The sequence below is a fragment of the Phallusia mammillata genome, chromosome 2 (assembly GCF_965637545.1).
Source record: "Phallusia mammillata chromosome 2, kaPhaMamm4.hap1.1, whole genome shotgun sequence".
In the NCBI taxonomy this organism is placed as follows: Eukaryota; Metazoa; Chordata; class Ascidiacea; order Phlebobranchia; family Ascidiidae; genus Phallusia; species Phallusia mammillata.
In genome coordinates, this window is record NC_137253.1 from 11177992 (window position 1) to 11304868 (window position 126877).

Sequence of the window (126877 nt, forward strand, 5' to 3'; positions counted from 1 at the left end):
AACTGTACTTGCCGCCACCGACGTCTTGTGTAGCAGTCCTTCTCATCGGTAATTGTCGTTGGCATATTCGGGGAACTTCTCATCAGCAACAGATGATTCGGGGTCAGCGGCTCTTCATCCCTGTGATCAAACCTCACAGGTATCAGGGGTCTAGAATTGATTATAGCCTCAGCTTCCACAAGCAATGTCTCCAAAGCTTCGTCAGTCATCACTTGGGAGGACGTAATTGAAGACAGGATTCGGCGAACAGACCGTATCATCCGTTCCCATGCCCCACCCATGTGGCTCGCAGCAGGGGGATTGAAAATCCACGACGTTCCTTTCTGGTGGAGAAATTCAGTAATTTGACACTGGTTCCAGGCTCGTAGTGACTCTCGCAGGATGCGCTCTGCGCCAACAAAGTTTGTACCGTTATCGCTGTAGACGTGAACGGGTGCTCCACGGCGCCCGATGAAACGACGAAAGGCAGCAATAAACGAATCGGTAGACAAACTGTGGGTGACTTTCAAGTGTACAGCACGGATTGTAAGACAAGTGAATATGCAGCCGTACCGTTTAATTTCACTGCGCCCTTGTTTCACCAAAAATGGTCCAAAATAATCAATTCCGACATTTGAGAACGGAGGTTCAGCAACACCAAGACGGGCCGGTGGTAGATCAGCCATCATTTGCTGTCCTGGTCTAGCACTGCGACGACGACAGGGCAAACATCTTCCAAGAACGCGACGAACAGCAACGCCGCCCTTTGCAATCCAGTATTTTTTTCTAATAGATGTCCAAGTGTGCGCTAAACCAGAGTGTCCAACGCTTTCATGGTGCGCCTGAATCAATAGGTCAGTAAGATGTGAAGAATCAGGCAGAATTGCCGGGTGGCGGGAATTGTAGTCAACAGGAGCCTTTGCTAAGCGCCCTCCAACACGCATGAGTTGATCTTTGAGGATAGGGTTTAGCTTGTACACTGCGGAACTGCAATCGGACCTTTTCGGACAGCCTCGTTGAGTCAAAGACGATAGCAGTGAGCCGAAGTGTTTCCGTGGCACATACTTGACAAGTTCCAATTCAGCATTTTCAAGTTCACACACATCAAGAGCAGTGCGTTTGATTGACTGTCTGATCCCAGGACTCAGATAAGCCTTAAATCTGATCAACCAAGCCACTTTCTTTAGCCGATGCAGATTTGAGTAATGATCGACAATGCGATCAACAGGAAAAGTCGATCTTGAAACATCGACTGCAAAGGACCCAGCAGTCCTTTCGATAAGAGGCTTAAATTCTGCGGGAAGTTCAGGGGTTGGAACTGATTGCACAGGCCAATTTTCTTCAGACTCAAAAAGGAACGACGGCCCTTTTAACCAACGACATGACCCGACGAAAGATGTGGCAGGGGATCCTCTGGAAGCATCGTCTGCAGGGTTTTCTTTAGTTGGAACGTACCTCCAGCGAGAAACGTCAGTCAACCTCTCTATCTCGGCCAAACGGTTGGCTATAAACACAGGAAAACGTTTCGTAGCGTTACGAATGCTATGTAAAACAGCAGTGGAATCACTCCAGAAGGTTGAACGGGTAATTGGCAAGTCCAGTTCCTTTCTCATCAAGCGATCAAGTTTTGCAGCAAGCACAGCGGCGGTCAATTCAAGTCGCGGGATTGTCGTGGTACTCAGCGGAGCCAGTCTGGATTTTCCAATAAGAAATGAGCATTTGACTGCTCTGTTCCGGTCTTCGATTCGCATGTATGACACAGCGCCGTATGCTAACCTCGAAGCGTCGGCAAAATGATGCAGCTCGTATGTGAGTGGTGCCCTTAAGACCAATGTCTTAAAACAGCGTGGGATGGCAACGTCACGCAAATTCGGAAGGTCGTCGAGCCATTTTTTCCATTGACATGAAACCATTTCAGGAATATCATCATCCCAATCCAACTGCAGTTTACACAATTCCTGCAGTAGCAATTTTGCAGTTAAAACCACAGGAGCAACAAATCCCAGTGGATCGTATAGTGAACTGACAGTCGAGAGAATTCCTCTGCGCGTATGTGGCCTCCTCGGTAGTTCAATTTTGAACCCAAATTCATCATCGAACGCGGACCAATGCACCCCGAGAACTCGTTGCTGCGTCGTGTCGTCAAGGCAGTGTAATTTTACAATCTTCGCACGATCATCCTCGGGAATCGAGTCTAAAACCAGAGTTTCGTTAGAAAGCCACTTCGTAAGGCGAAATCCTCCTCTGGATAAAAGATCCTTTAGCTGTTGACGAACAACAATCGCTACATCTGCACTGTCAACAGATGTTAGACAATCATCAACGTAAAAATTACGTAGAACAGTCGAACGAACACGACTGTCGAAGTCACTGCCAAATTCTTCCGCAGTTTGCCTTAAACAGAAAGAAGCGCAGCTAGGGGACGATGTCGCGCCAAACAAGTGCACTTTCATTCGATGAGGTGTCGGGGAGCAGCTCAAATTCCCATCAGGCCACCACAGGAAACGGAGAGCATCGCGATCAGTGGGTTCCACGCGCACCTGATGGAACATTGCCTCAATGTCGGCAATTAGGGCAACGGGATGTGTTCGAAAACGGGTCAGAACTCCTACCAAGTTATTCACTAAGTCAGGACCCTGCATAAGACTGTCATTAAGGGAGACTCCGTTACTCTGAGCAGCACAGTCGAAAACAACACGCAGCTTGTCCGGCTTATGGGGATTAAACACGGGATGGTGTGGTAAATACCAGATGTGCTTGCCAATAGATATTTCCTTTTCAGGGACCTCTTCCGCATAGCCCCTTGATATGTAGGTCTGCACTGTATCTACATACCTTTTACAGAGGTCTTCGTTGCGCAACAACCGTCCTTTTAAACTGGCCAGACGTTTGTCAGCCATTGTGCGGCTGGCTGGTAGCGTTTCTACCCCAGCCTTCCACGGCAACGGAAGTTGAAAATGATCATCGCGGTGTTTGACACAGAGTTGCAAGCGGGCCCGAAATCTGAGCCCGAACCCGGCCCGAACCCGAAAGTATAAGCCCGAAGCCCGACCCGAACCCGAAACGTTTTTGAGAAGCCCGTTTAGGCCCGAAATTTTGATTGACAGGTCTATCCACGAAAGCCTTGCAACAAAGTATGAGAAAGAAAAAAAGAGAAAAGACAACAAACACAATGAACAATAGTAGACAATGGGGTAAACAATACGTTTTAGACCAGGGTGGGCATTCGATCAAAGCGAGAGAATTGTTACTAAAAAATGACGGAAACGGAACGTAAAGTCAGGCCCGTTTTGAGCCCGTTTTCTGACAAATACCTAAGCCCGAACCCGGCCCGAACCCGAACCCGGCCCGAAAAGCCCGGCCCGACTTGCAACTCTGGTTTGACAGACCTTTTCATTAAGTCGTATGCCATCCGATCTTCTCTGGATGTAGGCGCATCGAATACCGAGGTCCCGTCACTAAATTCGTTTTCCCACAGACACTTGACCTCCTGTTGGTGCATGACCGAGCCACTTTCATGTATCGAACGTGAGCCTCATCTGTAGCGGACGAATCAAATGTAGGACCAAAGAGTGACCAGCCAAAAGGGGTTTTTACAGCACACGGACCCCCCTGTGGGTCTGAACGCGTACACAGCACGTTAAAGGCTGCAGGAACATCAGCGCCTATGAGAATCGTGACTGTTCCTCCTTCCAAATGAGGCAGGTTTAGATTTTGGAGATGTGGATATTTGTGAAGAACATTTGGCGTAGGGAAGCAATTTGGCGATACAGGAATTTTATCAATAGACAGAACTTCGTTAAGGACCAGAGGCTTTCCTCCACCAAGCGGAGTAACAGTGAAAGAGATCGTGGAACCTTGATACACTCTAGATTGATCGGTAAGCGTGCTTAAGCATATTTTTCGACCCTTACACTGTAGGCCGAGTTTGTCAATTAGTCGTTGTTCGCAAGATGCTGAAGTAGACCTTTGATCCAGGAAGGCATACGTATTTACCTCGATACCGTTATGTCTGACCGTCACCGGCACGACGTTGAGGTAGACTCCGCAGTTATTGGTGGACGCCTTCATACTAGAAACCGTTTGGGTAGTCGTTTCCATGACAGGGTTCTCAGCATTTCCGACGACCTGTTTCCTTTGAAATGCACCATGCAGCTTCGTATGATGAAAGGTGCTAATGCAACCTTCAACGGAGCACGATTCTCGACAGGGACAATTGCCGCAACGATGCCCTGAACAGAGACATTTGAAACAAAGGCCATTAGAGGTTACAACCTCGCGACGTTTTTGTAAGGTCATTTTGTCGAAGTCCGGGCACGTTGACAAATCATGTGACAGTTTACAACAGACACAACACGGAGCGGGAACAGGTGGTGTGTCAGAACGTGCCCTATTAAACTTTGATGATGAGACGTTGTACGTAGCGGCTCTTGAACTCCGTTTTGGCTCGATTGGCGTTTTTTCGCGCACGACTTCGTAGACCGCTTCGGACCCAAACAGTGAATTGGCAACACGGGCGCACCGCACAACGAAACTTGTAAACACAAGGTATCCAGCTTGTCTCCCGGTTTCCTCAAGCACCTGGAAAGAGTGTTCCACCCATCTCTCTCGATACTGAAATGGAAGTTTCCGGATGAGTTGCTTCAACGTATCTAGTGAGTTTAAACTTGCGAACTCTTGGATGTCTTCCAGAGAACTACGGCATTTTTCAAGCAAGTCAGAAAAATCCATAAGTTCCTTTGGTCGACCTTGTCTAACGGGCGGAAAAAGCTTTAACCGGCGTTCGCAAGCATTGGCAACAATATGTGGTTGACCGTAATCATAATGCAGTCGGGAACGCGCCTTTGAGTAACCAGAGACTGTATCCTTGCTGTAGATTTCGAGCTTGTCTGCAACAGAATCTTCACAGTATTGGAGCAAGCAAACCAGTCGCGATTCTTCAGATTTTGTTCTGCGGTGAACATGCGACTCAATGGCTCGAACAAACGACCAGTAGTTCAACGGGTCGCCGTCGAACTTCTTGATGGCCGGCTGAGGTAGGACTATTTGTTGTTGAACGAAATCGGTGTCGGGAGCACATCGAGGCGGGGAAGAAGCACGCGGTTTGTTCATGTATGGAGGATAGGGGTCGGAATCGGTACGCGACCTTTCGACAGGTGGAACAACAGCAGGAGCGAGTATAGGCTTTATATCCATTTTCGAAATTTGCGGGCGTGACATTTTTACGGGATTTGTCGGAGTCTGGGCCACAGCGGATGACCGTGGTGGAGAATACACGGGCTCCCTGGAACAATTGCCAAGTGATGCAACCGGTGGCGACAAGTCATTAATCTGTGGTTTGTGGACGACCGGTCTACCTTCGTTCTCCAACTCCTCGTCCCAAGCAAGGACCTCAGCTTCGGCCAACGCGACTTCATTGTCCCTATTTTTTATTCTTCGTTTGGCATCGATTGCGGCCTGCTGCTTAGCGAAAGCGGCTTGCATGTCAGCTTGTTGGGTCTCTAAGGCGACATCTTCGTCGAGTTGCTGTCGCGACAAGCGAGCTACGCGCATCCGTACCCTGGCCGCTTTTCGGCAACTTTCCGTCGAACCGGACGTTCGAGTACTTGCCGAACCGAGATGGGAGCTGGACGTGTAACTCGATCGAGTTTCGTGGCGACCCATGGATTTCTCGACGTTTACGAACCATTCCTGTACACGGGAATCCAGTTCACGTTTATCCTGTTGACATGCCCGTCGTGCTTGAGACATGGCTTCGTTACCTTCCTCAAAAGGGGCATACGCGGCGACGAGATCGCTGAAGGTTCTTTCAATCACTAGAACAAACTCCTTTACGAGGGTGACATTTTCGGTTTTTAGCATTAATTCTTCAATTCGCAAACAAGCTTGTTGCCAAGCGTATGAACAACTGGAAATTTTGTCCTTGTCAGTGATTTCGACAGTGGAAAGTGAGTCATGTGACTCAGGCGCAGGAATGGCGCCTTTATGAGTTTCCATTGTGAAGTTTTCCAAGCTTGACGTCGATCAACAAGCCGTGGGTGTTCAAGTGTCCAGAAGTTTGAAACGATGTTGCGCTGTCTTTTGTTATCGGAAGGCGTGACTCCATGCGCCTCCAGACAGCACAGCAGGGGCGATCGCTTGTGTCCTAAAACTGTCTTTAACGCGCCTTTCCTTGCGCTCAAACTCCAAGACGCCAAGAGCTATATAACGAACTCTTTTATTCTACAATATGGCCGATAGATGGCGCTCGAGATTACGGCAGCACGGCAAGTACAAGGGTCAAAAGGCGGTTTCTACAAAAAATGTTCAAATTAAGACAAGGCAACAGAAGTCGAATTTCAATGACATTTACGCTTACCAAACTATTAGAGGACTGGAGTCGTTTAAATGCAAGCGATCAGTAGAAGGTGTGTAAACACAGCATCTAATAACATCACACATAAACATCACTTAATCACACTAGTGACGGACGGCAAACTTTAAGCAACAATAATCTTACCGGAATAACACAGTTCGGTTCAGAATAACACGGGTTGGACGACGGCGGAATTCACGTCTGAATACAGGTTTCACATAAATTCAAATCCAAAAGGTTAACAACAAGGTTTAACATATGCTTACCGATCACTAAATATTCAAGTCAAACATTGGACGATTCAGTTTCTAAACAGCATAATTTTCCTGTTCGTTACACAAAAAACAAACATAATTGACCAGTTAAAAAACGCATGCAGACGCTGTAAGTTCCAGTCACTAATAAACACGAGGCGGTCTCGCTTACAAGACGTGATACCAATAAACAATGCCAAAGTTGTGACATCACAATCACCGATAGTGTGACAAACAATGTTGCAGGTGGCACAACACTGCGTCATACACAGGAATCAAGACCACTGGCGGGAAACACAGAAAACATAAACATATGTACAAGGCGATGTAACAACTACATTAAGTAAACTCGTTTGTGTATACTTAATGCAGTAATAGTTTGTTTGGGCAGAATTGAATCACCATAGCGCGACCCATTTTTTGACCCTACGCGACCCATGTTTGGGTCGCGACCCATACTTTGAGAACCACTGGTTTAGGGCAGTTTGAAAATCAAAAGTTTTGGCAAAGGAGTTTTAATTACATCACGCCTGCCAGTACATATATTTTAATGTGGCCGTACGGCCGCGGGTTGTACACCCTTGACTAAAACTTTAAGGAACTGTTTAATTACTATCGTTTCTATTTATAACATATGAATTTGTATGTATAAATTAAATTTCGGTAAACGTCTGTTTAAATAATAGCTTTTAACTTGAAAAGTAAGAAAAATTGAGTATAATTAGATAAAAATCTGACAAAATACTACAATTGTTGTTGACCGTTCGTGGGCCGCATTCGAGGGCTTATTCCACAATTTTCTTCACTGAAAGAAATTATTTTTTATCACAGACAGGATACCATGCGAATGAAAATTGACCAATGGCGTCCATTGTCAATTTCGCCACGAGTTTTAAACCTTTAAAAACTTCTTTAGTTTTCTATTTGACCACGAACGAAGGTGTTGGTTTTGTATTTAGTTGTTTTTAGACACAATTTTGTTGTTAACTCTGTTACTTTTTTGCCAGAAACAGTTCTATTTATTTCTGTTGCGTTAAATCAATTTTGTTTTGTTATTTTCTCATAAACAACCCATATATCAACATGTCTCTTACCGAAAGTCAAAATCGCCAAAATTTATACAAGAACAAGGCAGGCACTTCAGAAGTAAGTATTACAGAACTGATATTACTTTTTATTGAAGTGCTTTTAATAACAATCAAACTATTTACAATCATAGCCATATTTTTTCAAAATAATATATGACACAGTATGTCAATAATTTGTTTTTGACAGAACCTGCGGAAAAAGAGACAAGAATGCAATGTCCAGCTTCGCAAGGGCAAGCGGGATGAGCAAATGCTCAAAAGACGAAACATTAACATGGAAGATTTGAACACTAGTCCTTTGAAAGAAATGAATTTTCAGGTACAGCAAAATATTTCATGAATACAGAAGTTGTAAATACAAATTGAATGATTTTAGCAGATTAAACTGTGCAGGGCTGATTTTTTAAACTATTACTTTCATCACACAAAAATGCAAAACTTGTGGAGGTTTTTTTTCATTAGGTTCTGAAGGCATGTGGCTGAAAAACTTGCATATGTAAAAATTAGCATTTTAAAAATTTGAATATAATTTGTTGCTTGATAAAGGATTCTGCTGATGATGTCATGGAATTTGATGAAATTGTGACTGGAATCAATGATGACTCCAATCAACAACAGCAGTACATTTGTACCAGAAATGCTCGAAAGATTCTTTCCAGAGAAAGGCACCCTCCTATCAACAAAATGGTTGAAGCTAATATTGTCAAAAAGCTTGTTGAATTCCTTAAATGGGAAAATAAGTAAGAAAACATTTCAACTTTACTGCTTGGGTTGGAAATTTGCAAATTATGCCTAAAAACTTGTATAGGTGTTGTGTTGGTTTCATTTTTTCAAACAATCTTATTTTATAGCCCCAGCATGCAGTTTGAATCAGCCTGGGCTCTGACTAACATCGCGTCAGGAAACAGTGAACAAACTAAGGCTGTAGTATATGCTGGAGCTGTTCCCAACTTGATTGAGCTTTTATCCAATCCAAACAAAAATGTTGTGGAGCAGGTAATATGCACACTTCTAAAACTTCCTAAACCTTGACGAAGAGGTAAATCAGCATCCTAGCACTCTAAGAAGTCTGGCCTTGTATCTGCATAAACTATGATTGCAGAGCTGGTTTGTGTACCATTAAGCGTTAACAAAAACCTAAATTTTCTTGTTTTAGGCAATGTGGGCTTTAGGCAACATAGCTGGTGATGGTGCTTCCATGCGGGACTATGTTCTTGGAAAGGGCATTATCAAGCCGTTGGTTAACTTAGTTACTACTGAAGCAAGTGTAAGTGAAAAAAATAAAGTCCATTACCAAACAACTAAAAAAATACAATATCAATTTTATAGGGTTCCTTCCTACAAAACTTGACATGGACAGTTTCCAATTTGTGCCGAAACAAAAATCCCCACACAAGTTTGCCTGCTGTTGTTCAACTCCTCCCCACTATTGTTCGTCTTGTACAGGTTGATGATGTCCAGGTGTGTTTGAGTTTACACTTTTGCAATTATTTTTATGACATCTTATAATATATCCCACTACAACACATAACCACTGTTTTTTCTGCATTTTTTTGAAATCCTTTTTTGTTTGTGAAAACTGCTGTGTTTTGGCATCAGTCAAAACAACTTAGTTTTTCGATAAAAGTGTACATTATTTTAGGTAAAAACTGATGTTTGCTGGGCCCTTAGCTACATTACTGATGGACCCAATGACAGAATTGAGTTGGTGTTGAAAACAGGTGTTATCACAAAACTAGTTGAACTCCTCTCTACTGCCACTGATGGCATGTTGTTGACACCTGTCCTTCGTGTCATTGGAAATATTGTCACTGGCACAGACCAGCAAACACAGGTGATATGATAACTAATTATATTTGTATTTGTTAATTGCTTTCACCTTTTACTCTGTGTCACCCTTTTTTACCTTTGTGCGGCACCTAGTTGCATGCCTTCTGTCGCTTTTAATTCTTAGGACCTAATGCTGACAATACCATGTGTCGAAATGTAGTCATGTTTTCCACAAATGTACTGACCCTGATTTTTTGTTCAGGGTACTGTATGAAATATGGACAGATGCTGGTCAATAGCCTACAGTTATCAGACAAATTCTATAATATGTTTTTTTGTTTCCATGTAATTATGCAACATGACAAAAGTATAAAATGCATGTCTTGGACAAAAAAGACTAAAGTATTCTTTCTTTGTAGAGAGTGATAGATCTTGGTGCCTTGTCAGCATTTCAAAAACTGCTGACTCACCCCAAGCCCACCATTCAAAAGGAAGCAGCTTGGACACTGAGTAACATCACTGCTGGCACACAGACACAAATCCAGTCTGTCATTGATGCCCAACTTATCCCAATACTTATTGACCTGCTGAAGAAGGTGTGCATACTTTGATCTTTTATCACAGAAACTTGTAAATTGATATATAATCACAAAGTTTATGATTTTTATATTGTTTTAGTTGTAAGTCTAAGGTTTGACATCATTTCGTCATACTTCTTTTTGGTCATATGTCATGACTGGAGTACTGAACGATTACGATTTTACTAAGCTATGTTGGTTTTTCTGTATTATCATGAAACACTTTTGATTTTTCAATTTGGTTAAACCTTCTGATCCATGGTCATAGCAAATTGCCCAGACAGGTCAAAACCCTCTTTTCTTATGTCCGGGCTAATTAACTTGTATTGCCTGTGTCATGTAGCCTTTTAACAAAGCATTTGATATTTTCTGTGTATTTTAGGCTGATTTCAAAACCCAGAAGGAAGCTTGCTGGGCAGTTACCAACTACACATCAGGTGCTTCCATTGAGCAACTTGTGTATCTTGCCAACAATGATGCAATTAATGGATTGTGTGGAATGCTAGAAGTTAAAGAGGCCAAAATATTGCAGGTATACAAAAACATAGTTACTGTCTAGAAAATAGCGAAATCACCACAACATATTAGATTTACCTGTCAACCCAGCTACTTAACCATGCTAGTATTGTTTAACAGTGTCTTATATCTGGTTTATGTGTTTCAAATGAGGCTTTGTTATCTATCAATCATGATGCAATAAAAAAATGACAATTTCGCGGTAGAAAATGGTTTTCTTTCAAACATTATGTGGATTCCCCCTACAATTACTTATAGCAGAAAATGGCCATCATTTTTACTAAACTTTGCACTGCACACCCTTTGTCGTTTCAGGTATGTTTGGATGGCATATCGAACATGCTTGTAACTGCCGAGAAGGTTGGACAGCTTGAACCAATGTGCAATGCTATCGAGGCATGCGAAGGTCTGGATCATATTGAAAACTTACAAACTCATGAGAATGAGACAGTGTATAGAATGGCTCTCCACATAATTGACCATTTCTTTGGTGTTGAGGTTAGTGTTTGTATATTTTTCTTGATCAACATTATTGTTATTGTTTTTTGATATATTTGTTCTGTTTTGTATTCGACATTTATTCTTGCAATAATAATTTTTACAAATCGTTACTAGGAGGACAACGTAGAAAATGTTGCCCCCCAACAATCCCAAAACGGAAACTACTTTGAATTTGGAGATGCCAAGGCTGGGGAAGCACCTGCGGGTGGTTTCCAACTGTGAAGACTTTCTCTTTGTTCATTTGCATTTTGATGCATAATATATACCCGTAGACTCTCCTCCTATATTATCTTGATTTGGCTCGTTCTTCTTTACTTTTCCCGCTCGAACCTCTGAATTGTGTGCTGCCTTTGGTGTTGACCGATACTCTGGTTTCGTCTTGTTTTCTGCCATTTTCCTTTTCCGCCATGGTTTCCAAATTAAACTTTGCTGCCAGCTGCCAGAATATTCCAGTGACTGCTAGCTGTCAAAAGTTTTGAATGACTGCTGGCTGCAAAAAGTTTTGAGTGAAATAACAGTCGGTTGACAACATCAACCAGGTTGTCGAAAATAACACTGTAATCGGTTCAGAATTTATAAAGTTTTTAACCTTATCTGTGCTTCAAACCCAAAAGTTGCATTCGGTCGAACGCTTTTTGTTTATAACTACTCCGAATGATTGTACACTATAATAAGGCAATGCTGGTTCACCACCACTGTATCGGAAAACATTGAAGCAGTGTTTCTGGACTGGGTTCTATATCCCCACGACGTGTTTTCCAGGGGTCCACAAGTTACTTCTATCAATAAAAAGCAGCAAAAGTAATTCATTGTCATTAAAGACAAATGCGACCCCTGGAGAGAGAAAGAGTGTGCTGGCGCAAAACACTTTTGGACTAGTTATTTCGAACATTAGTTTTGCCTAGATGCTGTAGTGATCGATTTTTAAGTTAATGTTCGCTGATGAGTATCAAGGTTATAATCGCGTCACTACAAATTAGAAAGGTATACCACCGTCCTTAACCTCCCAAGCTCCTGGGCTTGTCAGGACAGAGTCCTGGAAACTCCACACACGTGTCTTGTATCACTTCGGTTCGTTTATTTATTACTTACTCAAATAAAATCTTATTCAAATATAATGTTTGGGAAACAAAACAAGTCGTTAGAAATTAATAGTAATAACGTTTACATATAAATTCAAGTTTAACTAGCAACCAACACATTACTTCAATGCAAGTAATTGAACAGTAGGCTAAGCCAAAGAGTTAATTGCGGTAAGACTAAAACTGTTATGAGCCATTACATCAGCGGTGCATTTTTACAAATTTATAACACGTGACATTAAACTGCACAACTATGCTCTTGTCTGCACAAATTATGACGCAATCGCTACAATGCAATTAATGGTGGGACTCAAATTTTTGGTCAGCCGATTCTATCACAAAAGTCATATTTTCAGCCGGTTCTGTTACAAAAAGTCATATTTCCAGTGACAGTAACCAGTGATGCTAACCGTTTCGCTGATCTCATAAATTTTGTGAGACGGCTTTGTCGAACCGGCTGAATCCCACCACTGTTTAGATGTCCTCTCATCTATCAAATATAGAGAAAACGCGATTCACTCACATGCAATAAATTTTAACTTCAAACCAGCAACAATTAAAATTCACCCCGTGTTATTTTAATTTCAATTTTAAGCCTTTAGTCCCATAGCATCCATATATGGCTCTGGTTCGGTGCACTGGCTCAAACCTCCTCAGTCCAGCAACATGTGGTGGCAAATTTATTTGTTTTTAGCCATTTAGTTTCTTAGTTTTTTGCAAGCATTTAAAATGATGGTACCACTTGCGTACTGTTCTGTAGGTTCAGGCCTTTGCTGAACCGAAACAAGTGAATACCGTTACCGTTTTTCGCACTCCACACAACAAATCTGTAATTCATTGGCAGGCTGGCAATCATGCCTGAGGCAATGTTAAACTTATGACGAAACACAAGTATTCTGAACTGTTTGCCTGTTAGAAAACTTATGTTTTCATATCCAACGACCTATTATTATTATGCACACAAAGAACTTCCCAAGTTTAAGAACACTTTAAGAAATTGCCTTGTCAAATGCGTTCGGTAAAAATATGTTTCTAGTCATCTTTTGTTTTCGTTTGATATTCAACCAACCTTTTACATACGATCACACCAATAAAAGATTTCATGTTAACATACGAAAAACACAACATTATTGCATGGCTCTTAACAGAACGTATGCTGACACTGATACGCAACTTCACATGGAAGTCAAGTAACATAATTCAATAATTTTACCACGAAAGCATTAGTGCACTTGGCTGCAGCTAACACAAGACAATGCTTTTAAACTAATATCGTCAATTGTGGTTTGCATTTGCTCTCCATATTTCGACATCATCACGTCATCCCTTGCTAGACGGCGTCTACGGCAGCCTAAACGTTTTGTCGCAATTTTGAGGTTGTCAGGCATGATTTGCTGGTCGTGCATCCTAGGAAGTGGCAATTCATAGTGTCCATCGACAAATTTAACAGAATCCTTCATCATCCGATATGTTCTTCTGTCGAAAATGCAGTACCCAACACGTCCCAATCTTCTCGGTCAGTGGGCAAAAAATCTCCTTCATCGCTCAAGATCATGGCGTGAGTTTTTCGATTTAAGTTATTTTTTTTCTGTAGACAGAATACGAATGGGATAAATGTTCGGTCTAACTTACTATATATATATATATATGTATAGAAAGAAAGATCTAAAAGTACTGTCAGTAATTCAAATATTGTTTACCTCAACGACCATTACCTTAGTATTACTGCCAAACAAGTACGTTTTGCGGACCCAGCGCGGTCTGAGTAAACACGTAAGCATGAGAGCTTACCAACACAATGAGTGGTTACCAAGGAAACGAAAGGCCGTTACAGCAACCAGTAAATTGGGATTTTTTCTGGACAAACATTATTTAGGGCTTTATACGCAATGCGAGAAGGGCCAGCAAACTTTACGGATCTGTTGCCTGAAAGCACAAGACCAAACAGTCAGTGGAAGCGGTTACAATACAGAGGTTTTTGAGCAATTGACAAAGATAAATATATGGCAAACAGTTCTCTCAAGCAGAAAAATATAAACGATATAATGTAACGGACTTGCAGCCTTCTCAATGCTTGGCGAATGGAATTACTTTGCTGGTTATATACACACATTAAAACAACCAAGTTAAAATTTACAGAAAAGTCGTTGCCAAAGGAATAGCAAAATATATTGTCTAGGTGAACGGTTCACCATTTGTTTCTCGTAGGACAACAAAACCTTTCTTGTGCCTTTTTCTTTACAAACGCCCGTGTCCTACTTGTGTCGTCACCTTTTGTCTGACAGGATTTAGGTTAGATGTTTTGATGACATGTAGCCTACTTATCCAGTGCGTATTCTACAGTTTGACTGAAATCAAGTCTTTCTCAAACTGTTTTGTGAAGGAGTGCAGAAGTTTACTTATGTCATGTGAAGTCTTTAAGATTGCAGGGTACAAAACGTGAAAAGCTTACAGAGGCCTTTGCTATAAACATGCACAAATGGGAAATTTCTTGTGAATATGATAAAAACCTGAAAAATCACGTTCAAGTCCATGGCAAGGTGAACAGGCACAAATGTGACGTTTGTGAAAAAACGTTTTGTTCTGCATTCAGTCTTAAGAACCACAAAAACACTCACTACCGTGAAAAGAAGTATCGATGCAACGTTTGTGAAAAACTGTTTTACGCCAAAAGTACACTACACTATCACGCGAAAAGAGTTCACAAACCCGGAAAGGTTTGCAGGTGCGATATTTGTGAAAAAGAATTTCGCCACACAGACCAGTTAAAACAGCATCTCCAATCCCACAACGAACCCTACGAATGTGAAAACTGCCATAAAAACTTAAGGTATGTCACCAACTTAAGAAGACACCAAAGAGAAAAACACGACAAAACAGAGAAGCAACTCTATCGTTATGAAATTTGTGAGAAACAATTCCGAAATCCTCGTTTATTGAAAGCACATTTGTTTTTCCACGTGGAAGGAAAACCGTGTAAATGCGATATTTGTGAGAAAGAGTTTAAAAACCACAAAGCTCGTACTATGCATTGTCGTACAGTACACTTCGGATTCGTATACCCAAAGAAAAGCAAACTAGCCTATATAAGTGTGATGTGTGTGAACAAGAGTTTGCATCCGAAAGTAGTGGAAGAAGACACCATCGTGATAAACATACTGACGTGAAACCATTTCAGTGTACTTATTGTGAAAAAACTTTTAGTGTAAACAATGTGTTGCAAATCCACTTGCGGACACACACTGGAGAAAAACCATTCCAGTGCTCCGTTTGTGTGAAGCGATTTGCCAGAAAGTTTACTCTGACGTGTCATATGAAGACTCACGACGGAACCACATCATTGCAAGATATGTGAAAAGCGTTTTAGCCAAAACGCCAGCTTGCGCTACCACATGCAAACTCATTACGAAACACGTCAGTGTAAAGCACGCGGTAAGCAATTTCGCAGTCAGCATTCATGCAAGGTAAAGAAATCCTTTCTGCGTGTTTCTTCTCCATTTAATTTAACTGAGTAACACTGATTATTCGGTTAGGTTTGTTTAATAAACCATTCGGTTCCTAAAGTGCATTTGAATGATGATATATTCAGAGCGTGTAGTTAGAATATGTGTTTTTATCGTCTGCAACCATTTCGCAAATAGCTGGATTTTTTAGCAGCAATAGTACGAGCGGATAAGTAATAGTACGAGCGTCCGAGGCCGTTACGAACGTATTAATGAGACATGTTTCTTCCTATAACCTAAACTTTTGCAAACTGCATACGCCCAGAAAAACTAGGCTACACCCAGCCAAGTTCAACTGGGATGGTGAATGAACAAAACTAACCCAACTGGTACAAGTTCCAAAAGTAATTGTGTTTCAATATACATGGGTACAACACAAATATAGCCTATACAACACATTAACAATACAAATCTTTCTTAAACCGTGTCTTGTAAAGAATTGGAATGAGTTTAACGATAGTTTTATGTGTTGAGTAAATGAACTTTCCTATCGAACAGATAACCGATGTTTGGGACTCCAAACGTTGTTTGTTCCACTTATTCCTGTTTTGTAAAACAAACATACGCCCAATGGCCCTCTCGTTCTTACGTGGACATTATTCTTTCTGTATTCTATTACCAACTCGTTATGCGTTAGCCAGCGATACTTGAAAGCGAAATGTATGGTGGTGCTACATATATAGTTAGCAAGTTCTTGTGGTCAAACGTTATACGTTATATTCTATGGTATTGTTGTTGTGGGTCTAAAATTAGAATAAACAAACTGAAACAACCAAGTTCTGCAGAGTCCAATAGTTCAAGTCGTGACTCATGAACACTCAAAGGCAAAGACGTAAATCATACAGTTTCCAAATGGTCATTAATCGTTTTCGCATGAAATGGTCATTAATCGTTTTCATTTTGTGACTTGATACAATAAAACAAAACTTTCCACTCCATGACCAATTGTGCGCACACTATCTGCAAAAGAACATGAACACATCCCATTTTAAACAAAAATTCCGACATAAGTTGAACTCCCCGCTGGGTCGTAACAACGCTTAACCGATAACTTCTAAACCCAGACAAAAGTACAGGTTTTCAATTACTTGCATATCCAACAAACTTTTGAACAACATACATTGTCATGCATGTGAGATATTATCAGTAGTTCGTTGACCCCTTTTAAAGGCAGCTTTCGAAGATAAAATTTATTCCCGTATTATGTTAGAAAACTAGAATCTTACAAAATCGCTAAAATGTTAAAGTCATAGCAAACTTGTTAAAGACCATGTAGTATCTTTGTAAAGAAAAGAAATGTAAATTCACTGCGATTAAAACTGAAGCAACGTTATCGAACAAATGTTCTTGTATACACACACAGTGCACAAACGAAACTCTAAAAAGCTAACAAAAAGTAACTTAAAAAGTCAACCGGCCGCTGCATTTTTTGAAAGCCCATTGGCTATAAACACAAGACAAAGGCAGTAAACTGCAATTTCGGCGTCCGTAAGTGATTTTGGAAGATCATAATCTACTTTAACCCAGTAGTTCTCAACCTTAAACTGGTCGCGTATACCACCTGACATTTTGTATTGTTGCGTACCATCTAATCCCAGTACGATTGGGTGAACCGAGAAATGGGACTGTTTTGGCAAATTGGTGAACTTCTTGCGTTATTATCATCCACTCAATGAACTCCCAAAGTTAAAGAACATTTTACGAAAAGGCCGTTACAGCAACCAGTAAATTGGGATTTTTTCTGGACAAACATTATTTAGGGCTTTATACGCAATGCGAGAAGGGCCAGCAAACTTTACGGATCTGTTGCCTGAAAGCACAAGACCAAACAGTCAGTGGAAGCGGTTACAATACAGAGGTTTTTGAGCAATTGACAAAGATAAATATATGGCAAACAGTTCTCTCAAGCAGAAAAATATAAACGATATAATGTAACGGACTTGCAGCCTTCTCAATGCTTGGCGAATGGAATTACTTTGCTGGTTATATACACACATTAAAACAACCAAGTTAAAATTTACAGAAAAGTCGTTGCCAAAGGAATAGCAAAATATATTGTCTAGGTGAACGGTTCACCATTTGTTTCTCGTAGGACAACAAAACCTTTCTTGTGCCTTTTTCTTTACAAACGCCCGTGTCCTACTTGTGTCGTCACCTTTTGTCTGACAGGATTTAGGTTAGATGTTTTGATGACATGTAGCCTACTTATCCAGTGCGTATTCTACAGTTTGACTGAAATCAAGTCTTTCTCAAACTGTTTTGTGAAGGAGTGCAGAAGTTTACTTATGTCATGTGAAGTCTTTAAGATTGCAGGGTACAAAACGTGAAAAGCTTACAGAGGCCTTTGCTATAAACATGCACAAATGGGAAATTTCTTGTGAATATGATAAAAACCTGAAAAATCACGTTCAAGTCCATGGCAAGGTGAACAGGCACAAATGTGACGTTTGTGAAAAAACGTTTTGTTCTGCATTCAGTCTTAAGAACCACAAAAACACTCACTACCGTGAAAAGAAGTATCGATGCAACGTTTGTGAAAAACTGTTTTACGCCAAAAGTACACTACACTATCACGCGAAAAGAGTTCACAAACCCGGAAAGGTTTGCAGGTGCGATATTTGTGAAAAAGAATTTCGCCACACAGACCAGTTAAAACAGCATCTCCAATCCCACAACGAACCCTACGAATGTGAAAACTGCCATAAAAACTTAAGGTATGTCACCAACTTAAGAAGACACCAAAGAGAAAAACACGACAAAACAGAGAAGCAACTCTATCGTTATGAAATTTGTGAGAAACAATTCCGAAATCCTCGTTTATTGAAAGCACATTTGTTTTTCCACGTGGAAGGAAAACCGTGTAAATGCGATATTTGTGAGAAAGAGTTTAAAAACCACAAAGCTCGTACTATGCATTGTCGTACAGTACACTTCGGATTCGTATACCCAAAGAAAAGCAAACTAGCCTATATAAGTGTGATGTGTGTGAACAAGAGTTTGCATCCGAAAGTAGTGGAAGAAGACACCATCGTGATAAACATACTGACGTGAAACCATTTCAGTGTACTTATTGTGAAAAAACTTTTAGTGTAAACAATGTGTTGCAAATCCACTTGCGGACACACACTGGAGAAAAACCATTCCAGTGCTCCGTTTGTGTGAAGCGATTTGCCAGAAAGTTTACTCTGACGTGTCATATGAAGACTCACGACGGAACCACATCATTGCAAGATATGTGAAAAGCGTTTTAGCCAAAACGCCAGCTTGCGCTACCACATGCAAACTCATTACGAAACACGTCAGTGTAAAGCACGCGGTAAGCAATTTCGCAGTCAGCATTCATGCAAGGTAAAGAAATCCTTTCTGCGTGTTTCTTCTCCATTTAATTTAACTGAGTAACACTGATTATTCGGTTAGGTTTGTTTAATAAACCATTCGGTTCCTAAAGTGCATTTGAATGATGATATATTCAGAGCGTGTAGTTAGAATATGTGTTTTTATCGTCTGCAACCATTTCGCAAATAGCTGGATTTTTTAGCAGCAATAGTACGAGCGGATAAGTAATAGTACGAGCGTCCGAGGCCGTTACGAACGTATTAATGAGACATGTTTCTTCCTATAACCTAAACTTTTGCAAACTGCATACGCCCAGAAAAACTAGGCTACACCCAGCCAAGTTCAACTGGGATGGTGAATGAACAAAACTAACCCAACTGGTACAAGTTCCAAAAGTAATTGTGTTTCAATATACATGGGTACAACACAAATATAGCCTATACAACACATTAACAATACAAATCTTTCTTAAACCGTGTCTTGTAAAGAATTGGAATGAGTTTAACGATAGTTTTATGTGTTGAGTAAATGAACTTTCCTATCGAACAGATAACCGATGTTTGGGACTCCAAACGTTGTTTGTTCCACTTATTCCTGTTTTGTAAAACAAACATACGCCCAATGGCCCTCTCGTTCTTACGTGGACATTATTCTTTCTGTATTCTATTACCAACTCGTTATGCGTTAGCCAGCGATACTTGAAAGCGAAATGTATGGTGGTGCTACATATATAGTTAGCAAGTTCTTGTGGTCAAACGTTATACGTTATATTCTATGGTATTGTTGTTGTGGGTCTAAAATTAGAATAAACAAACTGAAACAACCAAGTTCTGCAGAGTCCAATAGTTCAAGTCGTGACTCATGAACACTCAAAGGCAAAGACGTAAATCATACAGTTTCCAAATGGTCATTAATCGTTTTCGCATGAAATGGTCATTAATCGTTTTCATTTTGTGACTTGATACAATAAAACAAAACTTTCCACTCCATGACCAATTGTGCGCACACTATCTGCAAAAGAACATGAACACATCCCATTTTAAACAAAAATTCCGACATAAGTTGAACTCCCCGCTGGGTCGTAACAACGCTTAACCGATAACTTCTAAACCCAGACAAAAGTACAGGTTTTCAATTACTTGCATATCCAACAAACTTTTGAACAACATACATTGTCATGCATGTGAGATATTATCAGTAGTTCGTTGACCCCTTTTAAAGGCAGCTTTCGAAGATAAAATTTATTCCCGTATTATGTTAGAAAACTAGAATCTTACAAAATCGCTAAAATGTTAAAGTCATAGCAAACTTGTTAAAGACCATGTAGTATCTTTGTAAAGAAAAGAAATGTAAATTCACTGCGATTAAAACTGAAGCAACGTTATCGAACAAATGTTCTTGTATACACACACAGTGCACAAACGAAACTCTAAAAAGCTAACAAAAAGTAACTTAAAAAGTCAACCGGCCGCTGCATTTTTTGAAAGCCCATTGGCTATAAACACAAGACAAAGGCAGTAAACTGCAATTTCGGCGTCCGTAAGTGATTTTGGAAGATCATAATCTACTTTAACCCAGTAGTTCTCAACCTTAAACTGGTCGCGTATACCACCTGACATTTTGTATTGTTGCGTACCATCTAATCCCAGTACGATTGGGTGAACCGAGAAATGGGACTGTTTTGGCAAATTGGTGAACTTCTTGCGTTATTATCATCCACTCAATGAACTCCCAAAGTTAAAGAACATTTTATGAAATAGGCTTGTCAAAAGCGTTCGGCAAAAGTATGTTTCCAGTCATATTTTATTTTCGTTTGATATTCAACCGACCATTCACATACGATTTTAGTGTTCACAAATGATAAACACAATATTATTATACGCGGGCTCTTCAGAGAACTCATGTTAACACCGATATTTTGATGAAAACCTTGAGCCCCCATCAGTAGATGAGCTGATTAATCAGGAAGTCCGGGAAGAAAAATTTTTTTTTTTTCTTGTTTACGATTGAAGAAGCATCTCTTTGTCACACGTTTTGTCGCAATTTTGAGGTTGTCAGGCATGATTTGCTGGTCGTGCATCCTAGGAAGTGGCAATTCATAGTGTCCATCGACAAATTTAACAGAATCCTTCATCATCCGATATGTTCTTCTGTCGAAAATGCAGTACCCAACACGTCCCAATCTTCTCGGTCAGTGGGCAAAAAATCTCCTTCATCGCTCATCAAGATCATGGCGTGAGTTTTTCGATTTAAGTTATTCCTTTTCTGTAGACAGAATACGAATGGGATAAATGTTCGGTCTAACTTACTATATATATATATATATATATATATATATATATATATATATGTATAGAAAGAAAGATCTAAAAGTACTGTCAGTAATTCAAATATTGTTTACCTCAACGACCATTACCTTAGTATTACTGCCAAACAAGTACGTTTTGCGGACCCAGCGCGGTCTGAGTAAACACGTAAGCATGAGAGCTTACCAACACAATGAGTGGTTACCAAGGAAACGAAAGGCCGTTACAGCAACCAGTAAATTGGGATTTTTTCTGGACAAACATTATTTAGGGCGTTATACGCAATGCGAGAAGGGCCAGCAAACTTTACGGATCTGTTGCCAGAAAGCACAAGACCAAACAGTCAGTGGAAGCGGTTACAATACAGAGGTTTTTGAGCAATTGACAAAGATAAATAAATGGCAAACAGTTCTCTCAAGCAGAAAAATATAAACGATATAATGTAACGGACTTGCAGCCTTCTCAATGCTTGGCGAATGGAATTACTTTGCTGGTTATATACACACATTAAAACAACCAAGTTAAAATTTACAGAAAAGTCGTTGCCAAAGGAATAGCAAAATATATTGTCTAGGTGAACGGTTCACCATTTGTTTCTCGTAGGACAACAAAACCTTTCTTGTGCCTTTTTCTTTACGAACGCCCGTGTCCTACTTGTGTCGTCACCTTTTGTCTGACAGGATTTAGGTTAGATGTTTTGATGACATGTAGCCTACTTATCCAGTGCGTATTCTACAGTTTGACTGAAATCAAGTCTTTCTCAAACTGTTTTGTGAAGGAGTGCAGAAGTTTACTTATGTCATGTGAAGTCTTTAAGATTGCAGGGTACAAAACGTGAAAAGCTTACAGAGGCCTTTGCTATAAACATGCACAAATGGGAAATTTCTTGTGAAGATGATAAAAACCTGAAAAATCACGTTCAAGTCCATGGCAAGGTGAACAGGCACAAATGTGACGTTTGTGAAAAAACGTTTTGTTCTGCATTCAGTCTTAAGAACCACAAAAACACTCACTACCGTGAAAAGAAGTATCGATGCAACGTTTGTGAAAAACTGTTTTACGCCAAAAGTACACTACACTATCACGCGAAAAGAGTTCACAAACCCGGAAAGGTTTGCAGGTGCGATATTTGTGAAAAAGAATTTCGCCACACAGACCAGTTAAAACAGCATCTCCAATCCCACAACGAACCCTACGAATGTGAAAACTGCCATAAAACCTTCAGGTATGTCACCAACTTAAGAAGACACCAAAGAGAAAAACACGACAAAACAGAGAAGCAACTCTATCGTTGTGAAATTTGTGAGAAACAATTCCGAAATCCTCGTTTATTGAAAGCACATTTGTTTTTCCACGTGGAAGGAAAACCGTGTAAATGCGATATTTGTGAGAAAGAGTTTAAAAACCTCAAAGTTCGTACTGTGCATTGTCGTACAGTACACTTCGGATTCGTATACCCAAAGAAAAGCAAACTATATAAGTGTGATGTGTGTGAACAAGAGTTTGCATCCGAAAGTAGTGGAAGAAGACACCATCGTGATAAACATACTGACGTGAAACCATTTCAGTGTACTTATTGTGAAAAAACTTTTAGTGTAAACAATGTGTTGCAAATCCACTTGCGGACACACACTGGAGAAAAACCATTCCAGTGCTCCGTTTGTGAGAAGCGATTTGCCAGAAAGTTTACTCTGACGTGTCATATGAAGACTCACGGCGGAACCACATCATTGCAAGATATGTGAAAAGCGTTTTAGCCAAAACGCCAGCTTGCGCTACCACATGCAAACTCATTACGAAACACGTCAGTGTAAAGCACGCGGTAAGCAATTTCGCAGTCAGCATTCATGCAAGGTAAAGAAATCCTTTCTGCGTGTTTCTTCTCCATTTAATTTAACTGAGTAACACTGATTATTCGGTTAGGTTTGTTTAATAAACCATTCGGTTCCTAAAGTGCATTTGAATGATGATATATTCAGAGCGTGTAGTTAGAATATGTGTTTTTATCGTCTGCAACCATTTCGCAAATAGCTGGATTTTTTAGCAGCAATAGTACGAGCGGATAAGTAATAGTGCGAGCGTCCGAGGCCGTTACGAACGTATTAATGAGACATGTTTCTTCCTATAACCTATAAACTTTTGCAAACTGCATACGCCCAGAAAAACTAGGCTACACCCAGCCAAGTTCAACTGGGATGGTGAATGAACAAAACTAACCCAACTGGTACAAGTTCCAAAAGTAATTGTGTTTCAATATACATGGGTACAACACAAATATAGCCTATACAACACATTAACAATACAAATCTTTCTTAAACCGAGCCTTGTAAAGAATTGGAATGAGTTTAACGATAGTTTTATGTGTTGAGTAAATGAACTTTCCTATCGAACAGATAATCGATGTTTGGGACTCCAAACGTTGTTTGTTCCACTCATTTCTGTTTTGTAAAACAAACATACGCCCAATGGCCCTCTCGTTCTTACGTGGACATTATTCTTTCTGTATTCTATTACCAACTCGTTATGCGTTAGCCAGCGATACTTGAAAGCGAAATGTATAGTGGTGCTACATATATAGTTAGCAAGTTCTTGTGGTCAAACGTTATACGTTATATTCTATGGTATTGTTGTTGTGGGTCTAAAATTAGAATAAACAAACTGAAACAACCAAGTTCTGCAGAGTCCAATAGTTCAAGTCGTGACTCATGAACACTCAAAGGCAAAGACGTAAATCATACAGTTTCCAAATGGTCATTAATCGTTTTCGCATGAAATGGTCATAAATCGTTTTCATTTTGTGACTTGATACAATAAAACAAAACTTTCCACTCCATGACCAATTGTGCGCACACTATCTGCAAAAGAACATGAACACATCCCATTTTAAACAAAAATTCCGACATAAGTTGAACTCCCCGCTGGGTCGTAACAACGCTTAACCGATAACTTCTAAACCCAGACAAAAGTACAGGTTTTCAATTACTTGCATATCCAACAAACTTTTGAATAACATACATTGTCATGCATTTTTGTGAGATATTATCAGTAGTTCGTTGACCCCTTTTAAAGGCAGCTTTCGAAGATAAAATTTATTCCCGTATTATGTTAGAAAACTATAATCTTACAAAATCGCTAAAATGTTAAAGTCATAGCAAACTTGTTAAAGACCATGTAGTATCTTTGTAAAGAAAAGAAATGTAAATTCACTGCGATTAAAACTGAAGCAACGTTATCGAACAAATGTTCTTGTATACCCACACAGTGCACAAACGAAACTCTAAAAAGCTAACAAAAAGTAACTTAAAAAGTCAACCGGCCGCTGCATTTTTTGAAAGCCCATTGGCTATAAACACAAGACAAAGGCAGTAAACTGCAATTTCGGCGTCCGTAAGTGATTTTGGAAGATCATAATCTACTTTAACCCAGTAGTTCTCAACCTTAAACTGGTCGCGTATACCACCTGACATTTTGTATTGTTGCGTACCATCTAATCCCAGTACGATTGGGTGAACCGAGAAATGGGACTGTTTTGGCAAATTGGTGAACTTCTTGCGTTATTATCATCCACTCAATGAACTCCCAAAGTTAAAGAACATTTTATGAAATAGGCTTGTCAAAAGCGTTCGGCAAAAGTATGTTTCCAGTCATATTTTATTTTCGTTTGATATTCAACCGACCATTCACATACGATCACACGATTTTAGTGTTCACAAATGATAAACACAATATTATTATACGCGGGCTCTTCAGAGAACTCATGTTAACACCGATACGCAATTTCACATCCTGAGACACTGCTTTTCGCCTTGCATGAATGCTGACAGCGATATCGCGTTCCACATTTTTTGCATTGACGTGGTGCATAATGGGTGTGCGTATGTGCGCGCAAGTTGCTAGCTTGGCAAAACCACTTGTTCTTTTGATGCGTTGTGAGTCTTCATATGACACGTCAAAGTAAACCTTCTGGCGAATCGCTTCTTACAAACGGAGCACTGGAATGGTTTTTCTCCAGTGTGTGTCCGCAAGTGGAGACGCAATACATTGCTTAAAGCAAAAGTTTTGTCACAATAGGTACACTGAAATGGTTTCACGTCAGTGTGTTTGACAAGATGGTGTTTTCTTCTGGTTCTGCTGTTGCTGAACACGCGTTCACACACATCACACTTAAATTCATTTTTTTCGTAGCATTCCTGCTTGTTTCTTGACGAGTATTCAAATCCGAAGTGTACTGTACGACAGTGCGTTGTACGATCTCGTTGGTATTTGAACTGTTTCTCGCATATATCGCATTTGAACCGTTTTCCATCCTCGTGAGAAATCAAATGCTGTTTCAAATAACGAAGTTTTCGCAATTGTTTTTCACAAATTTTGCAGCTATAAAGTTTTTCCTCCACTTTCTCATGTTTCTCTCTTTGGTGTCTTCTTAAGTTGCTGACATACCTGAACGTTTTATTGCAGTTTTTACATTCGTGGGGATCATTGTGAGATTGTAGATGCTGTTTTAACTGATTGCTGTCGCGAAATTCTTTTTCACAAATATCGCATCTAACCTTTCCAGGTATGTGAACTCTTTTCACGTGATTTTGTAGAGTAATTTCTGTGCAAAACAGTTTTTCACAAATTTCGCATCGATACTTCACTTTACGAAAGTGAATTATTTTGTGATTGTTCAGAGAGACTGCAGATGCCAGCTTTTTATCACAAATGTCACACTGAAACCGCATTCCATTGGCGTTTTCACGCTTGTGTTTCTTCAACATATTATCAGAACCAAACATTTTATCACACAAATAACATCTATTTATAATCACACTGTTATTGGTTTAAACGTGAATTTTCACACATTTAACATCTTTCAAACTTTTATGACAAATTTTGCCGTTGTGTATGCTTACAAACGGCGGTGTCTAAACATGTAGCCTACTTTCTCTAAACTGCAAGTTCGAAGACCTTCTACTTACACACTGTGGTATAGAAACTGCAGGCAAACTGTACGGCCAATTGTCACAGAGAAAGCTCTCTATCCTGTTTTTTAAAACAGATACCAGCGCATAATCCCAGAAGGACCTTCTAATTTTCACTGGTTTATATAACCCCTCGAGCGCATGTCCTAGTGTTTTATAACAGGGGTGTGAGACATGCGGACCGCGGACCGTATCTGTGCGGCCTACGAAGTAACCTTTAGAAGTTAAAAAGTGTTTTACTCAGGCGAAACACCCTGTCAGACCAGTGAGTTTACATTATACAATCATTCTCTATAAGTGGGATATGCAACGTTTTAATAGGATAACTAAAAGAACCCGTCTTTAGAATCAGACATTGCGATTGTTGCGTCATTGCATGCCATTGTTTTCACACACAGCAATAAAGCACGGTTGTTCCTTTCACTCTGCTACACTGTATAGGTATCTGTTTGTTATTTGTTACAATATTGTATATTTTTGAAATAGTTAATGTCATAATTTTTTGCTTTTTATGGCATTAACTTTTTTACTTTTTAATCATGTCATTTTGTTGATGTCATGTTACACTGTAACAAATGTTTCGATATTGCGGCCCTGGACTAATTTAAAAGTTCGTTCTTGGCCCTCAAAGTTGTTTGAGTTTGACACCCCTGTTTTATAAGGTTTGCACGATTGGATTAGATGCCATTACAACAGCTGCGACCGATTTACCTCGAGCTTGGAGAGTAATAGCAGGACTCTCGGGGGTCTCGATGCAAGCTGACAATCGGTGGATTCGATCACTTTGTTCGCTACTCAGTAAGAATATGTTGTCTCCGATGTGGCATGTCTGGACTAAATTGTGGTTGGCTTGTTTTGGCACGACTTTTCAAAACAATAAAATGTCGTTTCGTGGTATTCACAGTCTTGTACGCATTCGGCCTTGTCGTCGAATATTGGGACAAATTGAGTATACCGTCACAAACCAAAACAACGTTTATCACGCTGAAGCTTTGAATGAACGTTTTTATTGCTGAACATATTTTTTAAGGCCGGTCTGCGATAAAAAAAGTTTTCAACGGTCAGCTTTATAAATGAGGTAAAACCGATTCCCCACATAAAACCAAAATACGACACCGTTACAAACCTGCATAGTACAGTAAAGTATAACATACTTCAAACTTCACAACGAAAGCGTTACAGAGCATTTAGTTGCAACTAGCATTAGACAGTTATTTTCATCTTGCATAAGTGCTGACAGCGATATTGCGTTCCACATCTTTTTACATTGACAGTGCATAATGCTGAGTTCGCGTGTGGGTGCGCAAGTTACTAGATTGGCTAAACCACTTGTCACATATCTTGCAATGATGTTCTTTTAATCCGTTGTGAGTCTTCATATGACACGTTAAAGTAAACTTTCTGGCGAATCGCTTCTCACAGACGGAGCACTGGTATGGTTTTTCTCCAGTGTGTGTTCGCAAGTGTTGACGCAATACATTGCTTAAAGCAAAAGTTTTGTCACAATAAGTACACTGAAATGGTTTCACGTCGGTGTGTTTGGCAAGATGGTGTTTTCTTCTGCTTCTACTGTTGCTGAACACATGTTCACACACATCACACTTAAATTCTTTTTTTCCGCAGCATTCTTGCTTGTTTTTTGTCGAGTATTCAAATCCGAAGTGTACTGTACGACAGTGCGTTGTACGATCCCGTTGGTATTTGAACTGTTTCTCACATATATCGCACTTAAACCGTTTTCCATCCTCGTGAGAAATCATGTGCTGTTTTAAATAACGAGGTTTTCGGAATTGTTTCTCACAAATTTTGCAGCAATAAAGTTTTTCCTCCATTTTCTCATGTTTCTCTTTCTGGTGTCTTCTTAAGTTGCTGGCATACCTGAACGTTTTATTGCAGTTTTTACATTGAAAGGGGTCATTGTGGGATTGTAGATGCTGTTTTAACTGATTGCTGTCGCGAAATTCTTTTTCACAAATATCGCACCTACAAACCTTTCCAGGTATGTGAGCTTTTTTCACGTGATTTTGTAGAGTAATTTCTGTGCAAAACAGTTTTTCACAAACTTTGCATCGGTAGTTTTTTTGAAAGTGAATTCTTTTGTGATTCTTCAGATAGATTGCGGATGCCAGCTTTTTATCACAAGTGTCACACTGAACCCACTTTTCTTCAGCATGAACTAGCTTGTGTTTCTTCAACAGACCATCAGAACGAAACGTTTCATTGCACACATTACATCTGTGTCTATTCATCTTGTCATGGATTTTGACGTGAATTTTCAGGCTTTCAACATCTTTAAAACTTCCACGACAAGTTTCGCACTCCTGCATGCTTATAAAACAGCGGTATCTAAACTTCTGACTTTCTCTAAACTAAGGTTTAAAAACCTTCTACCTAAATACTGCAGGACAAAATCTGCAGACAGACTATACGGCCGCTGGTATGAATTGAAAATTGTTGGTGCCGTCTTAAGATTTCGTCTTGGCGAATAAAATCCTTAAACAAAGCTTTTCCTTACTTCTTTTTATGAAAGCGGCGAATCTCAGGATGACCTTTTATAATGTTGCTGGTTTATATCTCCCCGTGAGCGCATTTTCCCAGTGTTTTTTTTAATTAGCACAATCGCTTTGAAAACCATTACAACAGCTGCGACCGATTTGTCTCCAGAATAAAGAAGTAGTCTTTGCACGATTCTAAATGCGAGTTGTCTATTAGTGTTAGTTGCCTTAAGTTCTGATGACAGTGTTGACAATTTGACGTGATGAAGGTTCTTGTGAGAACCGGACCTAACCAATCAAGAGAATGTAAGGGAATCTAGTAGGAAACACAGTGGGAAACAAAATGACATTAAAGAAGCCTTCACAGTTTGACACCCCCGCGGGTGCTTTTGCATCATTGGCATTTCAAACCTAAAAATAGGTAAGGTATATAATAGGGTTTTTATGTGAACAGACAAAGTACATTTTCTAAACTTGAAAACGCCAGTTTGGTATCAGTTTCAAGCATTGGCAACCCAACAAACCTTGTAGATTATGAAACTGCATGATTTCTCATGACAGCTAATATATCACAGAGGAAATGCTTCAAAGAAAACCAACAGAAATACCGCAGGCAACACAAATACTGTGATCTAATGTCCTATGTTCTGATTTTAACTTCAAAATATTTGACTTATATAGCGTCCAGGTCACGATATTATAAATTGGGAACGTAGTTTTGAACTGTAATTATCTTTTAGTTGATAAAATATCTCTATGTACCTGGAATAACAGTTTTCAGTTGAGGGAAACTCCCGCAAGGTTGTTTTTCACATCGAAGTGCGAAGTGAAATTGAAATCGCCGTTGGGTGTGAAAAGTTTTTAGGCCGTTTTTGTCGAAGAAGTATCAACTTGTACGTGTTTTGATATTGAGTATTTGACCAGCCTTTAGTCAGTGCTGCTGCTTAGGATGTGAGTATTTGATTCAATAGTTCAGTAATATCCGTGCTATTGTTATCTTTTTGTTTTTCTATGTTTATGTTTTGTGTTGGAACTTGGAAAGTTTATGCCATATTTTTTTAACAAAGTAGACTTTTATTGTTGTTTTTAAAATGCTGTCAAGGCTATTTCTAGAACAGTCAACGTTGTTTATCGCATGTCCTTTTACAGTGGTGAATACAAAGCTGCTAGACATTTATATCAATGAATTACAACATGTTCTTGATATAACACCTATTACGTCAATACCTTCTGTGTTCATGGTTTCTAAATCTGTGTGTCATAACTTAGCAAAGAGTGTCTTACAGCACTTGTCCAAGAAAAATGTACTTCAACAAAATTGTGAGGTAACATTTGAAGTGAATCCAAATAATGTGACCAATAGCAACTGTAATTTATTACTTGATGCTGGAATTAATAGAATTTCAACGATTCCTATTCTGTTTGGTTCTAACAAGCAAGACAATCTAAGACTGTTGCACAAAGTTGAAAACATTTGCCGTAATTTTGAGAGAACAGCAGTTGATGTTGCATATAGAAATAACAGTAAATTAACTTTACGTTTGCAAGAAAACATAAAAACCTTATCTGATATTGGTGTGCAACATATCACACTTGATGAAGACTGTTGTGATTTCACTGTGAAATCTGGTAATTTTAACACTTATAATGCAATCAGAAATAAATTGGAAGAAAACAAGTATGTACAATATGAACTGTGCAACTTTGCAAAATATGAAGCTGCTTGCTGTCATCACAATCTAAGTTTGTGGCAAGGCAAGCAGTTTATAGGGATCGGTCCAGGTTCGAAAGGAAGATTGTGTCTTGATGAATCAAATGCATTTGCAAGATGGAAAACAAGTTCCATATCAAACCCAAGAAAATGGACGGAATCAAATCACAAACCAACCATGAAATTCAACAAGTTATCATTTCTTGAAATTTTGGAAGAGCTTCTGTTTTTGGGACTACGCACTACCAGTGGTGTTAGTAACGATTCTTGGCTGCTTGCCACCAATGGTGAATCTTTACAACAAACATTTGCAGATTATGATGAAGTTCAGCTTCTTATAAACGAGGGCGTTTTAAAGTTTCAATACAATCGGATGTTTCTTCCAAAGAAATATATAACTTTGCAAACAATCACATTAACATGTTTGTTTAATGCACTTAAAGAGCGATATAGCTAATCTTTTATGACTCTTTTTCAGAACTTTTTACATAATAATATTAGTTTAATCATGGCACTTACAGCTATTGCAAGGATTTTGTTTTGTGCTGTGGGTATTGGTTTATCAATTTATGCATTTTTTGTTGAAACAACAAAGGAACATGACATTCACTACAAGGCATTGTGTGATCTCAGTGAAAGTGTAAGCTGTTCTGCTGTTTTTACATCAGAGTAAGTACACTATCATATTTCCTAACAATTTTACTGCTGCTTATTATGGGGATTTGTTGATTGCATGGCAAACATGTCATTTTGCACAGGTAGATGAAACTTGATAGAAAAACTAGGATACAAAGTGACGTTTAAAATCAAATTATCAATACAAATTTAACAAATTTCTAAAAATGGAAAATAAAAACAGCATTTTGCAGAAAAACAATGATTTATCTTTTTAAGCCAACCAATGCAATAGTTACACCAAGATTTGTGCAAGTTTTTAGATTTTTTAGGCTTGCTTTGCATCTTATTTATTAAGAGTGTTACTTGATAAACTTTGCATTTATAACTTTGCTTTGAACAAATCATGCAGTTTTTTAACTTTTCAGGTATGGAAGAGGTTTTGGCATTGTCCAGCATATTTTTGGCAAAGATCATTTTCTAAACATGCCAAACAGCATATTTGGAATAACCTTTTTCATTGTACAGCTAGCAGGTAATTGTCACCCCTTTATAGTAAACTATACTCACCAAAAATAATAAACAAAATCTGAATTTTTCTTCAGGTCTTAACCACAGCAACAAATTTCTGTTGGATGTATTGTTTTGGATGACAGCAATGGGAATTGTAATGTGCTTTTATCTGGCATACATTCTTGCATTTATTCTCCATGACTTTTGTGTTATCTGTGTATCCACATATGGAATGTCGTTTGGATTGCACTATTTAAATTATGCTGCAAGAAAGGCCTACGACCTTCAAAGCAAGAAACGGAAGTGATGAGATAAATTTGTTGACCTTAACATCAGACAAAATTTCTGTAATCTAATCCAGGGTAAAACGATTTCTATTGATTGACTTTATATTGCATTGAATGTGATCACATATTTGTTATTTTGTGCACTATTACATGTTTCTGTCTAAAAAAAATATTGGTTGCAATATTTTGTTTGGTAATTTACCGGCAGCATAAGTATGAGTGCAAACAAGTAACAGACAAGCTAATGTGCACTTGTTTCCAATTACTAATGTTTCATGCTCACTACGGATTTGCCTGTCACATTGAAGGTGTGTTAATTATTTGGTTGGGAAGACAACCTATGTTTTTTTGATTTTGAAACACAACTGGTAGAGGCTGGGTTTGAACACACAACCTTGTGAACACATGGCTGTGATGTCAACCACTCGTTAAATATTTATCAATCATGCTTGACACAAACATATGGGTCTGTCTGTTCGTAGTTAAAGTTTTCGAAACTGTGTGTGCCAAAATCTGCCATACATTTTACTGTTTGCTGAGAAAAAATTTAAACTACAGTACTTTAAAATCTTATCACAACTGTTTACACTGATTTAACTGTTTTTAGATTTATCTTTCTTTATAATGAACTAGCGAAGGTACTTAAACAATATGTTGTCAATAAAATTGCAATATTTCGTGTTTGTGTGTGCCAGTAACTGTCGCAAATCTTGTACTTATTTTCTTGTAAACATTTTTAAATTGAACTGAATTTAAACTGTGAACATAATAAAGTATCAATCCTGAAAGTATTGTGATTTGTAACTATTTGTCAAACGACCAAGCGTGTACTTCCATTTTCAATCTTGCTTGTCATCAATTCCACCCCGTGTACAGAGAAGACTCTGCAAGACATTTTATGGAGTACCCCTGACGTTATGATGTTCATATTGATGAATATTAATTTCAACATACGCGTAATAATAACTGAAAAATATTTTGTGTGTGAAAGTTTGTGCGCTGAAACGCTGTGAAAGCGTAGAATATTGTGTCAAAATTTCAGTACCGTATCTTTTTTAGTTTTAGCGCAATAGCGATTGCTCTCTCTGGTGTGGACAGAGTCAATAATTTGCTGTCGTTGCACTGGACAAATCGAGCTGCCTGAGTTTTTGCAATACTGCTGAATTGTTAATTGGCTGTGTGAGTCGACTTTCAAATTTTGTTTAAACCAGCAGTAAAATTTGTATGCGTTTTTTATGAAGTTATTTGGTCTCGCGATCCACCCGCGATAACATTGCTTAGTTGATTTCAATACCTTAAAAAATGTCAGTGATATTTCATACTGGGCGTCTAATGGGATGTAGCGACCACAGTTCTTGACAAACCAATTTGCTGTATATTTTAAAACTCATTTGAACATAATATTGAAGCCCAGCGATTTCAAAAGGCAATTGGCGCCATACATGTTATGATACTCCAAGCTTGGGAGTTTTTGCTTTCGAAATTACTTGCATCGGCCTGAAAAATTCCGACATGGGTATGGCGATACATCAGGTTAAACTAGATCAGCGGTTCCCAAGTTGCGGTGACCCCACGCATAGGCGCCGAGTTTTACAAAAATACAACTTAGCGGACGTAAATCATGACGTCACTAATGCGTGTAACCAAACGGGCTCCAACTCAAAGCCCAATATACCTTTAATAAAAAGCAAAGTTTGTCAAATTTAAAACAAAATTGAAAGTAACATTGATTTGGAACACTTCGCTTTAACGTTTCTGTTGGTTTAGCAACGTTTAGAAAATGTTTCGTCAAGTCGTTGCTTTTGTATCACCCAAAGTGACTATTTATTACAGAACAATCGCATAGTACACCATAATGGCCAATCATTCACTGCCACAATTGTGTGTTTGACATCATAAACACGTAAGACACCAACCAAACTGGTTGCTGTTTCGGTACGTTTTGTTGCCTTATCGTCAGCACGCTTGTTTAAAGCAAAACTGTTCTCAAATTAGTTCAGATTTTACGATGTTTCGTAAGGTACCGATACAAACAAACTCAAATATCCTCGGTGGCCGGCACCGTGCTTTATGAACCCAAGGTGGCGGCGCCACCCCACCACACCGCCCATTCGGCGCCTATGACCCCACGGATAAAATTAGTAGGCTATATATTAAAATAATTCTAAATATCGCAAACTTTATTTCTTACTATGCTTTTTTTAATACTTGTCTTTCGATGCATCATTGACAGCCTGAAATTTTACAAATTCAATTTCGTTCACTGTTAAGTTATAATTGGAGGATAGTGATATTATCGCGAGAATACAAAACAAGTTGGCAGGTTCTGACTTAATGGTCATGATTATGTAAATGCAGTAATATTACGTAATACAAGGCAATAATCAGCATTTTGTGAAAACAATTAAGTCTTCGAAAATCAAAGATCCACCCCAGCTGCATGTAGTTACTAATTTACATACTTTAACAAACAATCGCGGGAAAAAAATTTGTGCTCAGTTCTTTTGTTAAATTAGTCTATGGCCTAAAATGAGTTGGGAGCCATTCCCTTAGGCGACCCCAGGCAAATTGTCAGGCGACCCCAGTTGGGGTCGCGACCCACAGGTTGGGAACCGCTGAACTAGATGGAGCGATGCCGATAAAGTTTGTTCATGAAAATACACTAGCATCATTGCCGGATTATAGAGTCTGCTGGCCTGTAGGCACATTTTATAAGTGACCCGAAAATCAGGGTTGCCAACAAAAAAAAATTAATTATCAGTGTTGCCAAATTGTCACAAAGATCGTTGTTGCCACTATAACACAGGGTACCGTGCAAAAACTTGGTCATATGCCCAACTTGATCACAACTTTGCGCGTTTTTTCGATTGAAAACGCGTTAACTAGTTTTTGGAGGTCAATCTTACGGAGTAGATCGCTTTCAATACAAAAGTGCCATTGTACCAAGACGTTGTTGACACATTGTTGATCGTTTAACGTCTTAATTCGTTTTAGTTGTGAAAACGAGCGTTCTCCCGAGCAAGGAAGTGGCAACAAGTTTCAATTCGTTGTTTTTTAACGATTTTTGCAACCTTTAATTCATCTGGAAAAACAGAGCTATTAAAATAAATACTTATTAGTTTAGAAAATAATTATTTTAAAAACATGACTAAATTTCTACTGATGTTACTTTTTGACTGGCCTGTAGGCACGTGCTTACTTTGCCTAATTAATCCAGCACTGACTAGCATGAAACAGGATAAGAAACCATCTTTGAGAGATCAATGCAGGATCTCTAAACAAACTGACATCTTAGCTACTTGCATCTATTATGTTACAACTGTTATAAAAGTTAAAGCATATCAGCTCTACAGCACAGGATAAGCATTACAAAGTAAGTATTATGCCGGTAAGCCAAAAGATCACAAGAAAGACCACATGTGAGACTTTTTTGCAGCAACATGCAGCAGCGCCTGTAGTTGAAGAGTTTGTTGTAGTTGACGAGTTCGATGTAATCAAAATGCTCGATGTAATTGAAGGTTTCGTTGTAATTGATTCAGGCGGTGCAGTCGAATGAGTCGAAGTATTTTCTGCAGTCGAGTGAATCGACGTAGTGGTTAGAGCTGCATGTGTCTCTGTTTTACCGCTAGTAGAAGTTCGACTTCCTTGTCCGTAACACAATGCGACGGCCCCCAACACTACCAAAAATAAGTGACTTGATTATGTTAGGAAATTTTGACCTGTATCTACAACGAAGTCGTCAAATGTCGCTGGCATTTTGTTTATAGTCTAAAAATAGACTTTAGATAAAAAAGGGCCTACTCTGCAAATCTTTCTGGTACTTTCATGGCCAAAAAGAACATTATAAAACGACGGTTTCGTCCAACATTTACCACTGTCCTTGGGCCACTTAATTAAAAAAAATATCCGAGTGTCTAACATTACAAAATTATACTAGACCATAACACAAAACGTTTATCAGAGCCAGATTGCATAAAAAATAAACAATCTTACCTATTGTGAAACAAAACAACTTCATATTTTTTGATAAACGGTGCCGGCTTCTTTGCTACACACTACAACAGAAATGGCAAGAGACGAGCAACAGATCACGTTTAAAACCTGTGGGGGCCTTGTCAAAATAACCAGGCTACTGAAGGGCGTCTCCCAAAACCAAAATCTTTAGAGATGTCAACTTGAAACTTTCCAGGCTTGAATAATATGTTGGGAATAACATGTCCATATTCAAATCACCTTTCTGCAAAACAAAATTTCCGGCATTTTTCTCTGGTTTGTGATATCCTAACGATGCTCGTGTTATCTTAAATCCATAGAGGAACATATGCTATTTGTCAGCAAGCGAAAACCGCGACATAAGTAAGGATTTTACCTTGACAGTGGGCCATGTGTATGTGTGTGTTGTAGTGTAAGTGAAACTAACAGTTCTGTTTTAAAACAGGAACATTTATCCATGACATGGGCGCCGGCGGAACATTTTACAAGTGAGGGCAAATTTTCAAACGTACTTACATGGGTGGATTCCGATATCAAGTAATTATGTACATATAGGCATAAATTTATTACAGTACAATAAAACACTTTACGACATGTTCTTAGCTGGTGATGACATTTTGATGTTCCACAAGCAGTTATTGATATTTTGTGTTAAACTGGAAATTGGCCATTGCATATAATTTGTTGAATATTCAGTACAAAAAAAGCTTATCAAAGGTATTGGCGATTTGTCGTTATCTCTCCTTAAAATTTAATAATTTTAATAATTATGCATTAAAAGAATATATTTCAAGCCAACATGCTTGTTGTGGATGCTTTCCTTATTTAACTATGAACTGGTCCACGATATTTAATGGGACTTGTGGTCTAAGGCCTGAAACGAGTTGAAAAGTGAAAACCACTACTCTGCGATGAGAAAAATCCCCACGTGGCCACACGTCCATCACGCATTTATAACAACACGGATATAAAAACAACACTAGATACGTACATAAGGCAGATATCGTTAAACTAGCTTGTAAATTTTGCGTGGGTCTATCATAAAAAATGTAACAAAGCACTGCTCTAGGAGGCAAGAACCTAGGTAAACAAATTGGTTCCAGATTATCGTTTTGGCCTTTCGTACTGACTTAAACTAAAACTTAAAACCATATCTGACACAGAGGACTCTTTGCAAGCATATGTTAAAAAACCAGAAACGGTGTTGTTACTAATTTTAAATGACGACACATGATACACGAAGAAAATACATTGCACGACACGACAAACATACAAAACAAAGGACACTTTTAACCGCAATTTTTGATCACTTTTGACACAGGTTTAATATTAATGTGTAATGGGTATGGTTTTTAAGTATGGTTTTTAATATCTTTTACAAGTATGGTTTTTAATAGCGGCTGGGCCAAATGGTTTCCAGTTAGCACGAGTAAAACGTGACATGATGGACTTATAAACACAACAAGCAATTGCCAACAGTAATTGAAAGTTGTATAGCGCTTTATGGTCAGCAGTGGTAATGTAAAACAGCAAATAGCTATGTTATCTGGCATTAGAAAAGAAAAAAAAAGTTTATTTAAGCTACCCACAAGCGTTAAGGCCCTGTACAAATCAAACAGGTTTATAAAATGGAACCAAACAAAGAGAGGCGCGATGTACACTGTATTCTCACAGTGCTAATTGGAACTGCACGAAGGAAAATCTGGAAGCTTGCATCGCATTCGTTGCCAGGAAAAGAAATTTCATTCTGTAAATGAATTACAATGTGATATTTCTTTACACACATGCACTGGAGCTGTCCCAGTTTGTTTATCAAACAAAATAAAAGTTGTTTTAGAAACTTACAAAGATATATGGTTTCTTAGGAACACTATGCACGGACTTGAAAAGTAGTTTAATCATAAACATTACTGCCAAGGTAGTGGTGTATATAGAATACATCGTGTAGACGTTTCGACAATCTGATGATGACAACAGAGATTGTCGAAACGTCTACACGATGTATTCTATATACACCACTACCTTGGCAGTAATGTTTATGATTAAACTATATGGTTTCTATTTGGTAACCAAGGTCCACTATCACGTGAAAAACTTAATAGAGCATGAAATTAAAGAAAAACCACACGAATTTAATTTACCAAACCAGGTATTCTTTTAATTAAACCATATACACGCATCTGTTCATAAGTGCAATGACTAATGTAATGAGAAATATTACGGTTTAAATAGACGTAAAATGCGACATGCTATTATTCAAGCGCTTCGGGTGGTTCTCAGGTTTTTTTATTGTTGGATAACAGCAAACAACAAGAATCTGAACAGCTGCGGTTGAGAATAACTGCTCCATAGTATGAGGCTAAACTCAGTTACATCTGTTCATAAATACCTGGGGCAAATTAAAAGGTTGACAAAAAGTTTTTTTTTTTGCTGGCCGTTGTGAACCAGTTTACTCTGTGGTTCATGCCCAATTGTGGCATGGAACAGAATTGCTGGACATGGATTTTCAGCGTGTTGTTTCCAACAAACTGGAATGCTGTGTGATGGCTGCAGCCACTATTACCTATGTCTTGTCTACAGCTGTATTGATTGAAACTAACGGTCGAAACGGTGTGCACCATCTTCAACTTATTGTTTATTTATTCGCTTGGTGCTTTCATATTTATAAGTTTTGTTTTCATGTCACGAAAATACACTTACCATCCTGTATTGAACTAACAACCAGAGTTCTCTTTCATCACTTCGGTTTTCTTCCTTTTCCTCTCCTCCTGGACGCAGCATCAGATGACGATTGTCCAACCACAATCTGACCGTCTCTCATTTCCTCTTGAACCGATTCCTCCTCGTTCCGGATCGTTTCACCCGCCTCAATGAAAAACATCACGTCGCGAATTTGCTCCTTTAATTCCCGGATTTCTTCCTGTTGCTGAAGGCCGCGCTCCTCCAGTCCTCGTACTTTCGCTTTCCACTCATCCTATGTGAATATTTTTCAATGTTTATTCTTAATTGTGTGTTTAGTTGAGTAAGGTGAACGAAATGAATTGATTCAAGAACGAAAGTCGAAAATAGCTGCCTAATGTTGAAACCTTATGGAGCACACTAAAAGTTATGGACACAATTAATGGGTTAAAGTTGAAACGTGGTAGCTACCAGTAACTGAAGAACTCACAGCAGACAAAGTTTGGTAAATACCATTAGGTGGCGCAATGGATACTTGCGAATATATAAAGGCAAAATGCTGGCTGACTTTTTGGGCTGGGGTGGTGAGTTACAATAAAAATAGCAATATAAACATAGCATCTCACCCTACATTTTAGTCCTAACCCTATCCCAGTCTCACTGTTAATTACAAACTATGCTCCTTACACCATCTAACAGTATTTAGTAGACAGACATACTTGATTCTTGACGAGACTTTTATTGATTTCTCGTTCGCTTTGCAAATCTTTCAGCGCGTCATAAAGTCTACTCGTCATGAGTTGGTTGCGATGTGACAAACTTTGCTTCTCTTTTTCTAAAGAAGTTACCTAATGAAAGAAAAACTTAATACTCGGCCAAAAAACTCAGTTTTTCAAGTTAAAAGTTTTCAGGTTGTCTGCAAGACACTAAAAAAATTCAGATTGGTCATTGCAACATTATATTGTTAAAAATCACAAATCGAACTTTAACCAAAAACAACTCTTTGGTACTCAAATTGAACTCACAGTTTCTTGTAGTGCAGTGCTTTTCTCCACAGCTGAGTTGAGTTGCTCACTCATCTCATTGCGATCCTTCTCAGCTCTCTTCTCGACACGTGACACTTGCTCCTCCCAGTATTTCCGCTGAGACTCTAGTTGACTTGTCAGGAGATGCATGCACTGCCAGAAAACAGAAAGTTCAGATAACTTTTCATCAAAGCTTTTCATCTTTCTTTTGCTATCATCGATTGTAATGTTTTTTTTCTTTGGGGGTTCTATGCAAAGCTTGATTCATGCCAGACCTATTGAAGGTGTCATACCGAATCAGCTAGTCACCAAGCATTCTCACATGGCAAGGCACAGGCTGAAAAAATCTAGCCTTGGCGGGATTCGAACACACAACAGGAGCCCTTTTTCCGGTACTTGCGCTCTACCAACTGAGCGACACAGGCTCAGCGGTGAGTGGGTTGCAAGCTGAATCACAAGCACCGTTTCCTGTCTGGTATGCAGGTTTTACTCATTATTACAAGTGTTTAATTTGCCTGTTCACCAAGTATAACGTTAGGTGCTCGGGTACTTATGACCCACACACATATAAACAGGAATATTTAGGTATGCCCGGATTCGATGAAACTTGTTAAAGTAGAAGGTGTATATATGATAGTTATCTTTAAGGACTTATTTCAAATATCGGTACGACTGATTCCTGTTCATAAATATATATATTAATGTACATGATACAGTTTGAAGCCATCTGTTTTAGTTTAATTTGCAACATCTTTACCTCAAGTTGTATTGCTTCCAGTTTAGCCTCCTGATTCTCATTTGAAGACAAATCTCCTTTCTTTTCTATCAACTTTCCATCCTCCTTGTTTTGGAACAAGCGATGGACAAAATAATCTAACAGACCACAAATTAATGTAGATGCCCAAAAAACGAAGTTCTACTTTCCACATAGCCAGAAACAAATGAGTCCTAAACTTTCACAGTTAATGCTAGTTTAATGCTTGAAGTCGTAACACTGAAAAGCATTATGTCAAGTTCAACAGTGCTATGGCAACTTGAATCTTATCCAGCAAAATACCATTCTGGACTTGAGATACAATAGAATTGAATATCAGGTGCTAAAGACATATTTTGAATACTCCAAAATGCTATAATTGTCAGTTTTATGTAAATCATTAATACAGAAAGGAAAATTATTACCAAATGGCAGTTTTTTTTGATTAAATTTGTCAGATAACTTAAGGTACCCAAGTTCAAAAATGTAAACGTAATTTCAATGGTCTCTGTAGTTTGCTTAACCCAATGTGTGTTTAAGATCTTTTTTAAAAACATATACTATACAGCAGCTAGCAAGTTGATTTGTTTGCAAAACCACAAAGCCTAGTCATTTCCTACATTACCATAATGTGTTACTATGTTTGTTGCATTAAGATACATGTGAACAAGATACAATACAATACAATTCTACCCTCTACTGTTTTGTATGTCTTGATGCAAACAAAATTATTTACCACCAGCATAATCCCACACTCGATTGTCACTTAGCGCCATTGCATAGTTGTGATGTGTTTCCAAGTAGTGGAACTGAGCATGTTCGGAGGTGTACCTCCCACAACCAACATGACCACACACCAAGCAAATCCACAGATCCTCCATACCACCACACACCATACATTTGTTGCTGCTCTGCGCCTCTGGTGTTTGAACGTATCGACATACTGGACAACTGCAAAATTGTAAAAAAAAGTAGTTTTGTTGAAGAACTAAACACTTAAAATATACATTGTAAAACATCTACTTACAATTACAAATATGCAGTAAATATGTAGTATACAGCATACAAAAATGGTAGATTTTGAGTGTAGCCTCCACTGCACAGCATGTATAGTAATTGCAGCAATTAATTCGGTTAGACTTACCAAATAGGACTAAAATATTTCATACAATTTTAGCATGCACTTTTGTGATATAAATGTACAATGTCTACAAGTGTTTAAGGATTGGTGCATAACAATCACAGACAGGTTTTGGGTGGGGCCAAACAGTTTCCAGTACCAACAATATGTTTTGGCAATATATTTCGGCCTATTAATGTGGACACACAGACTGATCTAAATGTACATTAAGGTTTATTAGCAACTAAAATCAACCATATCGAGCCCATGCAGTCCAGGACAATTTCTGTGTCAGCACATTTTCAGTACAACTTGGTAGTTTGTTTGCGCAATTTTGACTACTAAAGCACACCAATTCTGAAAATGTAATTTCCTGAACATGTAGTTTTATATTTGTATCAAAACATCCTGTTTTACCATAAATCCTCCCACTTTGACAAACATGCACCATGAAAAGAGTGGTTGCAGAGGATCGTCAAAATCCCACGAACAGACTCATCCATTCGTTCGAGACACACCATGCAATCAGGGAGTTCTGTTGAATTGGGAATGGGAAGAAAACTTGCAGGGCCTGGGGTGTCCTTGTTGTACGGTTGCAGGGCATCTACTGATGCCACAAATGCGATATGACAAATCTCATCAGGCAGAAGAGAACTAAAATTGCAAATTGCGTAAGATTAGCACAGTATGGACTACTCTTTGCATGCACTATAAATGGCCTCAAAAAAGACTGCTTAAAGTTTTACATTTTTCATCCCTAATTAAAGTAGCAAAGTAAAAAGAATCCTAGGACCATCTAACACCAAATGAAAGTTACAAACTTAATGCACAATAGATATTGTTTCCTAAATTTAGTAAATTCATAATGTGAGCACAAGAATTGAAAACTGACTCCTTTTAAGAAGCAACACCAACCACATTTTCAGGAAAGCAGATTGTATTTCTAAACTGTAGTGTTTTTAACCTTTTTTATTACCACAGCCAGTTTTAAACAGTATACATTAAATCTAAAGCTGGGCAATGTACACAAAAAACAACATTATATCCTTTATCCTTATTTAGAACGCTTAATTTGATTCTCTCACCTATAGGGTTGGTTGTTTAAATTGAAAAAGAAATCACATGCATGCTTCTCTGACACAAATGTCAACAGAACCATATACTGATTGGGAGTGTGATCACGGATGATTTTCATGCGCAGTATTGCTTCTATGAAAGGAGCAGTGAACTCCATGAGCCCCCTAGTGTCGATCGAGGCAGGAACAGACAGCATACAGAGAGTATTGGTTTCTGGTGGTGGTGTATGTTCTGTAACGCCCAGGGTAAAGCTGAAACACAAATAATGCGAATTAAAGTTTAACTGTAAATAACACAGAACATTTTACATTTACAAACAGTGGATACAACTATACAAGTACAATTTTACAAAAGAAGTTACTTTACATAATTGTACATCAGTTTTATTTACCAAGATGTGGAGAGTTATGTTTGGTTTTTCCCAATTATTTTTAGCTTACAGCACATGCTAGACACCCAGGTGGCTAATTTACAAGCATTCCTAATAAACACTGTAATTTAACATGAATGAATGTAATTATTGTAGCTTAATTTTACAAATTTGATGGCAAGATGGCCGAGTGGTTCGCGCAACAGCCTTTATAAAACAGACTCCATGGCAGACTCATTGTGAGCATAACGAATTTAGGCATTGCCCGCCCACTAGCATACAAACTGCCATGGCACTCGGAATCTAAGTATTTGAGTAAGTTTCTTACTTGGACTTGTAAATTTGAATAATTCCATTGGTAATCTCTACTGTTGGGTTTCCACAAAAGAAAGGTATGGTTGTGATATTGGGTGGTGATGATAATAGTCTTAGATCTGTGACTGAATTTGGTCGAGATGACCCTGCTTGTTCACCATTGGCAGAAGATTTCAGTATATCAGTCAGCTGTTGAAAAGAAGATTTGTAATTTGTTACTTAACATCAAAAAGGGGGATTGAACTACAGGGGTTGGGCAAGCAATACACAGCATTTGAACTTGCCGTGGGGTACCCTAAAACAAGTTTTATAACTGCGTAGTGATTTACTCAAATGTGCATACTTTTAAACTTTTAAATCACAGGCCAAGGACATATAAAACCAGGAGCTTCTTGTGTTCGTATGCAAGTGAAATTAGAACGTATTACTTGGCCAGCAATACAAATCACTTTAAACATTAAATTTAACTGATGAATCTTGTTGTTGAATTGTTTCTATACACATAACTAAACACAAGTCACATAGGATTTATTGTTCAAGAAAATTTCGGTCATTTACAATTTGTGCAAAAAATGTACCTCTGACTCATCAGCCAAACATTCAGCAGATTTCACATCCGCTTTTGCACTCTTAGCAGTCTGTAAGTCATTCTGATTTGTGGAAGAGACTTTGATCTTTTGATTAGACATATCTTTTTCACCAAGCTTGTCACCTAAAACCACCACACTGCTTAAATATGAACACATTTTATGACTTTTCTTTATCGACAGTTTTGAGGTTTACACAGGATTTAAGACTTCTTAAATCTTTAAATTCAGACAATCTTACAATTTTCGTTGTGGTATGTTTCAATAGTCAAGTCTCTAGCATATCTCAGGCCTTTTAACTTTGCAAGTGTTTCCTGTCTTTCGTGGTCACCCAATTCATCTAGCAAAATTTCTGGAGGTGCTCGAGATTTGTGTCTATGTGGTTCTACAAAAAAAACCATGCAAGAAGTTGTGGTTTTCAGGTTGTAGTTAAATTGTTTAGTTATGCAGTAGAACAAAAAAACTAAAATAGTTTCCACTTATTGTGTAAATTTGGTTGTGAACTGCAAAACACATTAACCAAGCAATGCAACTGCACGAGTTCCCATAATTTGTTATGCGAGTTCAAACTAGCTTTTATTTGTGTAAATCTGTAGGCAACAACTTACTCAAAGGTGACAGGTTCTGCAAAGCTTCATAGTCGAACTCTTCAGTCTGTAGTAAATCACTTTTGATGGTGCCACCATCCGATGTAAGACAGCGTGCTACAGAAATGATATACTACTTGTTAAAAATCTATTGCATACTGAATGAAAATACGTAGTAGCATATTATTAGTATGTAGTGAAAAATAATCACCGGAAAAGGATTAATAAATGTGTGGTGCTTTTACACAGCAAGAGTTAAGTTATACACAGCAATAGACTCTTAGTATTAAGCTTAGAAACATATGTCACTAGGTTTGCATTTAAGTAACGTTCTTATACTTACAATTTAACTTGGAAATAAGAACTTACATACCTTTGTAAGCAACAGATGGAATGGGGTTTCCAGATGAAACACTAAAACGAATGTGAATAAAGCTGATGCTCATTGACGTCCTTTGCAAGTAGTTTTAACCACAATTTCCAAATTGGCTCAAACTTAGACATAAATTAAAATATACCCTGAAACCTGTAACAAGTTAAAAAAAATTAAATGCCTAACTACATTTACAATTCAAAAAGCATAGACAAAGTTTACACAGAGTAAAACAAATCAAAGGCACAAAGTATTTGGTGTTGGAACGTAACTAAAAAAAAATAAAAAAACAAACAGTAACACAATGTCACAGTACAGTTACAGTCATATATTTTGTTTAATGTTTTAATATCCAATGGATACACATTACACCTAAACAAAACACACATACCTGCTCTTGACCAACAAAAAAATTAACTCGTATTGGTATTATCCGTTTTGTCGTATTTTTTTGCACAGGATGTCGAAATAATTGAGTTGGCACAATGCCAAACGGAACAACAACAACAATACATGCTGAACTCGCGCGCGTCACTTCGCGGATTTCAACAATTAACTATTGTAACCGCATTATCGAAGTAGAGAGTCGGGTGTTTACAAAACGTGATTGATGAAGAACGTTTCCTTCGAATTTTCACGTTGTTGGAGAAATGATAGTGCAACAGACGTTGTCGTGCCGGCAGCAGCTGTGACTGTGGGAGAAAAGTGACTAAAGCGTGCCGCTGTGTTGCTGTTGTTATGACAAGTTGAAGGAGTCACTGTACTGCTGCTGGTGTCTGCTGTTTTGAAGTAGTGTATTGCAGTTCACATTTTTTAGGGTTATTTTTGTGTAGTTATGTAAAAGCAGTTTGAAGATGTGTGCAACCATTGTCAGGTTGCTACACTGCTTATTTTTTTCTGTGTACTTTTGCAGTTAATAAACAGTTGGTTATAGTTTAGGGACTACTAAAAATGTTCCGAAAGTTGCTGCAAATGATACTGAATAAAAACTTCTTGGAATAAGGTCTGGTTTGGTCCAAGTTACTTTTACTTCAAGGAAAACTTTAGATTTTCAGTCTACTTCAAGAATACAAAATGACTGTAAATGAAGTTGATCCAATTTCAGGTATGCTGCACCATTTTGTGTGTGTTTTTTTTTGGGGGGGGGGGGGGAATGAATTTAAACTTTGTAACTTAAAAACAGCTGTCATCATTACCACTTTGCATTCAAGCTGAATATTTTTGCTGTAATTTTGTCGGGATTGTTTTTGTTTACATCATTGTGATTGTTTTTCATGTTTTTTACAGTTGAGGAACGAAATGAAAACTTCCTGTTTCAACTTAAAAGCCAGGTAAAATCTCAAACAGTTATTATTGCTATTTAGAATAGTTACAACTGAATATTTTTCCAAACCTGCTTTGTATCATATTGTTTAACTTAATAAAATGTTATGCTCCAATATATATTATATGTTGGTTACATTTTATATGTTGGTTACATTTTATATGTTTGGTTACATTTTAAGTCCCAAAATATAGCTTATTGCCTAATGTTTGGTACAATACATATTTAAGAATGGGTTTCAGCCTTATTTTGATCTAATAGGTCAAGGCTGTTATGGAAGAAGCTGTGACTAAAAAATTTGTACATGAAGAAAGTACCCAAGTGCTGCGACTTTGTGGTAAGTAACGCACAGAGAGGTTTCTAAACCTGTGAAGTATGCATGGCCCTGATCGTTCTATGTCATATGTTGAATTCATGTTGTATTTTATGTAAAGGTTTTATTTTTTTACCATTATATATGTCGGTTAAGGCAGCAATGCTTGGCATTTGGCTTGCAAAGTGCAATGTTTCATTTTTGTGTCTTGATTATTTACTTGGATGATAAATGAACTCAAAATTACTTATTACCAATTTGTCACAGCACACATTTACACAGAAATTATGGTTTCAACCGTGTTTTCGTCATGAAATACCAATACCAAATATAAGTATTTTACTTCACGTTTCTCGTTCCCAACCAACGTTTACTGGTTAGTAAATTAGCTCTCGTGCTGCGCCTCCCGCTAAGGCTACAAATAATAGGCACTAGCAACCAGCAATGTGCATAAGGGACGCCCCACGGCTCACAGGACGTCAATAAACGTCGAAACAATGGACATCATGCTATGCGCCGGATTGCACTTGTCAATACGAACAACAGCACATTGCATCAACTTGTCCGATCTATTACGAACCAGTTAATGTGCGGCGCTGGGAAAGTAAAACGACGTACTTTGTGCCTCATTGGTTCTTATCTATTCGAGTTCTTTAAACGACAATTTTTAGAACATTTGTAAAACACATTGTTTTCCTCTGTCTCAAGCATTTCGACAAATTATGGCCAAACCGTATTTTGTTGTCGTCCTTTATCAAACTGTTATCTAGAAATATCGGTTTTTAGTTCAAAATGGAAAAGAAATGTGCACTATCGAAGCAGAGCCTTTTTGCTCAGTGTGGTAAAATTCGTAACAATGCTGAAAGCGCGAGCGTAACAACATGTGAAGCGTAACATGGCAAAAGAGCCATCAACAAAGTTATATCCAGTGGTGGGATTCAGTCGGTTCGCAAAGATTCTAAAGAACCGTCTCACGAAATTTTATGAGATCAGCGAACCGGTTAGCATTACTGGCTTCTGTGATTGGACTTTTTGTTACAGAAAAGGCTAAAAAATATGACTTATGTGATAGAACCGACTGACAAAAAAAATTGAATCCCACCACTGTTCATATCTGCTGTGTCACGTGTTTCGTTTGATACTTTTCGAACCTTCCAGGTCTTTTTTACACTGATAACCTCATCAAACAACATAACCAAAGCCAGTACGCCAAGATGTAGGGAAAAGTCAATTGTCATTTATTAATTAGGGATTTCACGACCAAGAAACAAAGTTATGAGACAACTGGGGAATTAATGTCATTACCTATTTGCTGTTACACCTGCCTATAATTGCCTGCGGTGATATATAACGACGTATTTTATAGTTTTAACTTTGGAAAGTGGCTCTCAGTCTATGCACACGTCCCTTACAAATCGAGGGCCGTGTGCAATGTCTTTTAGTAACGTGTGTAGGTGAAGTAAGTGTTATAAAAGAAAATTATGGCTTATCGCTCCGAAAAGTGAAAAATCCAATCTCGCTGTTTGTCCGATACGTTTATGTTATTTCCGTAGTGCAAAAGTTAAAACTATTATTACTTATAGCCCATGCAACTAAAAAGAATTACTGTACACCAAATGTTTGAAATTCTTAGAAGCGTCGTATTTACCAACAATTAACGATGTGTTTGCTCTATAATCGCCAAAGTCCGTTGTCAAGGTTGTTTATTTGTCTAGCACGCGCCTACATATAAAAAGTTGCTAACGTCTGTTTTACTAAGATTTGGTTCAAATGCATGATACACCTCCTGAACTTACATACATGTATTTTAAAGATTGTTTGTTAATTACACTTCTTAAAACATTTCTCACTTTATTTTTACTGCACGAAATGCGTTCAAAAGTTGTATATTTGGTGTAGTGATGTAATCATTGAAGTCCTAATTTCTGTTACTGCTTAGTGTCGAATAAAGGTATACCTATAACTAAGCTTTGTAAAGAAAATAGAACTCATACCAACAGGCTGGAAGTTTGCGAGACGATCCAAATAGGATTCATTTTCTCTCGTGTACAACAATTCCTTCCGCAATTTATGCTTAAAGATCAGGCACAATTTGATTTTGTATTAGACTTCTTCTATGTTGCACGCAGGATACAAGACCAGTATAAAAGAATGCATTTATAATGGCATTATGACGCTACTGACAGGTTTCTGACGTCATGTCAAATGATTTTAGTCCAAGAGAGGGTATTTTCGTAAACGTGATATACGGTGTCGCCGTGTTATCAGTCATTTCGAGGTGGGTGGGAAGTGTCATTGCCTAAAATTTGGCCTTTGTTGCTGGGGTAACATAACCTTTTTTCACGTGAAAGGCCATTCTCTGAAGCTTAATATTTTTTGTTTGAATTTCGCTATTGCCGTAAACCTCGCTTAATCCGGACCCGTTTGGACAATAAAAAATTTCCGAATTATGCGAAGATCCGAAATAACCGATGTCGACCAGTTACCGCGCTAAAAATCATTTGTACCTCAAGTTATAGCCAAGTTACGCGAAGATCCAAATTTACCTGACTTGTTTTTTACCGAGGTTTACGGTATTTCGTAAAACGTCGAACTTTACTATTATTGATAAAAATCCATGTAGATTTGTTACACTAAATACAAGATTATGAATTACAATTTTCTTTCGTAGAATTTGAATTTCTTTAAATGTGCACATCCGATCGTAAGAACAATACATCAAATCAAACCACATCATATTTCCTCAGAAAATCGTTATTCCTATTATAAAACCAGCTGCGTTCGTAACAGCGTTTTAAGGTGTAGAGAAAAAACAAAGGCCTGTACGTTGCATTGCGTCGACAAACGTCATGAACCTGTCAAAAGGCAAATGTACGTCACACTGTTATTCCGCTATAATTAAGCCGCTTCTTTTTTATCGATTTATCGATTTTTCGGCGTCGTCCATAAGCCCGTCAAAGGCCAGTAATCATTGCAAGGGAAAAGGTTGCGCCTTTCAATGATGCTTTTTTTCAATGATTTTTGCGTTTGAAAATGTTGGTCGTGTTTTGTTAGGTGTGTAGGTGACCCTTTGGGTACTAAATAATAAATGTTTTGTAGGTGTTACTATAGTGCGTTTACATTTTTTACCATTTTCTTGGCCAACTTGTTGTAAAACATATTTTTTTTAAATCTTTACCAAATTGTGAAATGTTTTGTTTTCCTTTGTTTATCGTGCACTGTACTACGCACGCATATTCAGTGTTATTTACTCTGATGAAGGCGACCTGTATAGGACGTCGAAACGTTGGTATAAAAATACAATTGCCAGAAGAGCTCAATGAAGTTGAAATTGTGTTTACACAATATATAGGCGGTGCTAGCCGTATTATAAAAATACAGTTTAACTTAAAATATCCGAAAATCCGAGTAAAGCCAACTTACTTGCTGAATTGAAGGAATAGAACTCGCAAATACAAAAATTGTAAAGTTGGAATATTTTCTGATAGCTCAAAAAAACCTTCAAATACACAAACATATGCTCACCGGCAGACACAAACATGAATCATTTATACCGATGATAAACTGAAATACGAGAGCTACCGGCATTACACATCACTGATATGATATCTTCGAGTACATTACCATTCGAGCTAGTGCAATAATAAGGATTTTGACGCATTTTTGCAAAGTCAGTGAAGATAAATATCAGAAAAAGGCTGATACTGCTGTAAGGATATTGTTTAAAAAATTGTCAATTAACAAATCGCTAAATTTCTTGTGACCAATTAAAGGCGAAAAAACACCTTATTATGATTTAGTACTGAAAAAACTATATTTTGTGTAGCTGCAGCGCGCCTGGCTCTCATTGTGCCCTTCTGCGCTGCATAACGTTTGACATTTTTCAGCGATTTTCGGCATGGTGGTTTTTAAGTGCATTTGTGTCGCTTTATTTTCTTCCACCAAGCGAAATAAACTTAACTTAACTCAAGGCGATGTTTCAATCTTCTGAAATTTAAAGAAAACCTTTCCGTTTAACTTAGGTACGGTCGAAACCTGCCTGTTGGACGGCTTGCGACGACGCATCGCAGGTTTTCTGCGCATCAACAAAATTGCCAGTCTGTTCACGAAAGTGGGGAAGTCCCTTCCTGAGGTCGGGCAGCTAGTGGCGAAAATCGAGGACGTGGAATCGTCGTTTGATAAGTGAGTTGCAAACTAATTGAAGTAACGTAGTGGTTGGCCAATTACAAATCGTATTAATTTGAATTTTCAAACTTTGAATTTATAATAATTGCACCATGTGCCTTAACCAATTAGCATTAATACTTGTAATTGGGGATCCATTCGTTTTTGCTTGCCAAAACAATCGTGATAGTAGGGGTCCAATGGTGTGTATAGTAAACCGGTAAAGGATGTAGAATATTTAAAATATAAATATACAGGAATGTTTTATCACTGTGTTAGTGTGAGTTTGCAGTCGCACGATCTTGTAATCGCTGTTTTTTGTGTGTTTTGTTGCAATTGTAGCTTTATAAGAAATTTGTCTTGCAATACAGGCCATTTTATTGATGAAGGCCTCTTGTATGGGTCGTCGAAACGTCGAGAGAAATACTCGTTTTTATGTAGAAAAGCCACGTTTCTAGTTATTTTTCAAATTTAAAAACTCTGTTTTTTCCAGAACATCAAACGGTTCATCCAACCACGAAGACCATCGGTCTAACAGCACACACCACAGTAACGGGAAACGTAAATTCTTGTGGGTAAGAATGGCTCTCACATCTAAACAGCTCGATCACATTGTAGCTCATCTGGTCGCCAATAACAGGTACGGAATGGAAATTTAAAAAATATGTTTCAGATTTTATATTTTGTAAACAATAAAGGAATTAATGGAGCATAGTTCTGCAAAAGTTTAAACTGACCAAATTTTGTAGAAAAATATAATGCGGTTGAGGTATTGAGTATCATAACACAGACCAGTTTGAAACATTTTAGTCCTGAAAATGCATTTAAAGTCACTCATAAATATATTTTAACGACTAACATTTCAGCACAGTTTTGTTCTTAATTCTTATTGTCAAAGGTTTGATCTTTTAAAGAAATCTTAAAATGTATTCATACACTTTATGTGACATCTTATAATCCAAATCCGAAAAAGAGGAAAACTTAACAATGTATAAAATTGTACAAGACCAATCAAAACAAACCAACGTCAGTTAAGTGTGTATTGACTAACGTTTCCTACTTTATACGCCCTTCATCGCACTCTTTCCATCTGCAGCGTACGACTGAACCAATCAGGTTCAGCATCGTTAAATGTGTTGCTGTGCCCGGTCTCTACCAATATCACACGACCTATAGGCTGAATTATGCATGTCTGTGCTGTACATGTTACCTGTACAAACTTGTGTTGCTTTCGAATAAAAAAGGAGAAACTCTCTGTTGGGACCTAAACAATACCAAAGAGAAGTGCACATTTGTGCATTTTGATATGCGGACGTCCTACATGTAAAATATTAGATTTTAGCAAACAAGTTTTTTTAGGACTTGGCAAATTCCTTAGGGGCCTTAGATCAAAGAACTGTTTTTACATCCCTGAATAGCGAGCGCTGTAAGGGGAATTCAACTCGTGTGTTTCCAAAATATACTCGATCGCTTAATTGGACCGCGTGGTGAGGTTTTGGACAAATGATTTGGACATATTATCAAAATTAACTTTTTTGTTCCCAATTGCAGTTGCTTGGTATAAAAAGCAGCGATATCTTGCTGTAGGTCTTAAAATTCCAAGCAATCTTGTGTATTAAGGATACCAAACGTGGTGAGATTTTCAAGGATTTCAGCAAACAGTTGCAAGAAGGTCATAGCGTGCTTGTACCCCTATTAATAATGCACATGACCCCATTGTAACCAATACTGGACGTGTCATAATTCTTACTGCTCAAAAAGCATTATGGATCAGGTTACCACAGAGTCAGGTATATTTCGCGGATTGTTTTTTTCCGGCGTTTGTCTTATTTAAACGCATGAAATATTTATATTCGTCAATGAACGTTTTTAAAATTGTTTTGGTGAATAATAGGAATTTGGCCCTCTAAAAATACCGCACACAAGGCGTTCCGTCTATGGCAGTGGTCGGCAACCGCCGGGCCGCGGCCCGGTACCGGTCCGCGACGAGTTTGTTACCGGGCCGTATAATTTTTTAAGTTAATCTTTTAAAACATTTTGCCCATGTATGCCGGGGATGATAAACTAATTTAGGCGTTTTCGTTGCTAAATATATATTTTTTTTAATATCCGGTCCGCGATCAAATTTTAGTTTCAAAAACGGTCCGCAGTAGAAAAAAGGTTGCGGACCCATGGTCTATACCAGGGGGGCGGAAATACTTTTTGGCGCGACCCTAAAAAAATTGCTCTAAATTATCGCGACCAAAGCATTTTGTTAGCATGTAAGTTTGTGGAAAATACTAAGCAACTAAATATCAATATTAAGACTGCTATAATGCTATTGTCAGTTGCTGTTTTCACAGTAGGTAAACGAACGTATTTATTCTTTCAAATGAGAACTGTGGGCTCTGTGTTGAGAACACAGCTAATCACAAAACGCATGCTTGCTTAGGTGCGCTTAACTTTTTGCATTGTTACATAGACTGTATGGCACAGTTACGTAGTCATACGTAACAATGCAATAATGATTAAAAGGTTGAAAAAAGCCGAAATTCATTAATACTGTAGAATATTCATGGGAAATTTAAAATATTTCGCGACCCAGACTGGAAGGTCTCGCGACCCAAATTTGGGTCGCGACCCACTATTTGCGGACCCCTGGTCTATACTATACTCTATAGCAGAGATGGCGAACCACTGATTTATACTGATTACTATAGGTTGGGTTACCAGATTTCCAAGAATAAAAAGCAACACAACAGTTAAATTTAAGCCCTTTGCCAGATTGCCTATTGTCTTAAAATACAGATTGTTGAGTCAATTGTGAGGCAACAGATATCCTTATTTAAACGTACAGCTTGAAACGATTTGTTGTAACTTTGTTGACGCTGTTCGGTTTTACATATTCATGCGAATCCTTGTTTTCACACATGAATTTCGTAAAATCAAGTGCCAGCAGGGATCGTCTCAGCCAAGATATGAGTGCTGTGTGTATTAAACTGAAAACTACCTAGGATTGCGAGACTTGCAGAGAAGATGCAGCAACAAGCTGTTCAGCATTGGCATGCTATAAAATATGTGACCCACTTCGTCTTCTTTCCGATTTTTGATCTCATGTTTGACCCATTCACCTAAAAAGGTTCGCCATCCCTGCTCTATAGCTTGAGACCCAATCTCAAATTGAACCGAATCTTCATTGTAATTCTGCTTGTAGGGTTGCTGTGGCTATTTCGTTGGCTAGAATTCCAGCGCATTGCCACCCACATCCGTTTGCCTTTCCCCGCTATGAATAGAGGCCATTGTTTACCTACGACCCAGTGCATATTGATTTTGCAAAAGCGGCGGTTTAACAAATGAACCTGAGCATTTATGGGTTTATAATGTGATCTTTTTACTCTTTACCTGGCAATAGACGTTTACTCAACATTTGTCCTTAAGTCCCTTTCGATGGTACAATTTACACCCACGGTTTTCTCTGCAGACTGATCTGGGGCGGCATTATGAACACTTCCTCACTCGCTAACTTACCGAGCTCGGTAAAAAAATCTTTAGCGAGGAGTTAACGAGCGAGCAACTCGGTAACGTATTTGGTATTACGAAGTGTCCTCGCAAACGCCTCGCTAAGGCCTGACGCAAATACGAGAGAATGCGTCAAAATCGTAAGAAAAAAGACGCTGACTCAGCAAAATCGTCACGCCGCGCTATGCGACACCTTGCGACAAACGATTTTGGCCTGTTATTTATGCTGTTTTTAAAGCATTTTGCAATATAACCTCAAAATGTTTGGATTTCCTAATTTACGGACAGTTTGGAATTTGGTTATTTGATAAAGTAGCATGAGAACATCAAGAAACATGCAAGAATTTATTGAAACGTGGACAACAGTTGAAATGGAAGTTTCATATCTTGAACATCTTTTGGTATAACGTTGGAGCTTTATAACAATACGGTAAGATCTGTGATTAACGTTGGTTTGCATTTATAAAATGGTTTACAGTCTCTAAGGCTAAGTGGTGGCATTAGGGTGATATTTATGTTTGAAACAATGACAACTTTTTTACACCTAAACACATGTTTTGTACAACTCATTTCATAAGGTTTTATGGTTTGCATCTTCAATTAACAACCCCAATATTACATATTCATTTTTCAATTACAGATTTAAAACAAAATAAGAACCAGTATTCTCCTTACAAAGAGACCGACCAAAACCATGATGCAAAAAGAGACTTGCTGGACACACACAAAATAAGTTCAAATTGGAACAAATGATCATGCATTGTGACCAAAATTACAGGTCAAATTTGACTGCTGTAAAGCTGAAAAAAGTACAATCAGCCTTAGGCACTTAACAATTACATTTTTAATCAGTGTCAATACTGTACATGGTGTTTGTATTATGTGCATTAGTGTTTCTGTCTATTACCCACCTCACATGGTAATTTAGAACAACTCAATTGTCAATTTGTTCAAAGTTTTTATGTTTTATTTGTTTTCACAATTCTTTCAATTCAATTTTATTCATGTAATGCTACACTGTCACTTTTTGTTTCTAATAAACACAAGTACATGCTGTTTGAATAATCATGTTATTAAAATGGAATCACTTCAGTATCTGGCAATATTGTCATGCAGATCATTACATTTATTGTGGAGGTTCCTCAATGGCAGTGTTTGCAGGCAGAGATTTGAGACACATTACAAAACGGACAAGTATTTAAAAAAAATAAAAAATACATGACAATGTTATAAATTTAACACAAAATAACTACTGTGATCAATAAAAACAACCTTTCTTGACACGTTCATCTTATAGCTAGAGTGTTGTAAGAAAATATGGAGGGTGTAAACAACTTTGAGTCACTACCACACGGACGGTTGGTACAATGGCTTAAACGTTGTGTTTGCCCAAATTAGATTTCTTAAACTGTATTGCGCACACGGAAGTATATAATAAGGACTTGTTCTTACCGGAATTTTTGCAACTTATTTTAACTGGAAAATGTGTAAATCCTCGTGAATTGATGGCATCAATCCAATACAGTTATTCTTCGCAAACGCCATTTTAATATTAAATTAAAACCGACATTTACGATTTTTCTTCGTTTGTACAAACTTTTACCAGCATAATACGTAGCCACAGGCACAATTGAATTCCGACGTTACGTTAGTTAGCGAGGACTTTAGCGAGGTCCGGTTAGCGAGACGGGGGTTCGTAATACCAAATCTCAACTTAACGAGGTCGTGCGTCAATACCGAGCTCGCTAAACTTAGCGAGATGTGTTCGTAATGCCGCCCCTGCACTACTAAGAGTTTGGTTAAGATACTTTTTTGTTAACAGAATGTTGTTAGCGTTCGTGCAAGCCGCTAAGACCATTTTTATGTACGAGTATTCCGGTATTTTTCTGAATAGTGCAAAAAAATTATAGATTTCATTTTTGAACCTTCGAATGGCGCCTCTGACCACTTACATTACAAGCATAGGTATCTACAGTCAGTTCTATGTTATATGAGAACAATTCGATTTCTTTTATTGCCAAGATAACGGACATAATCTTGCCGTTTAACAACATTAGGTCTGAAATGAAACATCAAGTCATGCGTCAGATTTTAAAAAGTCAGATTTTTTTAAGTAGCATAAAAGTTTCATGTTGGTGTCTAAATTAAAGTTAGCAGAAACGATTGCAAAGCACATGAGGCTTATGTTATACAGGATTGCCATCGACATGGACTCCAAAATAAGGACAACCGAAATTTTTGTTTTTATTCGACACAAAACAAACGGTTTTGAACAAATCTCTAAAAAGGCCATGTTATATCACATGCTATATTATTGTACCACAAACGATCAAACGATCTTATGCGTAGAAAATACTTCGTGCACCTCAATAGAACACAGGTCTAGGTTTACATTTACTTGTAGCAGAGATTTGACTGTCATTTCACTAAGTCGACTTGAAATTGTTGAAAATAAGACACAATTAGGACCTAAGTCAAAAACAAGGACAAATCTTAGAAATATGGACGGTATGGCAACCCTGGCTATATAGCAGACGGTTTGGGTTCCACTGTCGGTTGCAGCGTTGGAAGACTTTTTTTACGCTTGACAAGTATTTAGGTGGCAACGCCCATTTCGTGATTTCGATCGCTTTTGTTACTTTGTGTTTTGCCTTAGGTAAATATACGTGGCTAATGCTATTGGCTGGTTTTTCTCTGGGCTTTAACATTTTAGTCAGTTGATTCCTGGGTTCAACTGTTGGTCTTCTGGTCACATGACACTTGTCTTTTATAAAAGTTTTTGTTCGGTGCACCACATGTGGTTGTATACCGTTTGAGTTTAAGTGGGCCTGTCATGCTGTCTGGATAGAACGCCTGACTGTATGTGTTTTCTATTGAACGAAGATCTTGTGGTTCTTTGATTTTTTGCAAAAGACTTTGCAACCCGTTTTGCTTATGTTGCAAAAAATGTAAATTAAATGAGCCAATGTCTTCAGTCAGAGATTCTGGAAATGATTAAATGACCTATTTATTCGCCGTGTTTAACTTCAAAATATACCCATACCATCATGTATGCATACTGTACAGCGTTATATACGTCCAACTTACAGCGATATACAGGAAATATTTAACTAGCTATTATAACTGTAATGTATCAGTTTTTTAGGTATAGGCTCATCGACTGTTTCACGTAAACTTTCACACCACAGCCTACAGCGTTTGTCATTGAAGGGAAATTTCGTAACGTGCATTAACAGTATCTTGTTCTGTTCACAGCAAATATTACGAAAAGAGATCAATCATGGCCGACCCCGTTCGTGGTGAAATTTTCGCTTCTCTGCTTGGTGAGTGTCGTTTCCTATCTATCTCAGCTTCCCCAGTCGCATTATAATAAGCACTGGCGGCCGAGCCAGCCCCTGACAAGCTATTTTGCAACAGAACGGCGGTTTCCTTTGGTTTATCATGCTGTTATAGCGGGTTTTGCATCAGTGTTGCCCGTTTTCGCATATACCTCTATTGTGTTCGGTTAAACGAACGCAGGGACATTTAAATATAAGCGAACACTAAGGATGTAGTGGTTCTGTACTGAAAACACAAAACTGTTATAAATATAAATTTGTATATTTCATCATTGTGGGGCTTTCAGGTTGCTTAATTTAATAGACCCATTGAAGGCGTCATATACCGAATCAGCAGTTCACTAATCATTCCCATAGAATGTTAGGTGATTTGTTGTTCTCGCAATATCATTTTCAGGTACACTCTTTCTTTCTTTGTCTTTAAAAATTTGTTTTAGGTACAAAAACGAAAAGTTAATAATTGTTACAAAAATAGCGAGCTTTTTAGGATATTTGCTTTGCAGAAACTAACTCTGTTTTTGTTGCGACAAAATGGTATGACGTTTTTCAGTGACGGATAAATTAACCTTAAACTTGAGGAAATAACGTGCTGTAACATCGTCATGTGGGCTGTTTAACATAAATGGTTATGCGCAAACAAGCACAAAGTTACCCTTGTCAGTTGGCCTGTCACCACCAATGTGCATCCATTTGTTCATACCGGTCATGAAATGCCTTTTGTTCCAATGCTATGACCTTGCACGTATAAAACGGGTTTCCAAACATACCTTATTTGCATGCAATTTTCTGTGTGCGACAAGACACTGTGTTTTAATGACAGGTTTTAAATCCAAAATGGTGTTTCAATTTTCCATCGTATAGTACAGTGGCTTAGGCTTGCATTCAGATATTATATTTTGCTGTGGTACTGCCGTTTTGTTTGCAAGTCTATTGAAACCACATATCCGGGTTTGAGTATTTCTCTGTTTGCCTGGCTAGGAGAAACGTTTTCGCTTTATGATGCATCCTTACGTTTTAAGATAAGCGTGTTTTTATACTAATAGTGGTTGTAAATCTTTGTCTCCCAAAACTGATGCCTACAAAACGGTATAAAGCTATAGTTGATAATTGTTGGCACCAGCTAACCATAGATAACCGTTTTTTACCTTTTCGCTGAATTTTGTACACAAGTTATTCATAATTTGTCAGTTTTGTCAGGTTTTTGTGACACAGTCTTTTTGCTTTTTAGTCGGTCCATGTGCACTTGACTTTACAAAGATGAAAACTCACGACAATTATTGGTCTGATCCACCAGCGGGAGAATTACTGCAGCGACATCGGTTGCATAGTCGGTGAGTTGAATGTTGTTTATTACTTGGACACGAAACTTTTAAGTATCGATATTTTAAATGCTTGGTTCATGACCCAAATCTGCTGAATATTATGTAATGACAAGTAAAAGGTTACTTAAAACTGAAACATGAATCACCAAACACTTTTTTTACTTGAAATTGCCGAAAGCCAAATTTATTGCTATACTTGAAGTTTCGGCTTACATACACGAATCGGCTGAAATTGGAAAAAAGATGAAACCATTACAGTTTTATACCTTTTAGATGAAAACCTTTTTAGATTACCAAAGACTGTCCATATAAAACCAACGAAAAAAAAACACTTATGCCAAAAGCCATAACCGCAACCAGTGACCGTTTTTTCAACTCCAATTTCAGGCATGCAACTCCAAACTCTCCTGTGCGCCGTCTAGCGATCAACACTTCGTCGATGCACAATCACAATTCGACCGATTCACCTGACCGAAGTTCGTCGTTCAGGGAATATGTGGAATCTCTTCACCAAAATTCAAAGATGACATTACTGTACGGAAAAAATAACGTCGTCGTTCAACCGGTGAGGCAACATAAGTCTTTTTTGTGAAATTCGTTTGTTATTATTTCAACGGCACTTGTAGTATTCGGAAAATTTAGGTTCAAATTTCGTAGCGATGTTATGTTGGTTGAAAATATACTCGCGTGAGTATGAGATTCAAATGCAACGCAAAGCATGCTCTGCGTAACAATCACATTTGTTTTGTCCCTCTTTGGCCTAAATAGGAAAGTCTAGTTGTTTAGCTGATCTGTCAAAAAGCAATCGCTGTCGAACAGTTTGCTGAAAACACCGAACAAACCTACTATAAATGTTCTTAGTTGTTGCTGTGACTAAATCGACAATTAAAATTTAGTAAAATGGTGATTTAAATGCTGAAAAATCTGTTGGACCCAAATAGAGAACAAAACGATGTTCAAGTATTTAATCTGAAATGAGCATGTATGCATTACTGGGACGAGGCCGGAAGCTTTTATGCAGACCAGCGATCACGGCATACTGACATATAAATCAAAGTACGCCTGTCGTGGGTTCGAATCCCACTACAGCAAAATGTTTCTAGCCTACGCCTTGTCATATAGAAACGCTTGGGAGACCGTTTTGATTCAGTAGAACGCTTTCAATAGGCACGGTTGAGTACGATTCATGTAGTGTATTAGTTAGTAATCTGGACGTATACCAAATTGCCTTATTTAAAATTTGGACAATTAGGCACTAACTTCAAACTTAGATCCACATATAGTGATGCTAATTCAGATTCAAGTACTCAAGTTACTTTAGGTCGCAAATTATTAAAAAAGACGCATATAAATTGGCATTATATTGAAAAGCCATTTATAATTGGAAAAAGTGTTAAAAAAAGAATTGTTTTTTTCAAATGCAATTCAGAAATTTTTGCTCCTTTCAATAGTGGCCCTTACACAGTGTGGGCAAAATCTACTGTGACCTTTTTGCGAAAAATCGATTTCATAACACCTTAATTTTCCATCAGCTTTCAAAATCCAATAATAATCCATCACAGCGCATTATTCCTTTCTCTTTGGCGTTTTTTTATAGCTCTAATGAAATTCACGACAGACAAATTGTTGAATAAAATAATTTATGGTGTGAGCGAATGAGACATTTTTCACCTTACTACTTTAATTATTCATTTAAGTTCAAGAAAAACCTTTCATATATATATACATATATGTTTATTTCGCCCTAATAGCGTCATCAGCGTAACTGATCCTATTGGTAAAACTGTACTCATAAAACATCTAATTGCGTTAATTGTTGTGTATATTTTTAATTATCAAGCCATTACTTTGCTGTATTATACATATGCTCAAAATGAAATTATCCATTTAGGGATAAAAATACCAATTCGTTATGGTCAACACGTATAAAGCATTTCAATCACGGCTTTATCGATTTTTGAGATACGTCGTCATGACGATGGGTTTTATGTGTTTACTGGACACAAACAATGACCGATAACCAGTGATGGTCCAAATAATCTGACCACCATACTTATCTATAACGCCACTGCTTAATCAAGCATTTCTGACAATATTAATAGTGAAAAATTGTAAATGCATTCCCCGTGTATCGATTATACGATGCCGTCGTCAATACTTAACGTGTGGGTCGATATCTTCTATTTGAGATTATTTTCGTTTAAGTATAAAAGCATTTTCTGCTTTTATGGAGTTATTATGGGTCCCCATAATTTTTTTTTTCTTTTTTCTTTTATTTTCCGTCTAACGCGGATTTGTTCCCACGTTTTGGTCAAGAAAGAATGGTTCAAACTTTTTCAAATTTACACACATTACAGATATTGGTCTAAAGATGGTCCATGTGAATTTTCACCCACAGGTCCCCGAAACGTAAAATTTTTAACGCTGGTTTGTAATGCTCGTGTGGTAAAGAAAAAGTGCTTCAAATTTATTCAAATTTGGACATATGTTAGTTATTAATCCAAACTTGATCCTCCAGAAGTTTAACCCCGAATCACCCAGCGATTCACCCACAGGCCCCCGAAACGTAAAATTTTTAACGCTGGTTTGTAATGCTCGTGTGGTAAAGAAAAAGTGCTTCAAATTTATTCAAATTTGGACATATGTTAGTTATCAATCTGAACTTGATCCTCTAGAAGTTTGACCCCGAATTACCCAGCGGTTCACCCACAGGCCCCCGAAACGTAAATGTGTCTAACGCTCGTTTGGTCAAGAAAGACACTGTAGGCAGAAGTACCAAGAGAGTAACTCACTGGTTTACGATAGCGGGAGGGCTCAGCTTGACGTCGGACAGACGTTTTACGAGACGTCGTTTCAGTGATTAGAAATCAGCTGTTTTGCACAGCAATGCTGTGTCGTTTTATTAAGTTATCACTCACATTTTTGGTTTTGGCGAAGGTTTTACACCTATGACGTGATTTAAACCTAATAACCGTGCTTCGGTTTTGTATATGTCAAGCAAAACTTTGTTAATCAAAGTAAACATGAAAAAATGAACTTGACTTTTTTGCAAAATAAATGTTTTTTTAAATGCTCGTTGTCAGGTTGGCCGCCGCATGATCACGGGTTACTTAAGGTCAACTAGTAGGTATTACAAACACTGTTCAGAACTTTCTTTCGTCATAAGGTAGAGTTTTTTTTTTGACAATCAATTTAGGAGTCAATGCTCAAGACATGTAAAAATTAGGCTTAACGGTATTGTTGAACACTCAGGACTCAGGACGGCGTGCTATTGAAAACGGTGTCAAAAGGTCAAACAGTCGTTAGGCGTGTGCACCCTGAGAGGTTACTACAGGTCAATGGTACTCGTTTTGCGAAACAAAGTTAAATGAAAAACAATTTGTTATGTATACACTTGTAGCAAATTGCTTTTTAATTTAAAGTGTCTGTAACACAACTGTTACAGCTTTCTAAAAAAATTGTGTTCAAAACCCGACCTTGGACGACAATATCTTGGTCAAAGCAAGAGATTAAATTAAAGTATTTGTTACGTTTTTTTAATGTTTTTGTAATTATATGACAATAATAGTGCAAAAAGAATACGAACAATTTTTTTTATTGTTGGGTTAATGCTTTCTAAAAATTTGTCCTTAAGAATCTAAAAATCACCGCAACATTTGTTTACTGTCAATCCGCACAAACACGCGTGTGGGGACCCATTTGTGTTTGTGTGCAAAAACAATCATACGTGTAGATCAAATGATGTGTATAGTAAATTGGTAAATATCATATAAGTTAGAATATATAAAATAGCAGTATATCAGAAAGCCACTCTTCTAGTTTCTCTTGTCTTGTTACATGTCTAATAAGCCATCAAAGACTATATAATTTGACTTTTATTTATCACTATCACTAAAAAGCAATGAATGCTGTACTTTTGTACAATGTATTCCCTTGCAACAGTTAAATAATAGGAAAAACTACAAAAAAACTAAGGCAAATGTATCATAGTTGAAAAAAAAAACACTGCTATTTATGGGTCCCCTTCCCTAAAGGGGACATATATTGTTTTTGTCTATATTTTTTTCTGTCTAACGCGGATTTGTTACCACGTTTTGGTCAAGAAAGAATGGTTCAAACTTTTTCAAATTTGCACACATTATAGATATTGGTCTAAAGATGGTCCATGTGAATTTTGACCCCGTTTCATCCCTCGGTTCAACCACAGCCCCCCAAAACGGGATTTTTTTAAAACGGCTATACTTGCTAAAGCAGATGAGTCTCGAGTTTCATACTTTTTTGATTGGTACATTGCAGCGTATTTTAAAGTATTTTGTAACTTGAAGTTGTATATATCCACTTTCACGCCTTTACCCCCAAATATTTGTTTGTTTGTTCACATGTTAATGAGGTCACAAATACAAGACTTAACCTGCTGAAATTTTAAACAGCTGTGGATAGGGTGCTCCTTGTTGGCTGTTAAAAATTTCAGTGGAATCAGCTCAGTAATTACTCTTTACAGCCCCAAATATGTTTTTACATGCTGTCTTTTGTCAAATTTGTGCTCGTTCAGTGCACAGCTGACGCAATGGGATTGATTGACGATAGTGGCACATGGAAAAAATGCCTCTGCTTCACGCTGAATACAGGCGTCACTTGGCCATTTTCTCACTGGTTGGAATTAAGATGTTACGATGTTTGTTATTTAGCGCTGTAAACATTAGCGACAGCGCAGCATGATTTGTTACACCTGTGTAACATGACTTCTCAAACTGAAAGCATTAATAAAACTGTTTCAGAAAAGGTTTTGGACATAAAAAGCCCAGCTAAGCAATCAGATTGTTGGTATGTAAAAACGGCGCCAGGGAACACTATGTGCGGATTAAAAATCATAATTCTATTCCAGTTTAACAATGATTGTGTCCTATTTTTACTGTTACCAAATCGCATATGCATATGTGTGGGGACCCATTAGATTATGCTTGCAGAAACAATTATGTTATAAAGTGCCAGGAAAAAGATAGGGATCCAATGAAATGTAGGTGCCAAATATATATCCTTTATAAATATAGTAAGTGGTATATGTGATACATCGTTAAATATGATGTAGTATATATAAACTGGCAATATATATATAGGAAAACTATTCTAGTTTTAAATCGGTAAATAATGAAGCCTTCTAAATAGGCGAAATTAATGCCGCTCTTATGTTTGGACATTTGACTAGTGAAGAGAGATCCGTCGGTCACCACCCCGTTTTACAGGCTGATTCAGTAATATGTATGCAACACGTGTTGATCGTATTTTTTTACTGTTAATATCATTTTATAACAGACTACAAACATGTTTTTGCCCTATTAAAATTTGAATTGGTAAAGAAATCACCTGGGGCTCCCGTTGCGACGGGTTGGTTGGAATGAAAATCCAAAATTTATTCCAAATACCTAAAGCATGTATTTTTTTACTGTAATTTTGTCACAAATGTATCAATTCTGTTCAGAGTTGTAAGTCGAAGCAGGCTTTTCCGGTTGGGTTTAGACGTAAGTGTTAATGAAACGGACTTAATTTGGGCCTAGCTTCAAACTTGAAAAAGTATGTGGTGTAATTTTATGTTAGTTATTCTAAATTTCGGATCTAGGTCGAACTTTTTTGAAAAGAAACTATTCGGATTTAAGCTGATTTCGCTTCTTCGGCCTGTACTTTAGGGTTCCAGTTAGGTTTGACAAAACATGTACCAAAGGTCAAATCTTACATTTTAGTTTTTGAATTTCACTTTTTTTGTTTTTATACTGCTTAACGCTTAATTCGATTATTTTTTACAGCTGTAATAGATAGGTGTCAAAAGTTGTGCTCCGTAAAATTTTATGCCGTTTAAGTTTAAAATCTTTTTTATGCTCCTCGGCAGCAGGAAGAAGTGGGTCCTATCCCTGGATACCTCTCTCTTCATCAGGAAATCAACCTCCTCGTGATCAAATGGACTCCCAATCAGCTCATGAACGTAAAAGACGGAAGCGAGGGAAATGACGGAACCGCGGAACAGCGGAAAGCGGAACGCACCTCCGTAAATGCTTCCGAAGATTCCGCTGACATCAGGTACACCCCGTGACGTCACTGTGACGCAGTAGCGATGTTGTGGATGGTCGTAGAAGTAGTGCACAGCATTTTTGTGTCGTTGTTTAGAGGTCTGTTAAAGACTTTGCTGTAAATTGATTTTGTCTGTGTTTAGTTGTAGTTTGTTCAAGTTTGTTTTGTGGTCATAGTAGAGATTTATTAAAAAGCAATTATCTTTTTCATGTCCAGATGGTTGCAATATCAAATCCCAGGTGCAAATGTAACCTTTTATTGTTATATATATTTGTATTTTTCTAACTCTTCATTTTTTTTAATTACAAGTTATGTGTGTGTTAGAAAGCATGAGCATGGATTTGCGAATATAGTTGTGTATGTTGTTGTTGTAGCAGCATGAACGGGCTGGCGAACAAGAAAGAGCGCCCCCAGCGGCGAAAAGTGCTCGAACGAACCAAGAGGTAAGAATGGTCATCACAGAATATTCACGCAGCAGCACCGTATGTCATACTAGCACCCTATCACAAGATGAGCATAACTTATCGGTAACAGCCTCGCACTACTTGGTACATGACAACAACGTATTTACACATAAAATAGATCAAAGTACACCAGACCCATTGAAGGCGTCATACCTAATCACGCCGGTCTCCTAAGTATTCCTACCTTTGGCAAGGCACAGGCTAAAAAATGTGACCTACGGTGGGATTCGAACTCACAACAGTAGTCTTTCCGGGACTACCAACTGAGCTACACAGGCTCAGCGGTGAATCCGTCAAAAGTGAATCACAAGCACATTTGTCTGCCTCGTATGCTGTACATGTCAGCTTCATAGTAGGGGATCGCCAGGTTACCAAGTAATCAGTTAAGATGAACATAAATTCATAACTGGGATCAGCCCTAAAGCGTTCACGCAGACCAGTGATCACGGCATACTCATAAATCACAGTGCATCAGGTCCAATAAAGGCGACATAGCAAATCAAATACTATATGTACAATTATTATAGATTCAATATCAATAGGTAGTGCCTATAAACAGGTGTAACTGATATATAGCCCCTCATATCACTGATGGCATGAGCGTTTGCCGAACCGTTTAAACGAAAAAGCATCTTTACGTCTATTTTGGCTGTTATATTGGTCTTTAAGCAATATATACGCTTCGTACCAAGCATACCTAATAATCAGGCACACATTTTCGTTAATCTACACTAGGACACATTACCACTGAAATCAAACACACATTAACCTGTAGTGACCCCTGTTGGTGTGTCACGTGATCACGCGACCGCACAGGACGCAGGGATTAATAGCAGCGAGAATGCAGAGCGCACATATATTTAATACATTAGCTTGTGAATAATTTAACGCCTTCGCCGGCATTCATTCGTTCCAGGAATAATCGATACAACACCAGCGCTGATAGAGATATTTTGAAGAGCTCGCATGTTTCGTATATACGCCAAATAATGGTTTCACTATCACTGCATCGATATTTTTCATCGTATCGGCTATACGGCAGTGTTTCCGATGTTTTGGCCCGCGGTTTATGTAATGAACTAAAATCTGTATTTGATTCCCGCGTGGCGATAAAGATGTCGTTTTATTGTCAAAATACTATATGTTAGCCAAACAAACTTCAAACTTAGCAACGTGGTTTAAAGAAGCTGAAAAAACATTCCATCCGGAAAAAAACGTATTACGTACAAAAAAGTCAAATTTTGTGTCTCAATTTTTGTTGATATATTACACCGTTTTCCAAAACATATGAATAAAAGGGTGAGAGCAAAGCAAAGCGATAAAAAAGTGTAGTGTCTTTTTGCATTAAGAACTATGAGTAAAATTCTCGTAGTGGCGACCATCGCGTAATGACCTACTCTACTCACTTCATAGTTACATCTATTATATTTTGTTTTAACAGTTCTTATTGGGAATTTGCGATCTCTGTCAATGTCCGTGATGTCGTTTACCTGCATTGCCACCAGCAAGGTAATTAAGCCATAGAGAGGTTATCGGTGTCATAGGAAATTTTTGTGTCAAGACTATACGTATCAAGGTTGAAAATAGAATTTCACTAAAACACAATTTCCATTTTCTAATTAAAAAAAATCGATAAGTAATAAGCTAAGGTGGGCATAAACAATTACGTCTTTTTAAGTATTTTTTATAAAACAAGCAAATAAGCCCACCAAACAAAATAAACGGTTGTCAATCATAAAATCATACTTTCCTCTTAATTCATTTCATGGTAAATTTTGTGTTACAGCCACAGAAAAGATGGGCACTTTGGTCCTTGTTGGTCAAGACGGCGTCCAGTGGCCCCCGATACGTTTCCCGCCAGGTGGTCATTTACTGGCTTTTCTCTCCTGCTTGGAAACTGGATTGTTGCCTCATGGTTACCTCGACCCCCCGCTGTGGTCCCAGGAGGGCAAGGTGAGATTTCCCTTGTTCTGAAAAGCCCAAGTTTTCAGTAATATTTCCACATACAGCCAGGGTTGTGAATTGTGATACCGTCCTTTTGTTTGTCCTTGTTTTTTAGTCAATGTCTTGAAGAAATTTGATTGTCCCTATTTCTAAAAAAAAACTTTTTATCTTGCGTTTGCGATAGAGCACGCAACAAATAAATATACAAGAAACGAAACGTATTTAGCTCTGAGATGCAAGTCGGATATTTTCGGGTTCAAGTCGGGTTCGGGTTTAAATAAAATGGTCTACATTTGGGCTGAACTTCACACACGGTTGCATTTGTGCCACGATTTCACCAACTTTCAGGCCTGATTCTGTCTTTTGAAGTAATTTTAGGTTTGGGCCGGGTTTCGGACTTGCACTTTTCAGATTCAGGCCGGCTTACAACTGACACAGCTAAGCCCATAAACAGCACAAGACAACAAAAAAAGGAATTTTATCACAACATACCCGTTGGTAGCATGGTGACTTAATTGTTTTATTCTGCAGGGAAAAATCTTTCCCCATTTGCGGAGGAAATCGAATCGAAGATCCGAAACCGGTTCCGAATACGAGGAACCGACTGATTTCGTGTTTCGGGTCAACTCCTCATCTGACAGCAGTTGTGAGTGAAAACAACCTTTTTTTGCTTTTAAATGCAACTTGTGTTATTTAGAAGCACTGTAGCTTGAAAAACGTTTAGTAGCTCTATACTAGAATCGTTGTGTACTAGAATACGGGTATGTTTTGTGCAGTGTTTCTCACCCCCGCGTACTTATAAATCGGTGACCATTTTTAGTGAATCCGCGAACCCCTTATTACGTACGATAATATTTTTCAACTGTCTGCTATTTGTTTTGTAACTTACACTTGATATGAATTTGCGAATAAAAAAATAGTCTTAAGACCTAAAAGGTTGAGGTCCACTGATTTAGTATATAGTAACCCTCGGTAAATCCGTTTGGATCTCCAGTTTTGTCCGAATTAGGCGAAAAATCCAGTTTAATCGAGGCTTACTGTACTTTCTTGTTTTCTCTAAAATACGGATATAGTTGTGGGAACAAAATAGATTCAATTTTCTTGTTTGTTGATCTGCACAAAAAACAAACCACTAGTGTATGTGTGTCCATTTGTCCGTGTTGTTTCGTCCCTCGCTGCACGCTCATCTTACATCTTGCATGTCACTTCCATGTGTCTGTATACGTGTGTAGACGTGGTGGCCCCTCGCTCATCCTATCTGCCTCCTGTGCCGAACAACACCAAGTTCGACCTCATGGATTCAATCTTCACTCTCCCAAGCCTCATCACTGCCTCGCTTCAGCCTACAACCCGTCAACCGAGCTTTCCGAAAACCAAGAAGTCATCTCGGCCCTCTGGTGCCATCGCCCGGTCAGTGGTATTAAATGATAGCCACGTGACCGCCCCTGGAGTCTACGTGCAGCCCCCGTGTCGCTGCAGCAAGTGTAGGCCCCAGGCGGACCCCGAAAATTCCCCCGTTGCTAACGGTTCCCCGGCAAAGCATAAGAGGCGGAGGCACGTGGCAGAGGAAAGCAAAACAGATGGTGCGAACGGAGTGACAGGTGTCTGTACAATTGCCTGGTTATTGGATATTTATGCACGTGGCTAAACGTTGGAAAAAAGATTGTTTTACACATAAGGCGATAAATTTTAATTGGACAGGCGCATAAAAAAGGCACTTTTGATAAAATATAGAAGAGTCGAGCTTCTATATGTGTTAGTTAACGCAACTTTTTAAAATAACTTGTATGTTAACGTCTTTTTGCAACTAGCGTTTTTAGCAAAGTTTAATATCGAATCGCTTTTGACAAAGAGCTGATTTTCTAAGTCTTATTTTAGCATTTTGTATGACTTGGTAGTTTACAGGTGTAAGTCAGAATTGACAAACATTTTGCAACAAATATAGACAATAAATGCAGCCCACATTATTATTAAGCTTTCTCAAATCTATCACACAATAATCTTTTTCCAACGCTTTGTCCGTCCACCCTGCATGTTTGTTAGTGTGATGGATGCCGTGTTTTCGATATTTGTCGTTTAGTGCATGACTTAAAATCACGTAGAATTCGTTACCCACAAAAAGCAACTTTTCTTACATTGCTTTAAAAAGACGCTGAGTCACGTTTTTGACGTTTTGCTGACTTACGTTTTCAGTCACGTGGGATTCGACCGACGGCTTCGTTCCTCACTTGGACATGTATTCGTGGGATCAGAACCACCCCCGTCACTATGACAACCCGGAAGGAAGCAAATTCAATTCCTCTTCCTATTCGGGGTAAGGAAGTTTTCACTGTTATGCAAATGTATTGCCATTTATGTTGATTCGCATGTTGTTTCTGTATATATTTTTTCTTTTTTGAGGAAAAACATGTATAAGCTTTTTTTTCTGTTGTCTTTTTCATTTTTAAATTTCTTACTTTCTGCGATAATTAAGACACAAAATCAGGATTATAAATGTAAATAAGGTAAACAGCTAAAATCATGACTTAAATCAGTGGTCGGCAACCACCGGGCCGTGAGGAGTTCGTTACCGGGTCGTATACTTTTTTCAGGATAATTGCTTTGAAACATTTATGTACCAATTCTTGCATAGAGCCGTGTTGCCTGTTCCAAATATATAACTTATAGGGGCTTGGATAAATTCTCATCACTAAACATGCTGTTTTTTGAAAATTGTTTTAGTGGTAATACGAAGTTCGGATATCTCATTTTTGTCAATGCTTGAAAAATCTAACTTTTTCGTAAATTCAGATCGTCTCTTCGTGTCTTGTGCGACACCATGCGGCGTCAGATTATTTCTCGAGCTTTCTACGGATGGCTCGCCCACTGCCGCCACCTAACGACCGTGCGGACTCACCTGTCGGCTCTGGTAAACGATGACGTCATCAGTCCGATGTCACCGACTGACGCAAGCGGCGGCGTCGACGACAGTGTGTGGGGAAAATTAAACCCTGATGACCAGGTATGCATATTTATGATAAAGCGAACAGCGGAATTAATATCTGATCTTCGAAAACAATTTCCCTTTTGGAATATTATATTAGAATAAGAAAGCTAAAAAGACCATGGTTAAATATATATTTTCTGTACAATTACGTATAAGATACCAAAATTGTTTGGCCTAGGAGGTACTAAAAGAATAAAAAAGTAACATTAAAAACAAAAATACGTATTAGAAAAAAATAACTCACTTTACAAAAACCTATTTACTTGTTTTACAGTTGAGCAGCCTAGAAGAACTGACGCGTTACGTCTACTACGGAGGGGTGAAGTCGCACCTGCGCGCCACCGTCTGGCCGTATCTGCTAAAACATTATCCGCCAGGTAGCAGTAACGAACAACGCCAATTGATCGACGCTCAAACGTTAGACGAATACGAACACATCATGGAAGAATGGTTGGCCGTTGAAGCTGTGATAAAACTGGTAAAAAAGAAAATTGCATTTAGCCTTTGCAGCTAAATGCAATTTTTATGCAGTAAGACGTGTCGTGTAATCACGACCAATCAAAATTTTTGGTGCGCTCAAACAAACTGGCACACTTCGAGAAGAAACTACTTTTTAACTTAAGAATACTGGGTAGGGCTGCTTTTGGCAGAAATGTTGAGAATTTCTCTAAATCGTTTCACTAAGCTCTGTGTGGTTTTGTTGTAATCATAGTACGCCAGGCTTTTTGAAGGCGTTATAACGAATGCTTGGGAAACCGTCTTGATTCAGTGTAACGCTTTCACTAAGCCTGGCGTACTACGATTAATAATTGTTTATACCGTGATCGCTGGTCTGCGAGAACGCTTCTGGACGGATCCCAGTATGATTGTTTGTTCATCTTAGCTGATTTGGGTATACACTGCCCCCCTTGTAACCTTTTAATCATTAATAAACTTGCTGTTGTTCTGTTCACGAAACTTTCAAACTTTTGCCACGCTGTTGACTTATTGTTTTTGTGATATTTCAGCGAGATCAGGATCTCTCACTAAACTCAGTAAAATCATCGACATCCCGTTCATCGGCTGGAAGTTCCTTTTCAGACATACAGGTAATGTGTAAGCCAACTTCCAATATGATCTCTCGGTCACATTGCAAACTGTAGTCTGTCATGTATGGCGTTTTCTGTGACCCACCCAACAAAAAATATTGATGTACATGTTTAGGTTTTAAACACCTAAGTAAAATGTTTTAAAGAGAGGTATACATACGAATCCGGTTAATCGCATAACGCCAACATTTCTATGCAAAACTGGCTGATTCTCTCAGCAAAATGGCAACGGTTGGGATTTACGATCACTATGCAATTAAACGAACTATGTGATTAATCAGACTCCTCTGTAAATATACATGCGGTATGTTGTGTTGTATCATGGTGTCACGTTTACTGTTAAGGAGGGGGATCCTTTTTATGTCACACTTATTCCATATTTTCTAAAAAGTTTGTCTCATATCATTGTATTGTCTAACTAATTTGACATCTTTCTTAAATTACTTTCTTCTGAAAAAGACATTTTAAACTCTTGCATCAGGCTCGCCGAATATTAAAGCAGCAGTCATCCAATTTAAGTGACGTATTTCCACCAGAACCGGAACACAGCACAGGACCGCACGTTAAATTTACGGTACGTATACATTATCCTGATTATAGCCTAAAATCCTTGAGTCTTTAAATTGTAAAATAATACAATACTTGTAATACTGGCATGCACTGTCTACATTGTAATTTTACACTGTATCTCAATGTTTGTAGTTTGAAACTTAAACATTTATTTTTTTAGGAAACGTTTCAGGTAATCGATGAGGCCGCACAGTCGGGGGAAACTCCTAAGAGCGTACCGGCAGCTGCGCACACAAACCACACTCGTCGCAACCGACATGTGAACAATGTTAGTGGCATATTTAAAGTTGGAGACTTAAGCCTAATTGCATCAGTTTAAAATAGTATTATGGTACTGAAAATCTTTTTTCAAATATTTTTGTCGCAAACATAACCATTTGTAAAATAGGCAAAACGAAAGAGACCCTACGAGAACCAATCAAAAGCATGTACATTTTTGTGAGCCATTCTATATGATAATTTGTGGGTTACTATTTTTTGAGAAATTTCAAAAGCTCCTTGTTTTGAAAACTGTTTTGTTTGACAAGAAAGCTACCTCAATTTTTTTGCGCTGTAATTTCAAACTAAGAGTTTAATTTTGGGTGAATTCCCGTCCCCAAAGTCACGTGCTTATCACCTTTACTGTGATTGGTCGACAGTCAGACGCTAGTCACGTGCCGTACTCGTCGATCAGCACAGCCAGCTCGATGGACGCAAATCCTTCATTTTCACTCAAAAGTTTCAGCATCGACGAAAATGACGTCATACCGGAAGAAGGGTATTTTGTCTGAGTTAATATTTTTTACATTTTTAATTTAAACTTCTATATATCACTTAATTTACGACGTACAAGGTACCTGCAGGTAGTAAGGCCCAGTTATTCGCATCACACTAACGAACTGCATTTTTGTTGTCAAAGAATGTCAAAAAAGATAATTATAATTGGTAACTTAATTATGATGTGCTTTTTGTGACAAAACAAGGTACTAATGTTGCCAGGCATACCTGAATTTTGCAATCAGTCTCAAATCATGTGATTGTATCGTACCTTTAGATATTTGCCCTTTTCACATTGAATTCGTCACTGCACAGTAATGGGAAGGGGCACAGCGGCTAAATAACAACTGATTACAACACAAAGCCTTGTTGAATTCAAAATTCGGTGTCTAAATAAATTGTTCAAACTTTTTTCTTAAAGTTTACTTTTAAACAACGTGTTATCTTATACACATCTCTTTCTGTACTTTACTCCCAGATAACTCATGTTGTTGCATCCTCCCTCACCACACCGCCATAAAAATGTCAATCGTGATGATAACATTAGGTTGTAGCTCGGATAAGGACTGCCCAAAATCAACTCCCAATTGTAGACCTCCCTTTTATAATTATTACGTCTGAATGGCAAAGCGTCCTATGTTCTCCCATAGCTTAAATATTTTCCCCTCTGTTTTACAGAACCGAAGGATTTCCCAATGAAGAGGTTACAACCGGTAGGTTTTTTGCGCGAGTTTGATGAGCAAGTTTGAAGGATTTTTTATCAAGCTCCAAACTTAACTGAATCCGCAAATAAATTGTCAAATAGTAGAGAATTTTTTTTCTACTGCTTGCTTGTGTACATTAGTAAAGACTACGCATGTTAAGATTTTCAGAATCAAAATGGAATTTTTAAAGATTTTTGTTTCAATTATTTTTGTGTTGCGTTGTACAGATGTAAATTCATCCTTATCTGCTGCTGACGTCACCAGCCAGGGCAGTTTGTCCGAAATTATTTATTCGGTGAGTTTTCAAGACATTGTATCAAAAAAGCAAAACACAATGGTCTAAAAGGGAAATTTATTATTATTATTATTTGGTTGTATGACGTCATCTTTCTGTGACGTCATAGTTTGCATTTTTTAATTTTTGAAAGGGACTTAATATAAGCTCGATCAAATGTAAAAGAAGGTTTGTCATTTGAGATACTTCACTTGCGGAAAATGAATTACGTCACTTCCAAAATTAGGTCATCTGTACATGACGTCACCCTACAAGCACATTTTAAAATGATCAAATCCTGTTTGTGATAAGCCAATTTAATAACTTTTATTAGGAGGAGCTGCTGGACAATTTCGCTTTAAACCTTCATCGCATTGAGAAAGATGTGCAGAGATGTGACAGAAATCACGCTTACTTTGCACAGGACGCAAACCTCGACAAATTGCGCAACGTGATATGTTGTTATGTATGGCGGCATCTCGACATCGGATATATGCAGGTGACTTTATGGACGAAAAAATGGTTACAATTTTAGGCATGTTTGCCTTTTTTAGTGCCCGGCTTTTGACCAAATATGCAAACTGTCGAAATATGACGAGAAAAAAATCAAACCATGTCTATATCGCGATGCTGGAAATCTTATCAAGGCGAAATATTGTGTCTTTCAGTATATTACAGGCAGATAGGAAAAAAATATAGCAGCCATTTTGTAGTCAATGTCATGTCCATAATTACTACTAAAAAAACATACCTTGGCTGCTCGCCATGTGTAATTATATTATAGACGACATTACAATGGTTTAAACAATCTTACAACAAGATTGCACATTTTAAAATATGTGTTAAATGTTCTGAGCAAGGTCTCGCCAGCAGCTACACACGGACCCCATTAGAAATTGGCCTTATGTTGTTCTTACACCCAACCGCTTATAGACAATAAAAACAATACACACGATATGTTTGTAGGGAATGTGTGACATTGCCGCTCCCCTTCTACTTGTTATGAATGATGAGAGTTTAGTCTACAGCTGCTTCCTCCAGCTCATGCAGAGGATGGGTAAAAACTTTCCAAACGGAGGAACTATGGATTTGCACTTTGCCAATATGCGCTCACTCATACAGGTTCGCATTTTGGATATATTCTTAGTTTCAGTCACATAATGCTTTATATTAAGGTAAAGCTGCCATATTTCACCAATCCAGCTTATAGATTGATTTATAGTAGCCAACAATTGAGCGGCAAAATTATTTTTTACCTAAAACTATGGTAGAGCTACTAACACAAGAACTCACAGTAGATTGTTTTTCTAAATTCTGGTAGGTGGCGCACGCAAAAAAATTTAAGGTAGTTTGGGTAAAAATGCTGACGATTAGGGCTATTAGTTTTGGTCTGAGGTTTCATAATAATAATAACAATAAAATCAACCTAAACCCCAGTTCTTTATGTTAAATTTGCTCCCTAACCCTATCCCAGTCTCGCTGTGAATTTAAATAACTGTACACTTTACGCCAGGGGTGGGGAACCTACTTAGCACTGCGGGCCGCATAAATTACACAACATTTTCGGGCGGGCCAAATATTTTTAGTTTTTTTAGTAGTTTTATATTTCATCGCTCCAGATTTGATTTTTTATGCTTCATGTATGCAACAAACACGGCATACAGGTTTATCACTTATTTCGACTAAAAAATTAGAGTCCATTATAGCGATCTATCTTTTTTCTAAAATTGTATTTTAAATAGTAATACAAAGATCAACGCTACAAATGACTTGTTACTGCTAGGAGAGGCAATCGAGTGACTGTTACGTCACAAATATATGGCAACTGGTTGAAGGTGTGACAATTTTCATAAGTTTGGCGTCATAATGTGGAATGGGGTAATGTCGAAGTCATTTCAAGGAAATGTTTGTACACAAACATTTTATTGCTTTTTTAAACCAAATTGAGACGTGGGCCACATTAAAGAAGCAAGCGGGCCGCAGGTTCCCCACCCCTGCAATACGCCATCTATCGATATTTGGCAAACCTTTTCTACTGAGAGTTCTTGTGTTGGTAGATCTACCTAAACAACGCACTTCAACTTAACTTATTTCGTGAATTGATTTTTAGATCCTAGACGCGGAATTATTCGAGCACATGCACAAGAATGGTGACTACACACATTTCTACTTTTGCTATCGATGGTTTCTTCTTGATTTCAAACGAGGTGAGTTCTTAACCTTTGCTCAAACATTCGAACTCTTAAATTTGTTTTGTACATTTAAATAGTTTTTGCAGATTGTATATTGGGTATCATTGATTGCTTGAAGAAATCCTTATGTTTACAAACACAGTATTATGGATTTATCTGGCAATTTTGTGTGTGTTTGTTTCACCAAAGTCAAACGTATGTGTCAGTAATTTTTCTATCAAGCTGAATTCCATGGCAGTAAATTACACTTTTGTACTTAGTTTTGCATTTTTTTCTGAGTCAAATTTATTTCTATTCTATTTGAACTTAAGCATATCCTACAGATTCTGTTTCGATGGATACCAGGGTTGCCAGTTTAAAAATGACAAAATCTGGCCGAACTACCCGTAAATTAAGGCCTAGTAGCTAAAAAGTCGGCTGAAATTTGCTTTTAAGCCAAATCCATTTGCTCTGCTGCATTTCCATCTGCCTTACCACAAAATCGTTTTGAGACTTTGTTCTGTTCTGCTTGATGGGAGTAAAAGGAAAAAGGCAATTCGTTTGGATTTGCTGAAGGCGCGTGTTTTAAATGCTGCAGGCGCAGTGGCAAAGCAAAAGGAATCTGCTACTTTTCTTGCAAGTTGCCATCAAAACAGTTGACAGTGGCCAGTGGGGTTAGATTTAGAAGTTGTGGTTGCCGTTTGGTAAAACTGCAACAGCCAAGTAAGCCTCTGAAGCAAAATGTGCATGTTCTATTTTGCATACGACAGTTATCTTAAACGCGGTGAGTTATGATTTAGGATAATGCAGCTGTTTGCTTTAACGGGTAGATAACTTATTACATTGATTGAACGGATCTTGAAAGTTAAAAAAGCAATGCGAGCTTTAGTATTTAAAATTGTGAGTCGTGCTAACAAGTTGATTTAAGTTATGTTTGGTGAACTGCCTGTAGGTTTGAGGAACAATGCAGACATTACTTAACCCTTTCGCTGTTATCCGTTTTAGTCCCCTTGGGTGTATATGCGGTATCCTGTCGGCGAGATTGTGCAGCCACCTATAAACTACTGCATCTTCCCAGTCTTCTGTTGGTCACACGCAGCCAGATAACCGCTAACCGAGCATTGGCAGGTGGCATATATTTTTGTCCGGATTAGTTTCTATATTTTGGTTAAGAAAGAACGCTTCAAACTTATTTCAATTTTTACCTGTGAAAGATAGGCACCTGAAAATGCACCAAAGTACTTGTTTATTCCGATTGACCTACTTTTTGTATTACCAAACAGCGACTGTGGGCATTAAGAAACGTTCCACGTAACCGACTTTACAATACAATGATGCAATCGGTCGGACAACATACATCGCGACGTTAATATTTGACACCTACTCTTCTAAAGTCGGTCTCAGGCATTGCATTTCGAATTGATAAGCAAATGCATTTTCTCTGTATTACAATCTTGTAATGTTGTCTGTACAAAACCTGAAGACGAGCATATTGCTACCACAGTGTATAATTGCGCCACATTTAAACTGGGTAGCAGTTGTTCAGCCTGTCAGCTGCCCAGCTGGTAGAAGTTAAGTTACATTGAGATAGTTGCATTGAGAAAAAAAGACTAAGCATTTTCAAAGACAGGCATGTTGCGCTGTGTTTATACATTCTTCAATCATTGAAATAGGGATTTTAACTACATGTAACAGAATAATCCGTCTTTATGACTTTTGTTTCAAATTGTTACTTACAGGATAGCATTGGGAGGAGAGTCCTGCTTAAATAATTAGCTGTCATTAAGTTTAGAAGAACTCAGTCATGTTTAGCAACAGCTGAATCAATTAATCTTTGTTAACATAATGTTGTAAATAAACGTGTGATGCCAGTTTATGTGACAAATAGTAACTATAGACTTTAAAGCAGTGGTTCTCAACCGGGGGTCCCAAACCAAAGTGATTGAAATTTTGGCCCTGGACCGAATGTGGTCGGCATTTAATGCACCATGTATAGGTTGCTTGTTAATAAAAAAGTACAAAAAAGCACCTTCACCTTCAAGGGGTCCGTAATCAGATCACAGTGTCGAAAAGGGTCCGCAAGGGCAAAAAGGTTGAGAACCACTGCTTTAAAGGCTAACCTGGGATTGTAACATATGTAGAATTTTATTGTATAGGTTGTATAGTCAATTTGTCCTAAACACCAATCAGTGTTCATTTGCTGTATTCAAAAAGACCTTGGACAGTTACAAGAACTGTATTTTTAACTTTTGTAGTATCAAATCTACACACTAACATTTTGCATTTGCGAAGGTCTTTGTAATGGAACAGAAAAAATTATAATTGTTAACATAAAGAAAGTAGGATTGTTAAATGCACATTGCAAAAAGACCAAAAAAACCTTAGACCAAGTATTGCTCATCCAGCAGTTTTTATTGTAAACAATCGACGTTTCGACGTCCTATACAAGACGCCTTCATCAGGATAATGACATAACTTGCAAGACGAATGTCTTTTAAAGCGACAAAATGCAAAACACACACATGTAAAACAGCGATAACAAGATCGCCGAAAGTCGATTGTTTACAATAAAAACTGCTGGATGAGCAATACTTGGTCTAACATTATGCCTGGCAGCAATAGCTTATTTCAAAAAAACCTTGTCGAAGATCTGATTATGATACAACAATCGAAGAAAGCCAGGAAAAGATAAAAACAATTGCAGTGCTTTGGAGAAAACTAGTTATCAAGCAAAGAATTCATATCTTATGACTGCATGCAAAATATGAATCAAGGTGGTGTTAGTTTTGCTGACCAAGTCAAATCCAAGAACACAACAAACTCTCAACATGGAAACAAAACAAAACCTTTCAAATGCAAAGTTTGTGAAAAATCTTTTTCCCGAAAAGATAATTGCAAAAAGCACATGTTAGTACATTCCGATGAAAAGCCTTTTCAATGCAAAATCTGCAGTAAAAGATTTAACAGAAAAAGTTTGTTGAAAAGTCACATGTTGGTACACTGTGATGAAAAACCATATAAATGTGATGTTTGTGATAAGCAATTTAAACGCAACCTTGTCTTACAAAACCACTTATTAATTCATGCTGGGATTAAACCTTTCAAGTGTAAGGTGTGTGATAAATATTTTAGACAAAAAAACAATTTAATCCAGCATGAATTGATTCATGGAGAGAAACAATACCAGTGTAGTTATTGTGACAAAAGGTTTTTCACAATCCCACACAAAAAACTTCACATGAAGACTCACATGGGAGAAGGTGGATTTAAATGTGACACTTGTGAAAAAATATTTTCTTCTTTTTTAAGGATCACAAACCATATGGTGACTCACACTGGGGAAAAACCATTTAAATGTGATTACTGTGAAAAAAAATTGCGATCGCAAAGCTATTTTCGAAAAGCACATAAAAATTCATCATGGAGAAGAACCAAAATGTGATGTATGTGACCAACAATTCTGTTCCGTGGCAAGTTTAAAAAGGCACACACTGATTCATACAGGAGAAAGACCATTTAAGTGCAATTACTGTGAAAAGCTGTTTCGTTCCAATTCAGGCTTACGAATGCACATAAGGCACCACATGGAAGAGAAACCTTATCAACTGTGATATTTTTGAAAAAGATTCACTACATGTACCGATTTAAACAAACACAAAAAGACTCACCTAAAGGAAAAAAAATCTGTGATTATTGTCAAAAAACATTTCATTCTCAATCAAAATTTCAAACTCATGTAAGGACCCACACTGGAGAGAAACCTTAAAAATGTGATATTTGTGAAAAACGATTTAATAAGGTTGACAAGTTGAATAGACATACACTGATTCATGCAGCTGAAAAGCAATTCCAATGTGATGTTTGTGACAAACAATTTAATTTCAAGGAAAGCCTTACTGCACACTATGTAGTTCACAGCGACAAGAAGCCATTTAAGTGTGAAATATGTGGAAAACTGTCCAAGCGCAAGCAAGATATAAAAAGACACAAGAAAATACACTTTTAAGAGAAAGATGCTTGTAATTTATAGTTGTGATGGGGTTGAACAATCGGCTGGAACTATTCAGTAACAAAACACTAAAAAGAGAGAGGATTGATAATAAGAAACCTATCTTGGGTTTATGTTTAAATGGTTATGGAGATATCACCTTGTGTTCCTGTTGTTGTTTTGTTACACCCTTAAAACCTTCATATCTTGACACACAAAAAACAATGATACATGTGGAAAACTGTGCAAGCAGGATGTAATAAAACACTAGAAAAAACAACATCAAGAGAAAGACACTTGTAACTTAAAGTTGTGATGTCTTTGACTGATTGGCTGGAATTATTCAGTATCTGAAAACACTAAGAAGAGAGGATTAATAAATAAACTATGCTGGATTGATGTTGAAATTGTTATGGGTTCTCCTAACTTGAGAGAAACACATATTAAAATCACTAACAAGTGGTAAAAAATATTGCATTATTTTCCTGATGGAGTTTGTTGTAGTTTAACATTTTGGCACACAAAAATGTATGATCATGATTTGGCATATTATTGCTGAACCCTTTTGAAATGATGCACATTTTAGCAGTGGTGATCATTTTAAATCCAACGTTATGGGAACGTGTTATAGGTAAAGTACATTTCGACTCATTTTTGAAGGGCAAAAAGGTATTTTTTCTTGCTCCAGCTGCAGCATAACAGGTGTCAGTGTAATTTATCCGATTTTAAATAGAAAAATGAACACAATAAAGACAGTGGCCATCGTGTTGCGTCATCAAAAATTTATTTCCAAAACAATTTGTCCAGTTTGCTATCTGTGTTTTCTAAGCGTAATACAGTTAAAGCAAAAAAAGTCATTTTTTGTGAAACACACAAAAAATAATTATTATTTATCGGTGGTTACGCTACCCAATAATGCACAGTAAAAAAATCAAGTAAAAGTTTAACATCAGAAGTCCTATTAAAGGCATGCATTGTTTGTTGTCGTGGTCTTTTAGAGCCGGGTTACGGCTCTAGTTTCACGCCTGTTTACAATTTCGTGACAGATTAACTTGCTTCAAAAAGGTAGTTTTTCCTGAAACCAGAATTGGTTGGCGCAAGAATATTGACTAAAATTGTATGTTCAAGAAACGTTTCATACAGATGTTTTTTGTTTAAGTGGATTCCGTTCTTCGCGTATTTTGAAAGGGCGTTAATAACTTATAAGAGTCAGGAAATGAACAGATAATGAAATAGAAGAGATTTTTTTTCAAAAAACATAATCAAGACCGGTTCTTGGGGCTTCTTACCGTTTTGCAAATAGAAGCAGACAAAAGTGTTTTACAAACTTTTTTCGACCTGTTTGTGACTAACTATGTGGTTGTGGTCAACAGTGACTAAATATGTTCTAAACGCTTAAACACGCGTTTGTCAACGCTGAGCCACATTCTTTTAGTATACTTGTTTTACCATCGTCTTTGGTGTTTTATGCATAATTGACAAAATGGAAGTAAACGTTTTTGATGACAACGCACATATATCACCAGTCACTACATGAAGAAAATAACATTTTTTAGGCGTAGGACAAAAAATACGTCCATATACTGATTTGAACTCTACAGATAAACTCTTAAATGGGCTCATGAACCAGCTTACCTATGTGTGGTTTTTCCCAGAATTATCATATGACGACGATGTGTTTTCTGTGTGGGAGAGAATATGGGCAGCAAGACACGTTTCATCAGAACACTTTGTCCTGTTCTTCGCACTCGCTATGCTGAAGACCTACCGAGAAATTATAATTGAGAACGACATGGATTTTACTGATATCATCAAATTCTTCAATGGTGAGTGCTAAAATTTTTTAAGTTTGTTGTAGGGCTAACAACACTATACATTATGGAAGACTAACTTTTAGCTACATTTGCTAAGTGGCGCAAATAGAATTATTCATTTAGCAGCCATAGAGGTGTAGGGCTGGAAAGTAAGTTTTTTAGAAATTTTAGGTAAGGACGTAACTTCTAAAAGTTTGTTTTTACATTTTGATTAAAATTACCCCAAGCTCTGTTAGCCAAAACCTTCAGCACGAATTAATATACCGTTTAAAATGTGCTCTTTGCGTCGCTGTCCGAAATTCAGCTAATTGTCGTGAGGCATAGTGTTAGTAGATTTTTCGTATTTTATCGGTTTCTGACAGGGTGTGTTGTGTAAAGTCGTATTTAAAAAAACACAATTATTATTACCACAAAGCACGTCTGCTAGCACTTAGTTACAACTGTTTAAAATTTCCTGCAAGAAATAAACGAGTTTATGTTTTTACAAAAAGCGCCCTTGTTGCCTCACAATAAACACATATTGTTATTTAGGTCTTATTGGCAACTGCAACTGATTCTATGATTGTAATTAGAAAGTGTTCGCGGGCAGTACAAAGGTCCCAGGGTGTGGACCACCTTAATTTAGAGCAGTGGCTCCCAATCTTTTTTGACGAATATCTTCCTTAACATTTCGAAATACTTCATTCCTACCCGGTTGCGAACCCATGATTTAGATTTCATTTCATTGAGTATTGTTCATTTTGTTAATTTTTTTAGAAATGGCAGAAAAACACGACGCACGAAACATACTTTCTCTCGCTCAAAACCTTCTGGCCGAAGTTCAGCAGATGATGCAAAAGTAAGTGTGCGCCACCAAGCGTGAAAAGGACACGTCACCTTTCTCAGACTTCCTCATTCACATTTTTGTGACTTTTTTCCCACAATTCACGTTTAAATGAGCAGAGATTATTGTGAAGCATTTTTTTCTTATTGGCGCTTTTCATAAGGATGCACTTTGTAGAAATTTGTACGCGTTCCTTAAAATGTTGGAAGTTTTTTTCCTCTTGTTACTTTCTAAATTTTTGTTTCCAGGATTGAGAATAGCATTATTGAAATCTGGAGCTTTTTCTTTTACAATATTTAATTTTGGGTACTCGATAAAAACACTTTTCTAGATTCGAATAAGCCAAGAACCGAATTCTTGGGATTTTTGCTGCGTCAATATTGTTTGATAACTTTTTGGTTCTTGAGATTTTTTACCAACACATTTGTCTTCAGTGTGTCGTTTGCACAACACGCAGTTTTCTGGCATTATTTTCTTTTCGTTGCACAGTGTATAGATGTGGATATTGTAATTTGTACGTTTGCAAAATGGCAGTTTTGGCGGTTTTATCGGCACTGTGCGCAGCGCAATTTTTGTCAAGATTTCCGAAAACTTTGCTCTGCTGCTGATTTGCACCTTAAGATAATATTTGACAAAGTTTTAGGCGAAGTTGTGTAAGTTGAAAAAAATTACGCTACTTAAATGCTCAAAGCTGCTCAAAAAGTTTACCTATTTTTTGTGCAGTAATCGGTACAATGTTTTCATAAGCATTTATGTTGTGGGTCAGATCCCTAAAAATGTATTTCTTCAATATTTTAAAACACAGGCGGTTTTTGTTGGCTGTATCTGTAAAGTTTTTTTTCTCCTTTTCACCTATTTTGTATTCATTAGTAATTTCATACACAGCTGCCATGTATTTGTATCAAACCACAATTGCACCAAAGATTTTAACAACCAAGGCTAAGAGATTTATTTTATTCTAAAAAATACATAGATGTTTACCTGACTATTTTTTTTTTTTTGTAAATCGACATTGGTCTTTAGGCAAACACTAAAAAATTAAGCGGGGTTTTCAATTTGTTTTGTGTTATATTTGTTGCTCTGTTTTGATCAGCGCATACCTTACATTTCATGTACATCTATATTCTGCGTTTTTTAAAGTTTATCACGTGTGCAATGTTACAGATAAGGACCTATAACTCTACGAAGCCAAACTTTTATATCATTTTACTTCATTTCTGCACGTAAAAAGACCATAGAAATTTAACATTTTTTGTGTATGGTACCTTAATTTATCTACATTTTTTTATTCATTGGCTTCAAGGGTTCCAAACTGCAGTAAGTTTACGATCATTGCGCAATATTAGTATGATGCTTTTTGCTATATTGCTGTATGTTGCAGTTCGTTGCATTCTTCATTTGTCGTGTGCTCCTTGTGTGGTATATTTTGTGCAATAGAACGACCTCCTCGGTTGTGCAACAGTGCGTGTGTGCTTCATGCTATTACAAGATACTAACTTCGATTTCGGCGACTTTATAGCCTACATTTTCTTTATTCCGGCGTTTTCCAAAATCTGTTACTTCTGCATTTACTAGAGTACAAAGAAGACCGACATAAAAATACATTTGAGTGGTTTTAGGTCTATGAAATAGCCACCTTCTGGTTGCTTGCTAACACGGACTTTGCTGAATTTCACTGGGTTTATTTTAGCTTTTAAAAATTTCCTTTTTGCAGAAATTAAATACAAATTTTTAAAGTTGCAAAATCACGTTCAAAGAAGGTGTTTAAAATATATTTCTACTACTAGGGATATGCTGAACCGAGCCCCAACCCGAATACCCGGTAAGCATCGCTTATTTTATTGCTCGGCCGAGTAGTGGCATGAACTAAGCTGAGCCTTAGACAAAAAAAAAAACGAAATATTTGAAAAGAAGACATGCTTTCAAGCAGGGGTAGGTAACCTTTTTTGCACTGCGGACCGGTTTGAAACTGAATTTTTTTTATCACGGACCGGCCTTTAAAAACCACAAATGTTCAGCACTGAAAACTAATTACAGTAATTACAACTTTGATTTTATGTGAACCTTGAGAAAGTTTTATGCGGCCCGGTAACAAACCAGTCACGGACCGGCACCGGGCCGCGGACCAGTGGTTGCCGACCAATGCTTTAAAGTTCAAACTACCATCCGCACTCAAGACATGTAACATAGGGTTGAATTATCCGGATATCGGATAACCGGTTAACCGATTAACCGAAGGATTTTTTGTTATCCGATATCCGGATATTTTTGTGTCGGTTAACCGGATAACAAAAGAATAGTGCCGCGTCAGCGTTTTATGCATTTTAACATAATTTTAGAAAACACGCAGTTAATGTGCAGTGGTGGATGCAACGAACGACTTTATGTTTATCCTACATATTCCCTAATGTTCAAATTCACAAGAAAATTTACGTCACACTAATGAAACGGTAAATACATCTATTGTGAGGTGATTGGCTCGGAGGGATAAATTTTTAGATACGAAAAAAAATGTTCGTTTAGTAACAATGTTTGCGGCCCGGTGCATTGTGGGACATCTCCATACATTTTGATATGAATTTCCCACAATGCACCGGGTAACTTGCAACGAAACATAGCTAACTTGCAAGTTTTTTGTTTGTTTTCAAAACGGCGTCCCATACTGCTTAAGCAGTAAACGCGTAAATTTAATATATGCTGGACAATTATGAACACTAAAACGAAATCGGCGCCACAATTGAATGATGTTGGAATATACTTATTATTATCCGGTTAAACGGATAGCTAAATTCAAAATATCCGTATATATCCGTTATCCGGATAGTGGAAATTATTGATATCCGAACCAACCCTAAATTGTAACAGCGAAAATTGCGGAAATAGGCACGTGTAAGTGTTTTTAATTAATTGACACAAACTACTTAAAAACTTAGCGATGGCTTGTCTCTTCTGTTATGCGGAAGGGAGTTTAAATACGGTCTTGGTGGCTACATAGGGGGCTTTGAAAAAGTTTAAAAAATACAGTGTAAATGAGAGTGTTTGTGATGTCACAATGCACCGAGCTTGCACGACCTAGCACCGAGAGTTAACCTGATATGCTCGGTGCTCGCCCAAACAGAACTGTTGCAGTTTTGGCCCACCCTTACAACTAAATAAGTGTCAAATAGTCAATAAAATAGCGTACAATAATGTCAAGAAAATGATTGATGTAAAACGCGTTGCTCAAACGCGAATATGCACCTGCACACCAGCCCACATTCAATCGATAAAACCTTATTTTCTGCACCTGCGAATCCGAATTTAGTCGATGCCAGAATTTCCTTCAAAATATATTCTGTGTTAAAGGGTTTATTTTCTTGCTGCCTACCACAGAGAACAGTGCAGCAAAATGAATTGGAATAACAGAGAATTTTTCTCAGTGGAGAAGTTAAGTTACTGGTATATGACGGTTTGTTTCAGTGTCGTGTCAGTGGTGGGAAATTCAGTGACAGTTACCGTCATAAGACAGTCAAAACGAGTTCGTCGTTTGGTGAACTTCTTCCTCTGCATGTTGACCGTCAATAACCTCGTCTTGACCTCTGGTAACCTCGCCTTTGTAGCTATGCAAGCTTTCTTTGAACACAGGGCTTTGTTTGCCAACAACACCACTTTTAATGCGACGTTCTCGAACGAAAGCTTTAATAATCAGTCTGTTGACACATATTCATGGAAAGCACGCTTCACATCAAGCTTGCGTGTTCATTTTATAACTGCTTGCGGAGGTTGCCAACTCTGGATATTACTTACCATCGTTATGGCTCCTAAATTAGTGATGAAAACCAGAATTACTTGGCCTGTGAAGTTACCAACGTTGACTCTTGCGGGGCCTTGTCTGCCCTATGTTTTTTGTTCGATCTTAGCTGCCACAGAAAGTTGGATGCCTTGCAAAGAGTCAAGCTCATTGCAACCAGTCGCTATATTGCGAACTTGCTGTCGATTTGCCGTTGTTACTCTTCTATGGGTGTTTCCTGTTGTCGTTTACTTGATGACTTCTTTTAGAAGGTAAGTTGTTTTTTAACAGCTGACTATTTTATCGCGTAAACCTAAAAGTGTTGGCAAAATTAGATGCACCAGACATTTTGGAATACTTGCCTTTACACCAGTGGTTCTTAAACTTTTAAAGCATGCGGCGCATTAAAGAACTAAAATTTCCTTCCGCGGCACACTTAGCAGGTAAACATGATAAAAGTTGTTAAAACAATGTTTATTTTCAACTTAATTGTGGTGGGTAATGATGCTTTTCATTACAAACAACAAAAACATCAGCTTTGAAACGTTTTTATGCACACACGTATTTTATCATGAAGTCCTAAAACACCCGGAAATGTTTTTACTTTGGGAATATTTCGCTGCACACTTGAAATTCTTTCACGGAACATTAGTGTGCCCCGGTACACATTTTGAGAATCACTGCTCTGCACTGACAGTAAAATGGTTCGCATGAGCTTTTTGACGCGACCCACTAGATCAGTAGTTCGTTTCCCATTGCTTGATTATGAAGACTTTCATCTGCTCAAAACTTCATCGTAAATCTGCACATTTAGAGTTTTCGAGATCCAAAATCAATGCGTTGTGACTGAAATTGCGGACGCGACCGACTATTTACAAATTATAATCTAGTATTTTTTTTTACTTGGTTTAACACCAAGCGACCGAGATCCTATTAACCCAAATTGTGTAAAACGCATGTATTAATATAACTATATTTTACCAACTCTCTCTATAGATAATCTCTCTCTCTCTCTAAATACATATGCTTTTAAATTGCATAATCAGTCACCAGTTAAGTGACAAAGGCCTAGACAAACTATATATATCACATACATAAGCCTAAATGGCTTTCTTTCTATTCTAACAGGGAGGAGAATGTACCTGTTGGGTCTGGCCGGTCCCGCTTTTCTAGCACCCTATCCGCCCTGCATCGCTTGTCACTGCGCATACACTTTCCACGAATGCCACACTCAACTCCGAGAAGAAATCGTTACGAAACCTGGACCGCCGAAACATTCCGGGTCATCACGTTGGCAAAGACTATAACCGCACTACTTTGGCTGCCATTTTTCGGTTCCCTAGCATTAACGGCCTTTCGACCGTGCTCTGACGTCACGATGGATTACGTCACGTGGTCTTACAGCGTCCTCTTGTGTTCTTCGTCATTCCCTGTGATGCTGTTCGCTTGCAGTGGTAAATTTCGGGACGGATGTAAGAGATTGTGCAACGGTGACAAGCAAGACCCTAATTCACGAAAGACCTCTGATCATCGCAACAGGTATGAAGTGTGTAGTTTAGGGGAAAATGACACCCATTCAAAATAGGTGAAAATGGCCCAATAACTGTTTTAAATTCTTGTTTATATTTTTTGGACAAGTGTTGTCCCAAACCTAACCCATTCTAAACTCTAACACTTACTTCACTTAAACGTATAAGCAGGTTACGCCTATGATTTGTTAAAAGAAATAAAACGCGAAGTATGCGATGTAATATGTTGGTTTATGTGTTAATATTTTTGGCACCAAAAGGTTTTTATTGCATTCCAGCGTGCATAAAACCAAAATACAATTCGGCAGCTGAATTTTTTTTTTACATGGTGCTGTTCACACAATGACAGGAACCAGAGAAAATACAGTGCCCCCGTAATGGGACGGCAGCTGCCGATGCCTCTACAGCCGAGAGGTGCTACCATGGAATCGTGCTTCAATACTCAGCGCCGAACGCAAAGTGAAGATATTAGTTCAAAACATGGCAGCCATGGGACTTGTGTTACTCACTGCGCTAGGAGCGTCTCTCTCGGAGGAAGTCAAAGTCACATTCCTCTCAACTGGAAAAAGATTCGCCCTCGTGTTGCGCCACAGCCCCTGGCTCCAGAAGCCGTCGAGACGTCAATCAAGGTCGAGCAAAGGTCACAAAACACCTTAGAAGTCCCAGATCGTGGGCCCACAAAGTTGTCTCCAATCTATTCTTTGTTCACGGTTAGCTCAAAGATTTTACCTCTCAGAAAAAGATCGATTAAGGAATACATGTCAGATCCAGGGGTTGAACTCGACAAAATGGAAGGTGCGGAGGCGACACAAAGTATACGAGACGATGGGTTCAACTTTATGAATGACGAACGCTTATAAACGTTTCAAAGTTTTAAACCATTTTTTCTTGTAATTTTGTTGTGATTTAGTGTGTGAATATTAAACATGCATGTAATCAAGGTCTTTTGAGGGCACTCCTGACTGGAATATGTAGACGTGTCTTTTGTAAAACGCCCTGGTAATCTCATGACATTTGTTGCCCAATCATAAGCATGCATTGATTTTGTGTACTCAGTTTTCAAAGTGAGCGATTTTATGAAAAAAACACTACGTAAATTTTCGCGATCTGCTTTTTTAATTTTTAGCCATGCAGAATGGTCGTCAACGCTTAAACGCCATAGGTCGTGTCGGTGTGTTTCTCCTGACGGTTCGTTACATGAAATAATCACTTGTTGTACACCCCCAAAACATACTTTCCTGGTGTTCGGCGTTTCTGTTGCTTGCATTATTTTGTATGATAGAATCATCGCTTTTGTAATGTCCAAACATTTTGTAAATAAAATCATCTTTTCAAGATTTGTTTTCCGCACTCAAAAAACATATTAACACCGGGGAAATACATACTATGGACAAGTGGTTCTGACCTACAAGTTCTTTAGGAAGTTACCATTGGAAGACGCTCTGTTTCATACATTGTATTTTTTACCAAACAGATCGCATGCTTTACATTTAAGTTGTTAAGCAGACTTCTACAGAAGCCCAGAGTTTTTTTATTACTGCCAAGGAATCTAGGGTAAAGTGAAGTGTATGTTACGCAATGATGATTTGTTATTGCCTTATTAGCTTGTTATAGTGAACGCGTCAGTACATTACCTCTTTTAGCATGAAGTATATCCTCCCGTTAGCCTGTTGCACGCCGACTATAAAACCTGATAAGGAGTGCCGTTCACATAGCAACGGTGGGAGTTTGTCTGGGATGGGATCGTGTTTACGAGTTTGCCCGGTGCAGTACAAATGTTCTGGCATTGGCGCGAGCTTAAGAGAAAATTGAATTTTGCGGGGACGGGCTTCTTTTTTCAGGAGTGAGTCGACTTGTTATTGCAAGGAAATAGCCTTGCCTCGTATCGGAATCACAGCTAAGGAGTTACATTTAGAATCTCGGCACGTCGACTGCGTTCACATACGCGTATTACGTTACGGGAGAGCACAACAGTAAACGATTCGGCAGAATCAGAATCAAATACACCGCCTTCTAGAGTGTGGGAACTCCTGGTAAGGACAATGTTTCAGCAAGAGGAAGATGAGACTCCCCTTGATGGCGAGCACTCCGCCACCGCAGCAAGAGATTACGGCCGAATGGGATGCCGAAAGTCGGACCCGCGGGAGCCAACAGGCAGGAGTAGCAGGATGGGAACGGTTGCCAAGTCAAATACCGGGAACTTGCTGCAGGACAAGGAGTACGACGTTCCGGCACCGTCGACACTAAACCCGCCCGATTTTGTTGCATATGAACCGTGTACCCCCGCCGTCACTTGCACATTCCACACACCGGGAGACCACAATACATGGTGGACTGGTAACGGAGATGAAAGGCAGACTTATTCCTACTACAATCAAGTCGGCCCCTATCCCAGTAACAGCAGTCAGGACAGCACTAACTACCCGTACAACTTTGAAAGCTATAACTCCGCGCAGAGAGCTTACGTTTCATTGGATCAAGTGCAAGTTCCTGTCGCTGTGAACGATCAGGGTGTCGCCACTGAGGAACTTGAAAACCAGGGCTACGTCGTTAATACAGCCCTGCAGAGTCAGTCAGCACCGCAGCTGTGGCAGTCTCACAACGCTTGTGGAGTTATGGATAGTAATAACGGCAGGGTGATGGGTGCCGAGTCAAGTTATGGTACTTCTTCTTTAAGCAGGCCTCTGACAACCAATATTCCAAACCTGTCAGCAACACAAGCGTCTGCTGTCGGTGACCAAGCGCATGCAAGTGATGTTGTGGATAGTTCGCTTACTTCGCAAACTAGTGCTGCTTCGTTGGGCTCCAGCAGACTGTACAAGGGTTTTGACGGTGCTTTGGCTGGTTATTACAGCTATGATGGATCTAGTACGCACCAAGATGGAGTTGAATTGGGCCAGCACCATCAGCCAATCAAATTTCGCATTCGAACAATCACGGACTGTGAGTTTCAGTGCCCTTCAGCCACTTTACCCGTTCTCCCTGCCAATTGCATTTTCCCGCCGCTTAACTGTCACCAGCAAGTAACCATGGCCTCGCTGGGCCCTGGCGGCGTCACGCAGACCTCAACGGAAGCCACGCGGCCTCTGCACCTGCCCGCGGCGGCCGACAGTTTCTCAAGCAAGTCGAACGCCGCCGACCACCATGTTGTACACAACAATGGGGAGTCCATGACACAGGGTTTGAATGACAAGACAAATGACGATGAGCTTAGAATGGGAAATTTAAATGGATCCAGCGAGCAACATTTGTGCGATACAGGTTAGGATTTAAAGATTGAATAACAAGGTCAAGTATATTGGCTACTTCTATCATTGTAGCAAACAGAAGCGAAATTTGACTGTTATTTCGTAGGCAAGTTAATGATGATGATAAATTCTCTCCACTTACAAAACCGGCTGGACACCACAAATTGCAAATAGTTTAGCCGTAATACTCCTCGAATCAAACTCGCACAGTCTATGTGTAGTTGTAGTGCATGCCATTGGTTAATTTGCTGTTTTTGTGTGTGCAATTTTATTTATTATTGACGTTAAATTTTGCGTAGTTTTTGCTTTCTTGATAATGTGAAACCTAACTGCGTTTTAATAAGATTTAAACGTAAACTATTGACAACATGATTAAGTATTTGCGATTGGCCTTTCGTCACCAGGTGCTCGCCATCAATCCTCCATTGCGGTTGTTGAACGCGGACGCCATTTTGTTTTCACCAGTATGCATAAAGTGCTGGTGTCTACGTTTAATTTCTTGTTTTTTCTCACTATAATTGTATAAAAAAACACATTTTTGGGAATACTACAATATCGAATTTGATAATGATTTTATCTTAGGGAACCATAAGCTAAAATCGTCAATGATTTAATTGCATAATTTTAATATTTCAACCAGCACAAAACAGAAGCTAAAATAAAAGCACAGAGTCTACCCTTGAGAACCTAATTTGAAAATACTTACTATGAGGAAAGTTTTAACACACTGTTGTTAAACCGTTTATTTTATTTCTACAGATACAAGCAAGAAAGAAACAGGCGCAACACAGCAGTACTTCACAGGCCATGGACAGCAGCAGCTTTTGGATATCGGAAACAAACAAGTATTTCAACCTGCAGAAGAAGAGGTACATAGTTTTATGTTTTAAGTCATATAAACCATTTTAAAACTGCTTTACCTGCAAACTATCCATACCTGTTTTTAAGCAAAAGATTTTAAAGTATACCATATTCAATTTTTTTAGATTAATGCACCTTTTTCTGTCAACGGAGATGCAGAGACAGGGTCCAATTCACGGTTTCATTTACAGTCGTTTTATCCCAGACCCGAAAGGCAAGTTCAGATTTAACATTATCGCAATTTTGATATCTTTAATTAGCTCCACAGTGCTTCCATTAGGAGCTTTTCAAATTTTCCTGCTTTCAACAGTAGAGACAAACCCAAACATAAATTAAGTTCTATTAAATGCGAGGAATAAACCTGTTTATGACGTCACTTTGCAGCCACCAAGCGCCGCCTGTAAAAATGGAAATAGCTGAAAGGCTGGGAGAACCGAATGGATTCTGCTCTGGAGGTTCTTGGAAAACATTTACTGCGATTTGTCCGAATGTCGTTGCACCAAACTCACCGACGGTGCCCATGCTGCCGTATCAGAGACCATCTTGGTTCACAGCCGACGCTTATTCGAGGCAGTCAATTCGAATGGTGACTGACATGGCTCAAACTGTTACAACTGATCCCGATGTTAATGTGTGGAAGACGAACAAAGCTTCGATAAACAAGCGTAAGTATATGACATACTATGACCTTGCATTGCCGTGCACAAAAGCAGTTGTAATATACTTTCATGACAAACATTTTCTATAAAACTGTGTTGCCCAACCTCTTTTGGCTAAAATAGTTTGTTTTTACATGTTCGTGCTACACTTATCCGACTAGAAACACAAATGAATTATTAAAAGAAATTTGTTTTTTTCGGTGCTAATTAACTGCAAATGTGTACGCTAGAGTTTTGTTCCTATAGTTTGGTACTTTTAGCCGCATGATACGTATTTGATGAGTATTTTAATGCAGATAACAATGTCACAAAGAAACAACGAAGAACGGTCGATAAAAAATCATCTGAGGAGAAAAAATTTAAGTGCAATTATGCCGAATGCAACAAAAAGTTCCTGAAAGATCAAGAACTCAAAGTTCACCGGAATAAATATCACTTGGGCAAGAATACAGACATTTTTTTTCTCTTTTCTCATTCTTTGGCCGTTTCATTAAAACACGCAAATTTAAGTTACATTTTAATGCAACATGTCAATTTAAATGTAGGACTACAAAATTATGTCGTTTGAGTAACAAAAATCAGTCGAATTTTTTTATTTTTACTATTGGCCTGCATGCAGATTAGTGTTCATAAGTCATAACTGATCGATATTTAATCACCAATTTGTTTAACTGGCGTTGCAGGTTTGAAGAAGCCTTATTTCTGCGACACCTGTGACAAGAGCTTTCGTCGCCCCGACCAGCTAAAACGCCACCAGAAGATTCACACTGGAGAGAAACCTCACGAATGTAGCATCTGTGGAAGATGCTTTGCTAGAACTGATCACAGAAACACGCATTATAACAAGCACAGCGGTAGGTTGAACATGCGATATAAACTGTACCAGGCCTAAATCTTGTCATGGGGTAAATTTAAGGAACCATTATGTTGACATCTAGTAAAAAATAAAAATGTCATGTTTTGATCCAACTTCATTCTACAATGTCGTACAACTTAGCGAGACAACGTACTGTCAACAAGGTCATACTCACGCAGACTTTATTTTGGCAGCAGATGTGGTTGGTTAGCTTGCTGGGAAAATGCGGGAGTATGTTACAACTTTGAAAGCGTCCGAGGGGATAAACCAGATAACGAGACTTGAGGGCCTTTGCTGGCAGCATATTGCACGTTAAAAACTGCTTTAACAAACTTAGCCACCAAATGAACGTTCAAATGTTCCGAAAATTACACGTGGTAGATATTCTTAAAGGCATCGAAAGTTGTTTACTGCCTACTCTCAACCATTATTCACCTATTACTTCTTCCACAAACCTTTGAAACTGCTGTCATGGTGGTTTCGAATGAAATGGGATTTCCGTATTATTTTGTACATTTCTATGAAATCAATGTATAACCCAGTTCAAATGTGTGACAGAGTCATTAAGTTTTTTTTGTAATTTTTTAGGTGAAAAGCCGTTTGCGTGTCATAGGATGGGCTGCAACAGAAGATTTGCTCGCAACGACGAGTTGAGACGACACGAGGCAAAACACAACAGTGCTGTAAATGAAGCAAATCGACAACAAGCTATGGTCGCTGAGAACAGGCAAATGACAGACAGGTAAGAATAGAGAAAAATTGAAAATATCGAATCGACGGGGATTCGAATCCTAAAAGTCGATTAAAGTCAGATAATAACGTATTTCAAAATTTTCTGCTGTTGCAGACTTCACTTGTCATTGCGTGATTTGTAAAAAAAGCTCAATTACAAGCAATGATTGTGTAATTACACGTGTGCTGGTCAGAATTATTCACAGTAGTTTAGTTAACGTATTTGGTGTAAATTTAATCTATTTTAGTTGGTTATACCAGCGGTAATAAGAGAAGCTTGTAAAAACCTTGTCTTAGGAATAGTAATTCGATATTCTAAACGGCATTTGACATTGCTAGAATAATAACTGGGTTCTACTTAAGTTCTACAGTCTATAGTATAGACTAGAGCAGTGGTTCCCAACCTTTCGTGGACCATGGCCCCCTTAAAGTAACTTTTTGGTCTCGTGGCCCCCTTCAAGTTACCATGTAGGACTAGAGTATAGAGACTCTATACTCTCCGTCTACAGCAGTGGTTCTTAACCTTTTTATAACGGCCGAACCCCCACGATATTCTTCAGCCTTTGGTCGAACCCCAAAGTTACATCCTAGGTTTTTTAACCGATTTTGTTTGGTGGGTCATAATTTGTTTTTGTTCAAACGTAGTGGCAACAGTTACTGTTTGTCATTTTGTTAAGTTCTGACATAATGATAGAAGCAACTTTTGTTTCAGGATTGCAATAATTTCGGCATTTTTTGGTTTTTAGTAAAATGAAGCATTGTATTTTTAGCATCTGTACACAAACATGAAAAAGATGAAGTAATAAATTTTTGCTAACAACAAAATTTCGTTGTTTTTCTGCTTACAATCAACACGCACAATGCTCTTTGTTACGTCAAAAAATAAATTAAACCTTAGTGCAGGGGGCTACATTGCGTGGAGATCAGTAAAGTGTTTATGGTGTCATAATCTATATTGTGAAGCTTGAGGTACCTGTTTTGTTCTCATTGTTTGCACACAATAGGCGTACAAAAAGCCTGACGCATATGCTGGTACCCTTTTTAGTACCACAAAAACTGTTTAGAGCAGTTTAAAAATCAAAATATATAGCTGTGTAGCTCAGTTGGTAGAGCGCGAGTCCCGGAAAGACTCCTGTCGTGGGTTCGAATCCCACCGCAGGCTAGATTTTTCTAGCCTACGCCTTGCCATATGGTGGTGAATGCTTGGTGACCGGCTGATTCGGTATAGCGCCTTCAATGGGCCTGGCGTACTGTGATTTATATAGCAAAAGAGTTTTATTTACGCCTCGGCCGCCAATACGTATATTTTAATAAACATGTTTACGGACCCTGAAGTTTGACGAAAACGGGGATTTGTATTGCACTTCAAAAAGACCTTCGTCGAACCCCTGATTCGGCGTTGCCGAACCCCTGGAGTTCGATCGAACCCCGGTTAAGAACCACAGGTCTACAGTCTACACCAGGGCTACTTAATTGGCGGACCGCGGTCCATATCCGGACCTTTAAGGTTTTGGATGTGGACCTCGACGGTGTTTCGAATATGGCTACATATACGATATTGCGTGTTAATTACTTCATAAAATGTAGCAGCAAATTTTAAACTAGGGTCCGCATAGCTCTCGGTCGGCTGGCGAGAAGCCCAAAATCTTTCTGTTATGCGAGGTCAGAATGTCCAACTGTGACGGAAAAAGTCCATTATTCCACTACACAATTAACAATAAATAGCGATTGTTTCCGCACAATTGTATCTGTGATGTAACAAACTGAATCTTTAATCATTGCCATACGAAGTAATCCTGCAAACCAGATAAAATGTATTTTTTACAATGCACTTTCGCAGGGGCAAATTAACGTTTAGTGTCGAATTCAAGCTTTAGTTTTTCCTGACATAAACATTCGGTTTAAACAAATGTGTTCATCTTGTACCGCGATTCCCCCCATTAGCTATGACCCCAATTGGCTAAGACACGTTGCATTTGCGTTACTGACAGAAGTGTCCGAACCTTTGGTAATTTTTACTATTTCTATCTGGACCTTTAACAAAACTAATTGAGTAACTCTGGTCTACACTGTTCAAAATTGACCCTTTCTAAATAAACACATGTTGGTACCAACACATTAAGCCACAGGTTTGCATGTTGGCTGTGGTGTGTCGATACATAACCAACAATTAGGCAGTAAATTCAATTTTTCCTTTGCACCTATGTGGCGTTACTGTTTTTATTGGACATAATTAAACTATTATTTCCGTTCCCCTAAGTTTGGAACTATCATTGGTTTAAAAAATATTGTAAAAAGCAACTCATTTTGAAACATACTTTGCTATCTACTAAATTTTCCACTATTTTTTCAAAAAAGGTTTAATTCTATACATTCCGTTTTCAACCGTGTTTTGTTAACATTCACCCAAAACTGTTTAGAGAGATTTCCGGATCCCGTCTAATGTCTGGTGACTGCCACGGCTCCTACTTGGATAACTACAGGAATCATACAGCAATGATGCAACCGATATACACAATGCCTGGTCAGTTTGTGTTATTTTGGTAAATTGTAAGCAAAAAAACGTTAGAATGTTAAAAACTCTGTAAACTTATACGCAGATAAAAAAGTGTGCTATAAAGTGTTTCGACTTGTCTAAAAGTTGAAATGTTGCTGTAAAACGACTGTCGTGTAAATAAACATTAATTCGCTATAGACGGGTTTAGCTATATCGTTCACAGACTCGCCGCTGACCGCGTTATGATCATAAAATTCTTGGGATTTACATCGCCCTGTTGGATAAGTTTACAACAATGGACAAGGGGGCATGTTTTTCGCTTTGAAAACTTGATAAGTTTAGGAAGAAATACAAGACGACGTTGCGTGTGATTGGAGCCACTATACCGCCCAGTGTGCTGAAGACTGTAGTTAATCACCAAAATCCCGAAAACCTAGTTTCGCTGTCGAAATCTACCCAGATAACCGAACTCGCAATAAGCGATGTAACCAATTTAAATCAAGGACAGAGCCTTTAAATCAGTGGTTCCCAACCTTTCGTGGCCCATGGCCCCCTTAAAGTAACTTTTTGGCCTCGTGGCCCCCTTCAAGTTACCATGTAGGACCTGTGGCCCCCTTAATATGTAGATAGCAATCTCGCGTTGGAATGCGGTATTAATTTTGGCCTTAAACAGGTCTAATAGAGTAAATGAGCGTGATAAACCTCACTATAAGCAAATAGTATGTGAAATAGTCGATTAAATTTGGGAATAAAGTTAAAGTGTAAATGACGTTTAGTGGGTGTTTCTTGTGAATCCACGCCCGTGGCCCCCCGGAACACAGCTCGTGGCCCCCCTGGGGGGCCCTGGGCCCTGGTTGGAAACCACTGCTTTAAATCTTTATCATGTGAGTTTCGGAAGTGTAACGTCTGACAATCAAAAGTATCAATTTTCCGCCATTTATCTGTTTTAATAAAGCAGTGTTACACAGTGGCGTATCCAAGGGGGGGGTTTTGGGGGTCCGGACCCCCCCCTTTTCAAAAAGTTTTGCGTAAATTAAATAGGCCAAAATCGTTCCGTTTACCACTGCGTGATAACAGGGAGTCGTTATCTCAATGACGCGAGCCTTCAATCTCTTGTATTCGCTTGTTATCTAATCGCCAATTGTGACGTAACAAGGGTTTAATAAGGAGGTTTATGCGCTAACAATCGGAAAGTTACGTTCCGGCTAGGACGCTGGTAGCAGATTCTTGCTAAGTGGTAGCTGCACGAAGTGCAACATATCAAACTGTTTTTGCATTTGAACAATGTAAAAGTGTTAAAAACGTGTAATGTTGTGTTGCTTTGATCCGCCAAACACGTAATAGTTTGTCAAAAACATTAGATCGATGTAAATCGAGTTATGTTATTAGGGTAATTTGTTACTTGCCAGGCACAATTTATGCCTTCTGCAGTTACCACCTTGCATTCGTGATTTTGCGCAACTTAACAGTAGGATTACCGCTTCAGCAAGAGATTTAGTTCTTTAGAAATTGGATTTGTTTTTTTTAAGCAACGATTTTGATTACCTGACAGTCACGCTTATTTTGCAGCTGCAGTTTGGCTGAGTAAGCTAGATAGCAGCGGCGAAATCAGAAAACTACAAAGGTTTCGCTAAAATTACCTGTTCTTCCTGTCAATTAGATGGGTAGAGAAACCGCCAATTTTGGAAAAAGTGCTTTGCCGCATAACGCGCCGTTTTGAACGACGTGCGACGTCATTAGGGATTTCCCCCAAAAAAATTTTAGACTCTTTAACGGTAGAGCTACTAACACTGAGATTTGGCTGAGGCCCGGTCTGAGAACTTCTGGTAGGTGGCGCAATGGAGCATAGGCGTTTATGGTGCTGTTACAACAATTTTGGTTTATGGTAAGAATAATAGCTGAGTCGGCACCATAAACGCCTATGCTCTGTTGCGCCAACTACCAGAAGTTCTCAGACCGGGCCTAAGCCAAATCTCAGTGTTAGTAGTTCTACCCTCTTTAACAAGCTTGTTCATTTCACCCCCTCCCCAGTTTTAAATAATAACCTACATATTGTTTGAGAATAATACAACGAATTGTATGCGAGGAGTGGTTAATATTACAAAAACAGTTAAACAAATTGGTTGTTGGGCGATTACAGAGATATACGACCGAATTTCCCTTTGCTGTTTGTTGTTCAAACTGCCTAGATTTCAACTGTGTCGATTTTTTCACTCCTTTAATTCGCCCATTGATTCTTCCGCGCCCATTTTATAGTTGCAAACCATCCGTATTTGGCACCAACCGTAAAAACCATTCTTTTAATGTTTTGGGTACCCCCTAAGTCATAACGATTACTGCTCGCTACTTAACCCACATAACCCTGTTTTGTTGCAGTTCCACAACAGTGTAGAGGTTCGCTTTCCTGAGACGAACAAGTGTACGTATATGCCTCAACCTCCATGTAAGTAAAATCAGAAACGTATTGTTTAATTATGGGTCCCCTTCTGTGAAGGGGACACATATTGTTTTTGTCCGCATTTTTTTTTCTTTTTTTCTTTTTTCTGTCTAACGCTAGTTTGTTAAACGCGTTTGGTCAAGAAAGAGTGCTCCAAATTTTAATAAATTTGTTACATATTTGTTACATATTAATCCAAATTTGATCCTCCTGAAGTTTGACCCCGAATGACCCAGCGGTTCACCCGCAGGCCCCCAAAACGTAAAAATTTGAAAACGGCTCTACTGACTAAAGTACATCATCTAGGAGTTATGTGCTCTGTTGGTTGGTGCAATGTGAGGTTTTCTAAAGAATTTTCTAACTTTTAACAGGATTTACCCATTTTTACCCCTTAAACCCCGAAATATTCGTTTTTGTCTAACGCTGGTTTGTCAAACGCGTTTGGTCAAGAAAGAGTGCTTCAAATTTATTCAAATTTACACAGATGTTAGCGATTGTTTAAAACCTAATCCTCTTAAAGTTTGACCCCAAATGACCCAGCGGTTCACCCACAAGCCCCCAAAACGTAAAATTTTGAAAACGGCTGTACTGACTAAAGTACATGATCTAAGAGTTTCATGCTTTGTTGGTTGGTGCAATGTAAGGTATTCTAAATAATTTTCCAATTTTTTATTGGATTCACCCATTTTTTACCCCTTTAACCCCGAAATAATCGTCACCCCTTAAATCCTGAAATAATCTTTTTTGGTTTTAGGCCAGAAATACAAGGCCTAATGTGCTGAAATTTCAAACAATTGTTTGCAGTAGTTTACTCGTTTAGTATTCAAAAATTTGCCTTAATCGGCCAAATAATGACTTTCACAGCCCATAGATTGTGTACACTGTCAGTCAGACAGAAGTCCCAAGGGAGTCATTCACTGGTTTACGATTAAAACGGTTTAGTGCAGAGCGGGAGGGATCAGCTTGACGTCCGGACAGACGTTTTAAGAGACAGTCTTTTCGGTGATTAGAAATCAGCTGTTTTTTGTCCTTAAGAATCTAAAAATCACCGCAACATTTGTTTACCGTAAATCTGCACAAACATGCGTGTGGGAACCCATTAGTTTTTGTTTACAAAAACAATCATATGTATAGATCAAATGATGTGTATAGTAAATTGGTAAATATCGTATAGAATATACAAAAGGGAAGTATATCAGAAAGCCACCCTTCTAGCTGAGACCGTAAATACTGTACCTGCGAAGGCTGTTACGTTACACCTTCGCCTAAATGACGACCCCCTCTTTTACTCATTGAATCAGAAATTAACTCAAAGTCCATTGGCCTTACGGCCTTTAATGTCCGAAACGTTGTAATCCACAATCGGCATCGTGGGTATTAAAGGAAAACCAATTTGGTATTTTCATTCCTCAGTTTACACTTGTCTTGTAGATTCAAGCATGCATTATGACATGTATGCGAATTTACTTCAACTTGTAAAACAACGAACTTTAATCCTGGGATTTCGATAGGTTTAAACACCGCTAACACATAACGTACAGAAACATTAGGAAAAGGGAGTCGGTTTTCCTTTAACCCGTGGTATCAAATTTCGCGGGCACGGTGTTCAATGAAATGGCCAAAACAAAGTAACCATGGTAATTTTGGCAACTTGCTACATGTCAGACTGGGTTTCAGCTGGTGGGCAGTGTTACATGACTGGCGCAGCAGCCTTGTGTATAAACTGAACGTTTACTGTGCTGCTTTACTTGTCCAAGGAAAGGTATTACCAATATCACATGTGGAAAGCACATGATGAAAGGTTTGAGTTGATAGAAAGTGTTGTAACGTTGTGAAGGCGTTTTAGAAGAAAAGGTTTGTGTCCATGAAAAGCCTACAGTATCAACATGTATTTATGCCGGAGCACCTGTCTTCACGTGAATTATAGTGTACATGAGTCGCTAAAGTTAAACTGTTATCTACCAACACCTCAAGGCAAGGGCATCAACAAACAAGCGCTCACCCGAGCCGAATTTGATTTTAATATTTTATCCCAATTGGTAATTCATAAAACCATTGAGGGAGTGTTCACTTTTCAGCTCCCAAAAATTAAGACAACCTTTTGAAACGGCAAAAACGTTTTGCATCACAAAAGGCTAGTTATGCGATAATTATATGCATATGGTAGTTATGTTTTGTATATTTGTGCATAAATCCCCTTGAAGTTGGTTAGCCTTACATCAAAAATATATTGAAACCTGCTCAAAACAACGATAAGTAACTACAGGCCGACTGCAAGGATCTGGATGCGAAAATGGCATTTATTACCCACTTACTGGGAAACCTAAAACAAAGCCATAACAATTGCTAATGTGGGGCAGTTGGATCTTACCAACGCTAGGTCAAAAACTCATAAAAGGCTTCGGTGTAGTGTGTGACGTAACAATGCCAAAGTGACGTTGCTTCCATAAGCTGGTTGTTAAAACGGAGTGCATTTTTTGTCGGCGCAAATGTAAGCAGTCCAGTAGGTGGTGTGGTACGTCAAACATAAAATACGACTTTTCTTTTTTATGTGTTTACAGCAGTTTCAGTGAGTTTTTACTGTACAGCGACATCATGCCAGGACTAAACTTCGATTATACACAATTCCTGAAGAAACAAAACGCGCTGTACCTTCTCAAGTATCAAAACGACCCAATCGAGGCCGGCGATAACCCAGCACCAATCAACGGATTCAGTGGCCATGTTCCCTCCTACAGAACCAGTTTGCATGAGCAGAGAATGGTGCGATCCCTGGTTCGAAGCTTAACTAGTCCAATGAAGCCCACCACTGCTGAAGGTTTCACGAAAGCTGCGCCTGTTCCTGAATTTGAGGCGCCTAAAGTCAAAGAAACGGAGCCCAAGGATGGAGATAAGACTGTAAAACGTGCACAGTCTGCCCCACCGACAACTGTTGCTCATAAGCAAGTTTCCCCAAGACCAGTTATGCATCGGGGCCCACACCTTTCAAGGCTTTCGCTTATGTCAGCTGGTAGCGCAGACTCTATTCGACAAAAGCTGGCTAACAAAAGCCGAGCGTCGACGGCTGGATCGCGCAGGAATCGCACGATATCCTCTTTCACACCCAGTCTTCCTCTTACCCGTGATAGCTCAAGGGCCGGCGATTTTCGTCCCGACTCCACCGCTTCTTCAATTCCATACCGCCCAATTCAACGGCATTCTCCGCCTAACCACCCGACTGGCCCCCCTCAGACGCTCTACGGATCCAGCTTCTGGTATGCATGGGCAGACGAAAACACCAGCACCGCTGCGCCAAAGCACCGACCCGAATCCTTTCAAGAAGACCAGAGGCTGAACCGCAACCACAATGTACTGTACCACAAGCACGAAGGAGTGGTTCCTAAATATATGGGGTACGTTCCTGGCTATAAGTTCCGACATGGGGCTACTTATGGTGTTCTTACCGTACATGCTACGAACGATGGGGTGGTACATCGTCGCTTACCTGCCTGTTAAGCTTGAGTATATATCAAGTGTGGCTTGTGGGAGTCTATACAGAGTATTTCTATTTTGTATGGTGGATTGTAACCACGTATGGTTGTTGCTTGCTTGTATATGTTCGCGTTATTTTTGTGTGTGCTGTTTTGTAAAGTTTTGAGAACAATATTTATGTTGGGACCATAGATTACAAGTGATAAAAGTTACAAGCTTTAAAAAAAATTGAAAACTTGGCCAAACTGTTTCTGTAATCGTGGCAGGTTATTTTAAGCTTACTGAACTGCTTGCTTATGGTGTAGGCCATAATTAGCATTAGAGCAACGTAATGCGTGAGTATAGAGTGTTGATCAAATTGTTTTTGTCGTTTTACTCAACTTTGTTTTAGCATTTTCTTGAAAATGTTGTAAAAAGTGACGTACTTTTTTTGTGAAGTGCAACATATCACGTGCTTAGCTCAATAAACCAGTCTTCTCGTTCTTAAAGTTAGTGTAGTGCACAGCCAAGTTTTTCCTCGAGAACTGTGAGCAGCTGACTGAAAAGTAGCTTGTGACCTGACCATCACACTTAAGGAAAAAAATCGTTCAGTGCACTGTTATAACTTATTAATCAGTTGTGTTGAGTTATGAAATAAATTTCAAAAAAGTGCTTTGTGCGGTTGACAAAAACAGTATGTCTCATTTTTTTATTAAATAAAAACAAGAAACGAATTGCAATTTCAAATGGCACAAAAACGTATTCGCAAATGACGCCACAACATTTTACGTCAAGAAAGCCTTTTACGTAACACTTGGATGATAAATGGAACCACATGGGTGTATTCAAAGTAGTCATCTGTTTCATGAGAATGAAGTTTTGTTGGCATTGTCATGCAAATTTCGAGATTTATACGTTAATTACAAAGTGGAGTTTGAGTTCTAGTCAGTTAAACATATAATGTCTGTATAAAACGCATGCGCAAACGTACGAGCTGCATTTCAGTACAGTAAATTAATGTACAGATTTGTAAAACGAGGGCGGTTTTGCTCATGAAAAAAATTATAAACTATGATGTCAATTGAAATATATGGATCAAATAAAAAAGCATACTATTTAACAAACCGGTTATAGGTGTAAATAAATTTTCACCATGTGTGTTTGAGTTGAATCCACCACTTTTGGAGCTTATAGAAGTTGTGTATACAATTGTTTGCGGTGTATACAAAAAGTTTTGTTGTATATAAAAAGTTTGTCACAGGTTATAGTCGACAACAATGACTACTACACAAGATGATCACAGGTAAATAGTCAAACGATATTTGTATTTTAAATCGTTAAAGGTAAATCCTTTGTAGTGTAAAAAATGGCCGAATATTCGGTTTCGGCCCGAACCTTTTTAGGCAGGTTCGGTGCATCACTAGTTTTAACTCTAAAATATTCACTGAACTCATTTACCAAAACTGTACATGGAGTTCAGTGCTTAATAAAAAAGTGTTTAACTTAAAATCCAACCGCAAACAAGAGTTTTAGCTAGGATAACTGTTCCTTATGTACAGGTTCAGCAGAATCCAAAAACCGATTTTATACATATATATATTTGCCAACAGTTGATTCTGTTTAGCCAGTAGTTTATATGTGTACTTAGATTTTAAACAACTAAAATAAAATTTGTTTTGTTTTAAATTATCATACAATGGGGGCATTGGTTTTAAATTTATTTGACATAACTTTTTCAGTGGGTGGGATATAGTGAAGGCTACTCAATATGGAGTATACTCTCGATGTAAAGAACTAGTTGAAAATGGATATGATGTAAGAACCCCTGATGCAGACAACATCACTCTTCTGCATTGGGCTGCTATCAACAACAGAGTGGAGATAGCTAGGTGGGTTACACACTTGTCTCAAAAAGATTAAACTGTGATTGACTTCTTACAACACTGTGACAAATGAATAGTACATTAAGTTAAGTTGTGGCATTGGTGGCTTGTAAACATTACTATTGTTTTAACTAAACTTTTGTTGGTGCCAAAAGCATTTATATGGCTATGGCTTAAGCTAATTAGAAAGCCATTTCAGAAAAATCTGTGGGTCACAACACCTTTTTAATAAGGTATCAAGAGGGGTGTAAATAAGGAGTGTAGATGTTGTTCACCTTTTGTAACAAAACACCAGTTTAGTTCTGTTTAGTTATTTTTTCAGAGAGGGCATGGTAATATACTTTAAATATTCCATGGATCTATGTTAAGCTATACTTTCTGAATACAGTTACCATTAATCTTACATGACTGCGTTTTGAAATTGTTTTTTTTTTATGACTTTTTTAGATATTACATTTCAATGGGAGCCGTAGTTGATGTTCTCGGAGGTGATTTAATGGCTACACCTTTACATTGGGCAATCAGGGAAGGTCATTTGTCCATGGTTGTATTGCTTCTTAAATCTGGGTAAGTGACAAACCTTTAATTCAACCTTAAGTGAACTGTTACCTTCTATTGAAAAATTGTGAAATGAGGCCAATACAGGCATAAATGCATAAACTAGTGTTTAATTTTATGAGAACGAACAGGGAAACAATTTGTGTAGTATTTGTCACAGCAAATTTTCATTTTGGTCTCATGATGTATTTTTACTACTATATGTACCCTAATTAAATTTGTCTAAAATTATTTGATCCTGTGTAATTAAATTGACCCCAATAGGAGATGCCACTATTATTGATTACACATGCTCTTGTTTGCAGAGCTGATGCTGGGGTCCGTGATGCGGAGGGTTGTGCCGCAATACACGTTGCTGTGCAATGTGGTCATACAACTATTGTGTCATATTTAATTGCAAAAGGTAGCGACCCAGACTTGTACGATGCAAATGGGAAAACACCCCTTATGTGGGCAACATGGAGAACATATGGGTAAAAAGAAGTCTCTGTAGTTTTATTATACTTTATTGATTTCAACATGACTATAATTATGGGTCCCCTTCCCTGAAGGGGACACATATATATTGATTTTACTCAAATTGTTTGTTTTTTCTTCTTTTTTTTTCTTCCCAAAGTTTGTCCGACTCGTTTTTCCATCAAATGTTTGATGGATTTGGATGAAATTTACACAGATGGTAGATATAGTTATGTAGATGTGCATCCCACTTTGTTTTTGTTGATAACCCCAGTATTTACCCCGCTAGCCCCCTAAAATGGGTGAGTTTGTAAACAGTGTCAGAATTGGCTGAAATTTGGATAGCTTGTAGAGTATGCCATTTATAGTTGTCGATTGTTGTGTTCAACCCTGTAGCCCTAACATTTACCCCACAAGCCCCCAAAGTGTAAAACATATTTGTATGTTACTGGACACCACAAACGAAAGATTTCTGTTGCTCAATAGTGTTACAAGGGCAAGCAGTTGTATGTTACTCGTTTGTGACTTTGTGGATTGCTTGGTGAACGTTTTGTGCCATGGCAGTTAGGGGGTTGTTGCCCAATGACGGCCCTATGACGTCAGAAACATTACCGGTTGTTGCTCAAAACACCTCTAGTGGTCAACATTTTAAACGTTGGCGGATTTGGCTGAAATTTTGCAGTACTATTGATTGAGTCATTGAGGTTTCCTATTTTTTAGTTTGTGTGTTGGACCCCATTAGTTACCCTACTAGCCCCCTAAAATGGGTCAGTTTTTTTAAACAGTGTCAGGATTGGATAAAATTTGGGTAGTATATATGTGGACTATGCTATTTGTAGGTTTCAATTGATGTGTTTTACCTTGTAGCCCCAACATTTACTCAACTAGCCCCCTAAAATAAATGAACTTTTGAAAAAGTTTATTAAACATAAGTCCTCAAATGTTATGTTTTGCCCTGTAGCACCACAACTTAACCAACTAATTCCTAAAATAGGTGAACCTTTTCACAATGTTCGAATTGAATGAAAACCGGACAGCTTGTAGAATTTGCTATTTATTTTTTGTTTTGCCCCATTATGCCACTACTTACTCCTTCGTTTCTTTGAAAAGGAACGTTAAATAGGACATACCTCAAACAATATCTGGGGTGAATCTAAATTTATATGGTTTGTACTCTACATAGTATTATTATTTAAGCCCAGTGCCGATCACTGCGTTTTACCTTACAACACTAAACGTTCACATGGTTATCTCTTGAAATGCATTATTTACAACTTTACATGTGTGGGGACCCATGAGTTTCTGCTTGCAGAAACAACTAAGGTTATAAAAGACAGTAGATGGTATGGGACCCAATGTAAAATAAGCATAGGAAATATATCAATGTTTTAAAATAGGTTATAGTGTATATGCAAGGGCAATATATATGTGCTAAGCCACCCTTCTAGTTTTACATTTTTTTTGCATAAAATCGGTTTGTTTTAAGTTGGCAAAAACTTTGCTTGATTTACTTGAGTACAGTTGCTCCAAGAGCGATGTTTGCCACTATTGTGCTAAGTTTTGACTAGGGATAGACCGATTATAGCAGGGGTGGCCAAACTTTTTCACCAGAGGGCCAAATTTGCAACTGTCTTGCCACTGGAGGGCCGGATTAAATGAGATTTGCGTAAAATTTGTCGTAACTGAAAAAGAGCACATACAGGCTATGTTAACTACTTACGTCATGGTTGGCAGACTGTTCTAAAAATAACGCTGCAAGGGCATTTATTCTAAAAATAACAACGCTTGCCACAAGCTACTGCTAGTAGCAGCCAGCGCTGTTGCACTGCTTGTTCACAGTGGTAAATATGGTGCTTGGAAAAAAACCAGACAAGGTGTTTGGCGGGCCGGATGAAACAGGACTGGGGGCTGGATGCGACCCACGGGTCGTAGTTTGGCCACCACTGGATTATAGGTATCAGCCTTTTTGTCATCAGACTGCTGTTAAACTGCACATTTGTAACTACATTACTTTTGCTTGACACAACTGTGTCTCTCTAAGCATTGCCCAGTTACCGATCAGTTTAGGGCAAATAGATGTCAAAGGATTTGGTCCTATGAAATGACTTTCAATAGTTTTATTTTGCACAATTTTGTTCGTTTATAAGTATAGCAAAGCATGAATTATTTGGTACTCTGTCCCACAGTAAACTTATTTGAATCAATGTTGGAATTTTTTTGCTGTTGTAAAGGTATAAATGTAGGTTCTTTATCACAAATAAAATACAGGTTTTAAATATCAGTTATCACTCTAATTAACTGTCAATAATTATTGGATTATAACCAGTATCTGTATTGGCCTTAAAAACATTATGTTGATCCTTTTGGCCTTTAGTGCTTTTAACAGTTAAAAATAGGTTCTCAAATCAATACAGCTGGTCCTTTTAAAGAACAGAAGCTAGTTTGCTTTGTTCAATAATTTATGCTAAATGTTCTGTGTTAAGTTCATTGTCTATCAAGCGATGTGCTTAAATGCAGAGAAGAGTATTATAATCTTTAAAAGAACATCACAACTTCATTTTTGCTTACAAAGTCCTACAAATTGGTCGACCCTAATTTGTGATAAGTAATATAAAATAATTTAACCTGTTTAGGGCAGTGTCATGTATAAGTCAAATAATACCTTTCTGTTTTCATATATTTATTTGCTCATGTTAGGTATAGTGTATTATTTGTTTTTAACCATTGTGTGTATGTAAAGTCAACGCCAAATTTGTAAGGCTGTAAATCGAGTACAATTTATTTTGTTTCTTGCAGTGTTGATCCTACAAGAACCTTACTATCCCTATATGCTGGCGTGAATATGAAAGATTTATCACAGCACAACACTCCATTACATTGGGCCTGTCTTGCTCAAAACACAAATGTGATTATGTTGTTGGTGCAAGCTGGAGCTGATCTTGATGCCAAGAATAATCGCGTAAGTTTGCTACAGTAGTCACTGGTATTTGGTTTCTAGATCAGAAAGTGCCTCAGGCATAAAACAGCAAAAACAATCATTACTACATCATGACATGATTGAGCATGCTGTGTAACTTGCTCATCATATCAATCAAACGCTGTCTATAGGTTTAAGTGTGGAAACCTTGTTTTGTGTTTATTCATGTGGTAAAAGCTTATAGAAAACTTGATGCCTGTTACGTCCCATTTTACTGGATAAAAACTGCTACTCACAAAGTGGTCAAACATGGTCATAAACTTGAAATCATTTGTTTGTTTCACACTTCAAAATCCATAAACCCCACAATGATTGAATATACTGTTTACACTACAAGGATATTTATACTCCAAACACCATCTGGGTTGTTTATGTTATAACTTGTTGTAATAAATCAGGGCCCAAACACAAGAAAACAAAAGTGCTTGACTGATGATGACAGTTTGTCTTGTTGTTTATTGATCAAACCATCAACACCACTGCTGTTTTATTCCTATGGGAGGGCAATACCCAGTTTTTCCTCTAATGCTGTGTTGTGGGAAATTACTGTAATGCTAGACAATGCTTTTCAATTTCCTTGCAATCAATGTTATTTTGCTGTGCTGAATGGCGATAAATTCTAGGTGCGAGTTGTGTTGTGTTAACAAGTAGCTCACGGAAGTTTGGACCTGTGATTATCACAACATGTTTGCGTTTGGCTTAATTGCCAGTCATAGCTTTTCTTCTACAGTGTTATGCATTAGACAATTTTGCACTTGACAAATTTTGGCAGTTAGGCAGTGTCATGTTCTATGCACACCTATAAACTTAATATTTGACCCCAGTAATACCCTTTGTAATGGCTGATATGCTACTCTTGTGGTTTTAAACACAATGTCCCTTGACTCGGCAAAAACTCTTGAGAAGGCTATGTTAATGGTGAAAATAACAGCCCAAATAGACGTAAAAAGCGACATGCTTTATTGTTCAAACGTTTCGGCAAATGCTCATGCCATCATCAGTGACAATAAAGCATGTCGCTTTTTACGTCTATTTGGGCCGTTATTTTCACCATTAAACTTATGAACAGATCCGTATATAGTGTTCCAAGGCTATGTTAATATTTACACTTTGCGGATTTACAAATAAAAGATAGGATAGCATGTTTTTTTGTTTTAAAACAAAACTGTCTAATAACATGTTATTATGAAGTAGGTTTTTTTTTGCTGAGCATGGGTATATGATTCTTTCACCTCTGTGACATTGGTTATTACATTGCATTTGAGCACACAATGTGGCATGACTCAGCAAAATAACCTCAGGAGAACTCTATGCTAATATTTGCATTCATTCGGTTTTAAACCACAAGATAGCAAACCTGCTCTAAGTTCATTTACAAACAAAACTATCCAATAATTTGTGACTTTCATGTATTAGTCCATTACCACAGTCCTAATTGTTTACACAAATTTTAAGATACAATCAAAATGTGTTTTCCTTAAACCCTATGGGTTTAATAAAAAAAGCTCCTAATGCAAAAAAAGTAATTTTTCGCTAGCTAATCTATTGTACGTATTTAAACAATGACTGTGTTAACCGAGGATTACTGTATGTTTTAAATGTATTTTTCCTTGTTTAGGGTGAAACTCCTTTGGACATTGCTCGTGTTAAGAAAAATGTTTGGATATCCTCCAGATTACAACTGCTACGTAAAGAGAAAGGTTTAGATGCTGGAAACTCTTACATCCAAAAAACTATTGCCAATAAAACAGTAAGTCTATTGCTCTTTGCTGAAAGTTGATAATTATCGCAAAAGTACTTTCTGAAACATGTTTGTTTATTTTTGTGGTTTAATTTTTTGTTTGGTTTCTTTTGTCAGAAGTCTTGCCTTTGATTGCATTTAAACCAGGGGTGTGCAACCTTTTTCGTCGGTTGGCCATATAACCAATTTCGGACATCAAGCGAGGGCCACACAATATTTTTCATGTGCCGTAGTTACCTGTTTTTCCCCCTCCTGTTGGTGTGGCTTGCATTATAATATCATGTCGATTTTATTTCTACACCCCTGCGTTTTATTTTATTTTGCGTTTAAAATCAACTTTAAAATGTTAGGTACAAGTAAGTTTCGTCGCAACACTGCCTTTTACAACAAAGTAATTGTTTACTAGACAAAGAGTTATATTACGTCACATTTGGTATAGATACACAACAAGACCATAGGTCTGGGTGAATTAAGTTCCATGCGCTGGTTTAGCTTATTCTTGTTACGTATAGCAACTTAGGAAATTCTGAAAACTAGCGTGGATTTTTTGTCAAAATGTTCATTTTTACTTGCTCTGAATCAGAGTGTTGTTGAGGGCCACACTAAACGGCTTGGCAGGCCGGATTGTGGCCCGCGGGCCGTGGGTTGCACACGCCTGATTTAAACCATATACTGCATTTGTGATCTTTGCACATTTATGATGAAACAAAACTTTTGCACATTTTTGTAATTAACCTCCTGTGTTGCTATAGCTCCTTGTGTTTCTAAACAAATTCATGCACATAAAAACTAAATTTCATATTTTTGTTTTTAGGTTCGTGAAAGATTTATGATTGGACTTGCATTCTTTGTCATGTTTGCCATAGGTTTTATATTTGAACTTTCCACACCATCGTGGTTGATCAAAGCAGCTTTATTCGTCATTTGCTATCTTATTGTGTATGGAGTTTCTGTGTAAGTAAAAAGCTAAATAGTTTACATTCAGTAAAAAATACTAATTAAATTAACAACTGAATAATAAATTAACAAAATTATCTTCTAAGGATATTTTGCTGCTTGGCAACAGATGTGCACTGGTTGCCAAGACAGTTATACTCTATTCATAGTATTATTAATTATTATGCTTTTCCGTGGTTTGTCAGACACACCCGACAACCTATTTCCTGAGCTTCTTTAATACGCATTGACAGTTTTGACAAATATAATCAATTATAAAAGTGTATTTTACTTAGTATTGTAACAATTTTAACAAAAATTAAAGGAATAAGTAAAGTTAAAACCAATATTAGTTTCTGTCATCAGTAGCAAACGAACCAAATTAGGAGATGAAAGTGCTGTATAACCAAAATGTGTATTCTACAGGACTTGGTATACTGCAAACTACCTTATTTACAGTAAACTACTTATTACTTTTCTAAGGGTAACACAGATAATGGTTAGTTCCTCTTTTTCTACAGACTGGTTATCACACACAATGAAATTTCCCATATGCTTCCCCTTGCAATATCGCTGGCTACAAAGTTCTGGGTCTATGTCACGTCATTCTTTTACTTCTGGCCATTTGTGTACTCAATATTAGGGAAGTTCTTCTTTCTGACCTTTACACCAGCCATGTGGTATTTCTTTTACAAAGCCTTGTCCACTGATCCTGGTATTATATCAGTGCAGGAAGATCAAAAGAAAAGGGTAAGTTTTATTAGTGTAAAAAACTTTTTTGCACTGCCGACCATTGTTGAAAGTGAAATTTTATCGCGGACCGGTCTTCAAAAAAACGCAAATGTTCAGCAATGAAAGCATTTGAATCAGTTTATCAATCATCCCCGGGATACATGGTCAAAATGTTTTATAGCATCTAACCTGAAAAATTATACGGCCCAGTAACCAACTCCTCGCGGACTGGCAGTTGCCGACCACTGGTGTAGATGACATAAATTTAGTTATCACTGGAGTACAGTGTATTGATTAAGTTAGGTAACAAATATGTATTCAATATATGTGTGACAAATGTTGTATATGGATAACCTTAAAACAGGATGTAGTACATATAAATTGCAATTATGTACGAAAGTCACCTTTCTAGTTTAACCTGATACAGAGTCATTGCCACGCTAAAAATATGCCTGGAAGACTGTCTGCCCTAAAAGAAAATCCATTCTTCACATTTTGGTTATTTCGGGAGGTAAAAACTGGGAACATGTGAGAAGCACTGCGCTAAAAACATTTTTTAAAAAGTAGATAACCAAAGTATTCTTTTTCTTTCCACCTTAGAAAACTTGTTAGTTTAGCATACAGTGAATTTGTATGTTTAGTTGTGTGAGCTGTAGGCTAAGAACGAGTGGAAACCACTGCTATAATCTACAGACACTTTCAAGCTGCAGAAAATTTGATAAATTATTTATATGTGTAATGTGTTCAAGTTTTGCCAACACGTGCATTGCATTTATGGCGCTGAAGGGCTGTTGTTGCCAAACATATAAATTTATACATGCACATATTTACTTGATTCCCTTTAACACTGCACACCTTATGAACAGTCAAATATGTATTCAGTAAAAGATACCTTGGAGAAGAAAAATAAACTATCAAGGTTGCCACCAAAAACTATAATACCCAACACACGAAAATGCTTTAAATGGACATTTTTATTTGCAGATGATAGTTCATTTAGCAGAAACAGAAGGTTTAAAAATGGACAACATATGTAGTACCTGTATGGTAAGTTAATTGTTTTTTACTAACATTTTTAACCTGTCATATTTTGCCGATGCAGTTATTTAAATGCATTGCTGTTTTGGATCGTAAAACTGGTGTTTTACTTGTAGATTGCCAAGCCTCTTCGGTCGAAACACTGCGCTGTAACAAACAAATGTATTGCAAAGTTTGATCACTACTGTCCTTGGGTGTTTAATGCTGTTGGTGCAGGCAACCACCTTTATTTCATTGCCTATCTTTGTTTTCTATTGGGAATGCTCTCATGGAATGTGTATGCAGTGTTTTTGTGTAAGTGTGAACGTAATTTTATCTATTTACATGTGTGTGATTTTGTTAAGCAAAAAATGGTTTTCAATTAGCGTAATACAGTCATGTGGTAGATTATGGGTTTGATATTTGTTGGAGGGGGTATCATTTTCAACTTAGTTTATGTGTGGAATGGAATCAAACCTCATGTGGACAATTTATCTGTTTATCAATTTTACAAAACTTATGTTTCAAAATAGATGGTATTTTAATATTAAAATGTTGCCATATTTCATTCATATTCTTGCCTATATTTTTGGTTATTATCCTATTTTATTGTAAGTACATGATTTTATGCCAATATCATAACATAAACTCTTATTCTATCCTTTTATTTGGTCTTTACATTATGCAATAAAATGACAAGTAACAAATAAAATTTTTGATTATAGATTGGGAGCATGGTTGTCGATCAACAGATGACCTGGTGGGTATGGAACGTTTATGGCATGTGGTTCAATGCTCTCCTTGGGTAATGTGGATATTTGTAAATGTTCTTTTCCATCTGCTCTGGGTCTGCGTGCTACTCACATGTCAAATGTATCAGGTATATATATAGCTTTTCATGTAACATATATTATTCTCGACAACCCCTAGATCTTTACCCTTTCTGTGCTGCATATTCCAATTAAAGTTAAAGATGCACAACCTGTAACCCCAGATACAACTTTATGAAGGTATATGCTAAAATCTACATAGTTTATAAAACAAATGTATAGAAAGCCGTTTTTTGTGTAGCACGATTGCCTGTACATTCACAAATACTCAGTGAGCTATCTAGTTCATTCAAGGGAATTCTTAATGGTAGTTTTTTCTCAAGTGACTAAATTGATACGGTTTGGGGGTATAGTTTTTGACGTTTTTGGCGAAAAAAAAAATTGATTAACATGTGATGTAAAAATATAACACTAAATTTTAAAATATTTTCTGCTTCTTGACAAAAAGAATAACTTGTTTCAAATTCCTGTGCTTGCAGATCGCCTGGTTGGGTGTGACAACAAACGAGCGAATGAATGCGGGAAGGTATCATCATTTTCATACTTCACAACATGGACATCTGGAGAAAAGCCCTTTTGAGTAATTTATTGTTTATCTCTTGGGGCACATTGCAATGATTTCTAACATATTTATGATAAAAGGCCCACGCTTTTTCCTAAGGATGCCATTACCAGCCTTGTGTTGACATATGCTGTATAAATTAAAAGCAATTTGTTATAATGTACCATGAAGCCTTATATTGGGCCTTCTGTTTTTAAGTCATTTTGCCCCAATTAACAAAATATTTCGCCAAGTACATTTTTGTCTACTAACCAATTTTCAACGAGCTTTATGCAGTGGATCTCAGAATTTCCTTAAAAGCCTTGTATGTTTGTTTACAAAATAATTTTTTTGTTAAGATAGTTCACAGTCAGACTATGGTTGACTGCGCGAAGCATCTTCGTATCTCCAAGTGCATAATCTATTTCTGTATTTCGCAGTCGCGGCTTTATCAACAACATGGCTGACTTCTTCCAATGCACTTGTTTCGGTATTTTACATCCCGTTAATATCGACTGGAAAACGCGCATGGAGTTTGGTAAAGAGTTTGCTGACGTCACTGTGCACAAAGTCCACGAGAATGTGTGACGTCATCGTGACGCAGCATAGCTTCTATGGGCCTATCTGTGTATTTTTTCTATCAGATCGTCAGAGATCCGGTTTCTACGGTCCACTGATTGATAGTCAGACAATTATGTTACACTGATAAGCTGCAGACAGTGCACACTGTTTCGACCTATAACCATTCATCGCACAGACTAGGTGATGCATGGGGTTGTACCCTGTGCTCCCAACAAACTGGAGTGCCGTTGAATGGCTACACTAGCCAATGCGGCCGATCTCTCGTCACCAGCTGCACTGATGAGACCTTACAGGTCGAAACAGTGTGCACTGTTTGCAGCTTATCATTTATTGGCTCTATGCTTTTACATATTTTACACTGTTTGCAATGATAGATTATAGTTAGTTTGTGATTTCGAATTACTGACACATATATATTTCTTATTAAACTAGTTTAAAGGTATAAAAATCTGCCCAATTTTGGGGTAGTTTGGATTTTGTAACTTGTGTTAAAAGTGAAAGTAAAATCCACAATATCTGATAGGGAATACAGTCACTCACTTTACCTCTTTTAAAACTGTTGTCTCACATATCTCCAATTGTATTGCCATCTGTACAGATTTATTTCAAACAATCAATAGCCGTTAGGGAGAAAAAAACACAATAGTTTTATGGTCGTACTAGACATTTTTTATCATCCCCTGCTAATATCATTAAATCAATGAAAGATTATTATCGCCAGATTTCTGTTAATCAAATATTTTCTACTTTTACTAGTGTAGGTGTATTTAGTCAGTTTCCTAAAATAGTAAAATATAGTCATTTAAAAAATATATAAGGACCTAATGGTACAGTGATCTCTGAAATTTTATTGCATCATTTTGTTTTTGTTTAGTCAACATTTTTTCGCCTTAGTTCAAAGATTGCGTATGTCACGATTTAGACTTTTTTTCTTTAATTCTTGTATTTATGTTACAATTTTTTCCGTCCCTCACTAAACTTATGTTTTAAATGCTTAACTGTTAAGAGATTTTGGTAGCTATCTTTTTTAGGTATTTGGATTTAATTGTCAAATAATATGCTTTAAAAAGTAGTGAAAATACTTTACATGTAATACACTACTATTAGCAGACCAAAATGGCTAGAAAGTCGAGTCCAACTACAAAACAACTAGTTACCTTTTGCCCTATATTTTTGTGTAAATTTATGTTCAAACAAAATAGTAAATTTGCCAAATATTATAGTTTGTGGCAATACTGATTTTAATTTTCCTTATGTCCTAGCCCATATTGTAGTTACACACCATTAAATAACTCCTGTATATTGCACTAAGTATAGGATTGTGTACATTGTGGCCGTACACAACAAAACATAACCGCCCGTAACTTGGATCAAAACTTAATATTAACAAAATCAAACGCAACTTTCAATCGTTAATATTGATGGCTGACTTTTTAAGCTCAATTTGAAAAACAAACAAACGGTTTTTTGAACCATCTTTGTATAACCAGCAGCTACCATGGAAATCAGTTTCTCTGATTTAAACCGTATTGCTTATGCAAGATCACTTGAGCCCGCTTACGACCTATTGGTAACACTAACAAGTAATTTAGGCTTTGTATTGAGTTAGCGAGAAATTTTGTTGAATAATCGTGGGGCTAAAATTTGTTCTTGAAAGTGGCTAATGGGTAAAAAAAATACTAACATTTGCAAACTATAGTAAACCTGTGTGCCAAATCTGCATAAACGTTTGAACATACTTGCTTTCACGAACCATTATGTAAGAAAAAGCAACACAAAATACTGTACTAAGCTCATTTAGCAACCCTCTTTAGGTGTTTTGATCATGTATGTCAGATAAAAAATAACTACACTCCGAATAAAATTATTTTTGGCGAACCTATCAAATGCGATATTACTGTGTTTTTAGCAGAACAAATTGTATAGATTTTAGCCCACAACGACCCATGCATGGCATACCAATTTTTTTGTGTATCAAACTCTGTTCTGTGTATTTTGTAAGTGTTGCGTAAATTATGTGATAAAACGGCACAAACCAACAAGTATATGATTTTTGTTCAAACGTCTGTGCCAACTGTGTGTTCTGTAAGCTTACCGATTCAGTAATGAACTTGTCTGTGGAACAATATTCGCTTAAACGGGGAAATTCCAAAATAGCTCGGCACCTGGATTTGGGGAATTCCCCAACATGCGAAATTGCACAAATGCTTTCGTTTAGGACTGTTGTCGTTTAAGTCAGGGTTTATATTTATTACAGTATGTATGATTTGTTATTCAAGTATGTATGGTTTCAACACAGTTTACGAAGACCCCTGGGTTGAACCAGTACGATTTTTCATGTTGGTTGGTTAAAACACGTGGCCAATGTGTATCGATCTAAGAAAAAACAAATAGCCTAAAGTTGTGGGTTTGGTGACTTAGCCAGAATGTTTTTAATTAGCAGGAAATTAATGTTTATTTTAGATTCACGGCTTAGTGTTTCTATGTTAAGTGCTTGGTAAGAGGAGATTTTATTGACTGTTTAAACTACATAGGATTGACCTAAGCGTTGTACATGTTTATTGGCCTCTCGATTTTCAGCCCCATTTCAGATTGTTTAACTTGAGGCCTATCAAGTTTGTGACTCGCAGTGCAGTTACGTCGTAGTGTTGTCACGTGTTTTTGTGTGATCTCATGCGTGTCGCATGTCCGATCAAATAAACTTAAATCCTCTAACGAACCAATTAAATGTGTTGCGATGTGTTCTCTCATAGTCTTGTATTCTGGTTGGTTTAGTTAGAGGCACAAACCTTGGACATCACTTTAACCTTAAAACGGCACCAATGCAGCACTGTTGTTTGCAATGCAGTAACGGGCACTAAAACCTGATGTTTTTTCGGCGCAGGGTTGATGTGGATTCGATTGTTTGTGTGGTTCCCATACCAACACAGCATTCGTAGAATTTCTGTGCTTAACCGATGTTTGTTTAATCCCTTGCAGTAATTTATTGTCACTTGATTTGTTGACCGTACCCATCGTACCGCGCACTTTTATGTATTGTGTAGCAATATATTAAGTGTGTTTTGTTGGAAATACGGACATCAGTCGTGGAAAAGAACTTAAAACAATGGGAACCTGATTTATGACAGGCCAAACCAAACGTCGCCCCGCAATATTCACAAGAGTTTCGGGTAAATTACTCATATAACAGACGCCAGTGCCGATAGGCTATCATGTAGTCGTAAAGGGTTGGTGGGGGTAAAGTATACCAGTTGAAAAACAATGCAGTGATTGTTACACAGACACGGGTAACTTTCCGCGCTCGCACCGACTAGCCTATAAATACTTAAGCTTACTTTGTACATTTCATAACCACAGAAAACAGGCCAGCGGCAAAATGATTAAGAAAATTTGCATGATCGTCATGTTCCTGGCTGTTGCTGTTACGGCAGGTAACTATAACGTTTCTTTTGTCCCTAAATCCTGTTTTTTTTTAATTGGACAATGCTGATTTTAACATTTTTTTATGTTAGTAAGTAAAAAGACAATTATTTTTTAGCACGCAACAGTTCCTGCAAAGATGTTCTAGACAACTCTTTGACCCGTCCTCCTAGTGGGATCTACATACTGGAAGACTCCCATGGTTTCCAATATCAAACCTATTGTGATATGCTGACAAACATGGGAGGTTGGACCTTGATTGCTTCAGTGCATGAAAACAACGCCCAAGATAACGGAAGATGTACAAAAGGTGACAGATGGTCAAGTGAGCAAGGGTCATCGTCTTTACAACCTCGAGCTGAAAACTGGATGAATCAAAACACATTTGGAAATGTAATTTCGGCAACGGCTGATGATTTTAAGAGTCCTGGCTACTTTGACATAAAAGCAAAGAATCTAATGATTTGGCAGGTATTAGTTGTGACATAAAATTATATTTTCTTTTTTACTAACGTCGCAATACAAACGACTTCTACGTTATTTCCTTGGTATACCATTTTTTTTGGTTTTACTCGATATATCAAGTAAAACGAACCTTCAAAGCAAGATAAAATGAAATATACGCACGACTGAAACCACACAGTGTGGTAAACAGCATATAAATGTATATTTTACCACCAGGTTCCCAATGACACACCACTCGACAACTGGAGACAGGCTTCATACATGAGATATAGAACCGAGACAGACTTTTTTGATTATTTCAACGGCAACTTGTACAGTTTGTACAAGCATTTTTTACCTATTGTATCAAGGCAATACTCCTGGCCAGCCGACAACGGTCCACAAATACCTGTTGTGTTTGATGAAGGAAGTGGTGGTGATTTGGTCAGCCATTTTGGTCCAACCACAAAGCAGTACCTGACCCCAGGATATATTCAAGTAAGACATTGTAGTTAGATACCAAGATAACACAGGCGTAGTACTGTTATATGATATTACTTCATCCTCCAACCTACCAAAGATAAATAAACAAACAATTTATATCCCCCCAACTACATACGACGACGAAATATTAATAAATAATTGAACGCCTTCAAAGCATCTCTAACCCACAGGCGGATTATTAAAAGTTTTTTTTTCTCAATACTTCGCCTGTTTTTAAAATAATTTAATTAACTTATCATTTTAGTTTTCTAAACGTTGTGTACCATCAAAATTGTTTTATCATTTCCAGTTTCGTGCTCTGAGCAGTCAACATGATGTTTTCGCTATGTGTCCTGGTGTGAAAATAAGCGAATCTTTCAGCAACGCCCAATTTGCTTGCTTTGGTTCGACCGGGTACAATTACAATGCCAAATACTGCGGGGACTTTGCTGGATGGACTTACAATGGTTATGGAACTCATACTACTTGGAGTGTCGATAAATATTTGATCGAAACCACGTTTTTGTTGTTTTATCGTTAAAGATAAAGTCGCTTTTGCATTTAATCAACCTAATCTCCATGGCATGGAATAAAATATACATTAAAATTCTGCAATCAAGGCTTGATTTAAAAAAGAATCTTGTCGGTAACAACATTGTCGTAATTTAAGTTAGTAATAATAAACTGGGCTAAAATTAACCTTTAAGAAGTGTCTATAAATGTACATAGCCTAAATAAAATGCAAATGTCATTTCGCAATTGTTGTTTGTCTTACTAAGTTCCATTAAACTTATTTGGCGTTGACCTATGTTTCATGCACATGCACATGCATAGAATGAGTAATAAAGGACGATGCTATTGCTTTGAAGATATGTTCAGTGTTTGAGACATGTTATGGTGGTACCTCTGGCTTGTAAAGTTCTGTTGTTAAAAACAACGTTTTCCAAAACGCGATGCCATTATAGCAGTGATTCTCAAACTGCGTGCCATGACGTGCGAGAGATTTCCAAATGTGGCGCAAAATATTTCAAAGTGCAAACATTCCCTGGTGTTTTAGGACTTCATAGCAAAATACTGGTATGCATGGAAAAGGTGTAGAGCTTATTTTTTGTTTGTTAATGAAAAGCATCTCCATCCACCACAACGGAGTTAAAAATAAACTTTCTTTGTACAACTTTTGTTATGTTTACCCGCAAAGCTTGTCGCGGAAAAACATTCCAGTACTTTAATATAAAAAGTTTGAGAACCATCGCATTTGTAGGGACAGTGTGGCATTTATAACTTATAAGCATCGTGTGTACCATGTTGTGGAGTGCGTTCTCGGTCTTTCGTTGATCTTGACGTACATGTGTTTTTACTTTGTGTAAACAACCTACTGACAACCTCTGTGCATTGGTTAGGTTACGGCAGTTTACCGTTAAAAAAGAGTAACTGCCTCATCTGTGTTGTTGCATTTGGTTTTAGGAAAATGAGCTTATTTAAAATTGCAAGACCAAGTAACTGGCATGTGTGACCAATAAAAGATAAAATTAAAATGATCAGAGTATTTGGTAAGTATAATCCGCAACATTTGGTTGCTGAAATGTTTGGACTATCAAAACGCAGTTGTCAAATCTTGAAACAATGAAAAACCGGTTTTAAAAACGGGCAACACCAATAACACAAAACTACAACTTTCTACATTTTTTGTAGAAAACTGTTGCCAAACCAAAGCCATACAAAGCGTTAGTGCATGGACATTTGAATTTTGTAGCATTCGCATAACAACCCAACATTGTTGCATTTGTTGGATGCCACGAGTGTGGGCATAATAAAAACAAACGTTCTTTACAAAATTGAGTGTGTATTGCAAACATTTTTTTCATTTGGCTTTAATGCAAAAATACTGAAAATTGCATTTGTTTTCTTGATTTAATAGAGTGTTTCTTTTGACACGATCTTATATATGTATCCACATAAAAGCAACCATGAGTACCAGTACTTGAAAACTCAACTTGACTTGCTTGAAGCAGGGTAAACTTACTTTAACTTTTTGAAATTAAAGCTGATTTGCTGTTACCTATTGTTGTAATTTAATAGTCTACTTTATTTTCCGGCCATGACATATCGTTTGAAGTTAGGTGTATCCGTGTTTGGGTACAAAGGCCATAATTAACGTCTTTATAAGATACCTGACCGTTTTTTTAACATCTTTATTTAACCAACCGCAACCATAGAAATCACGGGCGTCCGCAGGAAAAAATACAGGGGAGGGCAAAACTATCTTCACATCGCCGTTCGATAAACGGTATTTCAGAACAAAAATCATCTAAATGTGCTACTCATTCTTGCCAATCCCAAAGTAGCAAAATAATACAATAAACACAATATTAAATATCACTGAAGTATGTGGTAGGTTGGCAAATACTTTTTAACGGAAGTAGGATTTACATTGACCAACCTTATCAGATGTAACAACAAATACAGTGAAGATATCACATAATGCCTGTTTGACACATCCATCAATGACGTAATAATATGCTTGTTACCAAACTATTGTTAAGTAATAATGTTCGATTCATTTAATTTGTTGTAAAACCTTATTCTGTTCTGTTACAGTTACACTTGTAATAAAGAGGTGAGACCCACGACGTCTTCCATTTACGTTCCAGGAATAGTTTTTGTATAACACTGTCTGAATGTTTATTGTGTTTTGTTTTAAGTTGCGGATTCTCCGACCGTTTGCGTTTTTCTTTTTTCCAGGGGGGGGGGGGGGGGGACGTGCCCCCCCTTGCCCCCCGCTGCGGACGCCCATGATAAAAATGTTTTTTTCTGATTTATTCCGAATTGCTTTTACAAAGGCACTTGAACCCGCCTACAACCTACTGGTAACACTACAAGGACACTTTTAGGCTTTGTATAAGGTTTCAATTATCGCGAGGCTAAAGTTTGTTCTTGAAAGCGGCCTTTGGGGGGAAAATACAATTCAGTTGGCATTATTAGCAAACTATAGTAAACCGTTCAAACTAATTTGGTTTCTTGAATCATTATGTAAGAAATAACGACACAGTAAACTGCACTAAGTTCGTCAAGCGACCCTCTTTTAGTGTTTTGATCATGTATGTCACATAATAAAAAAAAACTACACTCCGAATAAAGGCGAACCTATCAATTGTGAATCACAGTTTTTTTTTGTAGAACAAATTGTGTAGATTTTACCTCACCAATACCCATGCATGGTATACCAATTGTTTGTGTATCAAAATCTGTTCTGTGTATTTTGTAAGTGTTGCGTGAATTATGTGATAAAACGGCACAATTAAACAAATATATGATTTTTTCTCCAACGTCTGTGCCAATTGTGTGTTCTGTAAGCTTACCCATTTAGTCGCGAACTTCATCTGTAGAACAACGATCGCCTAACAGGGCAATTCAAAAATTTCTCGGGACCTGGGTTTGGGGAATTTTCCAAAATGCAAAATTGCACAAATGCTTTCGGGCTGCTGTCGTTTAAGTAAATAGTTCTATTTATTACAGTATGTATGATTTGTTATTCAAGTATGCATGGTTTAAACACATGTGACGAGAGCTCCTGGGATGATTCGCAACCATTATTCATGCTGGTGAAACACGTGACAAATGTTTATTGATTAAAGGAAAAACAAATTGCCTAAAAATTGTGTGGCAGAAATCGAGATGTGGATAGCCGAACCGAACCAGAACCTGAGTACTCGGCACATTAAAAATTGAAATGCTCGATGGCCAGCCGCACCGCCGCCGGAACTGGGCCGAGTGTTACACAATCTATGTGAAAGATTGATTACTTGCTTCTTGTACCATAATAAACGAGCTAGTCACAAACGGATTTGTTGACATCACAATTAAACGCGTGGGGTCTTAAAACAAGGAAAAACACCAAGTATGCAACCTGGTTGACGAAACGCCTGTTCATTATTTACATCGAGCGTTGTTGTGAGATGCTCGGTGCTCGACCAAACAAAGCAAATTCAGTTTTTGTCTATCCCTGGTACCGAATTAAAAGGCAAAAATTTTTGTCAATTTTATGGAGGTGTTTATAAACTGTTTTTCTGTGATGTAAGACATGGCGTGCACAAGGGCAACACCCTTAACGCAAAACTAGAGATTCTCTGTTCAAATGGTTCATTTGGGCTAAGAGTGAAAGACGGTCAAAGTCACTTTGTTTTCGTCGAAAAAAATATAATGCTATATTATTGGGCGATGATTCCGGCCTGCTGGTAACGCACGGCATGGACTAAACCGAAGATACCGAGGACTGGATTAAAGTTGATGTAAGCTCTTTAAAGATGTAAGCTTATTTTTTCCACCGATTTATCCTGTATTTTTTTGTAAGTGGATTGAATTGATGGATTGATTCCCGTCTATTATTGATGTGGCTAGTATTCTTTGCTGCATGGAACGACATTTCTGCAGAAACAAGTCAATACTTTTACAGTAGTTTATCAACGTTGGTTGGTGTGTTATTTGTTGGACTTTCACACAATACGATTTCACCTAGTTTTAACCAAGAATCCTACGAGTACGTCTTAACATTTACAACGACCACAAAACTACACTGCGTCAAAGCCAATAGAGAACTGGGTAGCGAAAATACCACGCTGCAGAAGAACCAAATCCGAGATCAGAACTCCACAAAATGAATAAATTCTAAATATCTACATACAGCTTTAATAAATTCTAAATATCTACATACAGCTTTTCAATTACAAATTAAGTAAACACCGGTCTAAACCTGGCGCAATTTTTTTTTTTTTGATAGTTAATACTAATTAAAATCTTTGGTTCAATTCGGAAAGAGCCTGAACTAACGGCAGTAAACTGTTTACAATACAAGTGGTAAACACAGCGTCAGCGGGCATTTCTACATTACATGCTATGGATCTCAAACTATGCGGTGTTTATTCAGTCCCTTGTAGTTTTGATGTTTTACCTCAACTATTGCCGTTGTTATGGTACTTCTCCCACGTAAGAGTTGTCAAGCAATATTGGATACTTGGGATATTTACTATTCAATGCGGACGTCAGTCAAAGACCTCGGGAACAAGAACTCTCGGGAAGGAAGCAGAAATTGTCAACCACGCCACGAATTTTCCACCCAATATGGATAAAGCAAATATCATATATGATCACGTGTCAATAATGTCCGGTCGTTAATCTCAAGTACCCCAGAGTTTTTTTCATTAGTAAGTTATTTGAAAACGCAATCACAGGAAACTACCCGCGCTGGTGTCAACTTGCCTTTAAATACAAAAACTGGCTTTACACTTTTCATAAGCGGAGAGAACTGGGCAACGGCTAAAATGTTGAAGGAAATTTGTGTGATCGTCATGTTTCTGACTGTTACTGTTACAACAGGTAACCAACCCTTTTGCTGCCCATAAGTCATGTGTTTTGTTAACCTTTGGTAATGCTGAAATTAACAAAGACATTTATTTTTAGCACGCAACAGTTCTTGCCAAGATGTTTTGGACAACTCTTTGACCCGTCCTCCTAGTGGGATCTACGTTTTGGAAGACTCCCATGGTATCCAGTATCAAACCTACTGTGATATGCTTACAAATATGGGAGGCTGGACCCTAATTGCTTCAGTGCATGAAAACAACGCCCAAGATAACGGGAGATGTACAAGAGGCGACAGATGGTCAAGTGAGCAAGGCGTGTCGTCTTTACAACCTAGAGCCGAAAACTGGATGAACCAAAACACATTTGGAAATGTGATTTCGGCAACTGCTGATGATTTTAAGAGTCCCGGCTACTTTGATATTACAGCGAAGAATCTAATGATTTGGCAGGTTGTTATGATGACATGATAATATATTTTTTTATTACCTTCGCAATGAAAACGCACGCTAGTTTGTTTTTGTTTCGTTTTTAACTTTACGCTTGACCCGTTAAATAGAATTTATTTCAATGGTAACTGAGAATGCAATTTAGGCAATATCAGTGTATCAGTGTATTTAATCCATGTATGTTCGTTGACTGATTCTGTTACTTGGAAACGATTTCCTATCACCAGGTTTGGTCACATTGTTTTCAAAATCGGTCATGAAGAGGTTAAAACATTATAGATTTATCGTCGGTGTAAAGTGAGTTTGTGACCTACTTTAGTTAAAAACCATTAATTGGTTTAAGTGAAACAAGCTCCAAAAAACCTAGGTTTCTGTAAAAGAAAGATAAACTAATAACTCCTCACAATTGAAACCACTGTCCAAACAGCACATAAATGTCTATTTTACCACCAGGTTCCCAATGACACACCATTGGACAACTGGAGGCAGGCTTCATACATGAGATATAGAACCAATACAGACTTCTTTGATTATTTCAACGGCAACTTGTACAGTTTGTACAAGAATTTTCTGCCTATTGTATCAAGGCAGTACGCTTGGCCAGCCGACAACGGCCCACAAATACCTGTTGTGTTTGACGAAGGAAATGGTGGTGACTTGGTCAGCCATTTTGGTCCTAGCACAACCCAGTACTTGACCCCAGGATATATTCAAGTAAGACATTGTAGTTAAATACTTAGATAACTCAAGAGACAGACATGTAATATTGACATGTGTACACTATCTAATTCTGAACAAACAATGACAACATATCTAACATTTCTGAGAAAATATACTAGGCTTTTAGACATTCTATTTAAAAATATGTGTGTTATTAATTAAAAAATTCTTGCTAAGTTTAAATAACGCAATACTACATTAGATGTCGTTTTGGTTTTTTAAACGCTTTACACCATTAAAATTATTTCTCATTGTATCATTTCCAGTTTCGTGCTCTGAGCAGTCAACGTGATGTTTACGCTATGTGTCCTGGTGTGAAAATAAGCGAATCTTTCACCAACGCCCAGTTTGCCTGCTTCGGTTCGACCGGATACAATTACAATGCCAAATACTGCGGGGACTTTGCTGGATGGACCTACAATGGTTATGGCACTCACACTACTTGGAGCGTCGACAAATATTTGATCGAAACCACGTTTTTGTTGTTTTATCGTTAAGGATAAAGTCATTTTCGCATTTAATCCATCTTCATAATCCAAAATAACCCAAAAGTATAGTGTCCAAAAAAGTAATTGCAGCCTTTAATTGAATGGAATGCAAATTTCATTTCACAAAAATACTAACGTTACAAAAAGTACTTTTTGTGTTGTTGACCTGTACAGTATTATATGCATAGATTGAAGATATGTTTGGAGTGCGTGGCATGTCGCGGGTGCCTAAACCAGAGTTGCAAGTCGGGCCGGGCTTTTCGGGCCGGGTTCGGGTTCGGGCCGGGTTCGGGCTTAGGTATTTGTCAGAAAACGGGCTCAAAACGGGCCTGACTTTACGTTCCGTTTCCGTCATTTTTTAGTAACAATTCTCTCGCTTTGATCGAATGCCCACCCTGGTCTAAAACGTATTGTTTACCCCATTGTCTACTATTGTTCATTGTGTTTGTTGTCTTTTCTCTTTTTTTCTTTCTCATACTTTGTTGCAAGGCTTTCGTGGATAGACCTGTCAATCAAAATTTCGGGCCAAAACGGGCTTCTCAAAAACGTTTCGGGTTCGGGTCGGGCTTCGGGCTTATACTTTCGGGTTCGGGCCGGGTTCGGGCTCAGATTTCGGGCCCGCTTGCAACTCTGGCCTAAACGTTGTAAAATTCTTTGTTAGAAAACGTTTTTCCTACTTGAAAGACTACTTGAAAGAGCAGGAATTAACTTACTTGAAAAGAGCAGGAATTAAACGAAAATAGGCGATACATTAAGAAAAGTGCGGTAGATACATGTGCGACGTGTGTGCCATGTTATACAGTGCGTGCATGTTGCCAATCTTTCTTCAAACACATCAATTGAATCATACCCACTGAAGTACGTGAAACGCTTCGGGCGTGACGAGG

The 126877-nt window shown here is 37.9% G+C and overlaps 11 protein-coding genes, 3 long non-coding RNA genes and 2 pseudogenes across 21 annotated transcripts in view; 12 read left to right on the top strand and 4 right to left on the bottom strand.

The window, feature by feature from the left end:
* The window catches only part of LOC145213343 (uncharacterized), a 4020-nt gene extending 997 nt beyond the window's left edge, over nt 1-3023 (bottom strand). For 2 of the 3 annotated variants that reach the window (XR_013856820.1, XR_013856821.1), the window contains exon 1: nt 1-3023. This exon is cut by the window's left edge. Coding sequence is in view for 1 of the 3 variants with exons in the window: in XM_080081576.1 (XP_079937702.1) it covers nt 1-1483; nt 1547-2879 (2816 nt within the window). In the remaining 2 variants the exon portion in view is untranslated. The other variant, XM_080081576.1, reaches the window with a different exon arrangement.
* Nucleotides 3024-7525: 4502 nt separating this feature from the next.
* On the top strand, nt 7526-11488 carry LOC145213344 (importin subunit alpha-1-like). The gene is made up of 11 exons (XM_080081577.1): nt 7526-7734; nt 7864-7995; nt 8223-8416; nt 8528-8672; nt 8833-8943; nt 9006-9137; nt 9319-9510; nt 9866-10042; nt 10407-10556; nt 10856-11038; nt 11156-11488. Exons 1-11 carry the CDS (start codon nt 7672-7674, stop codon nt 11261-11263), a joined length of 1587 nt encoding a protein of 528 aa, XP_079937703.1. The 5' UTR covers nt 7526-7671; the 3' UTR covers nt 11264-11488.
* Nucleotides 11489-13164: 1676 nt separating this feature from the next.
* LOC145213345 (uncharacterized) lies at nt 13165-14311 on the bottom strand. Its single transcript, XR_013856822.1, has 2 exons — nt 13839-14311; nt 13165-13711 (listed from the first exon to the last, which is right to left on the bottom strand). It is a non-coding gene; the product is annotated as an uncharacterized LOC145213345 (long non-coding RNA).
* A 72-nt stretch (nt 14312-14383) lies between these two features.
* Nucleotides 14384-16116, top strand: LOC145215358 (zinc finger protein 711-like; annotated as a pseudogene).
* Nucleotides 16117-17770: 1654 nt separating this feature from the next.
* Nucleotides 17771-19503, top strand: LOC145213501 (zinc finger protein 711-like; annotated as a pseudogene).
* A 2188-nt stretch (nt 19504-21691) lies between these two features.
* On the top strand, nt 21692-23402 carry LOC145213502 (uncharacterized). The gene has a single exon (XM_080081800.1). The coding sequence runs from the start codon at nt 22135-22137 to the stop codon at nt 23011-23013; it is 879 nt and encodes a 292-aa protein (XP_079937926.1). The 5' UTR covers nt 21692-22134; the 3' UTR covers nt 23014-23402.
* Nucleotides 23403-24901: 1499 nt separating this feature from the next.
* On the bottom strand, nt 24902-28559 carry LOC145212970 (uncharacterized). The gene is made up of 2 exons (XM_080081216.1): nt 27499-28559; nt 24902-26092 (listed from the first exon to the last, which is right to left on the bottom strand). The coding sequence occupies exons 1-2, from the start codon at nt 28557-28559 to the stop codon at nt 25162-25164; spliced, it is 1992 nt and encodes a 663-aa protein (XP_079937342.1). The 3' UTR covers nt 24902-25161.
* Nucleotides 28560-28965: 406 nt separating this feature from the next.
* LOC145213500 (radical S-adenosyl methionine domain-containing protein 1, mitochondrial-like) lies at nt 28966-30918 on the top strand. Its single transcript, XM_080081799.1, has one exon. It carries the CDS (start codon nt 29819-29821, stop codon nt 30893-30895), a length of 1077 nt encoding a protein of 358 aa, XP_079937925.1. The 5' UTR covers nt 28966-29818; the 3' UTR covers nt 30896-30918.
* Nucleotides 30902-32641, top strand: LOC145213503 (vitamin K epoxide reductase complex subunit 1-like protein 1). Its single transcript, XM_080081802.1, has 3 exons — nt 30902-31107; nt 31482-31588; nt 31659-32641. Exons 1-3 carry the CDS (start codon nt 30902-30904, stop codon nt 31871-31873), a joined length of 528 nt encoding a protein of 175 aa, XP_079937928.1. The 3' UTR covers nt 31874-32641.
* Nucleotides 32642-37013: 4372 nt separating this feature from the next.
* LOC145214687 (BRCA1-associated protein-like) lies at nt 37014-45251 on the bottom strand. The gene is made up of 14 exons (XM_080083272.1): nt 45125-45251; nt 44734-44886; nt 44382-44477; nt 44015-44158; nt 43765-43898; nt 43200-43375; nt 42510-42752; nt 41842-42078; nt 41041-41255; nt 40308-40423; nt 39551-39703; nt 39245-39373; nt 38547-38820; nt 37014-37593 (listed from the first exon to the last, which is right to left on the bottom strand). The coding sequence occupies exons 2-13, from the start codon at nt 44804-44806 to the stop codon at nt 38584-38586; spliced, it is 1953 nt and encodes a 650-aa protein (XP_079939398.1). The 5' UTR covers nt 44807-44886; nt 45125-45251; the 3' UTR covers nt 37014-37593; nt 38547-38583.
* A 375-nt stretch (nt 45252-45626) lies between these two features.
* On the top strand, nt 45627-88972 carry LOC145214686 (small G protein signaling modulator 2-like). 6 transcript variants are annotated; one of them, XM_080083265.1, is made up of 30 exons: nt 45627-45838; nt 46021-46064; nt 46319-46394; nt 50393-50552; nt 51028-51174; nt 57288-57355; nt 58599-58701; nt 59080-59257; nt 64577-64764; nt 65130-65198; nt 66661-66728; nt 67006-67172; nt 67695-67809; nt 68396-68764; nt 69357-69477; nt 69954-70164; nt 70424-70627; nt 71157-71237; nt 71719-71811; nt 71968-72075; nt 72446-72564; nt 73242-73276; nt 73495-73562; nt 73876-74040; nt 74508-74663; nt 75652-75748; nt 81356-81526; nt 82271-82352; nt 87235-87645; nt 87985-88972. In XM_080083265.1, the coding sequence occupies exons 1-30, from the start codon at nt 45808-45810 to the stop codon at nt 88493-88495; spliced, it is 4416 nt and encodes a 1471-aa protein (XP_079939391.1). In that variant the 5' UTR covers nt 45627-45807; the 3' UTR covers nt 88496-88972. The 6 variants fall into 6 exon arrangements, with proteins under 6 accessions (XP_079939391.1, XP_079939394.1, XP_079939393.1 ...); XM_080083268.1 differs by having other exon boundaries at nt 68396-68746; XM_080083267.1 differs by having other exon boundaries at nt 65133-65198.
* Nucleotides 51181-55122, top strand: LOC145214689 (uncharacterized). The gene is made up of 2 exons (XR_013857099.1): nt 51181-54462; nt 54673-55122. It is a non-coding gene; the product is annotated as an uncharacterized LOC145214689 (long non-coding RNA).
* LOC145214688 (uncharacterized) lies at nt 75965-77300 on the top strand. The gene is made up of 3 exons (XR_013857098.1): nt 75965-76496; nt 76718-76840; nt 76996-77300. It is a non-coding gene; the product is annotated as an uncharacterized LOC145214688 (long non-coding RNA).
* A 705-nt stretch (nt 88973-89677) lies between the features above and the next one.
* On the top strand, nt 89678-101548 carry LOC145212971 (uncharacterized). Its single transcript, XM_080081217.1, has 10 exons — nt 89678-90896; nt 91643-91752; nt 91870-91958; nt 92129-92409; nt 92700-92843; nt 93087-93257; nt 93848-94001; nt 96412-96515; nt 98865-98931; nt 101487-101548. Exons 1-9 carry the CDS (start codon nt 89678-89680, stop codon nt 98894-98896), a joined length of 2304 nt encoding a protein of 767 aa, XP_079937343.1. The 3' UTR covers nt 98897-98931; nt 101487-101548.
* A 1845-nt stretch (nt 101549-103393) lies between these two features.
* LOC145213732 (palmitoyltransferase ZDHHC17-like) lies at nt 103394-116694 on the top strand. The gene is made up of 13 exons (XM_080082118.1): nt 103394-103678; nt 104115-104264; nt 104706-104825; nt 105122-105289; nt 108069-108231; nt 109868-109999; nt 110805-110944; nt 111448-111676; nt 112643-112705; nt 112813-112990; nt 113401-113555; nt 113985-114085; nt 114487-116694. The coding sequence occupies exons 1-13, from the start codon at nt 103653-103655 to the stop codon at nt 114632-114634; spliced, it is 1773 nt and encodes a 590-aa protein (XP_079938244.1). The 5' UTR covers nt 103394-103652; the 3' UTR covers nt 114635-116694.
* Nucleotides 116695-117417: 723 nt separating this feature from the next.
* LOC145213734 (intelectin-1-like) lies at nt 117418-119810 on the top strand. Its single transcript, XM_080082119.1, has 4 exons — nt 117418-118059; nt 118167-118519; nt 118730-118990; nt 119286-119810. Exons 1-4 carry the CDS (start codon nt 118005-118007, stop codon nt 119514-119516), a joined length of 900 nt encoding a protein of 299 aa, XP_079938245.1. The 5' UTR covers nt 117418-118004; the 3' UTR covers nt 119517-119810.
* The last annotated feature ends 7067 nt before the right edge of the window (nt 119811-126877 follow it).

What these genes read in the sequence shown, in the direction of transcription:
- LOC145213344 (XM_080081577.1), top strand. Translation starts at nt 7,672, where the DNA reads ATGTCTCTTACCGAAAGTCAAAATCGCCAAAATTTATACAAGAACAAG. An exon ending in ACAAGGCAGGCACTTCAGAA is followed by an intron (nt 7,735 to 7,863) that starts GTAAGTATTACA and finishes TGTTTTTGACAG; the next exon opens with AACCTGCGGAAAAAGAGACA. An exon ending in GCACAGACCAGCAAACACAG is followed by an intron (nt 9,511 to 9,865) that starts GTGATATGATAA and finishes CTTTCTTTGTAG; the next exon opens with AGAGTGATAGATCTTGGTGC.
- LOC145213732 (XM_080082118.1), top strand. Translation starts at nt 103,653, where the DNA reads ATGACTACTACACAAGATGATCACAG. An exon ending in AGGAAGATCAAAAGAAAAGG is followed by an intron (nt 111,677 to 112,642) that starts GTAAGTTTTATT and finishes TTTTATTTGCAG; the next exon opens with ATGATAGTTCATTTAGCAGA. An exon ending in CTGGAGAAAAGCCCTTTTGA is followed by an intron (nt 114,086 to 114,486) that starts GTAATTTATTGT and finishes TGTATTTCGCAG; the next exon opens with TCGCGGCTTTATCAACAACA.
- LOC145213734 (XM_080082119.1), top strand. Translation starts at nt 118,005, where the DNA reads ATGATTAAGAAAATTTGCATGATCGTCATGTTCCTGGCTGTTGCTGTT. An exon ending in GGCTGTTGCTGTTACGGCAG is followed by an intron (nt 118,060 to 118,166) that starts GTAACTATAACG and finishes ATTATTTTTTAG; the next exon opens with CACGCAACAGTTCCTGCAAA. An exon ending in AGAATCTAATGATTTGGCAG is followed by an intron (nt 118,520 to 118,729) that starts GTATTAGTTGTG and finishes TTTTACCACCAG; the next exon opens with GTTCCCAATGACACACCACT.
- LOC145212970 (XM_080081216.1), bottom strand. Translation starts at nt 28,559, where the DNA reads ATGCAGGAGTGCGAAACTTGTCGTGGAAGTTTTAAAGATGTTGAAAGC. An exon ending in CAGCATTATGCACTGTCAAT is followed by an intron (nt 26,093 to 27,498) that starts GTAAAAAGATGT and finishes AATTCACGTTTA; the next exon opens with AACCAATAACAGTGTGATTA.
- LOC145212971 (XM_080081217.1), top strand. Translation starts at nt 89,678, where the DNA reads ATGTTTCAGCAAGAGGAAGATGAGACTCCCCTTGATGGCGAGCACTCC. An exon ending in CAAAGCTTCGATAAACAAGC is followed by an intron (nt 92,410 to 92,699) that starts GTAAGTATATGA and finishes ATTTTAATGCAG; the next exon opens with ATAACAATGTCACAAAGAAA. An exon ending in ACCGATATACACAATGCCTG is followed by an intron (nt 96,516 to 98,864) that starts GTCAGTTTGTGT and finishes GTTTTGTTGCAG; the next exon opens with TTCCACAACAGTGTAGAGGT.
- LOC145213502 (XM_080081800.1), top strand. Translation starts at nt 22,135, where the DNA reads ATGCACAAATGGGAAATTTCTTGTGAAGATGATAAAAACCTGAAAAAT.
- LOC145213503 (XM_080081802.1), top strand. Translation starts at nt 30,902, where the DNA reads ATGACTCTTTTTCAGAACTTTTTACATAATAATATTAGTTTAATCATG. An exon ending in TCTGCTGTTTTTACATCAGA is followed by an intron (nt 31,108 to 31,481) that starts GTAAGTACACTA and finishes TTAACTTTTCAG; the next exon opens with GTATGGAAGAGGTTTTGGCA. An exon ending in TTTCATTGTACAGCTAGCAG is followed by an intron (nt 31,589 to 31,658) that starts GTAATTGTCACC and finishes ATTTTTCTTCAG; the next exon opens with GTCTTAACCACAGCAACAAA.
- LOC145214687 (XM_080083272.1), bottom strand. Translation starts at nt 44,806, where the DNA reads ATGAGCATCAGCTTTATTCACATTCGTTTTAGTGTTTCATCTGGAAAC. An exon ending in TCCATCTGTTGCTTACAAAG is followed by an intron (nt 44,478 to 44,733) that starts GTATGTAAGTTC and finishes TCATTTCTGTAG; the next exon opens with CACGCTGTCTTACATCGGAT. An exon ending in ATTCAAATTTACAAGTCCAA is followed by an intron (nt 42,753 to 43,199) that starts GTAAGAAACTTA and finishes TTTGTGTTTCAG; the next exon opens with CTTTACCCTGGGCGTTACAG.
- LOC145214686 (XM_080083265.1), top strand. Translation starts at nt 45,808, where the DNA reads ATGACTGTAAATGAAGTTGATCCAATTTCAG. An exon ending in TGAAGTTGATCCAATTTCAG is followed by an intron (nt 45,839 to 46,020) that starts GTATGCTGCACC and finishes TGTTTTTTACAG; the next exon opens with TTGAGGAACGAAATGAAAAC. An exon ending in CTCCTCATCTGACAGCAGTT is followed by an intron (nt 67,810 to 68,395) that starts GTGAGTGAAAAC and finishes ATACGTGTGTAG; the next exon opens with ACGTGGTGGCCCCTCGCTCA.
- LOC145213500 (XM_080081799.1), top strand. Translation starts at nt 29,819, where the DNA reads ATGCTGTCAAGGCTATTTCTAGAACAGTCAACGTTGTTTATCGCATGT.